Raw genomic sequence first — 144,179 nt, forward strand, 5'->3', positions numbered from 1 at the left:
ATAAAAAAATGCACGGAAGTATGTTTTTTAACACAATCTAGGTTTTTTTAAATGGAACCCCGTTAGTTTTGTTAGCACATCTGAACATTTAAATAAATACGCAGTCAGTGCCGTTTGTAGCATTGTAACATGTTAATTACATCCGGAGATATTGTAACCTAAAGTTGACGCTTGAGTACCACTCCTCCGCTGTTCGATCGTGTGTATCGGAGAGCACCGAATTACGTAGCGATCCAAAGGGAACGGTGATGGACCTTAGGTACAGAAGAGACTGGAACAGCACATTGCGTCCACATGCTAACACCTTTTTATTGGTCTTTTTCACTGACGCACATGTACATTACCATGAGGGGTGAGGTACACATTCGACGGGCTTTTAATAGGACGTGGAGGACGCATGAATTGGCCAGCCCTTTCTCCTCTGGACTTCTTTCTGTCGGGTACGTTAAAGGAGAATGTGTACCGTGATGTGCCTACATTCCCAGAGGATATGAAACAACGTATTGTGGCAGCCTGCGGCGAAATTACACCAGATGTACTGCGGCGTGTACGACATTCATTACGCCAGAGATTGCAATTGTGTGCAGCAAATGATGGCCACCACATTGAACATCTATTGGCCTGACATGTCGGGACACACTCTATTCCACTCCGTAATTGAAAACGGAAACCACGTGTGTACGTGTACCTCACCCCTCATGGTAATGTACATGTGCGTCAGTGAAAAATACCAATAAAAAGGTGTTGCATGTGGACGTAATGTGCTATTCCAGTCTCTTCTGTACCTATGGTCCATCACCGTTCCCTTTGGATCCCTACGTAATTCGGTGCTCTCCGATACACACGATCGAACAGCGGAGGAGTCGTACTCAAGCGTCAACTTTAGGTTACAATATCTCCGGATGTAATTAACATTTTACAATGCAACAAACGGCACTGATTGCGTATTTATTTATATGTTCAGATGTGCTAACAAAACTAACGGGGTTCCATTTAAAAAACGTATGTTTGTATTATTAAACATACTTCCGTGCATTTTTTTATGGTTTGTATTAACCAATTACACAATCCCCTATCCTCACGTTCGGTCTGCGGAATCGATTCATCAGTATTTGATGTGGTTTACGAAATATATCCAGCGGTAACGTTAGGTTACTCACCCTGTATACGGCTCTATTAAATGTGGCTCGATATAGTCATAGGCTCGAGCCGTAAGCGTCTGCTTTCTAGCTCAGCAGTAGATTTCTATGCAATATTATAGTTTACTTGTGATCTGCAGTCGAATTACCCAAGCATTGGAAAGTAATACGAATTATTAAGTAACACAGTTTGAAAGATTAATAATAATAGTAAACGAAAAAGTAGAATTCCAGTGAATAAATTATGCAGGTGGCAATGAAATATTTAAACAGCATATGCTGATTTATTCATTCAGACAAAACATCGAAACTGTGAAACTGGTGGTACTACAGACTTTCATTTAAATATCCAACCAAATTATTAATGGTTTACGAGTGCATTAAAATTTACATAAAAGTGTAAACTGAATGGTAGCAGAATCTCCATAGTCTAACGAAACATCAGTGGTCCGTAAAACAGAGTCTCTAAGTCCCACATCACTAAAACAATTCAAAATTATCAGCGAAAGTTGAAGTAATTGCGCCCAATTGCTGCTCAGAACTCAACATTTCACCTCATCCGACTCATCCACACATGCCTCCGTGTCCATCACAAAGTCAGCTTGTAACACTATAATCTATATTACATTTAATGGTCTTACCGAACGTCTTTGTCTGTTTTTTACTTATAACGGGCTTATTGAACATTTTTGTCTGTTTTTACCTAATTTGACTTCTGTATGCTCATGCTATTTGATGTAACACACATGTAAATATTTTATTCTTTATTTATGGTATTTTACGTAATTGTAATTAATCTACGAAAGTAATTTAGAAAGTAATGTGCTGTAAAAGAATGTAAAACTTCAAACCTTCATTGTAATACTGGTTCATGAATAGGTAAAGTAAGTTTGTTATCATGTATAACTTGGAGGGAAGTCCCTCAGAAACGGAAATAGGTAGGTGGGAATAGAAAAGATGGGGGCCGGCTGCCGAATTGCAAGACTCCTTTATGGCATGAGTCATGCGGTGACTAGCAGGCAAAGGGAGTGCTTCTTGCGAACTGAAAGAGGAGAAGAGAACTGCAAGAGTATATAATATAGCCTCGGATGCGGAAGTAATGCGGGTTATTATTGATGGCATACTTTGGTTAGCTCTGAGTTCAGTAAACTTTGCACTTAGCGGCCTTATTTTATCCTTAGTCGTTTACAGGCTCCTATTCCAAGTACTACGATAAATCCTGGTATCCTAATTCACTGAACTCAAAAGCAATTACCTTCATAAACCTCATGGAGTTGTAAAGTACACAATTATTTGATTAACATAAGTTTTGAAATACTCCACGTACTTTTCGTATAAGGACAATCGAAGATTCATCAACGTACAAGCACTAAGAGAGGATTTAAAGTTTTCAGTTCAAAGATTTTTCTAATTAAAATAATAGTGTTAACAGTTTCATGTGTTATGTAGTTCACATTGCTTCCGACATTGTATTGTGACCAAAGTGTTCAGCTGCGATCTGAATCCACCGCTAGATTATGATAGTTTCTGGGTACATATGCTAGTAGTTGAGCCAGCTTTCTATATCAAATTACAATGACACTAATCAGCAATAAGCAACTGGCTTCAAGTATTCATACTATACTACATCCAAGTGTCACATGTTCCACCTGACCTAAGAATTACAAGGATACGATTGTTCCTTTTTAGTGCAAATAAACCAGTACAAAAAGAAAGAAAACTTCACAACTTTATATATTTTTCAGTAGTAGTAATTTTCTATAATTAAACTGGAAAAAACCTCTTATCCAAATAAGTAGATCTCTAACAAGAGTAATCATTTACCTACAATTATCATTTTCTTACTGTAATGCAGAGATAGTAAGTGTTATTGAGAGCCAGTTCTTGCCTAAACGCATTAATTCTCCTCCCGTGTAGTTCAAGTCAAATTAGTGGTACTGTACTAGCTAAATTGTGCCACTGTCGTGTATCTTATCAGCAAAACAGTTTCAAGTAAAGTCAACCGCAATACTTAACTTTATTTATGAATCATACTGGTACAAGGTACAATTTTGCCTCATTAGGATGGTCATTGGTAGCTTCATTTGATTACTAATACACTTAAGAGCCAAAGAACCTGATACACCAGCCTAATATCAACTAAGGTCCCAGCGAGCGCGGAGAAGTGCGGCAACACGACGTGGCATAGGCTCAACGAATTTCTGAAGTAGTGCTAGAGGGAACTGACTCCATGAATCCTGCAGGGCCGTCGGTAAATCCTTAAGAGTACGAGGGAGTTCAGATCTCCTCTGAACAACACGTGGCAAGGCATCCCAGATATGCTCAATAACGTTCACGTCTGGGGAGTCTGGTGACCATCGGAAGTGTTTAAACTCAGAAGAGTGTTCCTGGGGCCACTCTGTAGCAATTCTGGACGTGTGACATGTCGCATTGTCCTTCAGGAATTCCTAAGTCCCTTGGAATGCACAATCGACATGAATAGGTGCAGGTGATCAGATGAGATACCTAACGTACGTGTCACCTGTCGTATCTAGACGTATCAAGGGTCCCATATCACTCCAATTGCACACGCCCCAGACTATTACAAAGCCTCCACCAGCTAGAACAGTCTACTGCTGACATGCAGGATCCACGGATTCATGCTGTTGTCTCCATACCCCTAAACATCCATCCACTATACAATTTGAAACGAGACTCGTCCGACAGGCAACATGTTTCCAGTCATCCACAGTCCAGTGTCGGCATTGACGGGCCCAGGAGAGGCGTAGAACTTTGACTCGTGCAGTCTTGAAGGGTACACGAGTGGGCCTTCGGCTCCGAAAGGCCATATGGATGATGTTCCATTAAATGGTTCATACGCTGACGCTTTTTGATGACCCAGCACAGTTTTTTGACAATGGAGAAATCATCATGATACTTTTTCTGCTATAGGACCCATGTCGCATTACGTGACTTTAGTGCAGTGGTCTCCATTGCCATTTGCATCCTCTTGCTGTTGATCATTGCTGATTTTGCCTCCTTTAGAAGCAGGTTCCCACCCGAAGGGCAGATTATGCCCTGAACATTTACCGTTTCTCCTTGTTGGCAGAATGAGGATGACTTCATTTACCGGAAGTCTTCGGTCGCCAGAGCCGACGATTTTTATTCAGAGTTTAAGCGGTGGTGGGCTTCGAACCCGTGACGGCGGACGCTTTGATTTGTAGTCAGAGTCGCTACCCTAGGCCACGGGTTCAGCGTAATTTATAATTATTTTAGCTTTGTCTATAGTTCCTCTACGCCCATCGTATTGGAATTGAGTGCTGTTCTTTCATTGTCTAACTACGATTATCTGCTCTTTCCAACGGTATAACTATTCTACGCTACTTGACGAATTTTAACCATGCTAACCATGACGACATTGTCATTGGTAATCCCTCTCTCTGTGTCCTGTCTCTGTAGATAATACCAGACTCGTATGTAGCTGCTGGGTCTAAAACATTTACATTCCTTGTGAGTTGGCGAACTAGCTGCTCAGAGCACTTTTCGGAGGAAGTATTCAGAAGTCCTTCACAAGTGTGCCAATACCACTTGCAACGAATACATAGGCGTCCTAACCACGTTAGGTTGTTGTTGCTTCCAACTAATATCTCATGCCTGAGTACTTCCGGAGTACCCTTCCGGATAATTTTTCAGTCAGACTCCGTATAACTTTTGAAGTTAGTAGGGCTCTACACTAAATTTGCATTTTCTTGCGTTCTCGCTTCAGCATCTTTTACCAGGTGACGTGTGCTGACTGTAATGTACAATGTTACACACACAAACGGCATACCAGTTTCTGTAATATACACGATCTGGAACGATCATCACGCAGAAATGCGTTGTGGATGGAAGTACTTCACTAATGTAGATACTCAGGTTGCTTGCATTTGACTTCATTGTAGTCTGTGGTTTGGCTAAAAAGAAAAAAAAGGTAAGAAGGGTCAAACAATACAGGAAAAGTAACCAAGTCATAAATTAAGTTCCATGCCAGTCCTTGGCTTTAAAGTTTGGGCCTTCGACGTTTCTTTCTTTCTTTGAAGCTTACTTCCTGCATTATCGCTTGAGCTATGAGTAAAATTTGTAAACATTACTGGTGAGAAAAATTGTCATTTTGCTTCAGATTACGACGACAGAACATTCATTTTCACCTTTTCTCTTGTAACGTTAGACTACGACTTTGCTTTTTTTTTGGACTGACGCAGAAATATTTCGTTGCTTTAGGGTTATATCATGGTCAAATTTACGTGAATTACAATACTACTAGTGCTAGAAAAGAGCTGTCTGATGACTATTGTAGTTCTTCTCATACTGAACCTAATGTTTAGAGCATAATTCAGAAGATTATTCAGAGAAGGTCACAATCGTTATAACTGACAATGTACAAGTAATATTGCAGAAGGATTCGTGGTATGCAACCCTTCTAAGAGATGTAGCCTCGAGTGCAGGGCGCAATATCTCTAGGGAATCTGGAGTTGGCTGCGGTATTTCAGATTCCAGGTGGAGACATCTGCTGTCAGAGTGTGAGCAGAGGAGAATTCACGTAGGTGTTACAAGGATCGTAGCATCTACATTCACTCAGACTACAAAGGAGCTCTGAAACACCTGTCAGCCAATGCAACGATATCAAAGATAGTTTCAGAATTCTATGAAACTCTTGTGACGCTAGTGAAAAGTTGAGGGTGAACATGCACCGCGTCCCTGGCCACGCAGGAGTAAGAGGTAACGAACAAAGTGATCGTTTTGTCAGGGCTTGGGCGATGACTTGAAACACACAAATAAGTCAAGACATCAACACACATTTAAAAACGTCTACATGTACATCTACATCCATATTCCGCAAGCCACCAGACGGTGTGTGGCGGAGGGTACCTTGAGTACCTCTATCGGTTCTCCCTTCTATTCCAATCTCGTATTATTCGTGGAAAGAAGGATTGTCGGTATGCCTCTGTGTAGGCTCTAATCTCTCTGACTTTACCCTCATGGTCTCTTCGGGTGATATACGTAAGAGGCAGCAATATACTGCTTGACTCCTCGGTGAAGGTATGTTCTCGAAACTTCAACAAAAGCCCGTACCGAGCTACTGAGCGTCTCTCCTGCAGAGTCTTCCACTGGAGTTTATCTATCATCTCCGTACAGGTTTCTTGATTACTAAATGATCCTGTAACGAAGCGAGATGCTCTCCGTTGGATCTTCTCTACCTCTTCTATCAACCCTATCTGGTACGGATCCGACACTGCTAAGCAGTATTCAAGCAGTGGGCGAACAGGCGTACTGTAACCTACTTCCTTTGTTTTCAGATTGCATTTCCTTAGGATTCTTCCAATGAATCTCAGTCTGGCATCTGCTTTACCGATGATCAACTTTATATGATCATTCCATTGTAAATCACTCCTTATGTATACTCCCAGATAATTTATGGAATTAACTGCTTCCAGTTGCTGACTTCCTTTATTGTAGCTAAATGATGAGCGATCATTCTTTCTATGTATTCGCAGCAGATTACACTTGTCTATATTGAGATTCAATTGCCATTCCCTGCACCATTCGTCAATTCGCTGTAGATCCTCCTGCATTTCAGTAAAATTTTCCATTGTTACAACCTCTCGATATACCACAGCATCATCCGCAAAGAGCCTCAGCGAACTTCCGATGTCATCCACAAGGTCATTTATGTATATTGTGAATAGCAACGGTCCTACGACACTCCCCTGCGACACACCTGAAATCACTCTTACTTCGGAAGACTACTCTCCACTGAGAATGACATGCTGCGTTCTGTTATCTAGGAACGCATCAATCCAATCACACAATTGGTCTCATAGTCCATATGCTCTTACTTTGTTCATTGCACGACTGTGGGGAACTGTATCGAACGACTTGCGGAAGTCAAGAAACACGGCATCTACCTGTGAACCCGTGTCTATGGCCCTCTGAGTCTCGTGAAGGAATAGCGCGAGCTGAGTTTCACACTACCGTCTTTTTCGAAACCCATGCTGATTCCTACAGAGTAGGTTTCTAGTCTCCAGAAAAGTCATTATACTCGAACATAACACGTGTTCCAAAATTATGCAACTGATCGGCGTTAGAGATATAGGTCTGTAGTTCTGCACATCTGTTCGACGTTCCTTCTTGAAAACGGGGATGACCTGTTTACGGTTAATTTAGGAGAGAACCTGGATTGGACCGCTACGATTCGCGTCCACGACAGGATTTAGTGAGAGAGATACGAGAGAGAGTGCGAAGAAAGGGAATGAAGGAAGGGAAGAATTTCTGCCTGTCAGGTTATAACTAATGGGCTTTGCCAGTTGCGGAGTCCACCACCGATTGTTGACGCAGTGGAATTCGCAGTTGATGCGATTCAAACGACCGCTGCAGCTGCCACTAAAATTGCTGGGACTGCTGATCGTTTGGCAGTCGTTGCTTCAAGGATCGCTGCTGCCCTAGCCGCCACCGCCGCCGTTTTTGATGGTACCTCCAGTTTCCGCCGCCGCTGAGTCGACACTGCCTTACTTGTTACCGTCACTGTCGACGCCGCCTTCGCATTGCCGCCATCATTTGCTACTTCCACCTCCGTCACTCCTTCCACCAGTTTCAATGCCTGGTGTGTATGAAGATGATTATGATGATGAGGTCCCAAACTCCAAGTAGCGTCGGGGACGGGAGACCCGCACCGCGCCATTGCCTTCCTCCGACCGTTATGGGGATGAATGATGATGATGAAGACGACACCTTTGGAACGCTACGCTTTTCTAGAGACTTACGGTACTCTGCTGAAAGAAGGGGGCAAGTTCCTTCGCTTACTCTGTGTAAAATCGAACTGGTATCCTATCAGATCCAGCGGCCTTTCCTCTTTTGAGCGATTTTAATTGTTTCTCTATCACTCTGTCGTCTATTTCGATATCTACCATTTTGTCAACTGTGCGACAATCTAGAAAAGGAAGCACAGTGCAGTCTTCCTCTGTGAAACAGCTTTGGAAGAAGACATTTAGTATTTCGGCCTTTAGTCGGTCATCCTCTGTTTCAGTACCATTTTGGTCACAGAGTTTTGATCCACCTACCGCTTTGAAATAAGACCAAAATTTCTTACGATTTTCTGCCAATTCAGTACATAGAACTTTACTTTCGAATTCATTGAAAGCCTCTCGCAAAGCCCTCCTCACCCTACATTTCACTTCGCGTAATTTTTGTTTGTTTGCAAGGCTTTGGCTATGTTTATGTTTGCTGTGAACACTTTCGAAACATAATGGCAAAGCATGATTTTCGATCGCATATCTGTTAGTATCAGTTAATAATTCAGACGGAGGTATTTTGATGAATGGGCCATCCATTACAATATCGAAACCTGTTTGCGTAAATGTTGTCATTTTCCTGTCAGAGCAAGCTAGTAATTACAGATATCATTAGTCTTCTAATCAATTCTCTCAAATGTTACACACCGCAAAACAGTAGAATATGTAAAAAAGAATGTTCATTAGGTAAAACATTTTTATTACCCCTTTAAGAGAACTCTGATTAGGCATAGACTTAATTTTGTGGTAACAGCAACAGGAGCAGTAGTCTGTGACAGCTTTGCAATGTGGCGATATGTTTCTTTAGCTTCAGTGGAATAAAAGGTATTCTCAGATGAAAAGCGTGGCGTGTCATAATTGTGAAGGGAGTATATAGGGGAGGGGAGAACGTTGTCCTGGATGACGAATTTAATTGGGCCACGAAGATGCCACTAAAATATGCAAAGTCCACATCAACCGGCAATACACGAAAGTTCGACATTCTTGTAAAGTGCTGTTTTTCAATGACTCTTCTCGTTTATGTTTTGAAATTTGAAAATTATTAAGACCTAAGGAACTTGCTTCTTTTATTGACTGTTTTACAACCCATTGTCATTAATTACACTATCGTTTGTGATATTTTAAAATGGTTCAAACGGCTTTGAGCACTATGGGACTCAACTGTTGTGGTCATAAGTCCCCTAGAACATAGAACTACTTAAACCTAACTAACCAAAGGACACCACACACATCCATGCCCGAGGCAGGATTCGAACCTGCGACCGTAGCAGTCGCGCGGTTCCGGACTGAGCGCCTAGAACCGCTAGACCACCGAGGCCGGCGAAAATTTAAAAGCCAAGAAGGAAAGGCATGAATTCAATTTATTTAATACCACAGGTTAGGTTCATGACAAGTAACAAATGATTACCTTTTCAAGTCTGTACATGTCCTTTGAGCCCTACTATTCAGTGTGTCGTGTGGCCACCATGCGCTGCAATTACAACTGCTGTACGCCGTGGAATTGAATCAATAATGTTCTGAATACATTCCTGAGGGATTTCCCTCCGCGCAATTTGTATCCGAGCCCACAAATCCGTGACACCAATTACTGGAAGACTGTGAAGTACCAGGTGCCGACCAACCATATCCCAGACATGTTCGATGAGCGACATGTCTGGCGAACGTGCAGGACAGGGAGGCAATGGTACCCGTCAATCTTCGAAGAAGGCCTGAACATTCCTCGCAATATATGGCCTGGCATTGTCCTGTTGAAATGTGGCCTGTTGAAATGCCTGGAGCGGATGGAGTACCTCAGGCTCCACAACCTCCGTTAGGTACCGGTTGCTGTTCAGAGTTCCCACGATACGTACGAGGTGAGATCGGTTGCTGTAACCAATGGCGCTTCAAACCATCACACCTGGTATTTGTACGCTATGCCACTCCACAATGTAGGTGCGCTCACCACGGTACCACCAGAAGCGTATGCGGCCATCACTGTTGGACACGATGAAGCGGAACTCATCCTAAAAGACAAGCACTCAGCACCACAGTGAGGGTGTTCAAGTGCCCATTGCAGTGGAGGAGCCTGTGGTTTCAGGACAATGGAAGCCGACGTAATGGCATGCGTGCAACCAGTCCAACCTGCAGCAGACGGCGACGAACGGTCGATAGAGACAACTTCACACCTGTTATATTGCTGCAGCGACAAGCCAACACTGTGGGTGACGCTGAACGATCCGTAATGGACACGCGGACAAAGTGACGGTCACCCCTTGCTGTGGTCCAGTTCCTGGCGCTACGTACGACCGTCCACTATCCACTGCTTCCACACACTTACCACTGTCGCCGCAGCATTCCCTGTGCGAACCGAAATTTCACGGCATAACAACCCCGTTTCCCGGAGACCGATCATTCTGCCCCCTTAGAAGTCGCTCACATGCCTATACGGCTCCCTTTGACGTCGACGAGGCATTCTGGTACTCATTGTACTGTTTCCACCTTGTCTGACAGCTCTTCACCGACTACACTAGGTGCAACACCGACTCTGTCGAACCGACATGAGTGGGCTCTGCTTGGCCTACGTGTACCCCTTCTGGCTGCAAACAGTAACACTTATCACTTGCAGACCCGTCGCACTTCTTCCACGTATGGCGTTATTCGGTTAATTCCTTTTCGGTGCTGCGCTTCTCAGAAATGGCAGTGTATTTATAGCCCATTGTCATAAGTTATATTGCTTATTAGTTGAGGTTCGCCACTACGCAAACATCCTTTTCAGTTAAACCATATTTAAAGAGTTGTTACACAATCCTGGGCTTGAATATGGAGCCTGTTAAACTTATGGCAGTCCTACTGACTGGCCAATGGGAACTTCAACGCGAGAGAAATAGTGTATATGCAGACCATGTGGTACGTGAGATGTAATCACACTATATTTAAACTTGCAATGCGGAGCACTTGAGGCCACAAGACACAAAATATTTGGGTAACTAAATCCTGAAATGATTGTGATCAAGAGATCTAACAAAGGCTACCGTTTAAGGAAACAGGACAGGATACACGTACTTGCGGTTTTGGACGTAAACCTCGCACCACTTAAAATTCTCGCTTCAGTTCAATAAATATTTTCATACACATAGTATATATCTCATGCAACATTTGCGTAAAATTTACATGGTTCTTGATCGTCGAATATAGAATCTAAAAGTAATTAGTTAATATATATATTAATTTTTGGGATAAAAATATAGTCCTCTTTAGGTACCATTATTTCAAAAAGTATTAATTCTATTTATATGAAAATATGGTTAGTGTATATTATATCTTTGAGATGCAGGGAAAGAATAATGTTTTCGGCACAAATTGTTCATCGTTATAATATTTTTTATTTGATAAACTATTTGAGGTTTTTATTGTTTTTCTCTCACAAAGCATCATACAATACTTAACGTATGAACTTAAAAAATATAAAAGTTGGGGTGGGGAGATGGGGGGGGGGGGGGGGAGGATATAGTGTGAATTGTCTAAAATAATTTTGCCAAATATCATAGTTGTGTGGTTTCTAAGAATATCGTCCCTAAACAACAACAAAATGTAGGTTTTAGCAGTATTCATTTAAAGAAATATTTTTATTGTTTTTGCTAACAAAAACAATCAGATCACTGCAGTTTAATAGTTATTTTGATTCTGACCTAGCCTCGCGCAGTGACCTCACCGTTTGTGGCGCCATGTCACGGGTTGCGCTGCCCCTCCCGCCGGAGGTTCGAGTCTTCCCTCGGGCATTGGTGTGAGCGTTGTTCTTAGCATAAGTTAGTTTAAGTAGAGTGTAAGTCAAGGGACTTATGACCTCAGCAGTTTTGTCCTTTAGGAATTCACACACCTTTGAACATTTGATTGGGAACCTGATGCCGTTCTTGGCTTCATTAGAGTCTTTCCTTAATTCCGACCACCTTGGAAAAAGCCTCTCCTGCTCGATCTGCATAGAAAACTCGCTGTTTATCAATCTAGCGAAGAACTCTGGTAGTGTTCGTTCCTGACTTTATTCTAAGTTCAAAGGAAACTTCTGTCCTGTTTATAGTACCACTATAGAAGCACAAAGTTGGATCATACACTCCAGCCTGCGTGGTTTTCTCAGTAGACGCTGCCGTATACAGTTGTTACAGCTTTCACTCACGCTCTGGATTCACACATGAAGACAGTTTTGCAGCAACTTCTCTTCACTCAGTTCGTTATAAGCAGGTTTCATTGTCTGAAAGCCAGCATACTGATGTGAGTGATTATGCTTGTACGCTTCGCCAGCAACAGTTGTTCACTGAAAACCACACCAAAATTCACTTCCTTTAATTCGTAGAGTATCTTGAGGTTTTGCATCCGCTAAAGATCTCTGCAACAAGGAAGCCCATATTAGAACTTCCATGGCTTCTGCACTTATTTATTTGTCTATAAGTAGCCCTGCCCCACTAAGTACGTCTTTGTCACTAAATTTTGCACTCTTGGTTGAGTAGTTGTGTCTTCAGATTTAGTAACTTTATTGCCATTCATGTTTGGGCTTGCTCTAGACTTTCAAATTTTACATTTTCGACTCCATCACCATAGGGCTTTGACATATTCCCCTTTGTGTCAGCTTTGCAATCACCATCACCGAGGTATTGTCAATAACGTATACCACGTACATGCTCCAATCGTCTGAAAATTTCCACAGCGTCCTGGAGCCCCATATCTCCACTAAACCCAACAAGTTTTCTGTCACATTTATGATTACTTCATTACTACAACCTTGACAGTTGTTTTCCAAGACCTCTACCGGCATCAAATTATGTGGCTTCAACAACGCCATGATGAGAGGGATGGCTACATTTCTGCAGGGTCCCATCGACACGTCTTCTTATGCAGAATTTCTTATACTACCTTCACTTACCTTAAAATTTTTTTTAAATTATAGTAAGGATGATGGGAAACCCAGAATTCTACACAAGAGTTCCGCACTACGCTGTCCATTGTCAACGCACCTCATGTCACAATTCTTAAATTTATATGACAGTATCTGTGTCTTGCAGGCTCTGAAGTTCTTATTTTAAATGGATCACCAACTTACTACACAATCCAAACTTGAGACTTCTATCATCTGTCATATTCCAAGAATTTGGAGCTGAACAGTTTTTACTGCTAGTATTATTATTTAGAAAAGTAGATTCATACTATTAATTACATTACTACTATTTGCCGATTGGGGTTCTAGAGTAGGCCTATTTACGTTTTCATTCAAATTGCGAAACTTCTTTCTCCACGTACTAGATGGAGAAACAAAATCACGTGCACCTAATATTTCTGATAACACACTACTATTTTTATTTCAATTACCTTGACTATATGCTGTATGTTTTTTTGTTCTCGTGTGCGAATTGCACTATGAAAGACAAAATACGGCTACATGGAAAACATAGGTCACAGCACGACTTCAAATACAACAAACTTCTATCTACAAGCTGGAAAAGAACTTACAGATGCCACACTGAAACAAATGAACATCGTGATGCGTAAAACAAGTTAGCCACACGTCTAACATGTAAGCAAAATTTTCACCATTTACTGGCGGAGATCTTCCACTTTAAATGATGACTCCTGTAAGATGGGCGATTGGAAAGGGACGCCTTCGTATTTTAATTATTGTTTTCGTGATAAAGATTTTAGTATACGATCACTAATATTACGGACATAGATTATATTCCTGATATTAGTGGTTGTAGATAAAATATTCATAACTCCACCTCCGTTCCTTAAGATGAGGAATTATAGAAATTATGTTGTTAATTATGAAACTAGGCACAATAAAGTGGACATCGTCTAGCACAGAAAATAATGGAGATTTTCTTTTACGCTGCAGTCTCAGAACGCTATTTTTCAACATATATTATCCGATGCCCTTAATTGTATATTTGACTTTTCTTGAATGATATGGAGAAATACAGCAGTATAAACTTTTTTTCGGTGAGGGGAACATGGGGCTACGACCACTGTTGTTTAGTCTCCCTTGGTTAATATATCAAATCAAATCAAGTCAGTGCAATATGTGAGTATCGAATTGCGAAGGATTTGTGAAAACAATAACGTGATTCACCAATAACATTTTTCTGCTCGTTGCATCTTATTCAAGTGTTAAAATACGTAAATTTCGTTGTTATGAAATGCAGCTGGATTGTTTTCCCCAAAAAATGTAGATATCATAAATAATTTTAGATGCTCTATATCACGGTAACACAGAATAACTTGACTGAGATCAACGTTAGGTGCATATAGAAGACTATTTAATGCTTTTTCAATTAGAAACCACAATATTCATGCGCATTTCACACGGCACTGTACAGTGCTTGTAGAGGAAACTTTATAGCAACATTAGCAATCTCCATCCCTTTCCTGTCCTGATACTGAGCGAGGGAAAATCACTTTATATTTCTGACTATAATTCGCAGTCTCCCTTATTACATCTATACATTAAACGTTGTTATTCCTTTGTATTATGCCATGAAGTAACTTCGGAGTTTTAGTATATTCTATATAGCAGTTGACAAGGAGTTAAAAAAGTATCTCCTAATAGCATACAGGTTGTTAAACTAACCAGGAAGGTTAAAATATACAACAAGACTGAAAATAATCCGCAATACATTTCCAACTCTACAATTATGCTGTCAAGAACTGTGAGACAATACATCAAGCTCACCACATTATAATTTCTTTGAACTATATTTCTGTTATCTTTTCCCTCCTGAAGTAAATTTAAAAGCATCTCCACAATTTTTGGAGTCCAAGGAAAATAACCAAAATGGGAAAGTACATATGTATGGCAAAATTCACGGTAAGAGAATCTGGATCCAAGGTTTGGAAATGTTATCAGTAACACTCTTGTACTGACTAAAATATGATTAGGTTCAGAAAACTTGTATATGGTCGTTTTGTTGTTATGACAGCTCTGTAATCAGAAGTACAGGCTTCTTTAAAGTAACTTTAATTTATATAAACTGAGGAAATGCATAGTATTGGATGTGACATTTAGATACTACCGAAAACATCAACCGTTGCCGCTACAAGGTACACTGATTGTCATCAGGAATCAATTAGTAATGCTGGGTGACTTTCTATGTTACGGCCACTCAATTAGTCTGATATTTACTCATGTTTATAGCTCTCCTTTCACGGGATCGAAGTGGTTTATGTTACAGCTTATTCTTCCGGAACCCCACTGCCACATCGAATGGTACTTTTGGACTCTGACCGTTTCTTCTACCTGTAATTGTATCATTGTGTACTCACTTTTGTTTTATTCCTTAGTCAAGGGCACGGAACTAACGTTATTTATTTTTGCTTTGTTCATTGAGGCTGAGATGCCACATTTACTCCAAGTATAAAACTTATTTTGCTCTGATAATCCCTGCTTCACTAATATGTGACTTGCAGGAATAGTATCAAATGGTCTTGCCGTACACCAAAGATTCTACATGCTCATTCGTTTCATTGCAACGCTGCTGTACATTCGTGTTGCTGAACTTATCGTGAGAGCCCGGAACTGGGGAACTGTTGCATCACCGTTATTCAGTACATTTTAGATTGTATCATCGATGGACGTTCAGTTCGTCAGTAGAGGCAACGAGCGGGCCATTCAAGTCGTTATCACAGCAATGACGGAGCCATTTGGGGAGCTTAGTGTGATGGCGAATGGTTTATTGGCTATTGAAGCTCCCGGTAATGGGTTTCCTGTATCGCCGCTGCACTTTTCCCACTGGCAGATACGGGATGTGTCGCTGCGTCACTTGGCGCAGATAGCGGGATTTATTCCCTTTGTGTCGCCCTCGGGTTCTCCGATCAGTGCTGTAGCAGTCACGCACCAAGCTCTCCTTGTGCTTCCCCTAACGTTGACATCCTAATTTCAGTATGGCCGTATGCATATTTCCTTACAATTTTCCGATTTTTACAATTAGCACAAAAACGAGAAGTTATGACTTCAAACTTCTGAGCGGCGTAATTTCAGTTGGAACCATGGTGATGCATTACTGGAAGGAACGAATAATCAGCTGATGGAATTTTAACCGTATTTCGCCCCTATGACACAATGAATCCGTGTGGCAAACCGGAATTCATGTCCATTTCTTTGTCTTTCTTGATATATTGTTTGTTTCCGTTACTAGCGAGTGGCCGAATTTCGTCCCTCTGACACAATTAATCCGTGTAGAACACCAGAATTCGAGTCCTGTTCTTTGTCTTTCTTGATATATTGTTTGTTTCCCTTCCTAGCTAGTGGCAGTCTTTCTCTCATTCTCTGCGAACAGAACCCTATCCTCCAACTCCTGTCCAAATGTGTTTAAGCGGTGTAAATATTTCTTGTCATAACTGCATTTCCTACATATATCAGACAATTTTAGGCATGTAGATCATCATTCGGAAGCTATGCTGTTATTCAAAGCTTCGCGCTCTCACGATTATCGTCCACCATTGTTAACACGTTTCCTAACCCATGGGTATGTGTCTCAGAAGATCTATTATATATTTTTCTGGTGGCGTGTTTACCTAGCCGGAAAGCTCACTGGTAAAAAATTCGGTTTCAGGAAAAACAGCAACGATTGAAAGGCTGCATACATAGGTGCTCACAATTGGCAAAGAAGTAAGGAAAGCTAAAATTAAATGCACAAAAACGCAGCAATACCGAAAAAGGCCCGAAGAACAAGAATTGGAATTAAGAAACTGTAAACTCTGCGTACATACTGCTGTAGAACTATATCCAAAAATTCACATTCATTCTCGTAAAACGAAATTAGTAGTTGTTAGCTTGGGCAGTCAGTTTTTATTCCAGTTATAATGTGGTAAGTAAGTGGTAGGAATTTCTGAACATATTAGACTGAAAAATAAACTCGGTGGCTTTGAAAAATGAGACGTTATTTTAACTGGTGCTCCGAAAAAATTGAGTGATAGATTTATGACTCCGTAACTGACCTGGAGCGAAGCCTCACAAAGTGTACTTCCATAACGAGTGGACATTTTTCCGGCTGTCTCAGGGAAACCACCCGAAGTCCCAGATTGCAAAACCACCATGCCATCCACCAACAGGACTCGAGAGAGCTGTGGCCGGAGGATTCCGTAATACAGCTCAGTCATGGACGTTGAAAGGCTAGTGACTTGCAACGGACGCAGTTTTACATAGTTAAGTGATTTACATATCTGAAACATGATTATAGATTTACTCCATTTACTGTCTCTCGACCAGTATGTTCACGCTATTCATATACGGAATGGGTTGCCGATAATATCCTTTACTAAAACTTTTATCACATAACAATGTTAAATGGCGTCAGGTACGTTACGTACTGTTACAGATTCTCAAGTACTGTCACGACACTGAGTTGTATGATGGTATGTGTTCATAACTCTTGTAAAGAGAAAATGGAAGGGAAAACTGAGACCTGCAGAAATGCCCGGGAAAAGTGTATCGAGACGGTAACAGACGGTACCAATCAAACAATGGCATATTAAACAGGTCCAATTCCACCGAAATTCAAATTATGAGGGAACTTCGTTGATATAAAAATAATAAATCATGAGTATCAGACTGAAACAAAGCCACATAGTTTGATTATCTGATCGGAAGTATCCGGGGACCATGTAATGCGGAACTGACCAGTACGTGTCAGGAGTGGTGGACGCCCCGGTATAAAAGAGGTGGGGAATTTGGCGTTGTCAGCAGAGAAGCAGCAAGTGCAGAATGGGTCGATCAAGAGAGGTCAGCGACTTGGAACGTGAACTGGTTATTCGACACCACTGGCAGTGGATGACTGGAAATGAGTGATTCGGAGCGATGAATGAGTCTATAGACTGTGGCAGTCCTATGGAAGGGTTTGGATCAGCGAATGCATGGAGAACCTGACATGCATCATATGCAGTTCCAGCCCTGAAGTACACGGAATTACGTGTTAGACTATAAGGGTATTTTTAGTGGTTAGGTTGTGGCCCCCTTATTGAGCTTAAGAAAACACTAAACGCAGAATAATGAATACATTTTACAGAATTTTGGGCTGTGTTTAACAGTCGAACAGTTCGGAGGCGCTGATGGTTTGTATAGGCATGACAATGCACACGGTCATGAAGCAGCATCTGACAGGCGATCGTTTGTGGGAAGTGACATTCGTGAAGTGTAGTCGCCTGCCCCGAGTCGGACCCGAATCCAATGGAACACATTTGTCGTGCGTTACATCATGGACGTCGCTCGACAGCCCACCGCTCTACTTCACTGTCTTCTGTGGTTTCGTCTTTTGAGGAAGAATGGCTGCATTCCTCCTTAGATATTCACACACCTCGTTGAAAGTGCCCGCAGCGCAGTTCATGCCGTAAGAAAGGTGAAGGCTGGGCGCCCCCAAATCAATGTCCGCTAATAGGTCTCTGGATACTTTTGATAAGATGTATGCTTAACCTTTAGTGGTAGTCACATCGTTTGTGAAGTACTGATAACTGAACAAAGATTTACATGAATCATGGCACCTAAGAACTGATCTGAATATAAAAATCCATCTGAAATGGAAGTTGTTCTCGGAGTTAGCTGACGTCTAACATTCCATAGGGGTTCCTGCCTGCACGGGGTAGTCAGAAACCATCTTGGGAGTTTGCGCTGGAAATGATTATTAAGAAAAAAACTTCGATACGTAGCGGCATTTCCGAGTTACGGGAGTGAGTCAAATGAAAACCTTAAATTTGTAATAACAAATCTAAATTTCGCGCTGATATGCTGTAAGTTGTTAAGCGTGCTACAAACAGCGTGCAGAATAGCCTGTAGGTGGCAGCATAGTGCAGATGCACACATACCGTCGCAGTGTCAGTATAAAGATGGGCGCCCCACTTGCGACTTGCGCCAGGGTAGAACAACGTTCTTATTCGGTTTTTGCGTAGTGAGGGTGTGCAACCTATCGAAATCCATCGACGAATGGAGGTTCAGTACGGTGATGTATGTTTGTCACAGCAGCAAGTCTACGAATGGAGTAGGAAGTTCGCAAATGGTGTGACTTCAGTGGAAGATGCTCGTCGTCCTGGTCAGGCACAACGAGTTGTAACTCCACAGAACATTGTAGCAGTTGAAGCCATAGTGAAGGAAAACCCCCGAGTGACACTGAATGACATTGAAGCATGTTTATGCAGGTTGCTGTCAGCAGGTGTCCTTTTGCAACATGTCTATTCAAGGCCCCACACTGCCCGTACAACAGTTGCAACAATCACAGACCTGCATTTTGAGTGTCTTCCTCATCCACCATACTCACCACAGTTTGCTCCAAGTGATTTCCATATGTTTGGACCACCCAAAGCCACAATGGGAGGAAAGAAGTTCAGTACTGATGCAGAGGTACGCCACTCGGTGTATGAGTGGTTGTGCGGACTACCAAAAGAATTTTTTTCTAAAGGAATTTATGCACTTTGTAAGTGCTGGAGGACTTGTATTGAGCGTGGGGTTGATTATGTTGAAAAGTGAAACAGCTTTGTACCACTTCTGCACAGTATAATACTTTTAAAAAATTTAAGGTTTTAATTTGACTCACCCTCGTATTTATCAATGGAGTTAGCTAATACGGTCGTTGTGTGCGCAATTTGAAGCACTTTCACGCACTAAAATGCGGTAATGCACAGACATGTGTAGCTCCCTGAGTTACTACTTGTTCTATGCAGATTACTATTTACAGATGTGCCTTTCTTGGAAGTAATAAATTTACTCTAAGTGATCGAAAAATGGTTCAAATTGCTCTAAGCACAATGGCACTTAAAATTTGAGATCATCAGTCCCCTAGACATAGAACTACTTAAACCAACCTAACCAACCTAAGCTTTTGTATCTCCATCCATTTAGCAAGACGTCTCTGGCACGACGGCCCTTTACTATCGTGACAAAAATAAAAACACCTACATCCGTCCTTATGATTTATTTTGTCTCTACCAGTTTCAACGCTTCATTGCGTAATCTTTAGGCTGTTTTGATGCGGTACAGGTTGATGTTCAGATGTGTTTGAATCTTACGGGACTTAACTGCTAAGGTCATCAGTCCCTGAGCTTACACACTACTTAACCTAAATTATCCTAAGGACAAACACACACCCTTGCCCGAGGGAGGACTCCAACCTCCGCCGGGATCAGCCGCACAGTCCATAACTGCAGCGCCCTAGACCTCTCGGCTAGCCCCGCGCGGCATTACAAGTTGATACGATCCCCATGAATAACCCATCAGTTGCCCGCATTACTGGATTCGCAGGAAATGTGTCAGCACTCCAACCATCAACTTGGCAGGTTGACAGTTGATGGTTGGAGTGCTGACACGTTATCTGTGAATCCAGTAATGCTCGCAACTGATGGGTTATACATGGGGATCGTAACAGCCTCTACCGCATCAAAACAGCCTGAAGTTGACGCAATGAAGCGTCGAAACTGGTAGACACAAAATAAAATCATATCATAAGGACAGCTGTAGGTGTTTCTTGTCACGATAACTAACCTAAGGACGTCACACACTTCCATGCCCGAGGCAGGATTCGAACCTGCGACCTTAGCAGCAGCGCGGTTCCGGACTGATGCACCTGGAACCGCCCGCCATCAGCGGCCGGCTGTGAGCAAAAGCTACGTTTGTTCGGAGTGAAACCAAGAACATGTCCGGCGACGCTGTCTGAGGCAGGCTGCTTGAATCTGCGCGCCCGATGATCTGATTAGCTAACTTCAAAGTCAAATAACTCGCAAAACGGGCAAGGTATCGAATGTTTTTTCTCAACAACTGTTTCTCAGTCCAACCTCCCCTTCAACACCGTCACAAGCTTTTCGGAATGTTTCTGACCGCCTTTTGTATCGGTGTGTGACCTGCAGTGAAGGGAACCAAATATGGTGGGAAATATAAAATGAAACAACAAGTTTACTGTTACCAGTCACCGCTTTATTTATTTCCACGACGCGTTTCAAAGGTTTAAACCTCCATCGTTGGGTGGATTTACTTTAGCTAGTACGACATTTGTGTGTGTGTTGTGTTACTATTTTTTGGAGGAACTTGTGGCACTGCCTCCAGTGGTCACAGGTTCCTTTCGCTCTCGTAACACATCACATGTATACTGTAACATTTGTAAACAAATATGGTGACTGGTAACAGTAAACTTGTTGTTTCATTTAATGTCAATATCAGTCACGGTACAGCCTAAACTAAAATGTTCGCATTTAATGGTGAGAATCACCATTTTGTGGCCGAGTGGACTCCCTCCTCCCCGCTTGCGTGTCATTAGGTCGGCGCTTGCAGGACACACGCTAGCGCCGGGTCAGGTCGGTGCAGACGACGCGGTCGTAGGGGCGGGCTGCGCCGCAGACGCAGGCTGCACCGGCAGCGCGCACCCTAATGAGAATGTAACGACGCTAATCGGAGGGGTCGGTGCGCTCGTTGGCGCCACGGCCGGCCCGGAGCAGCCGCACTGCTAATGTGGCCGGCCGCCGCGGCTCCGGCCCTAGGGTGAGCAGAGTGCAGACCTGACTGCATCCCCCACCGGCTGCCTGCCAGCATCGCGTGACTAGGCCCTGGGCTCTTCCATTACCAGCTGCTTTCTCATATGATGACGTGAGCTTCCATACACTTCTTATTGCAAAACACATAAACCGAATTTATAAAAGTGTCTAACTTCCTCTTTCACTCTTCACGGTTGATATTAACGAATTCTGGCTCAGGGGTTGATTCTAAGTGGAAAGATCATACAAAATTAATTGTTGGTAAGGCGGGTACCAGGTTGAGATTCATTGGGAGAGTCCTTAGAAAATGTAGTCCGTCAACAAAGGAGGTGGCTTACAAACTACTCGTTCGACCTGTACTTGAGTATTGCTCATCAGTGTGAGGTCCGTACCAGGTCGGGTTGACGGAGGAGATAGAGAAGATCCAAAGAAGAGCGGCGTGTTTCGTCACTGAGTTATTTGGTAAGCGTGATAGCGTTACGGAGATGTTTAGCAAACTTAAGTGGCAGACTCTGCCAGAGAGGCGCTCTGCATGGCGGTGTAGCTTGCTGTCCAGGTTTCGAGAGGGTGCGTTGCTGGATGAGGTATCGAATATATTGTTTCCCCCGACATATACCTCCCGAGGAGATCACGAATGTAAAATTACAGAGATTCGAGCGCGCACGGAGGCTTCCTGGCAGTAGTCCTTCCCGCGAACCATACGCGACTGGAACGTAAAGTGCCTTCCGCCACACACCGTTGGGTGGTTTGCGGGGTATAAATGTAGATGTACCTGTGATTCACAGTAACTCCCTTCCTGCTGTTTCGTATTCAACTCTTTTTCTTTTCCTATTTCCAGCCGTAGTTTTTATGAATCGCTTAAGGCAAATGGTTCAAATGGCTCTGAGCACTACGGGAGTTAACATCTGAGGTCATCAGTCACCTAGAGCGTAGAGCTACTTAAACCTAACTAACATAAGGACATCACGCACACCCATGCCCGAACAGGATTCTAAGCAGCAACCGTAGCATTCGCGCGGTTCCGGACTGAAGCGCCTAGAACCAATAGCCACCCGCGGCCGGCTTAAGGAAAATACTAGGATCGGTAGTATGAAAGGCACGTCACATTCCTTTCGCCAGCCGTAGAATGTGCTACAACTTTAATGATACATTCGTCAATGTAATAGCAAAGACTAATCTCCGTTACTTTCCTTATTATTTAGTATCTTCGAAGTGAAAATGAAGATTTATTTTCGTCTTGTGTCTTTACGGCTAAAACAAGTAACGAATCCTGATCCCAGCAGTTGAGTAAACTTGTCGATAAACGACGTACATAAATTCGATCGTCATTGTCAATATGCTGCATACAAACTCCAACTGGTCAGACTCACGATACACAGCAATAGGAGCTCTGTGATCAACTATGATAACAGGAAATGAAAAATAAACTGCCACTCAGCAATGGAGATACTATCGAAGACAGTGCTGCCACAGCAGAGTTACTAAACACATCCTTCCGAAACGCCTTCACAAAAAAGATGAAGTAAATATTCCAGAATTAGAATCGAGAACAGCTGCCATCATGAGTAACGTAGTAGTAAATATACTGGCAGTAGTGAATCAACTTAAATCACGTAATAAAAGCAACTCTTCTGGTCCAGACTGTATACCAATTACGTTCCTTTCGGAGTATGCTGATGCATTAGCTCCATACTTAACAATCATATACAACCGTTCGCTCGACGAAAGTACGTACTCAAAGACTGGAAAGTTGCACTGGTCACACCAATATTCAAGAAAGTTAGTAGGAGTAATCCACTAAATTACAGGCCCATATCGTTAACGTCGATATGTAACAGGATCTTAGAACATATACTTTTTCGAAATTTATGAATTACCTCGAAAAAAACTGTCTATTGACACACAGTCAACATGGGTTTAGAATACACCTTTCCTGTGAAACACAACTAGCTCTTTATTCACATGAAGTGTTGAGTGATACTGAAAAGACATTTCAGATCGATTCCGTATTTCTGAATTTCCTGAAGGCTTTTGACGCTGTACCACACAAGCGGCTCGTAGTGAAATTGCGTTCTTATGGAATATCGTCTCAGTTATGTGACTGGATTTGTGTTTTCTCTCAGAGAGGTCACAGGTAGTAGTAATTGAAGGAAGTCATCGAGTAAAACAGACGTGATTTCTGGCGTTCCCCAAGGTAGTGCTATAGGGCCTTTGCTGTTCCTTATCTATATAAACGATTTGGAAGATAATCTGAGCAGCCGTCTTCTGTTGTTTGCAGATGTTGCTGTCGTTTTTCGACTAATGAACTCATCAGAAGATCAAAACAAACTACAAAACGATTTAGAAAAGATATCTGAATGGTGTGAAAAGTGGCAATTGACGCTGAATATCGAAAAGTGTGACGTCATCTACATGAATGCTAAAAGGAACTCGTTAAACTTCGGTTACACGGTAAATCAGTCTAATCTAAATCCCGTAAATTCAACTAAATACCTAGGTATTACGATTACGAACAACTAAAATTGGATGGAACACACAGAAAATGTTGTGCGGAACGCTAACTAAAGACTGCGTTTTATTGGCAGGAGACTTAGAAAATGTAACAGACCTACCAAGGAGACTGCCTACAATACGCTTGTCCGTCCTCTTTTAGAATACTGCTACGCTGTGTGGGATCCTTACCAGATAGGACTGTTGGAGTACATTGAAAAAGTTCAAAGAAAGGCAGCACGTTTTGTATTATCTCGAAATATGGGAGAGAGTGTCACAGAAATGATAAGGATTTGGGCTGGACATCATTAAAGAAAGGCGTTTTTCGTTGCAACGGAATCTTCTCACGAAATTCCAATCACCAACTTTCTTCTTCTAATGCGAAAATATTTCCTTGACATCGACCTTTACAGTGAGGAACGATCACTACCATAAAATAAGGAAAATCAGAGCTCGTACCGAAAGATATAGGTGTTCATTCTTTCCACCCGGTATACGAGGTTGGAATAATAGAGAATTGTGAAAGTGGTTCGATGAAAGCTCTGTCACGCACTTGAATGTGATTTGCAGAGTATCCATGTAGATGTAGATTTGGAGCAATTGTCCTTTTCACTCCGCTCTTCTATCCGAATAAGACGATTATTACGCAGTCATAACGGGCTAGCAAGCAAACTCTCCTGCTGTCTCAGATAACAGTTTAACTCAGACCTATTGATGTTCAATAATGGACACGTGCGAATTATGTCACAACCACCTCGCGAGAGAAGGTGGTGGCATCTTTTTTATTTAACTAATTAGAGCAGTACGTTAAACATAGTTTCGTAGTTTGATGAATCCGTCGGATGAAGAGCTAAACCTTGCGATCTTCTTCATGTTGTTCTTAGACTAGTAAGCTTTAGGAAGAATTATATGCGAATAACACTTTCTTCAACCAACAAGAAATTAGCTGACTCGTATTTCTTTGTTTTTCAACAGCAAAATAAGAGTAAATCTGTTACCTTGTTAATCGCTGAGGTACGTAGAAAGTTGCAAGATATTCCTAAATGCAGACATTGCTTCATGAGTTTTCTAGAGACTTATCCGTGGATTATGAGTGCGTCATTTTAGAGACTCGACAGCGCTACTTCAATTTGCGGCGCTGTTTAGGGGTCTCGACTCAGTTTCAGTTATGACTGTGACTGCACAGACCCCTGCCAGTCACTTGAAAGATTGCAAGAAATAACGATTCTTGACATTCCTCCCAGGTGCCCGCAAGAAGTGTAGCTTTCTAACATTTTTCCTACGAGACTGTATTTCAAATATACTCCTATACGTACACGATGTTTAGTTAAACGCGAATGGGATGAACTCAACGTATGATTAGAATTCTGGATGACATGTTAAGAAAAAATCGAAGAGGGTAGTTTTATGTAAGATTACTATTTTAAGATAAGTCAATACTTTACCATAAAGATGTTCAATATAATATTACTAACTGGGGAGGGGTTGGCTTTCGAACATGAGAGATTCGACAAAGGTTACTATCTTCTCTATTTCTTGTTAACACTCTGAACACACGGAGATTATCGATTTTTACTTATCAGAAATAATTTTGTTAACTGAACATCTGCGTGCCTTTTCTTGAATATTCAACAGTTCGAACGACTTCATCTACACGCAAGATGACTTCCTATCTCAATTTCGCACGGAGTTCGCATTACAGGGCCTCTCATTCGAAGATGCTGGAACGACGGACCACAGGCACATGAATATTATGCATTCATAAAAGACAAAGCCACTTTCCCATCTCAGCCTTCCACTCATTAAGATCAGTCCTATATTACTTGTTGTACCTCAGAACTCAGTAACTCTTGACCAGCAGATTTGTTTGAGATGCGAAATGTTCTAAAGTTTTGATATTTGTCGAGCCCTTCACGTTTCGCGTGACATTTGGTGGAATCATTGAACCTGTTTCTATACAGTGACGTTACAGTCGCGGTTTCTAACTTTAATCATGAACATTAAAACCTGTTCTTCTTCTTAAATAGTCTTGTACTTCTCCCCAAGAGAAAGAGACCAAATATCGATTATTCCTGGACTTTGGAGCAAATTACGGTTAACTGTCCAATATAGAATTGCTAGTAATACTAGACTATAGAACACAAATTTATTTCGTTTAATGACAGCAAATTTCATCAATTTTTTTCTGTTGTTTACTAACAGATTTTTGTATCAAGGTATATAATTTTTTCTGCATTGTGTAGCTTTTGAAAAAGTAAACTAGAGTACTTCAAATCGTTAAAAGGTAAGGATAAATCATTGAGAGGGATGTCTCTTCTGTGATAACATCTTCATATTAAAGAAATTATCAGAAAAAAATATATGTTCGTATTGTGAACATCTGTTTATTACAGCTTCGTACAGTAACATTACTGGTAATTGAAAGTGTTGGAATGAACTTTCTCTGTGAATAGAAGCTTAATATCTCCCTCCTCAGTCATGGAGTACAAAACTAGTGTTTCCTGATAGTTTAAAGTACGTAGAACAACGCATCTTCAGGACACAATAGCAGAAGCAACAGCGGCAGAGCCGTGGGTCAAAAGTGTATCTCGCAGAAGAAGGGCAGCGGCAGCTCGCAGTCGCAGACCTTGAGGACGCCCCTGGTCTCCATGCAGACGCACCGCCGAGTATCCCGCGACCGCTGCGGGTGGCCTGGCAGCCAGTTCTTGAAGTCCAGCAGTTCCAAGGGCTCACCTGTAGGACACAGGACAGAACAAAATAACGACAGAACAAAATACTGACAGTAAAGCGAAGAAAGCTCAAACGTGTCCGCTATGAGACCGTCTTGATCGCGTTAAGGGAATGAGTGGACCAAAAAAAAAATCGATTTCGAGAAACATGTTACAAACTGCGAAAAAGAGGCTACCGCATTAGGGAGGCAAAACAGCGTTCGATTAGTCTATGTAAAGAGCGTTCAGAAACAAAGAAACCAGGCAAAGGTTGTGAAATGGAAACCGAGGAAGGGCTCGTACTGTGACTGCATACGGAACAAGAAGGAGGTGTGGTTCCTGTAAGAGCGGTGAGTCCCCAAACTCGCCCGTGGTCGGACACGGACGCACACCCTCGAGACGACAAAGTGAGCCCTCACAAACGTCGAACGTCCACTGTACTCAGTCGAGCTGTAAACAGTGGAATGGTGGCTTCAGAAGAAGAGCAAAGGGCTGCAGCGCGTCTCCTGACATCCAAAGGAGAGCAGGAAACAGACATCCCTCGAAGAATGGCACAAGTAAATGAAGAGCACCGCTTATCCGCTGTAACTGCCAAGGCGTGGCACAACCGATTCAAGGAAAGACGGATGTCTTTAGCCGACGACGCATGATCTGGATCGATACATAACATTACTGGTACCATTGTCCAGCCGGTGGATGCCTTTATTATCAAACACCGGTTAGTTACGGTGGCGACTGTTGCTCCAGAGTTCGGGTTGAGCATCGGAACAGCAACAAACAGACAGTGCTCTCTGTGCACGTGTGCCATTTTAGATTAATTTCCTTTCTCCACACTCCTTCCGCTATAAGATAACGCATAAATCCCCTTGAGCTTCTTTCGAAGTCTCCTCTGTTTCCAGCGCCACTGAGTACGGTGCATTGCACACGCCCGCTCTGTCGTAACATGGATGTGCGCCTATGTCCTTCTAACAGCAAATATGAGTTCTCGGCGCTCATGTAGGGACTCCAGCTTCTTTCTTAGACGATCAATTAAGCGATTTTAACTTTACAGCTCGTGGTCCGCCTTTTTTTTAAAGCACCTTACACGCCGGTATGGAAACAAACACTGTGGACGCTCTATCGCCAGTAACGAAGGGCAATGATGAGATAAAACTTTCTTCGAAGAAAGACACCAATATATTATAATTTCTGACTAGAGCTCCTTAACATTAACAGACGCAGTTCCTCAGGAAAAAACGCTGTGCCACATACGTACAACAAAACATACCTTCTGGAAAGAAAATGGCCTACTGTATGAAGTACGACGTTCGTCGATCACACGAAATTTTGAAAATTGCCCTAATGTCAGCTGGAAGTATATGACCTTTGTAAATGTTTGTATAATAGTGTGTCACGTTAACGATAGCTTAAAATGTACAAAATATTCACATTACTGGTTTCGGCAAACAGCTACCGTCTTGAGATGTTCCACTGTTATTTACAATCCGTCTTGATTTTCAAAAAAATGTTCATTCACATGACAGGGTTCGGTTCCTCTAGAACCATCTTCAGACCTGCAATTTCAGTTACAAGAGTAACCCGTCCATACACAGCAACCTCCACAAGCTGCGTCACCTCACGAAGCATGTCACGTGACGCAGCATGTGAAGGCTGCTGTGTGTGGACGGGTTACTCCTGTTACCGAAACAGCAAATCTGAACATGCCTCCAGAGGAACCGAAACCGGTCATGTGAATAAACATTTTTTGCAATCAAGTCGGATTATAAATAATACTGGAAAAACCAGTGATTGCAGTTATCCCATTAGACATTATGTCTGTTATTCAAGTTCTTGAAATGTGACACAAATGCACTACAGGCCTTCGAAGAGATACATAAAAAAACTGTTAGGCACTTAGAACAGCATACATCATATCGTCTCATGGTATACTTTTTGCTAACGTAATAAATAATTATACAAACGCGATGAGATCTTCGAAGACTGTAAGACGATAACGTGCCAGCCTGGTGGCGGATCTGTAATCTTGTGAGTATGCTCCACTCACTTAGTGATAGAATGCTTGATAGTTACTTGTATTATTGTAGTTATTGTCGTGTTGAGACCGTGCAACATCTCAAATACGCTAAAAACTTAAACATCAGCAATGCACAGCAGTACCTGTCCAGAGCTGCTGAGAAGTGTCAACAACGGGTTGGAGTGGAGCTCGGTAATTCCCAAAAATCCGCTGCTGGAAGTTGAAACCTCATGATTCAGTCCTAAATATCATCGGTGGCATTACCATAACTTACAGGTTCAAATATAGAACCTTCTTCAAAGTTTAGAGACAAATGATATTAGAGTAATGTCACATTGATCTGTTCTATTTTCACGAATTTTAAAACACCAAGCAATGCAGAATTACTGCATTCAGACGTTCCAAAGTTGGATGTGCTTGATACTAACTTATTGCTCGAGTCAAGCGATAAGAGTTTATTCATAATTCTAATCCAAGTATCATAGTGAAGGCTGGATGATGTAAAATTTTAATCGTTTTTTTTAATTACGTGATAAGGTAAGACTGATGAACAAGTTGTCAAATTCTCTAATGTGCTTTGTGTCATAAACGCAACCTATGACCACTGTAACGAACCATATAGCGGAAAGTGAATGTTACAAATGGATGTATACTGACCTCAGATCAATAATGATGAAAAACACAAATATCGCCTTAAAGAGCAACACATAATCCACGCTGAGTTCCATGTCTTGGTCCAGAAACCAAGGTAGCAAATATATTTGATTAACAGCGTATGGAGTCTTCAGTAACGGTACACGCACTACTAATTTAGTCGAAATGCCAGATATGTATCTCCTGCGGTCGTCAGTCCCCTAGACTGAGAACTACTTAAGCATAACTAAGGGCATCACACACATCCATGCCCGAGGCAGGATTCGAACCTGCGACCGTAGCAGAAGCGCGGCTCCGGACTTAAGCGCTTGGAACCGCTCGGCCACAGCGGCCGGCTGAAAAATATTACCATGACGTCGTCACTATGTTTTTATCCTGTTCTTAAAACAAGCTGAAATTTGGAAATTTTTGGTAAGGTCTTATGGGGCCAGACTGCTGAGTTCATCGGTCCCTAAGCTTACACACAATCTAACTTACAGTAACTTACGCTAACATACACACCCCTGCCCGAGGGAGGACTCGAACCTCCTACTGCGGGAGCCACGCGAATCGTGACAAGGGGCTGTGCAATCGAGTTCCTAACAGCAAAAAAGGGGCTTCCAATTGATAAACATGGAAGAATGGAAGCTGTACACGGTGATAATTGTATCGACAACATGATGAACTGGTTGGGGAAAATCGTAGGTTAACAGAGACACAGCAATCAGTTAATGCCGGCCGCGGTGGTCTCGAGGTTCTAGGTGCGCAGTCAGGAAACGTGCGACTGCTACGGTCGCAGGTTCGAATCCTGCCTCGGGCATGGATGTGTGTGATGTCCTTAGGTTAGTTAGGTTTAAGTAGTTCTAAGTTCTAGGGGACTGATGACCACAGCAGTTGAGTCCCATAGTGCTCAGAGCCATTTGAACCATTTTTGTCTATCAGTTAATGTGGGGAGAGCGTTTGCAGTTCGTCATTGCAGAACGTCGGTACAGACAACCGTGTGCACAGTGGGTGTATAGAATTCTCTTTCTAGAACGAGAGAGGGGATGCCGGACGTCTGTCAACAATTTTATTTGAGTTTTAAACGTGAGGATGACGTGTCCCTTAAGAACCCTGTAACAGATGATGAAAACTACGTTCACCATTTCGACCACGGAAACAAGAGAGTAATAGCGAAGTTCCGACACAAAGGATCACAGACACAAAAAAAAAGGTCAAGACCATCTTATCAGCAGGTAAAGTCATGGTCGCAGTCTCCTCAGATGTTCAAGATGTGGTGCACTTGGAATTCATGCGCACAGACACCATCATAATAATAGAAGATAGTGCGAGATCCACAGAAAACTGAAGCATGAATTCGAAGAGTTCGTCTAGACACGACGCTACCTCTCGTTCACGATGACAACGCCAGACCAGACCGGAGCGCAGCGACACCTACAGCAATCTGACGCCTTGGGTTTACTGTCATCGATCGTCCTACATACAGTCCCGACTTGACCCCATCCGGTCTTCATCTGGTTGCATAACTTACAGAAGACCAGCGAGAACTTCACCTTGATAGTGATGAAGTGGTGCAAGCACAGGCGAGATGGGGCAGTGGCTCCGTCAACAAGGATAAACATTCTACAGTGACGGTGTCAACAAACTGGTCCCCCGTTGGGAGATATATATTCCTCAGCAGGGTGGTTATGTTGAGAAATAAAAATGTAGGCATAAATAATGAAGATGGGGAGCGCTAATACTTTAGACAAAATTTGCTGTAAATTATCTATTGCTTGTTGATTAAGTAAATTCGCGACAAGCTCGTTTGGGCATAAGTGTGAGGAGTAGCGCCGTATAACGATCCTGCCTTGGACGCGGTTAAGTGGGAGATGTGTCTCAGAGCTGATGGAGACGCGAGACTGGACGCGCACATAGTTTATGTATCAGTCGATACAGGACAATACTGGATAGGAGGACTGTGATTTTAGTTTCGATTGTGCCCAATAGAGTGCACTAAAGTAATAGAATGTCTTTCATAAACTGTTCTAGTATGTTCATAAAGTGTTATTATGTCATTTTGTGTATGTAAAATGTTGTAAATGTTTTTTAGCAATATGAATGATGCTTGAGTGTGGTTTAATGGTTTAAGGTTAATATGAAGAAAATTGCTTAACGAGTTATGTAGTAGGATTTAGTGTGGAAACATTTCGAAGAAGTATGGATATGGACAAAGGGGATTTTTGTAGAACAGATTTGTAAAGTAAGTTTATGGTAAAGGAAAAAATAGTAAATAACTTTATACATATACAAAACTTCAGCATATTAGATAATTACGTCGGTAAAAAGTGCAGTCGGGAGGTTTATTGTTCTGCGATTGGTTATTGATGAAAAGCGCGGACGGATGAGGGATAAAGTTGTTTTGCTATTGGCTGATGAGTAAACTGACCAATGGTAAAGCATTATTCTTCGCTCCCCTTTCTCTGGTGGTAGAGAAGACGGAGTATTCTACGGAGGGGACGAAGCCTAGCCATGAAACAGATCGGACGTGTGTAGTTGTAGTTCCGATAGAAATGAGAAGTTGCCGGATCCAGCAGTGTTTCATACACCAAAAGTGTTGTAAACTGACGGCATAATAATTCCGATGGGTGCGTAGAAATTTCGGAAGTTTTAAGTGAATTTTGTGACGAGAAAAGACATGTATTCCGCGTGGCATATTGAGCAGCTCGGTGGCTAAAAACTGTGACTGCATTTGGTACCGAAAGTCTTAATATTTGGAGAGCATTCTCAATCAAAAACGATCAGTATTTGTAGCAATTACGTTTTCGGGAAGTGCAACACCATAAACTTGCTAACGCGAGTGAAAGGGATTGTGAGTGACAGTGTTGAGACTAGTACGGGCTTGGCACTGATACTTGTTCACCTACGTTTCAGAATATATTAATTGAGGACAAAATTTCCAACCTTTCATTTGTGTGAAAACTTTCTCCCGAAACGTAGATTAGTGACTTAAAGTGCAGCCTGGTTCACGGCGAAGTACAGTACGATTGATTCGGTTTTCCTACTGATGATCAGCGGAGACAATGTTCACAGGTAGGTGCAGGTCCGTCGTAAAGGGACGGAAAGAACTGCGCCGCCGCAAGTGCCAATATCAAATGTTCCTGTTGATATTACATTTATATATCATTTTATTCTGCCTCTATGTGATAATACTATGACATTTTATGTCAGACTTACGTATAGATGGAATGACGTGAAAGAATCATTTGGGAACATAATTTCCTGTAGGCACCATATTGGTAACGTATTTACTCTGTATAGAAGAATGATAGTGAAATTACGCATTCGTTCCAACGTTAACGCAGTACACCCACGAGATTTTATCTTATACTGCACTTCCGTCTAAATCGAGTGTCATCCATAAATTGTCTTAGACTGGAAGTTTTTTATTTACCTTGTTGTTATTATGGGTCACTTTCTGTAGAAATTTCGTTTTATTTTTTGATAGTTGTAAAATAATGGATCATTTTAGCGATGCTTTTGTTTACAGGTAAATTATATCTTAAGTATTCAGAGATATTTTTGCCGGAGATATTGTGCTTTATGTAGATATGCCATCTTAATGTTGTCTATCGTTTTTTATTTATTTTATAGTCTTCATCACTTTTCTTTTTCTATTATGTGAGTAAAGTGTTCCGGATAATATGTATGTGTGGAGTCCGTCTGTTTGTTTAGGATGTCTTTCCGATAACTATTGGAGTGTGCACTGATTTTCAGTTCTTCCGAAATGTTTGTGGTTTGGTCTTTTGATGTCCTATGCGGAATTTTCGAATTGTTTTCAGCTGTGTTCGTTCTAAGGTTTTTATTTTTTAAGTGTAGATAGAAACTTGATTAGTTGTTTTGGCGAACTCTCGTGTGTTCTTTAAACTTGATACTAAAACTTTGTCCTGTGTGTCCGATGTAAAACTGTTGCAGTCGTCGCAGAAAATTTTGTGTAAAACTGGGTTAGAAAAGAACTGGACGTCGATTTTCCTGGTCTCGGCTTTGTTTGTAAGCTAAAAAATACGAAAATACGACTAGCATTTCCACTACCAATATGTTACAAAAACGGTAGCAGGAAAAAGTGACGTCCCTGTCCTTTCTAATCTAGGTGTATATAAAATTTACTGGGATGACTGGAACAGTTTTTAGATCGGACAAAGAGCGCGAAGTTTTAGTCTCAGATTTAAAGAAAGGTCCAGTTGTTATCTACACTTAAAAAACAAATATCAGAGACCGAACACAATCAAAAACGCTTTGACAACTCTACATTGTATATCAACAGGTGAGACCAAGAACATTTTGGAAGAACCAGAAATTTATGCGCACACAAATACATATCCGAATAACATCCTAAAGGAACAGACGAACCTCAGACATAAAAATTATCTGGAAAACTTTACTGACACAATAGAAAGAGAAATGGGAGGAACATAACATCATAAACAAAAAACAATAGACGACGTTTATATAATGCATAATATTTGTGGCAAAAATTTTCTGACTACGTAAGATATATTTAATTGTAAACATGAAGCATCAATGGAACGATCTGTCACCTTACGACCATCCAGAAGCAACAGGAAAACTCTATAGCAACAAAATACATGATCTGTCGTAGCAACATAGGTCACAAAAAACTTTTGCTGAAAGATGATTAAGGTAAGTCACCCAATCTCGACGCATGTATAAAATGTCAGAGTACTATTACACAGACATTGAATAAAGTGATGTATAGACCTAATGTCAATAGGAACAGTTGATAATAGAACATATGCAAAAAATTGTCTGTCCTGAACTTAAGCAATCAAACAGAAATAAGCAATTTGCAGCTAAGTTTGTCAAAAGCATATACAAGATGCCATACCCTGCTCATACGGAAGCCGCGGATGAAGCAGAGAAGAAATTGTTTAATGAAGTATGTTTTACATATAAAGCTGTAAGAGTTTTCACATGTAAAACTGGAGCCATTATTTATCACCACTCCCTCGTAGTCCCCTACAAATACACACTGAAGAGCCAATGAAACTGGTACACCTGTCTAACGTAGTGCACGGTCCCCGCGAGCACGCAGAAGTGCCTCGAAACAACGTTGCAGGGACTCGACTAATGTCTGAGGTAGTGCTAGGGGGAACTGACATCATGAATAGTGCAGGGCTGTCCATAATTTGTGAGAGTGCGAGGAGGTGGAGATATATTCTGAACAGCACGTTGCAAGGCATCTTCTATATGCTCGATAATGTTCATGGTTGGGGAGTTTGGTGGCCAGCGGAAGTGTTGAAACTCGAAAGAGTGTTCCTGGAGCCCTCTGAGGTAGCAATTCTGGACTTGTGGAGTGTCGCATCGTCCTGCTGGAATTGCTTAAATACGTTGGAATGTACAATGGACATGGATGGATGCAAGTGATCAGAGAGGATGGTTATAAGGGGTTCCATATCACTCCAAATGCACACACCTCACACCATTATAGAGTATCTACCAGTCTGAATAGTGCCCTGCTGACATGCAGGGTCCATGGATCCATCACGATGTCTCCATACCAGTACACGACACAGTTTGAAACGATACTCGTCCGACCAGGCTACATATTTCGAGTCGTCAACGTCCAATGTCAGTGTTGATGTGCGCAAGCGACGCGTAAAGTTCTGTGTCGAGCAGTCATCAAGGGCACACGAGTGGACCTTTGGCTCCGAAAGCTTGATCTTTTGTTGAATTGTTTGCACGCTGACATTTCTTGATGGCCCTGCATTGAAATGGGCAGGAATTTGCAGGGTTGCCCTTCCGTCAGGTTGAACAATTCTCTTCAGTCGTCGTTAGGCCCGTTCTTGCAGGATCTCTTTTCGGCCGCAGCGACGTCGGAGATTTGATGTGTTACCTGATTTGTGATATTCACGGTGCAATATTGAAGTGGTCGTCCGGGAAAATTTTCACTTCATCGGTACCATGCAGATGCTGTGTTCCACCGCTCGTGGACCGACTATATCACTATGTTAAAAGTCAGTTAAATCTTGATAACCTGCCATTGTAGCAGCAGTAACCGATCTAACAACTGCACCAGATACTGTCTTATGTAGGCGTTGCCTACTGCAGGAGCGTATTTTGTCTGTCTGCATATCTCTGTATTTGAATACGCATGCCTATAACAGTTTCCTTGTCGCTTCTGTTTTAAAGATTACGCTCAAACCTCCCTGCCTAGGGACGCCAGATGAAAGCTGATGTCGTCAAGACCTGAATGAAAATTGCGCAACGGATAACTGGGGACGAAAGTTTGAGAGCACTATCTAGAGAGCATGCCCTATTCTGTACGATACTAGGCAAGGGGCTGGAGGGCTCTCACGCTGCTGTGTGGGTCCCTGCATTCTATATCTTTTATTTTAAATGAATTCCTTTAACTTGACTCGTTTGTGATTTCTAGGGTGTGCTAAAGATTGATGACAATTAATTATTTATTTATTTTAAACATTATCACTCGACTTTACAGCGATTGCAGCAATTGATCCAGATTACAGATATTACAATTTTAGAACTTATAGCTCTGTTTTATTATAACCTAATATGCAGGCACATTTCTACGGTCAAGAAGGACTTGAGTTGGCCAAATGTATACCACCAAAGTCTCCCAATATTTTACATGGGACATCCACTATGTGCGGAGGATAACCGGCAAATTGGAGACCAGATACATTAACACAGAGGTCAAATTTCTGAAATTAAACTAGAACATTGATTTCCTCACACAATCCGATGCTGGAAATGAAAGAATTAGTGCAAACATTCAAATACCTCTCCACCAAATGTGAACATCGAGACATACGCACTGAGGGCATGTCTGCTCACTTAACCGTCTTCTGTAACACTCCCAGAATATCGCGGGCACCCAGAGGTCTTCATGGGCCCCGGTGGAAGGGGTGGTCGAACCACTTGGCCGTGAGCAACCTCTCCGCCCCAAATCTTGTGACGCTGGAACGTCTTTGACTTTTACCTGCCTGTGCTGTCTTTCTGATCCCCTACCGAGGAGTAAGATCGGCACTACTATACTACAGAACTACTTCCCAACCAAGATTTGGCCACGCTTTATGGAAAGGTGTGAGGAAGATTAGGAAAGTTCATGTGCAGATTCACATTCATGTACAAGAAATGCATAATACACCACACATATAAATATGCATTTACCGATGAGGTAAAAATCGTAGAGGGACACCAAGAGATGAATACACTAAACAGATTCAGAAGTATGTAGGTTGCAGTAGATACTGGGAGATGAAGAAGCTTGCACAGGATTGAGTAGCATGGAGAGCTGCATCAAACCAGTCTCAGGACTGAAGACCACAATAACAACAACATGAAGACTGACACATTTCTTTCCACCCGTCCACATGTGTTCTGTTGAGCACGCGGCCGCGTCGTGCAATAAAAATTGGCGGCGGAGGCGCTTCCTTTTGTAATTCCCGGTGCGAACGAGCAGCGGAACCTGCTGCTTATGGAGCGGAATCTACTGTACCGTTTCAAGTTATTCAGTGCAGAGGATTGTTGTAGGTACACGGTCTCTTTGGACACGATGCATCATTTTACAATCCAAGAGGGTTTTAACGCTGGCACAGAACAAATGGAAACTCACCGGCGTCAGTGAGGAATCCGCTTCCGGCTTCGGCGTGTATGCCGACGAAGACGTCGCCGGTGACGTTGTGCTCGTGCAGGGCGGCCAGCAGCTCCTCCGCCAGGGAGTCTGTGCGCGGCACGGCGAGCAGGGCGGCCTCGCCGCGGCAGGCGGCGGCGGCGGCGTCGCGGCTGTCGGACTGCGGGTGCAGGCGCAGCGCGCTGCCGTCGCCGGCCAGCCAGTAGCCGCGGGGCAGCGCGGCGCCCGCCGGCTGCTCGCAGACGAAGGTGAGCGGCCGCGAGCACGGCCACACCGACAGCCCGACGCCGCGGCCGCCGCGCGGGCCGCTCAGCGTGCAGCAGTCCTCCAGCGGCACCACGCCCTCCTCCTCCCACTCGTGGAACGCCAGCTTCTTCACGTCGTCGCCTGCCGACACGCACTCGTCACCAAACAGCACCGCGACTGCGGCACTACACTCTTACCGCGACATGCTGAGTCCCTACAACTAAATTTATAAGACACGGTGTGCACTTCGAGCCTTATTTCATTTACAGTATCCCTGCAGCAGAAGACACGGCTAGCTATGACGACGTACTACCTAACAAAAACAATATCATCTTCAATGACGACCAAAAAGTTACAAGTGGCTACCTGTTTTCTCTTATACGAATGACATGTACACTACTGGCCATTAAAATTGCTACACCAAGAAACGGGTATTCATTGGACAAATATATTATACTAGAAGTAACGTGTGATTACATTTTCACGCAATTTGGGTTTCTAGATGCTGATAAATCAGTACCCAGAACAACCACCTCTGGCCGCAATAACGGACTTGATACGCCTGGGAATTGAGTCGAACAGAGCTTGGATGGCGTGTACAGGTACAACTGCCCATGCAGCTTCAACACGATACCACAGTTCATCAAGAGTAGTGACTGGCTTATTATGACGAGTCAGTTGCACGGCCACCATTGACCAGACGTTTTCAGTTGGTGAGAGATCTGTAGAATGTGCTGGCCAGGGCAGCAGTCGAACATTTTCTGTATCCAGAAGGGCCCATACAGGACCTGCATCATGCGGTCGTGCATTATGCTGCTGAAATGTGGGGTTTCGCACGGATCGAATGAAGGGTAGAGCCACGGGTCGTAAAACATGTGAAATGTAACGTCCACTGTTCAAAGCGCTGTCAATGCGAACAAGAGGTGGCCGAGACGTGTAACCAATGGCACCCCATACCATCACGCCGGGTGATATGCCAGCATGGCAATGACGAATACACGTTTCCAATGTGATTTCACCGCGATGTCACCAAACATGGATGCGACCATCATATTGCTGTAAACAGAACCTTGATTCATCCGAAAAAATGACGTTTTGCCATTCGTGCACCCAGGTTCGTCGTTGAGTACCCCATCGTAGGCGCTCCTGTCTGTGATGCAACGTCAGAGGTAACCGTAGCTGTAGTCTCCGAGCTGATAGTGCATGCTGCTGCTAGCGTCGTCGAACTGTTCGTGCAGATGGTTGTTGTCGCGATCTGTTGACTCAGGGATCGAGACGTGGCTGCACGATCTGTTACAGCCATGCGTATAAGATGCCAGTCATCCTGGCTGCTAGTGATACGAGACCGTTGGCATCCCGCACGGCGTTCCGTATCACTCTCCTGAACCCACCGATTTCATATTCTGCTAACAGTCATTGGTTCTTGACCAACGCGAGCAGCAATGCCACGATAAGATAAACCGTAATCGCGATAGGCTACAATCCAACCTTTATCAAGGTCGGAAACGTGATCGTATGCATTTCTCCTCCTTACACAAGGCATCACAACAACGTTTCACCAGGCAAAGCCGATCAACTGCTGTTTCTGTATGAGAAATCGGTTGGAAACTTTCTTCATGTCACCACGTTGTAGGTGTCGCCATCGGCGCCAACCTTGTGTGAATGCTCTGAAAAGCTAATCATTTGCATATCACCGCATCTACTTCCTGTCGGCTAAATTTGGCGGCTGTAGGACGTCGCCTTGTGGTGTAACAGTTTTAATGGCTAGTAGTGTAACATACATTTTTCGCTCGTTGAAATAAACAGCAAACAGTTGCATCAAACAAATTTTATTCCTTTACCTGTTTTAGGCAGCTAGTACCCTTTTTCAGAAGTTTATAAATATCGACTTATTTGGAGCTTCAATATGTGAGACGTGTGCACAATGTTGTTCATTATTATGCTGGACACACGGTACTTTTTATGCTCAAAAATAAGCTGTTCTTATCTCTGAAGAAGGGAGGTAGCGCCGTAAACACGTAAATAAATAAAATTTTCTTTTTGCTGCTAGTTGCTGATTATTTCAACAAATAGAAATACTGTTGCTGATGATGGATCAAATCCTATATCTTCCCCGCGCATCTTTGATCGCTTCCATGAGTACTGTGTACGCCAGGGCAAGAGGTTTCCTCCATCCATGAGGTAGTTGGCTGGTCTTTCCCTAATCCTTCTGAATGGTTGGTCAGAGCGGTAATATTTTAAGGGCGGGTAATTTCTCCGCGACTGCAGCACCGTACACAAGGAATATAAGCAGGAACAAGAAATGGCCAATCCCAATGCCTTCTTTCTGCCCCTGAAGGCTGTAAGGGATAAATATTAAATAAGTTCGTATAGAGTTTCGGGAGCTCCCAGATTCGAGAGGTCTGCCGATAGCCCTAGTGGGACCTCTCGAGCGACAATGGTGTTCTCATAGCGTATTTCAGAAGTCGGGAGAAGGAGGGTCCTGACCAGCCTCTTCCTACACTATGAGAGATTTCATAAGTGCGTTTCCGTGCGCGGATGAGGATTTCGGGCAATTTTTCCGGTGTTCTTGGTGGGTGTGAATTTTAATTGAACATGCAGGTAGTCGGAACGCAAACTCTTATATCAGATCTCGTTTCCAGTAGCCAGCTGGAGGTAGTGTTTCTGAAAACGAGGTTGACTTGACGAGGTTTGGTAGAAGCCAATAAATTACATCTGCTTCCGTGATAATTTGAGAGAGCTCTTTTGTGTGTCTCTTTCCCTATTCACCTAGAACGGTATTCGTGTGCCGCTGTACGTACTGTCAGCGGTAGTTACCAGTAGGCGTTAGGGGTAGGTTTACAAAATTATTAGCTCTGAAGATATTCTACGAATAAAACTGACAAGATCACTTAATAAATATCTCTATTTATAACGTTCTTTCAGCTACTGCCACCATCAAATCAAAAAATAGAACTTGTAAAGCAATTTTCGGTGTCAGTATTAGTAAATCGTATGCGTAATTGGAATATCCCGATGGCAGATGGTGGGAAATTCAAAAGTTAAAGATGGCGGTGATGGGTAATACAAAAAATTACAGGAAATTTAAAAAGAATCCAAGATAGTGGGACAGCCTAGTTGTGCTGCTGAGAAAATTAGAAAAACACCAACTACAGTGAAGTGTTAAAATGAGGCCTCAAAATGGCCAGATTTGCACTAAAAAGTTACGTAATCTCAACTTGAAAGGCAAAGATATGCATTAGTTCGGCGAAGCTCAGAGATATTCGTATACGTAATGTATAATCCTAATACTAAAGTGATAAGTAAAAAAGTTTGCTTTCCAGAATGAGATTTACACTCTGCAGCGGAGTGTGCGCTGATATGAAACTTCCTGGCAGATTAAAACTGTGTGCCCGACCGAGACTCGAACTCGGGACCTTTGCCTTTCGCGGGCAAGTGCTCTACCAACTGAGCTACCGAAGCACGACTCACGTCCGGTACTCACAGCTTTACTTCTGCCAGTATCCGTCTCCTACCTTCCAAACTTTACAGAAGCTCTTCTGCGAACCTTGCAGAACTAGCACTCCTGAAAGAAAGGATACTGTGGAGACATGGCTTAGCCACAGCCTGGGGGATGTTTCCAGAATGAGATTTACACTCTGCAGCGGAGTGTGCGCTGATATGAAACTTCCTGGCAGATTAAAACTGTGTGCCCGACCGAGACTCGAACTCGGGACCTTTGCCTTTCGCGGGCAAGTGCTCTACCAACTGAGCTACCGAAGCACGACTCACGTCCGGTACTCACAGCTTTACTTCTGCCAGTATCCGTCTCCTACCTTCCAAACTTTACAGAAGCTCTTCTGCGAACCTTGCACTCGCACTTGCCCGCGAAAGGCAAAGGTCCCGAGTTCGAGTCTCGGTCGGGCACACAGTTTTAATCTGCCAGGAAGTTTCATATCAGCGCACACTCCGCTGCAGAGTGTAAATCTCATTCTGGAAACATCCCCCAGGCTGTGGCTAAGCCATGTCTCCACAGTATCCTTTCTTTCAGGAGTGCTAGTTCTGCAAGGTTCGCAGAAGAGCTTCTGTAAAGTTTGGAAGGTAGGAGACGGATACTGGCAGAAGTAAAGCTGTGAGTACCGGACGTGAGTCGTGCTTCGGTAGCTCAGTTGGTAGAGCACTTGCCCGCGAAAGGCAAAGGTCCCGAGTTCGAGTCTCGGTCGGGCACACAGTTTTAATCTGCCAGGAAGTTTCATATCAGCGCACACTCCGCTGCAGAGTGTAAATCTCATTCTGGAAACATCCCCCAGGCTGTGGCTAAGCCATGTCTCCACAGTATCCTTTCTTTCAGGAGTGCTAGTTCTGCAAGGTTCGCAGAAGAGCTTCTGTAAAGTTTGGAAGGTAGGAGACGGATACTGGCAGAAGTAAAGCTGTGAGTACCGGACGTGAGTCGTGCTTCGGTAGCTCACTTGGTAGAGCACTTGCCCGCGAATGGCAAAGGTCCCGAGTTCGAGTCTTGGTCGGGCACACAGTTTTAATCTGCCAGGAAGTTTCATATCAGCGCACACTCCGCTGCAGAGTGTAAATCTCATTCTGGAAACATCCCCCAGGCTGTGGCTAAGCCATGTCTCCACAGTATCCTTTCTTTCAGGAGTGCTAGTTCTGCAAGGTTCGCAGAAGAGCTTCTGTAAAGTTTGGAAGGTAGGAGACGGATACTGGCAGAAGTAAAGCTGTGAGTACCGGACGTGAGTCGTGCTTCGGTAGCTCAGTTGGTAGAGCACTTGCCCGCGAAAGGCAAAGGTCCCGAGTTCGAGTCTCGGTCGGGCACACAGTTTTAATCTGCCAGGAAGTTTCATATCAGCGCACACTCCGCTGCAGAGTGTAAATCTCATTCTGGAAACATCCCCCAGGCTGTGGCTAAGCCATGTCTCCACAGTATCCTTTCTTTCAGGAGTGCTAGTTCTGCAAGGTTCGCAGAAGAGCTTCTGTAAAGTTTGGAAGGTAGGAGACGGATACTGGCAGAAGTAAAGCTGTGAGTACCGGACGTGAGTCGTGCTTCGGTAGCTCAGTTGGTAGAGCACTTGCCCGCGAAAGGCAAAGGTCCCGAGTTCGAGTCTCGGTCGGGCACACAGTTTTAATCTGCCAGGAAGTTTCATATCAGCGCACACTCCGCTGCAGAGTGTAAATCTCATTCTGGAAACATCCCCCAGGCTGTGGCTAAGCCATGTCTCCACAGTATCCTTTCTTTCAGGAGTGCTAGTTCTGCAAGGTTCGCAGAAGAGCTTCTGTAAAGTTTGGAAGGTAGGAGACGGATACTGGCAGAAGTAAAGCTGTGAGTACCGGACGTGAGTCGTGCTTCGGTAGCTCAGTTGGTAGAGCACTTGCCCGCGAAAGGCAAAGGTCCCGAGTTCGAGTCTCGGTCGGGCACACAGTTTTAATCTGCCAGGAAGTTTCATATCAGCGCACACTCCGCTGCAGAGTGTAAATCTCATTCTGGAAACATCCCCCAGGCTGTGGCTAAGCCATGTCTCCACAGTATCCTTTCTTTCAGGAGTGCTAGTTCTGCAAGGTTCGCAGAAGAGCTTCTGTAAAGTTTGGAAGGTAGGAGACGGATACTGGCAGAAGTAAAGCTGTGAGTACCGGACGTGAGTCGTGCTTCGGTAGCTCAGTTGGTAGAGCACTTGCCCGCGAAAGGCAAAGGTCCCGAGTTCGAGTCTCGGTCGGGCACACAGTTTTAATCTGCCAGGAAGTTTCATATCAGTGCACACTCCGCTGCAGAGTGTAAATCTCATTCTGGAAACATCCCCCAGGCTGTGGCTAAGCCATGTCTCCACAGTATCCTTTCTTTCAGGAGTGCTAGTTCTGCAAGGTTCGCAGAAGAGCTTCTGTAAAGTTTGGAAGGTAGGAGACGGATACTGGCAGAAGTAAAGCTGTGAGTACCGGACGTGAGTCGTGCTTCGGTAGCTCACTTGGTAGAGCACTTGCCCGCGAATGGCAAAGGTCCCGAGTTCGAGTCTTGGTCGGGCACACAGTTTTAATCTGCCAGGAAGTTTCATATCAGCGCACACTCCGCTGCAGAGTGTAAATCTCATTCTGGAAACATCCCCCAGGCTGTGGCTAAGCCATGTCTCCACAGTATCCTTTCTTTCAGGAGTGCTAGTTCTGCAAGGTTCGCAGAAGAGCTTCTGTAAAGTTTGGAAGGTAGGAGACGGATACTGGCAGAAGTAAAGCTGTGAGTACCGGACGTGAGTCGTGCTTCGGTAGCTCAGTTGGTAGAGCACTTGCCCGCGAAAGGCAAAGGTCCCGAGTTCGAGTCTCGGTCGGGCACACAGTTTTAATCTGCCAGGAAGTTTCATATCAGCGCACACTCCGCTGCAGAGTGTAAATCTCATTCTGGAAACATCCCCCAGGCTGTGGCTAAGCCATGTCTCCACAGTATCCTTTCTTTCAGGAGTGCTAGTTCTGCAAGGTTCGCAGAAGAGCTTCTGTAAAGTTTGGAAGGTAGGAGACGGATACTGGCAGAAGTAAAGCTGTGAGTACCGGACGTGAGTCGTGCTTCGGTAGCTCAGTTGGTAGAGCACTTGCCCGCGAAAGGCAAAGGTCCCGAGTTCGAGTCTCGGTCGGGCACACAGTTTTAATCTGCCAGGAAGTTTCATATCAGCGCACACTCCGCTGCAGAGTGTAAATCTCATTCTGGAAACATCCCCCAGGCTGTGGCTAAGCCATGTCTCCACAGTATCCTTTCTTTCAGGAGTGCTAGTTCTGCAAGGTTCGCAGAAGAGCTTCTGTAAAGTTTGGAAGGTAGGAGACGGATACTGGCAGAAGTAAAGCTGTGAGTACCGGACGTGAGTCGTGCTTCGGTAGCTCAGTTGGTAGAGCACTTGCCCGCGAAAGGCAAAGGTCCCGAGTTCGAGTCTCGGTCGGGCACACAGTTTTAATCTGCCAGGAAGTTTCATATCAGCGCACACTCCGCTGCAGAGTGTAAATCTCATTCTGGAAACATCCCCCAGGCTGTGGCTAAGCCATGTCTCCACAGTATCCTTTCTTTCAGGAGTGCTAGTTCTGCAAGGTTCGCAGAAGAGCTTCTGTAAAGTTTGGAAGGTAGGAGACGGATACTGGCAGAAGTAAAGCTGTGAGTACCGGACGTGAGTCGTGCTTCGGTAGCTCAGTTGGTAGAGCACTTGCCCGCGAAAGGCAAAGGTCCCGAGTTCGAGTCTCGGTCGGGCACACAGTTTTAATCTGCCAGGAAGTTTCATATCAGTGCACACTCCGCTGCAGAGTGTAAATCTCATTCTGGAAACATCCCCCAGGCTGTGGCTAAGCCATGTCTCCACAGTATCCTTTCTTTCAGGAGTGCTAGTTCTGCAAGGTTCGCAGAAGAGCTTCTGTAAAGTTTGGAAGGTAGGAGACGGATACTGGCAGAAGTAAAGCTGTGAGTACCGGACGTGAGTCGTGCTTCGGTAGCTCAGTTGGTAGAGCACTTGCCCGCGAAAGGCAAAGGTCCCGAGTTCGAGTCTCGGTCGGGCACACAGTTTTAATCTGCCAGGAAGTTTCAAAGTTTGCTTTATTTCCGCAATATTTATGTAAAACTGGGTACACACACTTACCTACAGTGCAACATTAAAACGATGCCTTGAAACTGCTCCGAGTTGCATTACTGCACTTAAAAGTCAAAGATAAATAAACAGCATGATATTGAAATACTATGCAGTAATAGCACCATGTTGAAAGAACTACATTGTTTACGTAAAACGGTACATATGCAAGGTGACACTACACAAGTAACTCAGTGCTTATGTCAAGTATTATGAGGTTATTTTCCACACACAGACACACACGCACACACACACACACACACACACACACACACACACACACGTTCCTTATTGCAATATGCAAGTGTAATTACAGAACTCTATGAAAATTGGAGGTTTGCAGAAAAATACAATACTGAGCTATTTTGGGTTTATTAAATTTATGTAATTTATTTATTTCCCGAATCTACGTGCAGAATGGCTGCCTTCTGTTTCTCTGTGATTGGCTGGAGACAGTAACGAGTCTTACATGACCGACTAACACAATAGGTATAGATCTGCCACAATGCATTTTTTCCTAATTTACCACCAGTTTATAAATTTCTCACCGCCAATATATTTGATTATTCAATTTCCGCCATTTTTGTAAATTTCTCATCATTTGACACCTTGGATGTTGAAAAATTTTCCATCATCCGCCATCTTTATGAGCTCTTAGCACGGCTGGCAGACCTCCATCTGGCTGTGGGCAGCCCAAGATTTCGGAATTTTTTCTTTTAAAGTTTGGGAAAACACTCTTTTTGGTATCAAATACTAATTGCGATTCTTCCACAAAGCAAATCCTTTTACAAATTCATTGCAGTATAACTAAGCGCAAATCACGATTAGTCACATGAGATTTCACAACTGAGTGAGTTAGTACAATAATTGAAGAAATCGTCAGTGTCAGATCCAGAATATTACTTAAATCCCAGCTTGTGCCCTCAGTATCCACTATTCCCACCTGTATCGCGATCAGTACGACTGCCAAGGATTTTCTGTTTAGAGTGTCTTATTCATGCTTTCAGGTCTAATGATCTCGTTTTTCACTCGCTATATGGAGTCCAGGAACAGTTTAGTGCGGGCGTTCCAAACCAAACAGATCCGAAAGAGTACATCCAAACATATGAAAGAAACTGCATTAAGCCATACTTCTTGATGATTTTTTTGTTTCGCCACAACTAGTTTCTGTCCTGAGCCAATGGTCAGACTATAGCGAGGATATGTTGTACAAATTGCTCACTATTTATTGTTACGAGGAAAGTAAACTAGTTACGGAAAATATAGCATTTTTCAGAAAGTGTGGCTTATTGTAGTTTTTCTTCCTTCAGTGATATTTATGGAAACAAGCATGGTCTTCTCATCCATTGTGGATGCCGTTAATCTCTCCCGCAAATAAATGGATAGGCGAAACACTGTCGACTCACGTACGTGGTGTATTAGGAATACATCGTTCCAAGTCCCCAATTAAGAAATATGCCTGTCTCAAATGCTTCGTAGTTGTGGAGGGAAGTGTTCAAAATAATGAAATATCACATCAAAATAGTATTTGACTGACAGTATAGAAATGCTAGTTAACTACACAAACGTATTATTGGAAAAAAACACGTTTTTACAGGATAAAATCATGTTCTCAACAAAGAATTCGGGTCCAATGTGAATGGTCTTTGGTAATCCACCTACTCGGAATTTACTATGCATATGTGGTCAGCGTGTTGCAGAAAATGAAACACACTACTGCCCATTAAAATTGCTACAGAAAGAAAAAATGCGGATGAAAAAGGGGTATTCATTGGACAAATATATTATACTAGAACTGACATGTGATGACATTTTGACGCAATTTGGTTGCATAGATCCTGATAAATCAGTACCCAGAACAACCACCTCTGGCCCTAATAACGGCCCTGATAGTCCTAGGCATTGAGTGAAACAGAGCTTGGATGGCGTGTACAGGTACAGCTGCCCTTGCAGCTTCAACACGATACCACAGTTCATCAAGAGTAGTGACTGGCGTTTTGTGACGAGCCAGTTGCTCGGCCACCATTGACCAGACGTTTTCATTTGGTGAGAGATTCAGAGAATGTGCTGGCCAGGGCAGCAGTCATGCATTTCCTGCATCCAGAAAGGCCCGTACAGGATCTGCAACATGCGGTCGTGCATTATCCTGCTGTTTTTTTTTTTTTTTTTTTTTTTTTTTTTTTTTTTTTTTTTGCAGGGATCGTAACACATCTGAAATGTAGCGTCCAAGAGCCGTCAGTGCTAACAAGAGGTGACCCAGACGTGTAAGCAATGGCATCCCATACTATCACGCAGGGTCATACTCCAGTATGGCTATGACGAATACACGTTTCCAACGTGCGTTCAGCGCAATGTGGCCAAACACGGATGCGACCATCATGATGCTGTAAGCAAAGCCAGGATTCATCGGAAAAACAACGTTTTGCCATTCGTGCACCCAGGTTCGTCGTTGTGTACTCCATTGCAGATGTTCCTGTCTGTGATGCAGCGTCAAGGGTAACTGCAGACATGGTCTCTGAGCTGATAATCCATGCTGCTGCAAACGTCGTCGAACTGCTCGTGCAGATGGTTGTTGTCTTGCAAACGTCCCCATTAGTTGACTAAGGGATCGAGATGTGGCTGCACGATCCGTTACAGCGAAGCGAATAAGATGCCTGTCATCTCTACTGCTAGTGATTAGAGGCCGTTGGCATCGAGAACGGGGTCCCGTATTACCCTACTGAACCCATCGATTCCATATTCTGCTAACAGTCATTGGATCTCGACCAACGCGAGCAGCAATGTCGCGATACGATAAACTGAAATCGTGATAGGCTACAATCCGACCTTTATCAAAGACGAAAACGCATTTCTCCTCCTTACATGAGGCATCACAACAACGTTTCACCAGGCAACGCCGGTCAACTGCTGTTTGTGTATGAGAAACCTGTTGGAAACTTTCTTCACGTCAGCACGTTGCAGGTGTCGCCACCGGCGCCAACTTTGTGTGAATGCTCTGAAAAGCTAATCATTTGCATATCAAAGCATGTTGTTCCTGTCGGTTAAATTTCGTGTCTGTAGCAGTTCATTTTCGTGGTGTAGCAATTGTAATGGCCAGTAGTGTACTTCTAGCAAATGTGTCGAAGCATTCGATAATATAAAAAATGTAACAGTAAAGTGGTACTATAAATTTTAGTTGGGACTCTGAAACAGATCGTGTGTAACTTATATATAATGCAGCTGTAAGACGGGAGCGCGTATATCAGCATCCTCTACACCTCCCGCCGCCTTGAACCCCCTCACCCCTTGGTTGCTCCTCTCCTCTCCCATCCCCGCCCCCTACCACTTCTTCACTGTTGTATCCCCCCTACCCTCCATATCTACACCTTACATCTCCTTTCATCAACTCCCCCTCCCAAATGATGCCCTCTCTCCCTCCATTTATCCCTCCTATCAACTCTGATACTCACTCCGCCTCCTTTCCTCTGTTCTTTTCCTGGGCTCCCTCTCCCCCCTTCCATCCTCTTTTTTCCCCCATCTCTCTGCCCCCTTCTCTCCCCCGAGTCCTTTTCCATTTCCCTCCCCTGCCTCTTCTTATTCCCTCTCGCGTCTGCCCTGCCCCTCTCCCCCCTTGAGAGTCCTCTCCCTCCTTGGTTTCCCCCTTTCGTTTCTCCTCTCCTCCCTCCTTGTTTTTCCCCCTCCTCCAGGTTCACCCCCCCCCCCCCCCCCCCAATCTGCCATTGGCTCGGGAGTGTCATATTTGTGCCACCATTTTCGTGCAGTGTTTTACAGTGTGTGTTTTTCCAGTGAGTATTCCGTGGTGTGTCTTTAGGGATGTGTTTCGAGCAGCAATCGTACTGTCGCTGGGTGTGATTTTTTATCTCTTACGAACAGAAACCAAACTGTCGCCATGTTTTTTAATTGTGTTTCTACTATGTTACTTGTCTGATTACTGTGTATTTTATGGACATTGTCAACCCCTTTTGCTTTCTGTTTTAACTTTCCGCATTTTTACTCCGTTTTACACTTTTAGTCATCATTTTATCGCCTGTTTTTCCTTGTTTCTTTCTTCTTCCTTTGCTTAAAAAAAAGGTCTGTAGGCTGTAGAGCAGCGTACTAAGCTGTTGCCAGCCCTCCCCCTTCGGGGAGAATTGAAAATCAATAAAGAAAAAAAAAACGACGGGAGCGCGCGCGCTTGGTTAGGAGGTGCGACTTACCCAGCAGGGTGGTGAACTTGGACATGAACGGCGCGTGCCGGCGGATGCCGACCCAGGCGTGGTGCAGGCGGTGCGCGGCCAGCAGGTCTGCGATGGCCCGGGCCTCGGTCGGCGTCTCCGGCACGGCGAGGTGGGCGCCGTCGCGCAGGCAGCGGTTCTCCGCGTCGATGAAGCCGCGCTGCGTGCGGTAGACGCGGTACAGGCCTACGCCCGCCACCAGCTGGTAGCCCGGCAGCAGGCGGCGGGCCGCCACTGTGCACACACGTCACGCTGCATGCAGCACAGGTGGGAACACAGGGGTCCAAGTGGACGAGGACACCGCTCACACTGCAGCCACTTGAGCGGCAGTTCGTGCTGGATCTTTGATTTATTAATTACCAAACGTACCTGTTGCGCTTTGCAACGACACGGATTAATTTAAAATTTTGACACAACGTAGCATTATAATACGCCCGTGGTTTTAAATAGAGGGTGATTATAATTACAGGTAAACTTTCAAACCGCTGTAGAAAGAACACCACTGGCATCAGTCAAAACAGACTGACGACAGCGATATCCTTCCGTAAATATCTTTTTTTTTTTTAAATGAGAGGACTACAGTAAATTCAAGCCATGCGACAATATTCGATGTGTGACATATGCTCCGTAAATGTGAGCTAAGGGACGGTCTATTACCGCAGTGCATTGAGTGCATAAATAATTATATCAGAGTCAGTCGCGTTCTTCGTATTGGTTATTATTAAATAGTTTTTAATGTTGGGAATCTATAGTGCAATAGCTTTCATTTTACGAATCAGTGCACAGTTCAGATATTGGTAAATAGTAATTTCGTTGTGGATTCATTTTAAAAGCACAGTTCCATGCTAGAAATGTTAGATTCAGTTTTTATACCGGAATTGGTCGGTGTTCTACATAAACCAATTTGAACTATACAGGGTGCAGGTGTGTAAATGTAGTTAGTTTTATCTGTGGTACCATAATATGGACAACAAACGGTATATTCGTTGTTTGTTCTCTGCATCGAAGAGTCTTCCCACAAATACGTCACAAACATTATGACCTGCTGATTTCTGCATGGCTGTAACTGCACCGGTATGTGGTCTTTGTCTGTAGGTGCACGTTCCACGACCATGCATCCACACTTCAACACTTCAAATGGTGTCCAGGGGAAAATAAGGATTATCGGCTTGCTCTTGGTACACATACTTGAAGGTATTAACAAACCAAAAATATACGGCTTGTAATAGTTATAATTATTGGTCTACAATTGACGGAAATCATCAGCAAAATATCTGTACTTACATAAGATATACCCCGTATTATTCGAACTTTAAGTAACGCTGTTTGTTGTTACCTGCATCACCATAGACAAACTTTCTTAATAGTTGCTTTGGCGTTGTGTGACATTTATTAATGGAAACATTTTGCCCATGGAGAATGAATGAAAAATGTAAGGCATGGAAAGGCTTTGCATTGTTTGTGTTACGATCTAGTGAAGTCCTCCGAATTTCTCCATTCTGATTTTACATAAAAACATATTTTACTATTATCCGGCATTTACAGCAAACTCATTTCACCGTTACCGAAATATAATCATTCAACAAATATGTGTGTCTGTAGCGACTTTTAACTAAAAGTTGACGAACCTTGTTCACATGTTGTCTTCTTCTGCACGTCGGGAAACAGCGGATGTTGTAAGTTAGAGCGATGTTCGGGCTCCTGAAACATGGAAGTGTTTTCTTAGAATGGACTTATCACCGTCAAACAAAACGTGCATGTTTATCCTGTTATTAACGTAATTTTTTCTGGGATTTTTCTAATTCGCAATTGGCTATTGGCACTAGTAATTTGTTGTTGAAAATACTTTTCTAAGAACATGAAGTAACTCATAGTAATGTTTGTGTTAATTGCGTTGCTCAGGAGGAAGGGACTAAATTGTTCTAATGTAGGGTAATTGCAGAACTGTATTTTTTTAGTTCACCTTCTAGGATTTCAATCGAAGGATGTTTACATCCTATATGTAACACAAAAAAGGCATTATAATGAATATATAACCGCAGACTCAAGCAGTAGCGTTACAGTTTTAAGAGTTCATATTTAATTTTAAACGTGATGATTTTAAAAGCACTATTACGTTTACTAGACAACATTCTTAAATATTATGAATGAATTACAGATTAAAGAGAAAAAGATAATTATATTACGGTACTTTAACCTCACCTTTTTATTACTGCTGTGGTAACAGTACCATCTTTGGACGTTCTAGCTTGCATTACTGGTGGATGTCACATATTGATAGTATGTTAGAGAAGTAAACTAGTTTGCCGTAAAATGTTCGGATGTCGATTGAGTCTCTTTTGAACGTATTTTAAGTTTAAGACCATTGTGGATTACTGAGCTTCTATCAAACCATAAAGTTATTAGCAGTGCCTTACTTTCGAAAGTTTGGAGTATGTTAATGTGTGTAGGTGCAGCATATCACCTACGGTGACTGCTCTATGGCACTTAAAAAAACCAAATTCTTAGGCTCCTCTCTTGTTTCTTCCATTCCATGCAAAAATGAACGTGTAAAATATGAGGTAGACTGGGTGCGGGAAAATTGTGCCGGGGCCTTCAAAATTGAAAATTCCAGGAAAAGACTGACGACAACTAAAATATTTCTTCTTCACGATAAATTCATTAAGTACCTGACGGATCACAAAGGTCAGATGAAGTGATGGGTCAGTGATGCAACTAACCTAAGACCGCCAGACGGTAAGCACAGCGAACAAAGGCGGTACTTTTGACGACGGTACCCGGAACGTGCTACTTACGTGTCACTTCCGAGAGACGGTAGCAGTCTTATTAAGTACAATGCCTTCATCCTCACTTCATTTGTAGGATATATTTTATTTACTCGCATATTATTCACATGATTAACTTAAACAAAACTTCCATCTGTCAAAACCGAGCGAGGTGGCGCAGTGGTTAGCACACTGGACTCGCATTCGGGAGGACGACGGTTCAATCCCGTCTCCGGCCATCCTGATTTAGGTTTTCCGTGATTTCCCTAAATCGTTTCAGGCAAATGCCAGGATGGTTCCTTTGAAAGGGCACGGCCGATTTCCTTCCCAATCCTTCCCTAAACCGAGCTTGCGCTTCGTCTCTAATGACCTCGTTGTCGACGGGACGTTAAACACTAACAACCACCACCACCATCTGTCAAGGGTGAATGGTTTCTGTTTACAGTTAAGTAAAATGTGAATTAACTGTGCATAATAAATTGCGTGAAGTGGGAAAAATCCAAAATTCCCACTCCGGAACTGAGTAACTACATATCAAAATGAGAAGCTTTGTTTCAACGACAGAGATAACTGCTAAGGTATGCTGGAATATCATTGAAGGTTCATAAGCGTAAAGAAAGAGATTTCTTCTCAGAACTTCGAGCAGAGGGCTCCTACCAATGTTTGAAGTTTCATCACTATTGAAGAAGATTTGGCCAGTCTGTGGACGAGCAGTGTCAGCCATGAAGAGGCAAGAGCGAAGCAAATATGAAATCCAGTTATGGAGTAGGGTTCTGTACTTACAATATCAGTCTTCACATAAACGTATTTGAAAACGCATGGAAATAAAAACGGGGTTTTCAGTACTACGTCAAAGTTCAGTTTCAGACGAGCCATCATCAAATCAAGTACCCTTTAAAGAAGCGTATCTTTTGACTGAAAGCTTCTTCCTAAAAGACGTCATGTATTTATAACGGGCGATCAACAAGTTTATATTCGAAGGCCGTACAGTCCAGAATCGGTATGCAAATCATGCAAAATCAACGAGAACTTTTAGACAGTCGTTCCATCGACGCGCGAGGTTGAACATACCTGTTCTGAAACATACCGTGTCCACAGGCGTGAGAAAGTAGGTAACTGCCTGCTGTTTCCCCACGCAACTATCACGCCTTTGGTCCCTTAAAAAACGACGTCGAAGGCCGACCATTCGAGGCCCTTTTTTAAGGGACCAAAGGCGTGATAGTTGCGTGGGGAGAGACTGGAACTACAGGGTATTGTTTCCCACTTGAAATGACTTAACTTCTGCGTACGGCATTAGCGAAATGGGACGTGCGTCATCATGAAGCCCCATAAACATTCTTCATTCACTGATGGACGTCTACCGCTCTTTATCCTGCGGCTGCCAAGGAAAGAATATCAGCCCGTTGGTCCTATTTGAGCGTATCTGGTAATAAAAGTCGCAATAGCTAATTTTTTCTCGCATTTGCCTCACTAACGTCGAAAAGGAAATACTGTCACACTAACCTCTTCAGTACATGTGAATGCTTATATACCCGCATCGGAGTCGCGCTACATTGCATGTACGTTGCAGCAACGGCTTCAACATTTTTGATCGTCCCTTATAACTAGCACGCGTCAGATACACTAAATCTTTCTCAGAGGCGGATTTTGGGACAAAATAAGCTGTAGAAACACAGATCCAACTACACAAACACTGTAAAAGCTTCATTACGCTAGTTCTGGAGTTAATAAATTCTGAACTGGAATTCAGAAATGAAAAATGACGAACACTTGGACTACGTAAGTGTGTACAGAATCCTCAACTTTGTTTTTTTAAATAAATTCGAATCCCCTGTCGAAGCGCAATCTTGCGAAGCACTATTCCATGTTCCATAGGCTGTCCATAATGCAACGTGTATGTCGAAGACTATTTACTGCTTGAAACAGTTTATGCTTGCGATTTTCTTGGATTATCGTACCAAGAAGAGAATGCAATTTGTCATGTTTGTATCTTCCGTACATTGTGTATGTCAAAGTATGATTTAATACCTCTTCAGGATTGAATCGTGAAACGGAACCACCAGAAAAATATATTAAAAGCCTCACGTAGTAATATCGATAAAATCCCAGACATTATCGGTAATGTGATTCATCATTTCCTTCCAAACTAAATCGAGAGTATTTTTCACAGGAACTGAATCGTGTGTCGAGTTCCTCAAGACTTATTCTTCGGAGAGAAATGAAAAAGTAAATTTTGTCACGTTACACCCTATGAATCTAGAGAGGTACAGCTTATGGATGGCTGCAATAAGTTATTTACAGAAAACGATAAGAGGAAGTACCAGGAATTTCAACTTGTGTGACATGTTTGGTATACTTTTTCAGTGCACGAACGAATATTTTTTCAAAACATATGAATTTTTAGAAGAAAATATGGCTCTTGTTCATGGCACTTGCCTCACAAATATCATTCATAGTAATTTTATAAAATTCATGATTAAAGTTAATATACTGGTATTAATAATTATGTTCAAAGCTACTGATTAAATATTGTTTTTCATTAAACATAAGACTTTTTTCATTTTTTCTCTTAATGTACAGGACGCAAGTTACACACAACTCATTTTTACGAACTGAAACCAAAATGATTTGTCCCAATAAGGAAACAATATCCCATAGATAGTTCCCCATATGGGATGTGCATACAAAATTACTGCTGCAGCAGTGCTTAACAACAACATAGAATCAGTTACAGTGTAGCGAGATGGGTATACGTGAAGCTATCCGCTTCCCCTCTTCTGGGAAAGTCAGTGCTACAACAAATGCATTCACTGAAAAAATATCAAACGAAGTGGAAAGAAATTCGTGAAATCGGTATGTGAGTGTGGAGCAGAATAATCAGTATCGGAGAAATCCTCCGTGTCGTCCCGTGAAGGAGACCTTCGGGGCACGCTCCCAGACGTGATGTGAGTTTGGAACCCGTGTGCAGCACAAGGTCTTGCACATAACATCGCCTACCGAGCTGAAATACGCAAGGTTACAAAAACTGAAGTGCTGAATGAATGTAATTCAGTTTCATAGCTTCCCGATGTTTTTCTTGCGATTCCCTATCTTCATATTTTTTGGCCACAATTATGTAGTAATGTTTGAATGCTATCTCCAACATTTGACTGTAGAACTGCGTATTTTATATTAAGCCATTATTAAGTATAACAGTGTTGTGTAGAATTATGCTCTGTCAAGTGATTTTGTTGATTTGGTACTTATCTACGCGCTGGGATACCCAGTTCAGTAGAGCTTGACTTCACTTAATAAAGTCTGATTGTGTTCAACGTTTGTGTGTTTAATAATGGCTTAAGGCCGAAGTCGTAATAGTAATAGTAATACAAAATAAAGAAGTTGTCCAGTCAAATGGTGGAAATATCGTTCAGATTAAAAAATAAGTTAATATAAACGGTTTTCAGCCAGTCAGGTACGTTAACGTAAGAACTAAGGGCATGGATAATTTGTTACATTTGATTATAGCTTATGCAATACATTTCAGACATGTTTGTTATCATTTACGTGACTCAGTAATAGCAGCAGACAACGGAACCACTGTACGTGAAGACTGCGCCAGGTAACGCCCATATTCAAGAGAGGTGCCTGTCAGAAAAAATCTTTCCTTTTGTGAAAGCAACACTTCAGCTGTTACTAAACCATTTTCTCTGTGGTATTCTTCCTTGTGAGAGCGGAAGTCGGGGGGACACATGCTGTAGACCTTGTGTGCAATTTCGAAAGTAGGAGTAAGTAATTGCTGTAAGGATGGGTTTTGAATTTTGACAGGATAGCTCACGCATTGAGACCGTTGCCCCTGAGGTGCAAGATTCCGTAAAGTTGTCCGATCCGGCGCAGTGTTTCAATCCATTAGGAAGTTCCAAGACTGTTATATTGTCCGCAGAACCTGATAAATTCTCAGTTTCGTCCACTGAAATGACGAGCTACAGTATCTCGGTAGTGGCTGTGCAGTTGGCCTACGACGGTTCGACACAGTCAGTTGGTTGCGTGAGTTTTCATTCTCAAGAATCTGGAAACGCAACAGTCTGTTATCTTCCTGTGAAGCCTTTTCAGATTTATTGGGTTTTTCGGACGTGCCCTACAGCGTTGGCCGCATGTGTTATGAGCGCAATTCATTCAGTGTAGTTGAACAGCATAGCGAGGTAATCAAGTGCTCTGGTTTAGAGCCCAGTTACCTGCAACCATGGATTCTCTCCTCGTGCGTGTCTCATACTGCACAACGCATTTAAATGAAGTTAAAATTAATGTTGACACTCAGTTAATTGTCCGCCCACACAGACGAAACAACAACACTGCGTCATGCAGTTACAGTGTCGCAACTTCTGGGTCCCTGAGAGTGGCAGCGATCCGAAACAGAGAAGTGTCGACAGGGAGCTTTCTAAACGGTGTCGACTTTTAATGATCAGTACTTGCGAGTCGGCGACCAACACCTTACTACAGTCAGACATTCAGCCTGAGATGTCACCCTCCCCCTCCCCAAATGTCAGTATTTGGTCTTGAGCAAAAATGTCTGACGACCACGTACCTCGAGGCTCTGGTTGAGGCAAGTGGACGCTTCACACAACGTGATGTTCAGTAATCTTAATCATAAGTATAGTGAATGTGTCGACATGCTTCAGTTTTAATGAGTTTTAGAATACAAGCGTGCCTTGTAATCTACTTCACTATATCTGCCTGCTATTGTAAATATACACACACTGCAACATACATTTGCTATTCATGTATATACTATCATCCTTAAACTAACGATAAGTTGAACACTTAGTACCATTTATACATTAGAAGTGCATATACAGGTCTTCTACATTGACCAAAAGCTCTTACTGTGCTCAATGGAAAAGTGAATGGATTGGCATTTTACTCTTGTTCTCTTTGTAGATACACTTGTTAATCTCCTAGAAGTAACCTGCAATCGTAAGAGAATACTGTCAACTCTCCGCGCTCATTTTTATTGGATGAAAAGTAAAAGGTGCCAAGATGTACACTTCGCATGTGAGTCAGCTGAACACAAAAACTGACTGCAAGACATATAATTAATTTCTACGGTCTGTACGCAGTGCACAACGGCCCGAAAGAGTTACTAGGTAACCCTGGATGACAATCTGCCGCTGATCCTTTACCTGAGTCCACCAGAAAGTGAGCTGTACATGTATCAAACAGGCGGTGTTTCTCCTTCCCAAACTTCGAAGCGTACAAGATAAATGCTAGTAGCTATTAAATATAAACAAATTAGTGAAGAAATATAATTAAACCTTCACGGGAGGTGAAATTCAGAAAAATTATATTGACAAAACGAATTGATTCACAGTACTTTCGTGACAAATCGCTTTCATTTAGTCCCAGCACTACCACAAATTTCAGTTATTCCTGACAACCATAGCGTTTATTTAATCTAGAACTATCACAAGTCATCTTTTTGAAAAATATGTAAACAAGAGGACTTACAAATGTGAACAAAACAAAACATTTCTTTATGTAAGTCACGAATACTGATATATTTATGAGTGTAAGAGTTCTTTAAAGTTACCACCTGTAAAAGAAATAGGAAGTAGGCAATATGATCGTCTAATTAATTAAACGTAAATATGCTTTAAACGAGACATAAAGCTAAAATGTTTGTACTGCTCCATTGCAGCGTGATTTGTGTATATTGCACTGCAGAAGCTAATGCTGTAGTACTCAATACGGCGTCTGCATGACATATCCGCAGCTGTAAACAGCTCACCAGACCATTAGGTGAGAATTGGTGAGGGTAAACCAAGGTGAATTCATATGACGATGGAAGAATGAATACAACAACAAAGAGTAGTTTACACCACTAAAGTGAAATTATGGAGAACCTGTGTGCTGTACAAGTCAAGACAAGAAATTTACTGATAGAAGGCACCCTTGGCTCGTGATGGCGAAAGTCTGTTCAAAATTCTACATTCACAGATAGACGCTCCTACTTTCTTTCTCGTCATAGTTATTTTCGAATTAGTCTTGTTTCTCCGTTCGTAATCACTAAAAGGAAAATTAATGTAGAAGGTATTTAAATTGTGTTACCTGTAGCTGTACTATTCAGGTAACTATCTCATAAGAGACGACACCAGTTCGTCTTCTGTAAACAATGTTGTTCCACTGGTTACACTACTGGCCATTAAAATTGCTACCCAAAGAAGAAATGTAGATGATAAACGGGTTTCATTGGACAAATATATTATACTGGAACTGATATGTGATTACATTTGCACGCAATTTGGTTGGATAGGTCCTGAGAAATCAGTACCCAGACCAAACGCTTCTGACCTTAATAACAGCCTTGATACGCCTGGCCATTGAATCAAACAGAGCTTGGATGGCGTGTACAGGTAAAGCTGCCCATGCAGCTTCAACACGATACCACAGTTCATCAAGAGTAGTGACTGGCGTATTGTGACAAACCAGTTGCTCGGCCACCATTGACCAGACGTTTTCAGTTGAAGAGAGATCTGGAGAATGTGCTGGCCTGGACAGCAGTCAAACATTTTCTGTATCTAGAAAGGCCCATACCGTACCTGCAACATGCGGTCGTGCATTATCCTGCTGAAATATAGGGTTTCGCAGGGATCGAATGAAGGGTGGAGCCACGGGTCGTAACACATCTGAAATGTAACGTCCACTGTGCAAAGTGCCGTCATTGCGAACAAGAGGTGGCCGAGACGTGTAACCAATAGCACCACATATCATTAATCCGGGTGATGCGCCAGTATAGCGATGACGAATACGCGCTTCCAATTTACGTTCACCGCGCTGTTGCCAAACACGGATGCGACCATCATGATGCTGCGAACAGAACCTGGATTCATCCAAAAAAATGACATTTTGCCATTCGTGCACCCAGGTTTGTCGTTGAGTACTCCATCGCAGATGTTCCTGTCTGTGATGCAGCGTCAAGGGTAACCGCAGTTATGATCTCCGAGCTGATAGTCCCTGCTGCTGCAAGCGTCGTCGAACTGTTCGTGTAGATGGTTGTTGTCTTGCAAACGTCCCCATCTGTTAACTCAGGGATTTAGACGTGACTGCACGATCCGTTACAGCCATGTGGATAAGATACCTGTCATCTCGACTGCTAGTGATACGAGGACGTTGGGATCCAGCACGGCGTTCCGTATTACCCTCCTGAACCCACGGATTCCATATTTCAACGCGAGCAGCAATGTCACGATACGATAAACGGCACTCGCGATGGACTAAAATCCGACCTTTATCAAAGTCGGAAACGTGATGGTACACATTTCTTCTTCCTGTCGGTTAAATTTCGCGTCTGTAGCACGTAGCTCGTGATGGAGCAATTTTAATGGGCACTAGTGTACTTGGTACGCGTACTACCTGACGCTAAGGAAACTTCTAAATGGTGTTCCAGAGCGGTAGAGAACAATAGAGTTTTATGCCCGTAACTAGTTGAAACTTTCCGAACAGTAGAGCGGGAGGGAAACCCGCACCGTTGTTCGTTATAGTATTTTGCTTTTGCGAGTTACGACAGACAGTTTACAGTATTGTGGACCGTAATTATCGAAGTTTTAGATTTAAATAAGTTGTATCCATGCAGTACGCGTCAGGAGACTGGTCCCAGAAGCGGTACTGTCCGTCTTAATCATGTGCCAGTTGTGTCTGTAATAAATAATCAGTTCTTCTTCGTGAACCGAAATTTTAATTCCCCTAGACAATATCTCTGCCCTTACAAAAATGTTATCACAAAAGAAAAAAAATAGATAGTTACCTACAAGTAGCAAAGTAGAGCATTGCTTCTTTTGTTTACTAGCATTATGAAGTAACTGGTTATTGTAGTTGTGACAGTAGGTAGCTGATTTCAATAACGCAAGTTACTTATGTGTTTCAGTCGAATCAGTTATCCGTTATCTAATATATGCAAAATTAAATAATTACACATAAAATTAGTTCATTATCTTGTCGCTTGTAGTGAACTGAAGAAAAGTGTATAACGCGAACTGTCTAAAAGCAAATGGGGGATTCATCTCATTACTCATCGTAAGACGCTTACTCTCTCACAAAAATAAACGTATGTACATAGCGAGAGATGCAGAGGGAGAAAGACACACACAGAGAGAGAGAGAGAGAGAGAGAGAGAGACAGACAGAGAGAGCGAAAGCACAGTGGAATCTTGAAAGATTACTTATATTTGACTTAATCACTTTAAGTTCCTAATCCAGACAAGATATTCAGCAATATCCCATCTGATCTCTACCTGCTGGGCGAAACAAAATATTTGGAACATAGTGCCAACTTGGGTCTGAAGGACATAGCAGTGTACTCGGTGAGATATTAGACTGAGCTATTACTTTTCACGACTTCTGAAAATACCACATTTCAGTTTTTACAACCTGTGTCAATTACCTTCTCTTTTGTGACACAATAAAGGTATAACAAAATTTATAGCCGCGTCTGGATTCTATTCTCACGTGCTGTTTCCTTATGTCACGAGAACTGAAGGCAGTAAAGTAAAGAATTTTCACGACTATCCACCTAGTAATCCAGTCATAAACTTTATTCGTTTCGAAATGGCGCTGTCTTAACGAGACAATATAATTTAGCGACCTCGCACCCACATAGTAGGAACATGGATTGTAACCTGTTATACATCTTTCATGTAGCGTGACTCGCGTTTAAACAGCTATGCAAAATTCCGTGATAAAGTGAATACGAAAATATGTCCAGACAAAGTCGTATTCTTTGGTATTCGTAACAGAAACGTCCTTTGTGTGGCCTGTGGGCTAAAAAATAATTTACCAAACTGATCCAAGTTAAAGACAAGTTCCATACTTTCTTGAAACTTAATGCCAATCATACAGTAGATAATTCCTTACGAGAGTTTCTTATTATTCATATAAATAAAACATATGTAGCTTCTTAGTTAGGGATGTAAAGTCCGGATTTTGGTCTTAGAAAATTGAAGTTTTGCTCAATTAAAACTTGCAGCTCAACGTTGCAGCTCACGAATTAATTTTTCCTTTGTTTTGTAGGCACCCACGCACTCGTACATAGCCTTGCAATGAGGAAGATTTCTCATGTTCAGAGAGAAACTGCTAGCTACTTCTTTTTACCTGCCTTATTAAATTTATTTAGTTCCATGTGATACAGTTACTGGGTCTTGGAATATCCCATTAAACCGAGCAAGGTGGCGTAGTGAATAGCACACTGGGAGGACGACGGTTCAATCCCGCGTCCGGCCATCCTGATTTTGGTTTTCAGTGATTTCCCTAAATCGATCCAGGCAAATGCCGGGATGGTTCCTTTGTAAGGGCACGGCCGACTTCCTTCCCCGTCCCTCCCTAATCCGATGAGACCGATGACCTCGCTGCCTGGTCTCCTCCCCCAAACAATCCAATCTAATCCTATCCCATTAAATTAATTTAGTAGTAATAAGAATAGTAATAGTAATCTGGCTAGATTAAATATTATCTTCAAATGATTGGTAATGGTAGGAAATGATGAAGCTAACTGTCAGGGAGAAAGAAGTCGTAACTCTATCGACGGTGATTCATTCACTGGAGAGGAAGGTAATTTTCCCCATACTATTCCAGAGGAGTATGATGTATTCTTACTCTGTATCGTTCTCATAATCGACAATTGCAGTGCTACATAACCTACCTCTGAAGGCAAATGAGTCATGAGTAAAGTATGGTGAGAAGCAGAAAGCAACTGACACTATGGAATTAAAGACACAAAAGTTTGTCCACCAGAGAAGAGGCTTTTCTGTTATTATAATGTACATTACTTCTTCAAGAAAAGATCAAACTTAAAGAAACTGCGTGTTCAGATCCCTAGACGGGAACATTAAAGGAAATAACTATGAAGATTAGCCAAATATTAAAAAAAATGGTTCTGAGCACTATAGGACTTAACTGCAGAGGTCATCAGTACCCAAGAACGTAGAACTACATAAACCTAACTAACCGAAGGACATCAAACACATCCATGCCCGAGGCAGAATTCGAATCTGCGACCGTAGCGGTCATGCTGTTCCAGACTGTAGCGCCTAGAACCGCTCGGCCACTCAGGCCGGCTAGCCATATATCACTAACGTTCTATGATCACAGTGTGGAGTGTCATAAATTTGATTGTTGTGTTGAAACAGGAAAAAACGAGGTGAGCAGGCTGCGGTTAAATTAGTTAAGGGAAATGCAAACAAGAGAGAGAGAGAGATAGGGAGAGAAAGAGAGCTAGAGATTACTGGTAAGCTGGTAACGCCAGCACCAGCTTCAGTGAATGGTATTACAGATGTTGGGTTTGCCATGAGGAGAATGTTACGCAACGAGGTTAGTGACCAAATTATCCAGATGAGCATCGAGCTAAGACCAGAAGAGAGAAACTCGAAAACAAGCAAGAATCGTATAGGGACGATAACAGGTCATACAGGAAGATTAAACATAGCCTCGAAGAAGTATAAACTAAAGATATTAATCCACGAGGCAAGGACAAGAGAGCTCTGTTCACTGTACGAATTAGGACATGTAAATGGTCAGAGTATATCAGTACATTCCGAACTGTAACGAAAGACATGAATGAGGCTGATGCGAAAGAAATACAGGATGTGACACTGTAAGTGAAACACTATCATGAACACAGTTTGCTAGAGTGCTGAATGATATGTGTTCAAACAAACCAGCAGGAGTCGATGATACACCCTGGGGGCAGCGGAACTTGTGGGAGACACAGGAATTATAAAGTGACTCAACTAGAGTAAAAAACCAGTGAAACGAATGTTTCAGTATCTCGCTGCTTTAGAGGACACAACTGAGTTAATATGAGAAGTACAAGGTTCACCTCACTGGACTTGCACGTTCGTAAGAAAGCATAGCACTGACAAATGGCGTCGTAATGACCTACGTGTGGTATTCAAAAGGGAAAAGATTATTCTGTTAGTTTTTAAGCTGACAAGCGTTATTCTGGCGATTGTGGCTATAGTGTGCAGTGTCAGTATGGATTGGTCCTGTTATTGAGTCGTGTATGTAGTACTATTCATAATCAGCGACTTGAGGCTGTATGCTCGTTTTGTTCAGTGCGTTTTGTGACTGCTACTACACATACGTGAACACCAAACTGACAAATTAATGCTGTACACATCCTAGCTGTGTACAATTTTCGATCTAGTCTTTAACATACCGTCTGCATGTGAAGAAGAATCCAGAAAAAGAATGTAGTTGGTCCGCAATTACATATTAAAGCATATCAAAATAGGCGAATCGTTCGGTGTAGTCACATGTTTCTATAATTCAGTAATACTAGCGTAATCATAAGTAATGTCAGTACTCATGCTACCACTTTTGACAGTCTACCCCATTCTGGTGTACTGTCATGGTGTTAGTAAAAAAAAGTGTGTGAAATCTTACGGGACATAACTGCTAAGGTCATCAGTCCCTGAGCTTACACACAACCTAAATTATCCTAAGGATAAACACACACACCCATGCCCGAGGGAGGACTCGAACCTCCGCCGGGACGAGCCGCACAGTCGGTAACTGCAGCGCCTAACACCGCTCGGCTAATCCCGCGTGGCATGGTGTTAGTAAAATATTATACAAAACGGTCTGGACTACATGAAAACATGGTGATTGATTTAGGCCTGATGTTGATCATCTTCGGCCCATACTCCAGTTCAGTTACATAAGCGAGTGGTGTCAACAGCTCCTACTCCATGCCATCGTCTCCACACGTCGTCACTGAAGTATGGTCCTGAAGATGATCCACATTGGGTCTAAACCAGTCGCCATTTCTGAAAATAAGGTTTTTATCCTGTCAAGACTGTTCTACATGATATATTAGTACTGTTCATTGTGACTGTTCGTATACTCAGCTGTTCTGGTATTAATTTATTATTACTTTATTTTATCATAACTGTTCGCAGATGTCAGAGTCATCCCATATGGATCAGCTTACAGCAAATATTACAGCCAGTTGCACCTCAATTGACTCTCACGATTTACACACAAAAAAATAAGGAAAAAAAGAGAAACTGTTGCAACTTAACACAAAATCGAACATCTGACCCCTTATATAGAAAGCCTACTGACCTACCATTCAACTAACAAGGGGAGGCCGCCAATTCTGAAATTCAGATTCGATTCATACTGCGCATAATAAAAGCTCATGGCCAGAGGTGTAATGTGGCAAAGCACCAAGTTGCACTTCTCAGCCGTTGTCGAGAAAATCGACAGTTAAAAGAAACCGTTGCGGTGAAATACTCTCTACGATAAATAGATTCCTACAGCGTCGTGGCGCAGCGGTAAGCATTCGGGTTCGTAATCCGAAGATCGGAGGATCGAATCTCGCGCCATGCAGCTTTTTTTTATTATTTGTTTTTTTGTAATTCAGATGTATACACACACACACACACACCTATATATATATATATATAATTCCCATCAATCAGTTGCAACAATTATGCATATAATAAGTTGTTTGTCGTGGAAAAACTGGCGACTTCGAACATAATTATGTTTTCCGCAAACAAAGTTGTATTTCACAAATGTTATTAATTGTCTTCATAATGTTTACCATGTATAGTTAACGGAAGACGTAGAAACGATATTTCGCAACGAATCCGTATAGTTTAAGTCAAACGTTCGAATTAGAATAGAGACCCCATGGACACAAATTTGCTGTGGCAGGTATGAAATACAAACTCCGTTACTCGCTCGTTACACTAGAAGAGCAGATGTTGAATGGGCCGAAACGAACCGCCGCATAAGAGCGTAGTTGCCTGCTAACTTCGAAAGAAGGTAGATGCGGTCCATAGCGCAACTTATAACATCGTCGAAAATCAGTGCGTACGTGAGAGCTTTGGTACACCCTGTTAAACAAACGGAAAAATGTAGGTGGTACAGCTGGAGAGCGATCCGGGCCCTTCGCATGAAAGTGATGTGATCGAAGAAGATTATATACACAGTGAAGTGGCGAAACAACAATTGAAAGGTGAGTTGGTGTATTTTGAAAGCCTCCTTCGTAACAGTAATCGCATCGCAGCAGAACCGCCATCATCAATCAACGAAGAAGCCATGGTAATTGGGGAAGAAATGTTCCAGAATAAGCTGCAAATGCTCGCCGAAAAAACCCTCGTTCATGATGAGGAACTGATACACGTTAATGAAATCGACGATAATAATGCCTACGAAGACGCTGAAACGAGTCCCATTGCCAACGAATCATCAGAGGAATACGAGCCCGACGAGAAGAGAAAAAAAAAGAAAGGAAAAAAAGGGTACGACTATATTTCTGTGGATTACAAAATTAGAGCTGTCAATCTGGCCAAAGAACATCAAGGCTGGAGTCTCAAAACTCTACAAAAAAAAAAGGGGTGCTCTCGTTTGACAAATATGGGCTACTTATCCAGATGGGAAGAGCAAATCAAACGTGGCGGTAGCAAATTTGATAAATATTGTACCATCGATTCATGGGTGCATGATCGCTTCGTAGAAGCTCGACAAAACTTCCAGCAAGTTACTACCAGAATCCTGCAGCAGTGGGCCTTGGGCGCTGCAAGTCAGTTCCCAGATTACAACTTCAAAGCTTCAAGAACATGGGTCACCGAATTTAGAAAGAAGCATGGGATTCGGCAACGGAAAATCACAAAATTAGTTTCCTGGAAATATATACATATTACATATTATATACATATATACATATATACATATTACATATTATATATACATATTACAAAAAACAAAGAATAAAAAAAAGTTGCATGCCACGAGATTCGATCTGGCGACCTTCGGATGACGAACCCGAGTGCTGTACATATATACATATTACATATTATATATACATATTACAAAAAACAAAGAATAAAAAAAGTTGCATGCCACGAGATTCGATCTGGGGACCTTCGGATGACGAATCCGAGTGCTTACCGCTGCGCCACGTACGCTGTAGAAAATTACTAATCGTAGAGATTATTTCACGGCAACGGTTTCTTTTAACTGTCGATTTTCTCGACAACGGCTGAGAAGTGCATATTGGTGCTTTGCCACATTTGGCCATGAGCTTCTCTTATGCGCAGTATGAATCGAATCTGAATTTCACAATTGGCGACCTCCCCTTGTAATTGAGAGTAAAATTTCTCCAGTTAAGTGTGTATCCTTTGGATCTATAATAAATAACAGCATATTATATTTGCATGGAAGGCTTTGTGTCTCCTTGGAATAGGTCTACATTACAGGCAGGACAGTTTTGCATAATACCTCAAGTAATAATTCAACTCCTATGTCTTATCAGTGTAATCCGAAGAAATTGCGTGTTGAATGTAATTTATGTGCTGCACTCTAATTTTACTCTGGCTGTGGTTTTTCAGCCCCTGTATTTGTTTTCTCAGGCACTATAAACATACTAGCTGTTTGATTTGTGCCCGCCTTAGCTCTGATTCCTGGCGGAGCTGCAGATATTCTCCGCTCGTGGCCTGGGTGTTGTGTTGTCCTTATCACCATTTCATCCTCATCACTGGCACGCAAGTCGGCCAATGTGGCGTCCACTGAAATAAGATCTGCACTCGGCAGCCAACTTCCCCAGACGGTTCTACCGGCCAGCAGTGCCACACGATCAATTCATTTTGTGTGACTTATCTGTGACAGGCACTGTGTGCTGTGCTGTTATCCACCTGTGAGAGGCGCTGAGTGATTTTCTGTACCATGATTCTGCGTACCTGTCAGAGACACTGTTCTAGCTGTGGTGTATTTGTGAGAGGCATTATGTACTGTGCTGTTTCGTGATTTACCTTTGACGTGGTACTGTGAGTTTTGCTTTGGTGTGATACATAGTACCTGTGAGGGCCACTGTATGGCGTGGTGTACCTGTGAGAGGCATCGTGGGCTATGGTGTGATGTAGGTATTTACGAGAGGAACTTCGTGCTATTATGTGATGTACCAGTCCTCACTATGCACCGTATCTGTGAGAGGCACTGTGTACTGTGCTGTTTCGTGATTCACCTGTGAGAGGCTGTGTGTGTTTTTCTGTGGTGTGGTGGTGTGCACCCGTGAGAGGGAGTGTGTGCTGTGGCATACCTGTGAGAGGCACTGTATGCTGACGTGCTGGTTGTTGGTGCCGCGCAGCGCGCAGTCGCAGTGTAGCAGCACCTCCCCCGCCGCACCCCAGACAGCCACAATCAACAGCAGCAGCGACCACGTCCACATCTCCAGGTATCCGCCTCTGCAACTTTTTATAACATTTACACTCTTTAGCAGCCAGGAAAGTGACTCAAATGAACGATTACAGTTTCACTTTAATATAGTTAAATTCCTGTCTAATGAGGCTGCTATACTATTTGCTTTATGTCATGGTACCATAGAGAAACGTAACATTTTTCTGAGCTACTGCCTGTTACACTCTTTAAATTCGGGTACGCCATCACTGTCACTAGAATTTTCGAGGTAATTTTATTTAGCTAATCAACATTTTGACGCATTGGTTACGGTACGTCAGACACATAGTACAGAACAGAGACCTTCAACGTTCTGGGGAACAAATAATAGCTTTTAATCGTGTATTTTGTCTTTACTGGATTGTACTTATATGTAGCAAGAACGTCTGATAAAACGCTCATTATTTTCAAATATAAAAGCACTAAGTCGTTTAACTAATGAACTTCAGAGCGGGTATAGAAACAAGAATAACAACAGAACAACAATGATCACAACAGTAATACTAAAGAGCGTCCAAATAATTAGTTACTTTAATTTATGAATCTAAATAATTCGAAGCTAAGGTGAAAGGTGTTAGGTATTCGTACAAAGAACCATTACAGTACTCCTCAAGAAGTATCTGGGAAAACTACGAAAATTCCTTTTTACATTTACTTTTTGATTAATCTTAATGAGCAAAATGACTATAGAAGCAGAAACGAACTCAAAATACTAATACATCAACACCGTAGTCCAATCTTCTATTTTCCACATTGCCGTAAAATAACTAAATATTATGGCAGGAAACACAACAAATTTGCCGCTTAAGAGCCTTTAGAATGCGTTTGAAGAAGTCGAGTTAGACACTTAACTTTATGGGAAACACATCGAAATTGAATGTCGCTAAGTGCAACAGATTTCATTGATCATTCTATCAACTATTGCTTCGCCTAGTGTACGCTGGATAGAAGTTAAAGTTACTTTTAAACAAGTATTTATTGTCCCCCCCGCCCCCAAAGTAGCAGTTGTGTTACTACGTTACCTATAAGAACAGCCAGCGTTCCGGTAAGAGCCTATATCAGGTTGGGAAACCAAAGCCATCTGCGTCCCCGATGGCTCGTTAAAACAGAAGTGAATACATGCGACCATTGGGTGTAAAAGTATTCGAAGTAAACCATTTCAATTGGTGCATCAATTGCTTCAATGACGACAATATTCAAATTGTGTAGGGGCCGACATCTGACTTTCGAAATTAATCATGAATATGTGACCTCCTTACCATCTTCCCATATGATTTTCAGTCTCGGAATTTGTCTTCTGCTCCATCAGCCGTCTCACCATTAGACTAGAGTTACTAAAGACAACAAAAATATGTATTAATGAATCCCTTCCAATCCGTTTTATAGTAGTTTTGTTAGTTACGAACCAGTATTTGAAGAATACTGAAGCAAAAGATTCGCATTTTTTTGTATCAAGTCCAAGGCTGGACACTACATAATAGAACACGCACAATTAATTCTATTCGATATTAACAACTATTTTAAATTGACTGCATATGACAGCATGCCTAAAAGTGAAATCAATTATACAGACGTTAAATGATGCCAATCAAAGTGAGATTTTCGGTTATCCTACTAAAAGCTTTGGGAGATGTGGTCAGGAGCGGGGGTTGGTGGATTGGGGGGGGGGGGGGGGGGGGGTCTCTTGATGGGGATTAAGGGAGCATTCAGGTTAGACTTCCACTCCTTGCAGTTTTTAGAATCCATTAAGTAACAATACTGATGGATCAGTTTACGTGGAGGAGCTATAAATTAATTACACTTCCACCTGCATTGAAGAAGCGTGGTGTTAGCAATGTTTACTACACTCTTCACGAAACGCGTTACTTGGGACAGAAATACTGAGAAACTCTTAAATGACTACTCTGACGGGAGACATAAGGGCTGTGCAGTCTCGTGATCCGTATGCAGGGCGCTGGTCGTGTTTCTAAAGCACACAGATGCGAGCTAAGAGTCCTGTAAGGCTTGTTCAGTTGGGATTAGGCACTGTTCACGTACCGTTGGCAGTTATGAGGTCATGACAGTCTAGTTTACCATAGGTAGGCACTAGCACCTACAAGTGTCCAGACCGAGAGAAAGAGTATGGGAGAAATGGAGTTGCTTCAGTTCCCTAAGACTCTGACAGTGTCTTCATGCTACGAGGAGAGACTACCTACTTATGCACTAACACCTTGCTGTACGAACTGTGCAAAAATAATAACATGGACCTCGGGAACCTAAGTACATGGCACATATTTTATTCGAGGACAATATATTAAAGAGTCTAGGTTCTGAATATAGATAAGAGTAAATGGAAGAGGAATTAAGGACATCAAATAGAATATAATGGATTTATGTGTAAAGAGGAGGGAAACCACTGAAGAAAGTAAATTGGGAGCTGTAGAGCAAATACGAAAGTCACGTATATGTTTTATTTAAGGGAAGTATTTGCCACACAAGAAAAGATGTTGTAGGTACTTAGAGGCCAAAGGAAAAATTCCCAAGTGGAACGCGTTAAAGAGAAATCATGCGTTTCTAGGGAACGATCACAGATATTTGATACATATTGGTGATTTCAACAAAACTGTTGTGGTATGTTTCCTAGGGCATGGTAGCGAATATAATAAAAGAAACAGCTGAATACTGTTTGTGATTGGATTCAATACCTGCTAGCAGATAGAACACAAATTCTCGACCTTAATAGGACTAAGTGGGAAGTTGTTTCAGTAATTTCAGTGGCACCCAAGGAGAGCGTTATGGGATATTTTCTGTTTACAATGTACTAGGCACGTCCTTGATGTAAGTTTCATACGTATTTGTTTCCACAGATGCGCCAAAATTGCAGTTTGTCCTTTATTCAAAGAGAAGGAACTGTTAACATTTTGATTTCTCTGTGTCCTGTTCATTCTGTATAGCGCTTGTTTAGAATGGCGAAGTTGACTAAAAATGCCACTGCTTGTAAGATTTGACCTATAATTCGTTTTCTGAATGTGAAGAACACTATTTTAGTCTTCATTAATCGACAATTTTGCAAGATATGTGGAGAAAATTCAGTAAATGATTCTGTGTTAAAGAGATGTGTCCGACAATTTAATGAGGCCCGTGATCAAATGCGCAGTTGTGAACAATGTAGGTGTTTCAGGTTCTTAAATGAGAATCGGTTCATGAAGTCAAACAACTCGCAGAGATAAACCTTAAATTTATAATATCCCATCTTTCTAAGAAATTTGTGAGATTTTCATGTTCACATGTTCTGAATTGTCAACAAGTATGCGCCTATTGGGTGGCAGAAAGTCTTATAGAGCAACGCAAAAACAGCGTCCTGGCAGTGCACTGGACTTTTTGACATATTGCAACAAAGATGCAAGATACTGATCTAGGGGTGAAAATTTATTCGATAATGAAGCGCCTCGATCAAAACGACAATCAGTGGAGTCACCATTAAGCTTCAATGACAAGCACCTCTTGGCACTTCAAAAAGCCATGTGCCCAAAATTTTAGAACATACATCTCATTCTTCTGGTGCATTTTCTACCGTGGTGTGAAACAGTGAACGCAAACGTTTGAGATGCTTACGGAACTGCGTCGCACAATACAGAATAACCATTGCCGATAAAACCCACATATGGTACAGCGTTGATTCAGGTCAATACTTGACCACCCACTGTGAACACGACATGATTACTTTTACGTGACTCTGGCTGGAGCCAACATGAGCACATTCTATACAGCCCTGACCTCACCTATAGCGACATCTATTCTTTTTACACCTGAAAACATTCCTTCAAAATAAATCGATGACGGACTCGAAGAACATGTTACCACATGATTTACTACAAAGGCAGTGAAATTTTATGAGTAAAGCGTACAGAAACATTTTTATTGTTTTATTTTTATGTACTTACACTTCTGTTTCCATCGGTCCAAATTGAGGAGCAAATCTCCAAGGTTTTGGAACGTGCCAGCACATGAAATTACAGCATGAAAGTAATAAGAGATAAAAATAAAATGTTGATGAACCCAAAAGAAATAAAGCCAAAAGTTTAAGTAAACGCAATCAACAATATAACAGAAGAATCAGCTTAATTTTTCAAGGAACTCAACAGAACAGGAGTGACCGATGACGAAACTCTTGAGTTTCGATTTGAAAGCGCGTGGATTATTGCTAAGATTTTGAATTCTTGTGGTAGCTAATCGAAAATGGATGCAGCAGTATACTGCACACCTTTCTGCACAAGTGCGACCAAAATGCTGCTTGGATTTCTGCCGAGTATTAACTGAGTGAAAAACTGCTTATTCTTCCGAATAAGCTGATATTGGTGCCCTAACTACCCGTTTCTGATACAAAAATGTAATTTTAGAATGGGAAGAGTTACCTCAAAATACAATACAATAACACATAAGCAAATGAAAATAAGCAAAGTAGACAAATTTTCGTGTCGAACGGTCACTTACTCCAGATACCGTTCGAATAGCAAAAACGGCAGCATTATGTCTTTGATCTAGATACTGAACGTGGGCTTTCCATGGCAGTTTACTATCTGGACACCTACATATTTAAACTGTTCAGTTTCACTAATCATATACCCTTTCTGTGAAATTAAAACGTCGCGTTTTGTTGAATTGTGTGTTAGAAACTGGAAAACTTGGTCTTACTGTGATTTAGCGTTAGTTTATTTTCTACAAGCCATGAACTTATATCATGAACTGCACTGTCTGAAACCGAGCCAACGTTGCACACAACATTCTTTACTATCAAGCTAGTGTAATCATCAAACGGAAATATTTCACAATTACCCGTAATACTAGAGGGCGTATCATATACATAAATAAGGAACAGGAGAGACAACAACACTGATCTCTGGGGCACCCCTCATTTGATCATATCGCACCCAGAGCCCACATCACAGCCGGTCTCAACACTGTGAATAACGGCTTTTTGCTGTCTGTTGCTAAAGTAAGAGATGAACCACTTGTGAGCTACTCTCTGTATTCCGTAGCGGTCCAGCTTCTGGAACAGTAATTTGTGATCAGCACAATCAAACGTCGTAGTTAATTCGAAAACTATGCCTAGCTTCCGAAACTTCTTGTTTAACCCATCCAGTACCTCGCGGAGAAAAGAGAATATAGCATTTCCAGTTGTTAAACGACTTCTAAATCCAAATTGTATATTTGATAGCAAGTTATGTATTTTAAAATGATCACTTCTCCTTGCATACATAGCCTTTTCAGTAACTTTATCAAACATTGATGGCATAGAAATAGGTCTAAAATTGTCTACATTTTCTCCCTTTTATAAAGCGGGTTTACTGCTATTTTAACCGTTCAGGAAACTTACCATTCCTAATGGGAAAATTACAAATATGGCTAAGCACAGTCCTAAAATGAGCAGCACAACACTGTAATATTCTGTTAGGCACTCCATCATATCCATGAGAGTCCTTAGTCTTCAGTGAATTAATTACTGGCCCAATCTCCCCATTGTCAGCATCATAGTGGAGCATTTCAGACTTCGATCTCGATTTGCCAAGAGAGTTGTATGGTTATCTGAAGAAACTAAATTTTTATTTAATTCACCAGCAATCCTGACATAATGATTGTTAAACACTGTTCATATTTCTGACTATATCTGGTTTATGAGTTACAGAAATATATTTTGTGCTGCTGTCCAGACACTTCATTCACAACGGACCACATGGCTTTAATTCTGTCCTGTGAATTAGCTAATCTGTTTGTGAACCACGTACTCTTTGCCTTCCTAATAACATTTTTAAGCAGCTTACAATACTTTTTTGTAATGGGGTACTGTGGCGTGATTATGACTACTTCTAACACTGTTATATGATTCCTGCTTTGTTCTACATGATATCCTAACTCCACTAGTAACCATACAGGCTGCCTTTTAATGCTAGTACCACGTTTAGAACGGTCTAATGGAAATCAACTCCCAAAGAGCATGAAATATGTGTTAAGGAAAGCATTATATTTGTCATCTATGTTATCAGCACTATAAACATCCCTCCACTCTTATTCCTTAACCAGGTTTAAGAAACTCTCTATTGCCATTGGATTAGTTTTCCTACATAGTTTGTTATTATATGTGACGCTATTACAAAAGTTTATAAAAAGCTAGGATTCACTTATTAAGACAGTATAAGCCTTTATACTTTATGTTACCAATTCAGATTTTCTGGACAAACTATGTACATAAATGATCTGGGATATCACATTTACAGCTCCGTGAATCTGTTGCGGACAGTACTGTTTTCCGCAGGGAAGATTCAACGGCAGAAGACTGCAGTGAAAACAAAAGGACCTGTATGGGTTCGATGACTGGTGCGTGAATTGGAGGTTGACCCTGCACGTAAATAAATGTGACGTATTGTGCGAAAATAGGTGAAAAGATCCAGTCCTGTTTCATTAAATTATTGACACAAAATGACTGGAAACAGTAACAAGCGAAAGTGACAGAAACAAATTTTCACCATTCATATTCCCCACATAACTTAAACAAAGAAAACGTCGGGGTTTGTATTCAAGCAAAGAAACAAGTATGTTTTGTAAATGTATATGGCAAATTGAACCACTTAAAAGTCGCGAAAAATTTAGAACATAGTAAGAGTATGAATTATCTGGATATGAATCATCCGATGACTCCTTTCGTATAAGACTGAATTGGAGTTTCCATTTTATTGTGAATCGTTGACTGGTCATGGTAATATTGCAGTCTGTATCTTGTGTCATACAGGACAATTAACACCATTAGTTTTGCAGAGCGCCGTTGTTTTAAAATTCTCTACAGTAAGGTATCTGGAGCTGTATTTACACTGCACAGTGCGAGGCACAGGTTCATTACTATGTTTCGCACGTGGACTGAATATGTAGATACACATGTGATTTGATTGTTTAATGTCTCTCACTAAATGAAATAAGAGTTGAATCGGAGAAACCTGAATGACATTTCTATAGAAACACATCATGGGTATCTGGAATTTGACTCAACGTGTATGCTAACTTCTGTGTTTGGTTATCCACCTTATAGGTAGCTGAAGCGATATACACGATATGCTACTTTCCTATATAGTTAGTGGCATGAACTGCATCTCTTTCTTTTGATAATTTTGTATACTACTTGGAGTAAGTCAGTTTCGAAATTTCATGGCTCACTAAAACGTGGGACTTTTACACTACTTCTATCCAGAAAATACATAATGATCTGAAGTTCCAGTATAATTATTGTTGTTTCTGACAGACTGTAAACTCGTTTACTTTTCAGCGCAATTGTTATGTTACTTTCTGCAAGAGGATTCAGTTTAGCTAATCGTTCCACCATGCTTGTAGTAAGAGGTACTGTGAATAAGGAAGAAGTTTCTGATATAAGAAGCCTATTTTCTACAGAGTTGCTGATTAATCGTTACATAAAAACTTGAAAAAGTGTTCGAGAGAGGTATGTCATTTGATATGATTGCGGACTAATTGATTTCAGTTGATTATACCTTCATTAAAAGAACTTTATCCGGCAAAAATAGCATACATCACCTGAACAGAGCATATAACTTGCGTGAAAAACGTTGAGAGGCAAACTTAAGCAACAGTCTACACCATATTAGAAGCTTAAATCCCCGTCACTAGAACGTAACCGATGTTCTCTGTCACAAACGGTATGGATAACGGCAACAACGTGATCTGTGTATACAATAATTAAGAACATTATAGCGCCCCACGTCGCTATAACTGTTACAGCACATGCTATTTCATTTCTAAAATAAATTGCTATAGCTTTTGTATCGTTCCCAGGAAACCGCGTCTTGCTATAGCCAATATTTTCAGAATAAATGATTTTTCATTTCTGTTAGTTTTCATCCGATATTGTCACAAACCTGTGTTCAGTTTCTGCTACGTTTTCTATCTGCAAGGGGTGCTATGTGCTGATTCGCCACCTGAAATGTGTTCCTTATTGTAATAAACTTCCAGCAGTTGTTGTAATTAGTTCTACAGTCTCATAACTAAAAACCAGCAGAGCTTTAATTTCTTGTGATTTTAGCTCTTCCACTCGTATTTTGCACAACCTTAAACTAAAAAAAGTCGAGAGATCGAAAAGTGACAACAGTATAACCCATGTATTATTATACGTTCTGTCTTGCCGGTTTATCTATCTTCTATACATTCCTGCCAATAACAATACGGACAGATCACTGTATCTTCACCAAGTCTAAACTTACTAACGAATTACAACTTCTTTTTTGTCTTCAATACCTAACTGTAGAACACCACATATTCTTTAGCTGTCTTTCTACAGGTACTAGTAGTAATCGTTTCATCCAATTGCAAGCGAACGTATTTCGATGTTTAATTTCTCTGTGAAACAAAAACCACTAATTTGTTAATAACCACCAACTGCACAACTGCAGTTGTCATCATTTCTTATTGACGTAAGGTTATTTTAAACGAAAATGAATTATATATTTAATCACGTGAACAGCTTGAAGTGTTGAAGAAATATTAGGTTGAAATTTTTAATAAATTATTTGCGACTGTTACTACGCTCGTCAATGTCACTATACCCGGCGTCGTGTAACACTCATAACGATATAAATCTTGCCTCTGGAGAACTGTCTGCGGTGTATAACGAAGAGATGGTCCCAGCCCTATAAAAATTCAATGGCTGATAGTCCAAATTCAATTCGGTTGTCTATTACAGTAGTGAAGAAAAATAATTCAGCTCATGTAATAATGACCGTTACATACAAGTATAAAAGATGCAGGCACTTACGTGTAGGAGGTGAGAGCGGACGATAAGGACAGCGAGCGTAAATATCTTTGACCGCTGCTCTGCTTTCCGATGCGTATGTCGCCTTGCCCAGAACTCACTGCGCAACTGCCGCTAGGTGCTAACTGTTCAACCCCTCACGCAGGGACGCTACGGGCCATTTGCAGAGTGTGACTCAGATCGAATTCCAGTTCCTGACTCTGCCTTTCAAACCGTACCCATTTACGGTTGTCCCTGCGCCCCTGTAACTACTGACAAAGCTGGTTCTTCAACAACCGTACGTTTGTCTAGCATCTCGGCAGACACCTACCCGATGTGGTTGAACCTACATTTCGGCTATCTGCATCACTGAGGCACGCAAGCCATCAATCCATCCCACTAAAACGGTCCTGCTGTGCTGGTACTGCGAACGGCTGAAAGCAAGGAGAGACTACAGCCGTAATTTTTACCTATGGCGTGCTGCTCATCATTGTGGTTAAATGATAATCGCATCCTCTTTGCCAAAACCTTCCGGAGATAAAGCAATCTCCTATTCGAATCTCCGGACGGGGCTACTCAGGAGGAGGTCGTAATCAACAGAAAGAAAAAAAACTGACAGTCTCCGGATCGGACTGTGGTATGTTAAATCCCTTAATCGTCATGGTTCATGGCGATAGGGGGGGGGGGAGGGGGGGGGGGGGGAGGGACGGAAAATATATTTCTAAAATAATTTATTGCAGTATCTGCCAAATCCAAAAGCAAAAATGCTACACGAATCGCAGCAAAACGCTTTATAGATAAAAAGCCACACCGTCTATGATAATAACGTGACTTTAATATTACGAGCTAAACTCTGAGATGAGGCGCAGCTGGCCACGCGATGCTAACCGACCACAGTGCTATCCTCTACCATACGGATACGTTAAGACGTGGCATGGACAGGCATGGTCTCAGTATACCACTATATCAGCCATTATTGGTTTGTAGCTCCTTGTTCAAGTAGCTCCTCAGGTGGCATCACGCTACTGAGCGAACACTATGCCAGTTATCTTTTTTTCTGTGGTCATCAGTCTACTGACTTGTTTGATGTGGCTCGCCACCAATTCCTTTCCTGTGCTAACCTCTTCATTTCAGAGTAGCACTTGCAACCTACGTCCTCAATTACTTGCTTGACGTATTCCAATCTGTCTTCCTCTACAGTTTTTGCCCTCTACACCTCCCTCTAGTACCATGGAAGTCATTCCCTCATGTCTTAGCAGATGTTCTATCATCCTGTCCCTTCTCCTTATCAGTGTTTTCCACATATTCCTTTCCTCTCCGATTCTGCGTAGAACCTCCTCATTCCTTACCTTATCAGTCCACCTAATTTTCGACATTCGTCTATAGCACCACATCTCAAATGCTTCGATTCTCTTCTGTTCCGGTTTTCCCACAGTCCATGTTTCACTACCATACAATGCTGTACTCCAGACGTACATCCTCAGAAATTTCTTCCTCAGATTAAGGCCGGTATTTGATATTAGTACACTTCTCTTGGCCAGAAATGCCTTTTTTCCATAGCGAGTCTGCTTTTGATGTCCTCTTTACTCCGTCCGTCATTGGTTATTTTACTGCCTATGTAGCAGAATTCCTTAACTTCATTGACTTCGTGACCATCAATCCTGATGTTACGCGTCTCATTTCTACTACTTCTCATTACCTTCGTCTTGCTCCGACTTACTGTCAAACCAGACTGTGTACTCATTAGACTGTTCATTCCGTTCAGCAGATCATTTAATTCTTCTTCACTTTCACTCAGGATAGCAATGTCATCAGCGAATCGTATCATTGATATCCTTTCACCTTGTATTTTAATTCCACTCATGAACCTTACTTTTACATCCATCGTTGCTTCCTCGATGTACAGATTGAAGAGTAGGGGCGAAAGGCTACAGCCTTGTCTTACTCCCTTCTTAATACGAGCACTTCGTTCTTGATCGTCCATTCTTATTATTCCCTGGTGGTTGTTGTACATATTGTATATGACCCGTCTCTCCCTATATCTTACCCTTACGTTTTTCAGAATCTTGAACAGCTTGCACCATTTTATACTGTCGAACTGTTTTTCCAGGTCGACAAATCCTATGAACGTGTCTAGATTTTTTTTTTAGCCTTGCTTCCATTATTAACCGTAACGTCAGAATTGCCTCTCTCGTGCCTTTACTTTTCCTAAAGCCAAACTGATCGTCACCTAGCACATTCTCAATTTTCTTTTCCATTCTTCTGTATATTATTCTTGTAAGCAGCTTCGATGCATGAGCTGTTAAGCTGATTGTGCGATAATTCTCGCACATGTCAGCTCTTTCCTTCTTCGGAATTGTGTGGATGATGTTTTTCCGAAAGGCAGATGGTATGTCGCCAGACTCATATATTCTACACACCAACGTGAATAGTCGTTTTGTTGCCACTTCCCATAATGATTTGAGAAATTCTGATGGAATGTTATCTATCCCTTCTGCCTAATTTGACCGTAAGTCCTCCAAAGTTCTTTTAAATTCCGATTCTAATACTGGATCCCCTATCTCTTCTAAATCGACTCCTGTTTCTTCTTCCATCACATCAGACAAATCTTCACCCTCATAGAGGCTTTCAATGTATTCTTTCCACCTATCTGCTCTCTCCTCTGCATTTAACAGTGGAATTCCCGTTGCACTCTTAATGTTACCACCGTTACTTTTAATGTTACCAAAAGTTGTTTTTACTTCCCTGTATACTGAGTCTGTCCTTCCGACAATCATATCTTTTTGGATGTCTTCACATTTTTCCTGCAGCCTTTTCGTATTAGCTTCCCTGCACTTCCTATTTATATCATTCCTCAGCGACTTGTATTTCTGTATTCCTGATTTTCCCGGAACATGTTTGTACTTCCTCCTTTCATCAATCAACTGAAGTATTTCTTCTGTTACCCATGGTTTCTTCGCAGCTACCTTCTTTGTACCTATGTTTTCCTTCCCAACTTCTGTGATGGCGCTTTTAGAGACGTCCATTCCTCTTCAACTGTGGTGCCTACTGCACTATTCCTTATTGCTGTATCTATAGCGTTAGAGAACTTCAAACGTATCACGTCATTCCTTAGAACTTCCGTATCCCACTTCTTAGCGTATTGATTCTTCCTGACTAATGTCTTGAACTTCAGCCTACTCTTCATCACTACTATATTGTGATCTGAGTCTATATATGCTCCTGGGTACGCCTTACAATCCACTATCTGATTTCGGAATCTCTGTCGCACCATGATGTAATCTAACTGAAATCCTTCCGTATCTCCCGGACTTTCCCAAGTATACCTCCTCCTCTTGCGATTCTTGAACAGGGTATTCGCTATTGCTAGCTGAATCTTGTTACAGAACTCAATTAGTCTTTCTCCTCTTTCATTCCTTGTCCCAAGCCCATATTCTCCTGTAACCTTTTCTTCTACTCCTTCCCCTACAACTGCATTCCAGTCACCCATGACTATTAGATTTTCGTCCCCCTTTACATACTGCATTCCCTTTCAATAATCTCATACACTTTCTCTATCTGTTCATCTTCAGCTTGCGACGTTGGCATGTATACATGAACTATTGTTGTCGGTGTTGGTCTGCTGTCAATTCTGATTAGAACAATCCGGTCACTGAACTGTTCACAGTAACACACCCTCTGCTCTTACCTTCCTATTCATAACGAATCCTACACCTGTTATACCATTTTCTGCTGCTGTTGATATTACCCGATACTCATCTGACCAGAAATCCTTGTCTTCCTTCCACTTCACTTCAATGACCCCTACTATATCTAGATTGAGCCTTTGCATTTCCCTTTCCAGATTTTCTAGTTTCACTACCACGTTCAAGCTTCTGACATTCCACGCTCCGACTCGTAGAACATTATCCTTTCGTTGATTATTCAATCTTTTTCTCATGGTAACCTCCCCCTTTGCAGTCCCCTCCCGAAGATCCGAATGGGGGACTATTCCGGAATCTTTTGCCAATGGAGAGATCATCATGACACTTCTTCAACTACAGGCCACATGTCCTGTGGATACACGTTACGTGTCTTTAATGCAGTAGTTTCCATTGCCTTCTGCATCCTCATGTCGTTGATCATTGCTGATTCTTCCCCCTTTAGGGGCAATTTCCCACCCCTAGGACAAGAGAGTGCCCTGAACCTCTATCCGCTCCTCCGCCCTCTTTGACAAGGCCGTTGGCAGAATGAGGCTGACTTCTTATGTCGGAAGTCTTCGGCCGCCAATGCTGATTATTTATCAAAATTTAGGCAGTGGCGGGCATCGAACCCGGGACCGAAGTCGTTTCGATTACGAATCAAAGACGCAACCCCTTTTTTTTATAATCTCATTTTTGTTCGTGTTTGATCGTTGCTTCTGCTCGTGGAGGACGTCGCAAGACGCCCGTTTCAGTTCGTCGTTGATCAATTAACTCAGTTTTTTTTTATTACAGAGGGCAGCTAACCATCTGACCTAACACGCTGAGTTAACCGTGCCGGCTTGCCCTAGACCACGTGTCTTAGCCAGTTATCTTACTGAGGGAAAATATCTGGAACTACGGTGATCTGAAACTTCGGCCTCTACTTGGGACGCGCACTTACAGCTAATCCACGGTAGCGGACTGAAGAACCTTTATACATGTACGTAATTGAATTAGGACTGCACAGCTACCAGGCATCAGTTTGTTTTTTAACTATCTGAAGAACCCGGCGCAGCCTGTTATTTACTTATAGCTGTGCTCGCCTCGAATTTTTGATTTATAAAGCCTCATTGTATACAACGTTTGATCTAGTACTTTTGGCAGCATGAACGAAGAGCTTTTTTGCTTCACTAACATGGGAGAGATCCATATTGATCTAGCCGTGAAAAAAACAACTCCCAACAAGCAACGTCTGCTTTTTTGCTTTCTTTACAGTCATGACATAACTCCCTTTCACCGGTAATAGTACACAATTAAAGCGAAATGGTAAACTGTTAGGAATAAAAGTGATTCGGGGTATGACTCTAAAACTCGCTCGCCGGAACCTCTTCCTGTCGAAATTTTCCCTTATATGGCGTTACGTGAAGAGAAATAACTTAAAGCCTCGTTCCATTATACAGTTTTGGTGGGCTTAGATTTGACAACAGAATAATGGGGACACCGTTTCTCAAATTAATTTTTTGTGCACTAAATGAGTTTAAAAATTCGCCTGGATAGTTGCTCCATAAGTGTGTCAGATAAAACAATTTCGACGAAGTAAAGTCTATATATTGTCCCAAGCTACGCCCAATTTACCAGTGAAAGCCTCTTGAAAATTCTTCTGGTAGTTTACGAGATTAGCGTTATCAAACAGACAGGAAGACACGAAGGTTTTGCAGATTTATCATTACATTGTGCTGCATCAAATATGTCTGACCAGGCCACGCGTAGGAGGTTATTGGTACTCGCTTCCCATCTGTGCTACAAGAGTGGGATAAAACGTTTCTTGTTTATCCCGAACCCAGTGGCCATTTGTATAGCCACACGAACATTCGTGTTACTGCAGCTTTGTTACAGATACAAAGCAAGGTTTGTACGACGAACCGGAGCTGATGCCCAGGCAAATTGTGCGAATCGATAAATCCCTCTGCAAAAGATTTAATAGGCTTCATATTAGTGCCGAGCTAATAGCACTGTGTGTGCGTGTGTGTGTGTGTGTGTGTGTGTGTGTGTGTGTGTGTGTGTGTATGTGTACCGTTCAGTTCTTACCTGCAAAACAGTTTTTTTTAATGGGAGGTTTCTGAAGAGCGCATTTTCCATTCTTTAAATTTGTACGAATTGTCTCAAACTTTGCACAGAGGTAGATAAATGCGCAAAGTCATAGTGACTTGTTTGTCATCGTATAATCCTTACCCGTTGTTGAGGTACGACGGTTTAAAGTCAAGCTAAATGTAGCACGAAAGATTCGTTCTTACCTGAACTGAATGCGCGGTAACGGTGAATTAAACAAATAATTAATGCATCATTATTACGATAAAATTGAAAACTAGATTTAAAAACTCTTTTTTAATTCAGTTTTTACTTGCCAAAAGCAAATTTTTAACTTGTTTTATACACGCCCGATTTGTACTTCAAACTTCTATGATTCGGTTCAAAGCTAGCACGAACGTAGAAAAATGGATAAAATCAAAACGATTTTTTAATACTATAATGTATCCATTGCCTATATACGATGGTTTAAAGACGAGTGTGCAAGTAAAATTCGTTCTTACCTTAACTGAATGTGTGGAATTGAATTAGATAAATAAAAAATTCTTTCTTGCGATAAAACGTTCTTTCAAAAATCTAGTTTCATTCGGAGGTTAAGCGCAAAAACATGTTTTTGCTTGTTTTTCACGCACGTCACTTCTGTACCTTCAACTTTGTGATAATCGGTTAAAATTTTGTAATGTAGAAAAAACAGGTAATTAATGGTTTTCCTGTTTTTTTGCAAAAGGTTTATCTTCTTCTACGATATAAGCAACATGTATGAAAGACAGTAAAAAACCCATACCAATCTGTGGTCACCCAAATAATAATAAGTTTAATAATAACCATAATTTTTAAAAAAACTAAAGGGGTTGCCAGGCTGTGGCGGCCTAATGTCAAAATAATGATAGATTTAAAGTAAGGAATTGTAATGGAAAACGTTTCTGTCGTAGCACAAGAAAGGCAAATATGTTCTGGGCCAAGTTAGGGATATAAAAAGTGGGAACTAACTTTTCAACTTATCTGGCAACTTCAAGGACATTTCAGTCAACACATTTAACCATAATTTTCCATCGCAGTGAGCTCTCTTAAATGAAAGGTGTTGATTCACCTGAATCTCGCAATTTATAGGATAAATTTGTTGATCCTGTACTAACTTCACGACGGGAACGGGTATACAATGTAAAAGGCATATTACTATATACATAACTAGGCCTATATTGGTACTTAGCATCTATTCCACAATGCCAGGTCTTGTAAGCGATGACATCTCGGTCAGCGAATGATTCCAATCCAGGTAGAGAGGCATTCTTACATCGCCATAGCTAAGAAAGCTCTTTCTGTGCGCCAAAGTTTCGTGCGTGGGTTTTATTCCTGAGTGGGGAGCTAACAAAATTTTTTGATATCTGGGCGGGAGCGGTGTGGGAGGTTCTTTTCTCCTGGGTGGGAGAGGGGGAAATTTTTGCCCCAAATCCTCCTCCTGTTGCATGTGTGATGAGCGGTGTAAGAACAAATGGTCACATACTTATGCTTTTAGAGACTGGGATGCATCTTCTACAATAGGAAGTATGAGAGACCGGTGAGGGGGGGGGGGGGTTGATTTCATATTCCATAAGAGGGAGTATCTCAAGTCAGGATGTAGCCATCCTAAACTTTAATGACACGTTGTGTTATATTGCACGACAAGACAAATGGCATGTTGGATGACATGAGAAACTGTGCCATGTTATGCGACATGACAGAATGTATTACGTTACCTTGCTTGACACGATGACATTGCTACGAACACTAACAAGTAAAAAAGCGCTAATATGACAAGAAGGTGCTTTGAAGCTACTAGACAAATCGGAAAGTTAGCTTCTGTTACATCATTACTCTTCCGAGGACATATTCACCTTTTTTATGCTACGATAGGAGCATTTCTCATTCTGTTATTGGTGTAAGCGAGCTAACACTAACTATGCCATGAAAGCGGCCTACTGATACAAGTATATACATTACGACTGAGAAGATGCAACCATAAAAGACATACCATGATTCCGATGGATATTTAATTAAGCCTACTGCAGCAGCCGACATTAATGTTATAAACATTTCTTCGTTGCAAGTGCAGACCTCAGTAAGGTCAAGATTTCATTGCAATGATTACAGCTTGGCAGATATTGGTGTTCTCATTTCCAGTTACTGTCACGGTGCATAATCGGTATTATTCTGGGGAGTATTGCTCGTATCTTCGCAGCTCTTGCCGGGAAACGTTCTATCTGGTACTAACAATACCATGCCACCAGCAAAATCTTAATTCCAGTCAGGAAATTATCAGAAATACGAAAGGAACTGCTCAATCTTCATTTGTCGTGACTCTACAAGCAAACAGCAAAAATCGTTCAGTGATATTTCGCGGTAAGTTTTCCTATTTGTAGCACTAGCGAACATCTCTGTGATTTATTGGAAACGACATAGATACTAAGGAAACCATTGATGACTGTTACCATTATTATTAGGATCTCAGCTGTCCTGTTACTTGTTACTGTATGGCTTTGATACACTATGTGATCGAAAGTATCCGCACGTCCGCAAAAACATAAGTTTTTCATATTGCGTGCATTGTGCTGCCACCTACTGCCAGGTACTCCATATCAGCGATCTCAGTAGTCATTAGACATCGTTGAGAACAGAATGGGGCGCTCCGCGGACCTGAAGGATTTCGAACGTGGTCAGGTGATTGGTATCACTGGTGTCATACGTCTGTGTCATACGCAAGATTTCCACACTCATAAACATCCCTAGGCCCACTGTTTCCGATTTGATAGTGAAGTGCAAACGTAAAGGGACACGTACAGATCAAAAGCGTACAGGCCGACCTCGTCTGTTGACTGACTAAGACTGCCGATAGTTGAAGAAGGTCGTAATGTGTAATAGGCAGACATCTATGCAGACCATCACACAGGAATACCAAACTGCATCAGGATCCACTGCAAAGTACTATGACAGTTAAGCGGGAGGTGAGAAAACTTTGATTTCATGGTCGACCGGCTGTTCATAAGCCTCACATCATGCCGGTAAATGCCAAACGACGCCTAACTTGGTGCAATGGGCGTAAACATTGGACGACTGAACACTGGAAAAAAGTTTTGTGGAGTGGCGAAAAATGGTACACAACGTGGCGATCCGATGGCATGGTGTGGGTATGGCGAATGCCCGGTGAAAATCATCTGCAGCGTGTGTTATGCCAACAGTTAATTTCGGACCGGCGGACGTTGTGACCGAGCGGTTCTTGGCGCTACAGTCTGGAACAGCGCCGGCCGGGGTGGCCGTGCGGTTCTAGGGGCTGCTGTCGGGAGCCGAGCGACCGCTACGGTTGCAGGTTCGAATCCTGCTTCAGGCATGGATGTGTGCGGTAGTGTTAGGTGTAGTCGTGTTTTTAATGAAGGGAGCTTGAATACCCTTGTTGTTTTGTGTGGCACTATCAGAGAACTGGCCTACATTGATGTTTCAAGCACCTTCTTGCTTCCCACTGTTTAAGAGATATTCAGGGATAGCAACTGTATCTTTCAACATGATCGAGTACCTTTTCGTAATGCACCGCCTATGACGGAGTGGTTACACGACAATAACATCCCCGTAATGGACTTGCCTGCACAGAGTACTGACCTGAATCCCATAGAATACCTTTGCTATCAGCACCTGATTGAACGTATGCCTGCGAAGGTGGAAGCTGTCATCAAGGCTAAGTGTGGGCCAACACCGTATTGAATTCCAGCGTTATCGATGGAGGGCACCATGACCTTGTAAGTCATTTTCACCCATGTGTCCGGATACATTTTATCACATAATGTATACTACGATACGACGGGCGTTAAATTAGTAATGCAGCATTTTTTTTTCTAAAAGCAGGTTGGTTTTATGCAGGATTCCAACATACCATATAATTACCCACTCTTCTGACTAAAAATATTTATTTTTCGACATAATCTCCGTTCAACGCGACGGCCTTACGACACCTTACTGAAGTGCCTGAGTGCCAGCAGGGTACCACTCTACTGGTCTACGGCTGCCCCACCATCTTGCTCCTTCAATAACGTTCCCATCCTCCTCCTATTGCTTCTGTAGAGTGCAGCTGAACCAGGACTGCAATCCTAATGATACTGATGATGCTAAAAAGCAATCTACCTCGCTTATTGCATATGTGTTAGAGCAGGTTTGACGTCCATTACATTCTAGTTTACGATTACTGGAGGGATATTAATGTCGGTAAGTCTGTTTTAGTCCACGTCGGAAAGCAGTCTCTACTACCAGTTCGTAAATCAGAAAAGACCGATATGGAGGCTTCTGAAGTCAGTTAACATATGGCTGTCGTCTTTCTCCAGCTGGAATAGACATCTTCTACCGCATCGAGAGTGACTTCTAGAGCTTAGATCATTAATGTGGTTTCTCACCTTTTACTGCTGATAACGTACATAAGACTCAAGGAAAACCTCTTTTTTGTATTCAAATTAGGGCATATAGTTTCATAGTGTCCTGTGCTGAAAACAAAATGTAGTGAATCAGTACAGAAAATGAATGACATACATAGAATAGAGCTATATGTTATTTCACACTTCTTGAACATATATGAATATCTAGCTATAAGCCTCTTAGAACAGCAAAAACTGAATTTCGATATTTGGAGCTCTAGCGGCACATTACCACCAATTATTTCGAACTCCATATTATGTGGTAATTACTATTATTATTAATAATATACGAGACCATGGAGAAAATTTGTGCGTTCGATTTTTTTTTGGTGAAACTCTTAAAGCTTTTTAACAAAACAAACATAATTAAAATTTTGCATCTGTATTTAAATGTCTAAAATATTATTTCTCAAAGTTGTCATCCTGGCGAGGAACACAATTCTCCCAAAGAGAGACGAGTTTATTCGTACCACCGCTGTAGAACCTGTGAGTGTTGACGTAGTCCAATCTCACATCTGGTTGCACACCTTCATCGGTACCAAAGTTGCACGTACCGTAGCGCCCTTTTGCGGTCTGACATTGTCTTGCTGTAGGAGAAATTACAGAATCCTGTTTCTCACACACCGGTACAAAAAATGGCTCTGAGCACTATGGGACTTAACGTCTGAGGCCGTCAATCCCCTAGAACTTAGAACTACTTAAACTTAACCAACCTAAGGACATCACACACATACATGCCCGAGGCAGGATTCGAACCTGCGACACACCAGTACAGTTACGTTACGCACCGCCGTGATATATGCTACACGTCTAAGCCTTCTACGGGCAGAGGGCTGCCGTTATGCAAAATATGAAGAATAAAGATCTAAAATGTTATTAATGTTTGATTCGAAAAGCTTTAAAGATTTCACAATAAAAATTTGGAAGCATTATTTTTCAGCACGCCCCCATATCAGTGCGAAAGTAACTTCGTCTCTCACGTTTTAGGCTGAACCAATATCGATGAAATTTGAAATTGTGAAGAAAGAGAATCATAGCGCTCGACCTCGCTGCACCACGGCCCCCACTGACACGCCACGCTGAGCGCTGGGACGTCGGAGGGGATGAAACTTCGAAACAGCCGCCTTTAAATGGCTGTGCAGTCGCACTGCATACGATTTGGTTGTATATTTCACGATTCTCAATGATATAGATCACAAAAAAACAAATTTTCAGTATTATTATTTATCTTAGAAGCTCTGAAAACATATTTTTTACGTAGCATACGGGCATACACAAACAGTTTCACAGATTTTTGTACTCCAGTTGCCAAATAATCGTGAATTATTTAGTGTCATAAGCGGAAAAATGTACTAATCGAAATGTTGTAGATCCTTCGCAACCTTATTATGGAGACGTGGGAAAACTACCTGAGTAAAGCAGTTTAGCTATCCTTGACAGTTTTAATGTACAAGGATTTGTCATTAAATCGGGAATTACCTCACAGGTCAGTTAGTTACATGTTGACACATACGAGGACGCTTGCAACTGAAACGACAAACTGTTTCAAAAACAGATGTAAGACTGATAGTTTCGTTAAAACGTTCAGGAAACTATCCTTGTGATGTATTCAAAGCTGCAATCAGCTGTATAGTGAAAATTTCATTCTAGAATCAGTTCTTCAGTTTTCGCATTTCCTTTAAAGGCAGCCAACTGGATTGAGCTTATTAGAATGCACCCTTCTGTAACTTGATTTTCTCTTTAAATATACTCTCTGTCAAACCAAAAAGAAGTTATTTTTCACCTTGCATTGTTTTACCATTAGCCGTGTGCAGTCACGTCGACTTATAATACATCTGCAATCCATTCCAGATGTGGTTAATTTAGTTTATGCACTCCTTCCCTTCACAAATTAAGCAATAGGAAGTTATAAGTAGAAAAATTATTACAGGCGTGCTCCTTGACTTAACCAACGTACTTTGAAGTTAATATACAAGACCAGAAAAAATTGCTACACAAAAAATAGTAATTAAATTTTGTACTATATTTTTTAAAGGCGAAATAAGATGTTGCAAATGCTAAATACCGCCAGAATACTTCATGCAAGCATACAAAAGTGCATGCATTCTCTTGTGCAGGTGCCGGATGTCAGTTTGTCGGATGGACTGCTACACCTATTTCACTTGGTCTGTCAATACAGGGACGGTTAATGCTGTTTGAGGATGACGGTAGTTTTGTCGTCCGATGTTATCACGTAGGTGCTCGATTGGAGACAGATCTGCTGATCGAGTAGGTCGAGGCAAAGTGTCGGAAGCCTATGGTGCAATTTGGGCTACAACAGCTGTATGCGGGGAGCGTTATCCTGTTGGAAAACATACTAAAAATGCTGTTCGTGAATGGTTGCACAACAGGTCGAATCACCAGACCGACGTAAAGATTTGCAGTCAGGGTGTGTGCGATAATCACGAGAGGTTGGTTGCAGACAACTGCCCTCCTCGTAAACAACACGTGGTCATCGCTGGTGGTAACGCAAAACCAACTTTCATCATAAAACTCAACAGATGTCCCAATGAATTCTCGCTTGACATCACTGAATTCGCAAATCCACGCTACAGAGCGTCTGGCTCGGAGCAGTCCTTCAGGTAACCGATTTGTAAGAGTTCGTTGCGTCAATGTGGCGCCAACTGTTGCTGAGATTGCTGCTGCAGATGCAATTCGATGCGCCAGACCCATACGCAGATCACGATGGTCTTCGCTCTCGGTATTGGCATGTGACCGTCCGAAGTTCGACCATACATTCTCTTGACCGCCACTGCCAGAAATCATTTATAGTGGCTACATCCCTGCCAAATATTTCTGTTATATCGAACAAAGAAGATCCAGTTTTCGTGGCCCTATTACAGGACCCCGTTCAAACGGAGGTGCCCATAATGGCGTCTTTGCAGCCAGGAAGGCATTCTTGACTGACATCAACTCACCACGTCCAATCTCAAAGGTAACTGACGCCCTCGACCGTCAAAGGAAACCTGATGTTCATCCTCATACTGGTGCTACTGGCACCACTCTCATTCAACTGGCGGGAAATTTGAACCGACTTAATCTTACAAGACATTAGTCAGGAAGAATCAATACGCTAAGAAGTGGGATACGGAAGTTCTAAGGAATGACGAGATACGTTTGAAGTTATCTAACGCTATAGATACAACAATAAGGAATAGCGCAGTAGGCAGCACAGTTGAAGAGGAATGGACATCTCTAAAAAGGGCCATCACAGAAGTTGGGAAGGAAAACATAGATACAAAGAAGGTAGCTGCGAAGAAACCATGGGTAACAGAAGAAATACTTCCGTTGATTGATGAAATGAGGAAGTACAGACATGTTCCGGGAAAATCAGGAATACAGAAATACAAGTCGCTGAGGAATGAAATAAATAGAAAGTGCAGGGAAGCTAAGACGAAATGGCTGCAGGAAAAATGTGAAGACATCGAAAAAGATATGATTGTCGGAAGGACAGACTCAGCATACAGGAAAGCCAAAACAACCTTTGGTGACATTAAAAGCAACGGTGGTAACATTAAGAGTACAACGGGAATTCCACTGTTAAATGCAGAGGAGAGAGCAGATAGGTGTAAAGTATACTTTGAAAGCCTCTATGTGGGTGAAGATTTGTCTGATGTAATAGAATAAGAAAGAGGAGTCGATTTAGAAGAGATTGGGGAACCAGTATTAGAATTTAAAAGAACTTTGTAGGACTTACGGTCAAAGAAGACGGAAGGGATAGATAACATTCCATCACAATTTCTAAAATCATTAGGGGAAGTGGCAACAAAACGACTATTCACGTTGGTGTGTAGAATATATGAGTCTGGCGACATACCATCTGACTTTCCGAAAAGCATCATCCACACAATTCCGAAGACGGCAAGAGCTGACAAGTGCGAGAATTATCGCACAATCAGCTTAACAGCTCATGCATCGAAGCTGCTTACAAGAATAATATACAGAAGAATGGAAAAGAAAACTGATACTGCGCTAGGTGACGATCAGTTTGGCTTTAGGAAAAATAAAGGCACGAGAGAGGCAATTCTGACGTTACGGTTAATAATGGAAGCAAGGCTAAAGAAAAATCCAGACACGTTCATAGGATTTGTCGACCTGGAAAAACCGTTCGACAGTATAAAATGGTGCAAGCTGTTCAAGATTCTGAAAAAAGGAGGGGTAAGCTATAGGGAGAGACGGGTCATATACAATATGTACAACAACCAAGAGGGAATAAAAAGAGTGGACGATCAAGAATGAAGTGTCCGTATTAAGAAGGGTGTAGGACAAGGCTGTAGCCTTTCGCCCCTACTCTTCAATCTGTACATCGAGGAATCAATGATGGAAATAAAAGAAAGGTTCAGGAATGGAATTAAAATACAAGGTGAAAGGATATCAATGATACGAATTGCTGATGACATTGCTATCCTGAGTGAAAGTGAAGAAGAATGAAATGATCTGCTGAACGGAATGAACAGTCTAATGAATACACAGTATGGTTTGAGAGTAAATCGGAGAGAGACGAGGGTAATGAGAAGTAGTAGAAATGAGAACAGCGAGAAACTTAACATCAGGATTGATGGTCACGAAGTCAATGAAGTTAAGGAATTCTGCTACATAGGCAGTAAAATAACCAATGACGGACGGAGCAAGGAGGACATCAAAAGCAGACTCGCTATGGCAAAAAAGGCATTTCTGGCCAAGAAAAGTCTACTAATATCAAATACCGGCCTTAATTTGAGGATGAAATTTCTGAGGATGTACGTCTGGAGTACAGCATTGTGTGGTAGTGAAACATGGACTGTGGGAAAACCGGAAGAGAAGAGAATCGAAGCATTTGAGATGTGGTGCTATAGACGGATGTTGAAAATTAGGTGGACTGATAAGGTAAGGAATGAGGAGGGTCTACGCAGAATCGGAGAGGAAAGGTATATGTGGAAAACACTGATAAGGAGACGGGACAGGATGATAGGACATCTGCTAAGACATGAGGGAATGACTTCCATGGTACTAGAGGGAGGTGTAGAGGGCAAAAACTGTAGAGGAAGACAGAGATTGCAATACGTCAAGCAAGTAATTGAGGACGTAGGTTGCAAGTGCTAGTGTGAGATGAAGAGGTTAGCACAGAAAAGGAATTCGGGGCGGGCCGCATCAAGCCAGTCAGTAGACTGATGACCAAAAAAAAAAAAAAAAAAATTAATTAATTAATTAATTAATTTAAAAAATCTTACAGATGTAGAAATACACCTTCCAACTTTCGTTTATGTTGCACGTACCTTCTTGGTGTCGCAATTTCTTTTCCGTGAGTTTATAATGACTTGTTGCAAATCTAGCACTAAGTGCCTCTTCATGTAATTTCATGAAATAAAAACATGATTGGAGAACCTGGCTGTTATTGCGAATAAATTATTGATGCTGTTGAGCAAAAATTACTTATAATTACGTTATTCTAAAAGTAACGTTACTGGCTTCAAACTTCTCATATTTCATGGTCAGATGGTTTTTCCATGCATTCATCAAAAGTGAGTTCCGCCCCCGGTAGCTGAATGGTCAGCGCGACAGAATGTCAAACCTAAAGGCCGGGTTCGATTCCCGGCTGGGTCGGATATTTTCTCCGCTCGGGGACTGGGTGTTGCGTCGTCCTAATCATCATCATCGTCTCATCCCCATCGACGAGCAAGTCGCTGAAGTGTCGTCAAATCGAAAGACTTGCAACAGGCAAACGGTGGCCAGCCGTAGTCACACGGTCAAAACTAATGATACATTGATTTGCTTTCAGTTTCCGTAGAATAAACGATAATTCATAATGACAAACTTGTAACAAAATTAAAAAGTATATCTGTTCATTAGTAAATTAGTACATTTTACGTAAGTTGCACTCTAACACAAATCTGTAGCGCAACCAGTTTGTTACACTTTTGAAATGAGAATTACCGTTCGTCCTAGGGCAACCCAAAGGAAAGCAAGAGATCATTTCTTTTGATGGAAGCAAGGAAAAACTATCTGATGACGAACTGCTGTTCCATTGTCAACCAAATTTTTAAACTTTTTCTGGTGGTATGCTAATATCGTTTCATAGCAAATTTTCTGTATACGTCACCTTTTTTTATTTTATTTTTTATTTTTGAGACTTTAGTTTTCTGACTGGTTTGATGTGGACCGCCACGAATTCCTCTCTTTTGCCAATCTCTTCACCTGAGAGGAACCTACTTCCTCAATTATTTGCTGCATGTTATTTGCTGAATGTATTCCAGTATCTGCCATCCTCTGCAGTTTTTGCCCTCTACAGCTCCCTTTACTAGCAAGGAAGTCATTCCCGGAAGTCTTGACAGACGTCCTATCATACTATCGGTGTTGTCGGTGTTTGCAACATATTCGTTTCCTCTCCGATTCTTCGGTGAACTTCCCCTTTCCTTATCAGTCCACCAAATTTTCGAGATTCGTCTGTAGCACCACATCTCAAATGCCTCGATTCTCTTGTGTTCCGATTTTCCGGCTACCATATAATACTGTGCTCCAGAACTATATTCTCATCAATTTCTTCCCCAATTTATGGCCTATGTTTGGTTCTAGTAAACTTCCTTTGGCCATGAATGCCATTTTTTCCAGTGCTAGTCAACTTTTGATATCCTCCTTGCTCTATCCGTAATTGGTTATTTTGTTGCCTAGTTGGTAGAATTCTCAACTTCATGTACTTCGTGACGATCAGTCTTGATGTCAAGTTCCTCACTGTTGTTTCTCATTACTTTCATCTGTCTTCGATTCACCCTCAGTCCATATTCTGTATTCATTAGACTATTAATCCCATTCAGCAGATCAAGTAACTATTCTTCACTCAGGATAGCAAAGTCATTACCCTATTGTGTGATTAACATCCTTTAACCTTGAATTTTAATTCCACTCATGCACCTTTCTTTTATTCCAGCATTGCTTCTTCGACCGACACGGCCAACGGTCTGGCCGCAATGGTGGCACTGGTTCCCGTCAGATCACCGAAGTTAAGCGCTGTCGGGCTGGGATAGCACTCGGATGGGTGACAATCCGTCGAGCGCTGTTGGCAAGCGAGGCCCTTCTGAGGCAAACTGAGGAGCTACTAGATTGAGAAGTAGCGGCTCCGGTCTCCTAACGCGACAAAAACCTCCGGGAGAGCCATGTGCTGACTTCATGCTCCTCCATTTCCGCTTACAGTGATACCTATGGGCTAGGATGACACGGCGGCCGATCGGTACCGTTGAGTCTTCTTGGTCTGATTGGGCGGAGTTTTCTTGGATGTGCAGATTGAACAGTAACGGAGAAAGACTACATACCTGTCTTACACCCTTTGTAATCCGAGATCTTCGTTCTTGGTAGTCCACTCTTATTACCCCCTCTTGGCTCTTGTACACATAGGTATTGTATACTAACCATCTCTCCCTATAACGTACCCCTATTTTTCTGAGAATTTTCAACATCTTGTGCCCTTTTACACTGTCAAACGCTTTTTCTAGGGCGACAGACCCTATGTCTCGATTTTTCTTTAGTCAGAATTGCCTCTCTGGTGCGTTTACCGTTCCTAAAGCCAATCAGATCATTATGTAACACATCCCAAATTTTCTTTTCCTTTCGTTTGAATATTATTTTTGTCAGTAGCGTGGAGGTAAGCGCTTTCAAGCTCATTTTGTGATAAATCTCCCCTTGCCAGCTCTTTCAATCTTCGGAATTGTGTGGATGATATTTATCTGAAAGTCAGATGGTATGTCGCCAGACTCATGTATTCCACACACAACGTGAATAGGCGTTTTGTTGGTACTTCCCTAAATGATATTAGAAATTCTGATGGAATGTTATCTACCCCTTCGCCTCATTTGATCTTAAGTCCTCCAAAGCTCTTTTAAATTCTGATTCTAATACCGGAGCCTCTCTCTCTTCTAAATCGACTTTTGTTTCTTCACCAGATTATTCTTCCACCTTCAATGTACTCTTTCCACCAGTCCGCTCTCTCCCCTGCATGTGACAGTGAAATTTCCGTAGCACACTTAGTGTTACCATTCTTGCTTTTAATGTCACCGAAGGCTGTTTCGACTATCTGCTGAGTCAGTCTTTCCGACAATCATCTCTTTTTCGATTTCTTCACATTTTTCATGCAGCCGCTTCGTCTTAGCTCCTCTGCACTTCCTACTTATTTCATTCCTCAGCGACTTGTATTTCTCCTAAATTTCCCTGAACTTTTTTGTACTTGCTATGATCACCTGAAATGGCGGTCCCTAGACCTTAATTTAAAGGCTTTCCCTTTTATGGAAATTGAGAAATGTAATTTTGCGATTTATGGCTTACGTTCACCTCCTGAGCGTTCTGTTTGTTTATTCTTGATAGTTTTGTGATGCTTCTCTCGTGCCTAATTGTAATAATGACAATCATGATCATGGATAACAACTCACAGTGAAAGAAGGAATAGAGAAGAGAGATAATTTTGAGCGCTTCTGTTTTAAATTGTGTCTGTTCATAAATTTTTTATTTTGAAATAACTTCCGCACGTTCTCCTCGTAATGCGTGTATTAACATTAGGCTTGCAAACATCTTGTACATCTTTGGAAAAGAATGTGATATAGCCACTATTGCGATTTCTGTTGCTACTTTTCTGCCAGTTTAGTAGTGCTCAAAGATGAGCACAGGCTGTATTTGTTCATCGTCTGATTTCTAGAGGTGAACTGTCTCGAACTTGTTGCGTAGGATCCCCTTAAACGGAAGCCGCGTAGTTATTCAGCAGAATATCTTCATTAAGAAGTTTTGTGTTACGTGTCTATTAATTAACATGTTTTCTAGTTAAAAAATTCATAGTACATTTTTTAAACAGTCATACATTGTAAATAATGCGTGAAAAATTTGTATTTTCGTATAACTAAATGGTATCTCTGCTGCACTTCGTTCTGATATTGGAACAGCATGCTAACCATCACGTCGGTTGTGTAAAAATGGTTCAAATGGCTCTGAGCACTATGCGACTCAACATCTGTGGTCATCAGTCGCCTAGAACTTAGAACTAATTAAACCTAACTAACCTAAGGACATCACACACATCCATGCCCGAGGCAGGATTCGAACCTGCGACCGTAGCAGTCGCGCGGTTCCGGACTGAGCGCCTAGAACCGCGAGACCACCGCGAGGTTGCGTAAAGTGACACAGGGTTATTATACTTACGTTTCGTCTAAGGACTGGCGAATACTGTCGCGATACCTGATAACAAGTATTAGATTTTCATTTTTCCCTTGGAACTGTTGATTATCGCGACAGTTGACTACAAATAAAATAATTATTCATAAGGAATTAGTGTCATTCTACACAACAGACTTTGGAGGGTGGAACACATACTGAAAATTACAGCGTTTGTGAGTTATGTTTACTCGCTTCCTGCAACAATATCTCTAATTAATGAGAATTTAATAACATCATGTTGTTCGAAATGGGTGGCTAAAGTCCGCCATGACGCTTAACAAAGATGCTGTGAGTTTTATTCCCAAGGATGGAAAGAACCCCCTACGAATGTTATTGTGTATAGACGATGTGGCTTTGTAGAGTCCTTTCTGTCACACTATGCCCCAGTACTTCTTAGTGCCTCTTGTAATGAGACAATGGTGCACTTTGTCATTTTTAAACATGGACTTCATACGTACTGGAGACATTCATACTCATCTTTCTCACATCACTGTCGCCAACATCATAAAAATTAAACCGTGTCATCAGTCGTGTTATATGGCCAATGTAATTCTGACACCTTGTAGAAGACAATCCGCAAACGTACATGGGTCGGTCGTCGCCACTGTGTCTTTGAACGTAACAACTTATCAGACAATGAGAAAAAAATTTAGTGCAATAAATATTTGATGTATGTAATATAACATGTGGCAGGTTCACTGAGTCCTATATTATGTTTTGGTTTACTTCAACTGTTTAGTGCATGTAGAGCTTTGGTTAAGTTAGAAGGGCTGCGCGTTGCCTGGGTGATACAATGGACACTTGATGTGTATGGGTTTAAAGGTAGTAAACATCTCGGTTTTCTATTCTTCCCTGCACTGGTAATTCAAGTAAAACAACGTGAAACGTTATAAGGAGAACTGACAGCTCTATGCTTTGTGATCTTGTTGTCGTGGATGAAACTTTGCGTGACAATATTGTAAGTTAGATGGATAAAATGAACTAAATCTCAGCAGCTAAATACTAAAAGAGGAGTCATGATAGTACTTCTAAAGCAGGATTAGAAAAAGACGACTCTATGGAGTAGGGAGTGAATTAGCTTAAATTGCTGAAAAAATATAATAGTTACAGAAAAAAAATTTAAAACTGCATAACAATGCAGAAATAAAAAGGACATGGAGGCCACTCGGGACACATGCCACTATGAGAGGTGTCCCCACCACCACCACTCTCCCCTCCCTTCCTACCGCATCCACCTTAGACACTTGTTCCAGTGACAGAGTTTGTGAGGCCATTTGGCTGTGCCACTTTATATGGTGTAGATGGTGATCGTTACCAGCATAGTATGTGAGAATTTCCCTAAGGTAGGTGACCCTACAGAATCTTTCGATGCGATATAGAAGGTTTTAGTGTGCAAAATGCGTTTAATTTCTACTTCTTCTTTTTTCGAATGGGCCAGCTAAGGACCACGATATTCAACTTTTCAGCCTGGAGAGGGACTTGATGTTTGCCCAGTAATCCCGCATTCTCTGGCTATGTTTCTCCTTTGTCCAAAGGGCGCCAGTCTTATTACGGGGTTACCTGTCATGAAACTTCTTTTCTTTTAGTATCCGTATGAGAAGTTCTCGGTTTCTAATGTCACTTTCAGTTACGTTCAGTTCCTGGATGTCTTTCTTGACTTCTTTCAGCCATGGTCTTTCTGCTCTTCCAGTAGTTGAGAAGTTGGTTGATCAGTCTTGTTTGCCCCATCCTTGTGATATGTCCATAGAAAGCAAGACGTCTCGTCCTGGTTATATCTGTGATTTTCTCCGTATGATTGTATAGCTCATAGTTTGATTGTCTTCTGTACTCACCATCTGTTTTGACCGGTCTCAGAATTTTTCTCAGGATCTTCCTCTCCTGTATCTCTAGTTTATCTGTCAAGCATTTCCTGTTCAGATTGAAGCATTCTGAGGCATATAGGGCTTCAGTTAGGAATTGTGAGATAGGCATTTCTTATTATAGATGTTCTTGGTTAATTGATATGCTAACTGTAACTTATTAATCCGAGTTGTTAGTGCTGCTCTTTCTGATAGATTAGGTTCGAACCGTTCTCCTAGATACTTGAATATGTCAACTTTTTCAATTTGACCTTGTTGCAGCAGTAGTTCACTGGGAGAATCAGTGATGTTGGTGAGGTATTTCGTATTATGTAGTGCCAATTGGAGTCCTACCTTCGCAGCCTGGAGTTTGAGCATATTGAGCTGCTTTACTGCTACTTACATTGAGCTTGCTATAAGTGCCAGATCAATTTCGAAAGTTAAACAGTCTACTACTAGTCCCTTACGTTTGTGTCCCAGGTAAATACCGCTCGGTATATTTTGTACTTCCATTTCTTTTCGCCACTCTCTGATCCCCTTGTCTAGTGCACAGATGAAGAGAAGAGGTGAAATTCCATCACCCTGTCTTTATCTGCAAGCTTTCTGAAAGTGTTCCCCTGAACTTCACTCGTCATCTAGTGGTACTCAGGGTCTTCTGGATAAGGCTGTGGATTTTCTGGTCCAGGCCCATTTCCTGCAAAATTCTCATAAGAGCATGTCTGTCGATTGAATCGTATGCTTTCTTAAAGTCAACGAAAGTAACTATGTACTGCTTATTCGCTTGTTTAATTTGACTTAATATTGACTTCAAGTTAAGGACCTGTTCAGCACAGAAACGTCCTTTTCTAAAACCACCCTGATAATCTCGATGATTTGTGTCCAATAGAGGATCAGATCTGTTCAATAATGCCTTAAATAATATCTTATAGGTCACTGGTATCAATGAGATCCTTCTATAATTGTTGATGTCGGTAAAATCACTCTTCTTGTGTAAGGGGTGGATTGGAGCAGATGTCCAGTCATCGGGTAACTTCTCAGTATCCCACATGTTCCGTAGGATCTCGGTCTACTGGTAGCTTTGTCTCCAGCCTGCTTCAACAGATCTGCAACTATAGCGTCTTCTCCTGCTGCTTTGTTATTCTTTAGGGACTGAATGATGTTTTTCACTTCTTTTTCTGTTGGAGGGAGAGGGTTTGGTTGGCTGGGACTGTCTTGGCGGATAAAGGAGGTTTTACGGGATTCACAGTTGAGGAGATTCTCAAAATATTTGGCCAATACGCGGCAGTTGTCTTTGTCATTACAGGCTATGTTTCCATCTGGTCCTCTCAAGTATAAGCTGGGTGGGGCATAGCTTCTAAGGTTTCGCTTGAAAGTTTGGTAAAGGTTTCTACTGTCATTCTTCTTGAAATCTTCTTTTAATTTAGCCAATTGATTCTGAGTGTACTGACGTTTAACGTGCTTGATGGTTTTGGCAGTTATCCGGTGCAGTTCTACGAACTTCTCCTTATTTGTTTCGGACTTCTGCGAGCTCAATCTTAGCCAAGCTGCTTGTGTCTTTGCGATCGCTTGATCGCGGGTACTTTAATTTATTGTTATTGTTTCCTTACATGTACTTGCAAATAAAATAACTTAGATTTCTGTTAAGGGCATTTATCTCCTACGTATTAGGGAACAATTATTATACACATGTCAAGTATGCTTGAAAAGGCTCGAATACTATAAGCCACAAAATTAATCGACTCATCATAGACACGCTGGGCTCCAACCGGGTATGAGACCAATGCATGTTGAGTTTCTAGATGGTTTTCAGACATTAATATTCACTAATAACGTCAGTGTTAGAGATCATTTGCACCAAACGTATCTGAATAATACATTGTCATTGTGTGTTTTCTATAATTATAATGCTGAGTGTTACTGAAGAAAACGTTCACTACAGCTAGCCACTGCTTTCAACAGAACATAATGATTTGAGAACGAGCTATTTATCTTAAAGGAAGCCGTTCGGAGTTAACTGCCGCAGGTGTCTTCAAAGGTAACACACAATACATCCCAGCACTGTGGCTTCAAATCGTTATCCCAAATAATAGACCATTAAATCCGGATAGCGTTTGCGAATCAGCCAAGCTTGCCGTCCATCCGGACTGGCGTTTTGTTGGAAATACACTTCCTCTGAGATCATTATCAAAGAAAAGTACTACACAGGATACATACTCAAAGGAGGAAACTCTTCAAATAATGTAAGGAGAAAGAATCATTTCATAACTGTCTATTTATTTGCTGATTTATGTTCCATTGATCCTGAAATTACTATTTTATTCACTACATTTAAAAATACACACTGATTTAAGCAAACTGTTGGGTAATGGTTATCTCGAAAGCCCCATCACTGAGTCGAAACGTGTGTATAAGAGCATCCAGATGAGCGACGTACTCAACAGCTCTCAAGCGAAGCGCCTTTCGCACACGTAGCTGACCTTGGACTCGCAGGGCTCCGGGTACATCATGAAGCTACGATCAGCAACGTAGCAGACGTCGAAATCCGGCGAGGGTGGCTGCACCATCAAAGTGCTGTCGACATCCACTGGAGAGCCTGCAGACAGAGGAACTAACACAGTCACATTTGACACCAGCTGATATCAATTTAATTTCTACATCCACACTCTTGGCTACTACATGATGTTTCAGAAGCTTTCCGAAAAACTTTGAGGGAAGGTAGGTCATATATAGATATTCTGTTAAGGGAGACATTTCATCTAACAGATCGTTTATTAGCTACTTACATGAGATGTCCATAATCCTCTAATCATGATTAACAACAATGCATACAAACTGTATTGCATGCCATGAGACTAAGACGAAAGTACAATAATAATAACGGTTAGGATCATCTGATTTCGATGCCGGATGACACACATTTCATTCCTGGTTCCTCCTCGAATTTTTCTGTGGGAGGGAATTCTGGAACGAGGTTCACTCAGCCTCGTGTGATCAAATATGAAAGTACTTGAATAATGAAGCAGCGGTATCATCAGGATTCATCAGGATTCATAACGACGTGAGGGATTGGCTATATGCTGATCACATTCCCCACCATAATAGATCGCTCCTCATAGTGCCTTTAATACTGCAGTCGGCTGGTCGAAAGAGGCCTATGGCCTAATCCGTGAGTGATTTTTACTTCGCGAAGGTCATGTTCGAATAAATTTATAACTTATTTAATGGTGAACTGCAGTTTGTTCTGCGATTTCTCTTTCTGTACTACACATTGCTTCTTTCTATTTAAAAGCGCAGGTCACCAAAATCTTGGTGCAAAGTTGCGACACTGGCCGCAAATGGAGAAATGCACTGACGGAAGAAACTTTTACAAAATACTGATTCTGATGGCCCGAGTCCTTGGAACGAGCACCTCTTTCTGGTTCTGCTGTACTTTTCATCAAAGGGAAGTGGTTGAAGGACAATGGAACCAAAAGTAGGTGACAATGTATTGGACATCCACACCTCTTCACAGAACATGACAGTCGACGGTTTGCCCATTCCGTGTAGAAGAATGCACGCGACCTGACGTTCTCTAGAGCATATTGGAGATCGATATGGAGGTCTGGAGATCATCGGATTCCACGGGTCGACGGCTGCCCCTGACGTCACAGCCGCCAACCGACGCCAGTACTCTGCTGCTGACGAGGTACTAACTACTCCGCCCTCCTGGCTGAGACGCGGCGCTTCGAATGATAATGCTGTATTTCTGCCTAATAGATGTATTATTGTCAGTGATGTTTTCTTGGCGCTGTTGAACGTAATTAGGATCTCACCATCGCATCCCTCCCAACTCTCTCCTGACGACCTTAGGAGTCTGGTACCAGACCTCTACAAATGTATGATTGGCCCCCTTATGGACTGCTTTCATGTGCTGATTGGTTTGGGAAGATGTCATAGGACCGTAGTATACTCTCCACAGGCACCGTGACCAACTGCTGAAAGTGACCCTTGGCATCTTGGATACTGGCATTGGGGCAGAGATTATGATATATGTAAAACATATGCTATTGGAGACATATTTTGGGAGTATATCAACATTTCGCTCACAGTTCACAGAGACACGTGACATTTGTAGTCCTGTTTAAAAATGGCCCCACGTTTCTGTCGGCTAACATGTACCACATGATGTCGTAGAACGTTAGTTACATATCGTATTGCCGACAGAGTTTCCTCAAACACTACCTGTCGCGACTTTAAGACATACGGGACGGCTTTCCTCACCACGATGATACGATTAATCCCACTATGCCCCTCCAAAACAGCGGAAGAATAATGTTCCCCGAGGTCGCTTATATACTCTCTGACAGTGGTCATTCGGGCAAATGTTGAACGGCAATTAATCGCTGAACACGATGTGATGTAATTCATCAGCATTCAGTATTTTCGGTCACAGCTTACTCTAAACACAGATTTCTGTGTTTGCGTGTGGGGCACCAGTTCCCCAGCCTGGCTGCTGGTAGTCACCAGCTGATGGTGCAGGATAACACAGTTTTTCTCAGTTGGCTGGCGCATATGTGAAGAAGTCACAATGTGGTTGGTTCACAATACGTCGAACCTCCTATGTAGTGGTCAGATGTGGTCGCCTACAACCTTAACGACCAATACGCCTGACCCCATATTCTCGTCCAGATCACTATCACTTCTGAATACGCCGCAAGTCTGGATACAGCATAATTCAAGCAGTCAGTCGAGGTTCATACTTACACATGCTGATAACGCCGCCTAGCACGAGAATGCATCATCGTGATCAGTGATTTGACGATAATCACACCTCTTTTATATCCTAGCAGGACTGGTAACAACAGCAAACACGAACAACACTAAAACACTCTGGCAATCGTTCTACCTCCAATGGATAATTTTAACTCCGGTCATCGATGAAGTGCACGTGTAGTATATGAAAGTCTTTTTTCATACGCTGAGATGACAAAAGTCTTGGAACAGTGATGTGCACATATGCAGATGGCCTAGTATCACATACACAAAGTAGAAAACTGCAATGCATTGTCAGAGCTGTCATTTGTACTTAGGTGATTCATTTGAAAGGTCACTGACGTCATTATGTCCACACGACAGGAATCAGCAGACTCTGAACACGGACGACTGGGGTATTCCGTTTCGGAAATCGTTAGGGAATTCAATATTGCGAGATCTACAGTGCCGAAAGTTTGCCGAGAATGCCAAGTCTCAAGCATTACCGTTCACCGTGGAGAACGCAGTGGCCGTATTTACAGTTAACATCCAAGGGATGCAGTAACGTCCCACAATGATATTTGTTATGATGCCGCACCTAAAGTTTTACGCTTCACGCTCGTTGTTGGTCGTTGTTGTTGTTGTACCAGACGAAGCCAGTCGACCAGTAGTGCATGTTACGTAAATTTACATAACCGAGGTTCGTAAACGTTGCTTTGTCGGTACAGAGGACACATTGGGAAAACGTAGTGTTGTCTGACAAGCAATATGGAAAAAGAAATGATCTGCCGATAGACTACATATTTCCTGCTAGTTTTGCAGTGCAGACAATAAACAGTCGAAAGGTTTGATACAACGACGAAACCTAGCATGAGCGTGTTTACAGCGCAATAACCCATTACGGCTGATTTGTCTTTGACTCTTTTGCGAAGAGTTTCAGCCTAACATTAACAAGATTATATTACTCCACTCGTCTTTTCAATCGCTTTCGGATACCATTAAATAAAATACATAATTTTGATTAAAAATTGTTCTTTCTCGAATATCTTGTTCGATACGAGAGTTCACACACTTGATGACCTAACAAAATACATTGTACATGCCTCGTACATTACCATCGTTTGCCGAAAGCCACATTTCGATATTTAGAAGCGTTCACGAAGTGAAAGGGGTATTCCGTCTTATGTGATAAAAAAAAAATACTTGTCATCAAATTGTACATTCTTGTGCTGCCTGTATGCTAAGCAATGAGATGGTACCGATACTTTCTATAGTTTCTATAGTTTAAACTAGAAAATTTCAAGACGTGAATGGTACAATTAAATTCAAGGAATATGTGAATCTATACGTGTAGGTCGTATTTTAAAGCACTCTTCGAAGAGACGAAACTTTTCGATGCTCCCAACGTGAGTTTAAGGCCATTTTCTAATTCGAAATTGTCGAAAATTTTAAATTTTTATTGCATTTTGGAAGGCTATATATGCTTAGAATGCTGAGGCGACAACGTTTTTTAACATAGGCCTTACAAAAGTTTCTGCAGCCCATTGTTGGTAGCCGTGTGGCGGCCGCCGTGGGGCGCTCTCACCTAGAGACGCCCGGCTCATGAAGGAATTTGTAGAGCCGTGATGCACGTTCACAAAATTATTTATACTGTATTATGTATCTAAAAATATTCACCGAAAAATCTGACGAACAACTTGTGCAGGCTGCCGAACGCAACAAATCCAGTTAAGCAGATCGGCTTTTCTCGCCAAGCAGAACGAAGGAATTTCGCTCTAGGAACAGTTCTACATACGGTCCTGGTATTGCGGTCTAAACTTAAGTAATTAAAACACTTTTTTGTCAAAATTTGGTGAAAATATAATTGTAGTCCACCATATTGGTTTAGACCTTTTGAGATTTGAAAATGTACTTCACATTTGTGTTCAGCGACTTAAAAATGTATATAATAAAACATAGTTTTTATTCAAACAGAACTAATAATATACATAAAAGTTTTCCATAAACAGGTTTTTCTCGAGAAAGGATGTGTGTGCGTGCAGCATGAAATAAAAGCTGTTCAGCCTATTAACTTCTGTCTTTGACCCTTGAAAAAAACATTTTTCTTGGGAGCTTATACTTATAATTTATGAAATTTGTTAATATTAACTATTTTTTGTACAGCCCTAAAGAGCGAACAAAAACCACACAAAAATGAAGTTAACACCATACCGTTAAATTAAGGGTTATTTCACTGACTGATGTTATCCATTTTTTTACTTCAGATAACTGCTGAGGGACTACACTACACGCAGTATGCGTACTTCAAACTCGCAGGTCCTTGATGAAACCATAATTACGGGCAACATGTTGTTCTATTTTATTGAAAATGTAAAATCACATTACAATCAATCATAATTCCCGAATGGATCCTTTGTACGTCTCTTCATTGTCTCAAAAAATTTACAACTTTCCCTTTTTTGCTCATTTGAATGAGAACTTGGCCTTAATGTAATACTCGAAGAGTCAGGCAGTCTCCTAAATCGACATTAGGATTTTCAAGTTGTCAGGAAATGAATTTGTATTTCCATATTTGTACCTCATATGTGTCTAATAAATTCATCTCGTTTCTAAATTAACCCATTTTATTTAACACTTAACAGGTAACTATAGACGTAACCACCAACAAGTATTTACAGAGTGAAGTTTGATGGTTATTTAAAACGCTCTGCTGTTGTCTCAGCCAATCGTCAGCATCTAATTTTCAATGCTGTAGATGAATGAATACATAATTTCCTCCCAACGAATACTATTTGGCATCCTCACCGTATACTCCATGATTAATCTGTAACTCACATCAGTGTTGGTCGAAACACCTATCCACTGTTCTCTTCCATTCCACTCTCCAAAACGATGCGGGAAAAACGAACTCTTAAATTTTTGAGTACGAGCTCTGATTTCTATTGTTTCATTACAATGATGATTTCTTCCTATGCAGGTGGATGTCAACAAAGTAAGCTGCAGTGTTGTGACTCGTACTGTGAATCGTGGAGCGACATATAAACATTCATAAGGAGCATTTTCCACTTTGTTAAAGCCGAATCATTTCACCAGGCTATACTCCCGTAAGTTTTGTGAACATTTTATGCGCCGAGGTAAACTGAGTGTTCACATTTTCCACTTTCCTTACACAGTTTTCTCGGCTATACCAAAAAATTTCCAATTTACAATAATACTATCCTTGATTAAGAACGTCTTAAAAATCACTACACTTTATTACGGCAAGCAAATGGTTATACTTGCGCTCAGTGCTTAGCTCGTTCACACTCGACGCATTGATCCCTGTTCATACAAGGTATTTCACATGTGTTTCTCTGTAACTGACAAAATAGTAAATGAACGGAATTTTTACCTGGATAGGTAAACATTAGAAAGGTCTCACGTTCTACGCAGTTATGAACGTTGTTTACGTTGTTACTTTCAAGAGCGTTACGGCGACGACACGTAGAACTTTTTGTTTTCTACCACATATCTGATGCATTTAAACCAGATGTGAAAAATGAAGTTAAATTTCTGTCACTTTTATCTTGTGAGCTAGAAACGTTCAAAGTTTTGAGGGCAAACATGCTAAACAAATCTGGATGTTTTCATATGGATTTTAATTTTAGTGAGGTGTTGAAACGAGTGCGCCTGTTGCTAAATGCGCACTTCAGTGATACTTCTAAACGACCTGTGGACGAGGCGTGAAGTTGCTGTTGTCACGCAGCAATAAGCTTCGTCTCTGCGGTATTTGTGACATAAACACGATTTTTGGAATACGCCACAAAAAAGAATCGACAGATGTGAAATCGGATGAACGTGCGTGCCACTCCTGAGGAGCATGGTGTCCTGATAATCCTACAGGATATCCGTTGTTCTGTTCCCAACATCATTAAACAAATGGCATGGGTGACCATTATCCACATACAGCCTCTAACGTCTGAACGTAACTTCCAGAGAGAGAACCTAAACGGTAGATGGTAAAAGGTCGATTCACCACACCTCTCAGAATGTCTGATCGACGGTTTCATCTGCAAGAATTCCACACCTCATATTAAGGGGCAACCTCTTTTAACGATTTACATTCCATATCCATCCTTGATATTTTGTGGACCAGTAATGTGTATTATTACTGTCCACTTCACCATATTTTGTGAACGTGGATTCATCAGAGAACATAAAAAGTTCAGAGTGAAATTATTCGTAGCCTACTCACAGAAAATAAATGCCAGATTGGAATTGTTCCCACTCAGCTCCTGCGTCAGTGCCAAGGTAGTACCGGGGACCCTTATGACGGTGTACTATTCACCACTCGAATTAAGGATGACTTCAGAAACTTTTCTTGAGCTTACATTAAGATCATGGTCAATTTCGACTAAAATTAACTCTTTGATAACCACGCTTCTTGCTGATCTACGTCTATTACCGTTACGGCATCTGAAAGTAATTGTTTCCCGAAATAGTTTTTCCGCACTTGAGAACGTAATGGCTCCTGGAACTTTTGCACAAGGATGACTACGGTATACGCCGTGACTACTTCACTGGCATCGAGTAGACATTCACCGACCATCGGCAAAATGTGGCCGTATTCGCTAGGTGAATACGCTTTGTTGAGTGTCTATATCCGTGTCACAGCGAATCTAATTTGTTTGTGCACTCCGAGAAGATTTCTATGCGACAGTACGAGGGTTCTTTCCCCAATCTAACCGAACCTGTCTAGGAACAGAGCATCCACCTACCACGGACCAGAGGAAAACACCCCTACCTAAACTCCCTAAAGTAAACTCGTATGGCTCGATTGGCTGGAAGTCCATCAAGAGGGATTTTCAGTCACCTATTACAACGTTCTTTCAACTGGACGCCAGTTCAACGTCTTTATCATATTCCAGTAACCCTACTGGGGGAAGGACACCTATAGTTTCATGTGAAACCGGAACTACGTATATTTCCTGACATACGTTCACAGCTTTAAAGGATAAAAATTAACGTTAAGGCAGAACGAAAAATTTCAATGTCATACCGGGGGTCCATGCCGCGATCTTATGGTCTCCAGACTCGCACGTGAAACGAACAACCCCAAATGGAACACCCTGTATATTGATTCCTCGATCATTTGCCTCCTCACACACTTATCCAGAGCATAGCACACATCGAGGCTAATATATATTTTCAATGCACTGCAAGATGCGCTCGAACATTTACGTTAAAATGTGTTTTTCTTTGGTTGAGCAGGTAGTGAAAGGTGGCCAACAGTGATATATGTGTGGTACGCGGGAACTGACAACAGGCTGCTCCAGTTAAGTAGGGAGGCATATTTAATAGTTCTAGTAGAGAATTAGTGACTATTACTTCTGCTCGCGAGAAACGTTTGTCGATGAGAATAGCAATTGCAGGCTGTCAAACAGAAACCTTCTAACACCTTGTCTGATCTCGGTGAATATGGAGTGGAGATAGTGTGACTGTGTCTGTTAGGAAACCCACTGTCCTTTGCCTCACCTTATTGCATAATAATGTGAGTTACCTCAGTCCACTACATATTTAATACTCGTATGATATACTGCAAGTTAGGTAGCAGGAATAGAATTACGATGCTCCTATTAATTTTTACGTACTATGACCAACTGGCATTTTAAGGAGGATGTGTTCTACATCGAAAATTAATCTTTTGTGAGTGTTTTACCGCCCCTCAGAGTACGTCGGTTATATCTGGAAACACCCTGCGTCATTCATCATACCTGTGAAGTTCTAAGAGATGCATTTGTAAACCCAACCAACTGTTTATCATGTAGTTAATCACTGAAATAAGGTCAGAGACAAATTTTGTATTCCCGACATATTGTCTTTTGGATTACCAATCGACAAAAACGGGAAAAAAGATTTTGTTTAGTCTGATCTTTTATTTTAATCAAATAGCTATTCGTTTTGCTACCAAATTCCATAACCACGCCATGCCCTGGCGAGTAGCAGTCAAAATCGGCTACCCTACCTCTCAAGTAGTCACAGTAGCCAAGTCGCTTACCCATGTAAGCCTGGCGTTATGTTATCAAATGGTACTCTTTTGGGTACACAATTTTGACGAATAAGCACCAGGGGCTGGCCATAGAACCGTGTTTGCTAGACTAAATAGCGGTGCGAGAATATATAAGCTCACAGGCTTCCGTGGCCTTTGTCACTGATGGTAAAACCTAAGGCAAGTCATTTCTTTTCCAACTACTTCAACGCTCGACGTTTCGATCCCTCTGCTGGGATATTCTTCAGGATTTTCCTGGTGTTTCTGGATGGCTGCTGTCCAAAGACAGTTTCTCAGGATGATTTTGCAGATGAGTTGCTGGGTAAAAGCTCCAGGCTGCTTTCGATGTGCCGTCATGAATCGGCAAGTGCTGACAGCAAACACAGAGAATGAATGTGATATATTATTGTTGTTGTGCAGCCTCAATTTTTTTCTGATAGTCTCTTAAGTTCCTCTCTTGACGTGTCTGGCTACTTATTTTCGTAATAGTATGTAATCACAAAGACAGAAGCCTGTAGCCGTAATCTCTATTGAAATTGTACTCATTCTTCGATAGTTCAACTGCCTCAGACTTTCCTTCTGTAAATATTACTTTCTCTGCGTGGCACTCGTATGTTCTCCAAATGCATAAACTGGCCATACCCCTCTCGGTGCTCTGTTACTGCTTATTTGACATTTTGTGCCGTTCGTGCTCTTTAATGCGTTGCTTTCCGTCCCTCAAGTTTCGTTTTTATGTAGGAGGGCTGTTCGGATAGTAAGATTCGATCAATCACGAAATGGGAACCACTCTGAAAACGCGATGAAGCTTTGCATATATGAGCTGTACGGTGTGCCTAGTACGCCCGTCGATCGCGTCACGCCGCTCTTTTCAGTTCGGAGCCCACAGTTAACACGTAAAGATGCCTAGAAAATAGTGTCTCCTGCCAAGTGTGACTGCCTTTGCGCAATTTCGCCTGATTTTACGCAACCTACACAGGGTAACTGCAATGCAGTTCCTTTTGCATGACAATTCTCGGCCGCACACTTCAGGGGCAATGACGACGCTCTTGCGGCGTTTTCGATTGAAAGTGTTTAATAACCTAGCATACAGCCTGATCTTGGCTTCCTCTGAGTTTCGTCTCCATTCACATGGACTGCTGGTTATGAAGACAACATTTTGGCACATACAACACCCTACATGTCGGCTTAGAGAATTGGTAGAAAGCACCTATGTTCTGTGACGGTATATTTGGAAAGTTGGTACAATGCTACGATAAATATCTCTGCCGGAGCAGCGACTGTATGTATTAGCTGGAAGGTGTATCTAACTGTTCAAATAAAACATTTTTCATTTTGCCTGTGGTTTCCATTTCGCGACGCATCGAACCTTACTTTTTAAATAGCCTTGGCACATTGTCACAGCCAGACGTCAGTTTATATGCCCAAGCAGTGTGAAGGCAGTCAGGCACGTCCTGTGCAAGTCAGAAGTATTTTTCAAGCACTTACAAAATTTGACGTTGTTATGGCACGGAAATACGTAAAAAATAATGTTCTAGCTGCTCTATGTTAGTCTTGATAGTGATATAGTCGAAAGTCGTTATTAATGACATGAGTAGATTTATCATTGATTTTATTGGCATTTATATTGACACAGGGCTACAGTAACGTTATTTTTAACTTATCAATTTGCCGTAGTATAGTATCAAATTTGGTAAATAAGTAAATAAGATAAATGAACATACAAAATCAAGTAAAACGAAACAATTAAGTAATGGACTGAATGTGTTCAGCTAACTTTCATTCGGCAGGGTCCAGCCGTCCAAGGATACCAGTCGAAACGTGAAGCAAATAGCACAGTTCGTAAAGTTGTGTACTGAAAACGTTTGTACAGAAAACTGACGCGGCCTGAGAATATTTTACATTACACGTACGGTAGGGCGAAAAAAAGTGTTGAAACAACGTATTACCATTCCTAATACGACATAGGCAACCTGTTGGCATCAAAGCAACTTCCAGTTTTCTCTGAATGGGCAAATAAAGGCCCTTTATGGTTTTCAAAGGAATATTACACCATTCCTTCTGCAAAATAGTCGGAATTGCAGGCGAGACCACAATGTGACAATTCATCCTCGTGCTCACAAAACCAGAACTGGACTATGCGAGCTGTGTGCACTGGAAACTCGTCGTCTTGGAACGCAGCATCACCACTGGGGACTAAACAGTGTCCCATGGGACAGATCTCATCTGCTTAAGTTGTCGCATAATCCTCGATATTAAGGCTACCTTGCAGAGTAATCGCGTGGAACATAGCATACCACAATACGGCTGCTCAAATCATCACTGAATTCCCACCATGTGTCACTCTTTTACACGTAATCTCAGCCAGAATATGGAAACAGTGTGCAAAGAAGACTTATTAGATCAAATGGCTTTCACAATTGCTCCGACCGAGCGAGGTGGCGCAGTGGCTAGCACACTGGACTCGCATTCGGGAGGACGAGGGTTCAATGCCGCGTCCGGCCATCCAGATTTAGGTTTTTCGTGATTTCCCTAAATCGCTCCAGGCAAATGCCGGGATGGTTCCTTTGAAAGGGCACGGCCGACTTCCTTCCCCTTCCTTCCCTAACCCGATGAGACTGATGACCCCGCTGTCTGGTCTCCTCCCCCAAAACCAACTAACCAACCAACAACAATTGCTCCAGATTCGAGATTTTATGGCCTCGGCACGACGTTTTCCTGTTACGGACATTTTGCTATTTCATCGCTGATAGGTGGTTTTGGAATTCCAGCTCTGCTTGCAACTTTTGGGTTGTTTTGTTGCTGACAACGGTAGCGAGTAGGACATTCAGTTGTGCAGTGACCTGCAGCTATCGTCCTCTTGTTTTTCGTCGTAATCTTCTCCAATAAGAGCTTGTCACAGTCAGTCAGTAAACACTTGCGACCACCTAGTGAATTAATGGATGATACTTTTGTCGCTTTCTCTGCATGCGTTATAAATCTTCGACAGGATGCCTTTTGAGGTGTCAAACATTTCTACTGCCACTGTTACGGAACTACTTTGTACACTAACATGAATAATTTGGCCACGTTCGAATTCACTTAGCTGTGATACACAGAACGTTGTTCTGAACCCGACTGACACTTGCAGCATAATGAGAACATTGCACAAGTGGTGCAGCTCGAGGTCAAATTAAAAACAGTATCGTGCACGCTTGGCTAGCATCTGCATCTAGGGATGTTCAAGAATGCACTTATCGCAGTGTTTCCTTATTTTTGTCCAACCCCTGTATATTACTTGAAGTATAACCTTTCTGAATACCGATGTAAAAGGCAATAGCCTGACAGACGGACTGATCCGTCATCGCCCAGGCCAACACATCAGAACAGAAACTTGAAATTTGGAGAAGGGATGGATATTATATGGCCGAGCGGTTCTAGGCGCTTCAGTTCGGAACCGCGCTGCTGCTACGGTCGCAGGTTCGAATCCGGCCTCGGGCATGGATGTGTGTGATGTACTTAGGTTAGTTAGGTTTAAGTAGTTCTAAGTCTGGGAGACTGATGACCTGAGATGTTAATTCCCATAGTGCTTAGAGCTATTTGAACCATTTGAATCTTACCCTGTGAGCGTCGTTTAAGATGGAGTTCTTCGTAATTCTAACCCTAAGAGGGTGAAATAGAGGATGAAGCATTGTTTTGGAAAAAGTCGCAATTAATTTTGAAGCTAGAGCCACGAAAATTTGTATTTGGTTTCTCGTTCAGCGTTTTTGGAATTCCCTCACTAAGTAGTTAGATAATGGGTGAAAGTTCTTTTTAAAACAAATACGTACTAAAGAACTACTAATGGATTTTTAGCGATACATCTCTGGAAATTGATATTTAACTTCTCGTTTAGAAATTAGAGAAAAGGAAATGAGTTTCAGTGTTTCTGGGAAGTCTGCCTTTAACGGAGTGCAATAGGAGAAGAAAATTTTTAAGAAAACATTTCTTTACATTAAAAAATTTAAAGCTAGTGTCTCACTTTTTGGTTTGATGCAAGGAAATTTTTGTTAGGGGATGAAAATTGCCATGGAAATAGTCAGAAGTACATTCCGAAAAGACGATGTTTACATGACCTTAATTAGCTTGAAAAGCTGAGACATTGTAGGAATTTGTGAACAACATAAAAGATTGACTAAATAAAAACAAAATTTCTGCAGGCCATTACTGACTACGCGCGTGTAGGAACGGGCGGCAAGCTAGTCGTTACAGTGAGAGAAGTGCGGAGCATAGAACTGAAAGTGAAGGAAGGTCACCGTATTGGTCGATGAGAGATCCCTTGTGGTTTCGAATCCCGATGTAGGCCCTCGACCGGTGGTCGAGAGAGCCGGTGAGAGCGGCGAGGTCCTCCATGGTGTTGACGACCGCCAGGTGGGAGCGCCGGCGGCTGCAGAGGCGCGCTGCTTCCTGCCACGACGCCGTCTCGTTGCCGCTGCCCCCTAAGGCGGAGTCGTGTCGGGCCGGTATTCTGAACATGGGGAACTCGTCTCGCGGCGCCGGGTCTCCCGGACCTACGGAAACAAATTACAACTCAACTTGGGAAACAACAAGGCAAGCACGACGATGACACATTCGTGCTCCTGTGCCTGCCGCTACGTTGCAACCGAATTTGATTATATATGCCAATGATATTCTGATCTACCTTCACTCACGGGCGTCTTAGGAGCGTCGGAATCCAAACCGCAGACTTATCATTCATCGCAAAATGAGCAGGAATTTCTCACAATCCACGGGCTAAACCCATTTTGAAATGACATTGGCGAGCTTCAACGAAAACACTGGTTATAACGATAGCTACGGAAGCTAACTTGGTCTGGTGTCATTGCTGCTGTTCACTGCAAAATATTCCTTTGTCTACTGCTCTTCACTGGTTTTGGTACTGACCTACAATGAAGACAGAAGCGAACCATTGCAAGAAAGTGCCAAAATAGAACCTTCACGACAAAACTGAGACGTTTTAATTACGCTTCCCAATGTTGAAAAAAGTTGAGATGCATAAATTATGCACAAAATCTAATAATAACAGCAGAGTAGAAATTTTTATAATAAAAGAGACGGTTGTACATGGCACGGCGGGGTATATAAATTCCGTGTAAATAAATGACGTTGAAAAAGGTACTTCTTATTACGATAGGCTGTAGTTGTTATAAACCGATCTAATATAAACTTCATCTGGGCAACGACCTTATCAAACAGGGAGGGGAAGCGAACAGAGGTTCACAGCACTCTCTCGCCTTTGGGATGGGAAACTGTCCCTAAAGGCGGAAGAATCAAGAAAGGTCAACGGCCTGAGGATGCAGAAGGCAATAGAAGCCAATGCATTATAGACACATAACGTGTGTCCACATGTGGCCTGTAATTGAAAAGTGTCATGATGATCTCTTAATTTGCAAAAGACCCCGGAATAGCCCCCCATTCGGATCTCCGGAAGGGGAAAGTAATCATGAGAAAGATATTGTATAGTCAACGAAAGGATAACGTCCTGCGAGTCGGGGTTTGGAATGTTAGAATATTCAACGTGGTACGGGAGCTAGAAAATGCAAAGGCTCAACCTAGATATACTAAAGATCAGTGCAGGGAAATGGAAAGACGACAAGGATTTCTGGTCAGCTGATTATAGAATAATATAAACAGAGGCAGAAATTGGTATAATGGGAGTAGAATTCTTCATGAATAGTAAGGTACTGATGACCAGTTGAATCATAGGGTTGTTCTTATCAGAATCGACAGCAAACCAACACTGACAACGACAGTTCAGGTAAACATGTCGACGTCGCAAGCTGAAGAAGAAGAGATAGAGAAAAACGTATACGAGGATACTGAAAAGGTAACACATGAAGTAAAGGCCGATGATAGTCTTGCAGTCATGGTGGACTGGAATACAGATGTAGGGCAAGGAGCAGAAGAAAAGTTTACGGGAGAATATGGGCTTGAGAAAAAGGATGAGATAGGAGAAAAATAAATGAGTTCTTTAATAAATTTGAGCTTTTACCTGCGAATACTCTGTTCATGAATCACAAGAGAAGGAGGTAATACTTGGAAAAGACCGGGTGATACGGGAAGATTTCAGTTAGATGAGATCGTGGTCGGACAAAGATCCCAAAATCAGATATTGGGTTGTAAACCGTACCCAGGAGCGGATATAGTAGCAGACCAATTTTAGTAGTGATGAAGAGTAGGCTGAACATGAAGAAGTTAGTCAGCAAGAATCAATACGGCAAACAAGTAGAATGCGGAAGCACTAGCAAATGATGAGATACGCCTGAAGTTCTCTAAGGCTATAGAAATAACATTAAGGAATAGCTCAGCAGGCAGTACAGTTGAAGAGATCTGGAAATCCCTAAAAAGGCAATCATAGAAGTTCCAAATAAGAAAGTAGGTACAAAGATGGTAAATTCGAGGCAGCCATGGGAAACACAAGAAATACTTCAGGCGATCGATGAAAGAAGGCAGCACAAATATGTTCAAGGAAATTCAGGAACGTAGAAGTACTAGTTACTGAGGGATGAAATAAATAGGAAGTGCAGAGCAGCTAAGGCGATATGGCTGCATGAAAAATGTGTAGAAATAGAAAAAGTAATGATTGTCGGAAGGACAGTCTCAACATACAGGAAAGTCAAAACAACCTTCGGTGAAATTAAAAACAAGGGTGACAACATTAAGAGCGCAACGGGAATTCCATAGTTACATGCAGCGGAGCGAGTGGATAGGTAGAAAGAATACACTGAAGGCCTCTATGAGTGGGAAGGTTTATCTGATGTGATAGAAGAACAGATAGGAGACTATTTAGAAGAGATAGGGGATCCTGTATTAGAATGAGAATTTAACAGAGCTTTAGAGGTCTTAAGATCAAATAAGACAGAAGGGATGGATAACATTGCATCAGAATTTCTAAAACCAATGGCAGAAGTGGCAACAAATTGACTATTCACGGTGGCGTGTAGAATTTATGAGTCTGGCTACATACCACCTGACTTTCGGAAAAGTCTCATCCACACACTTCCGAAGATTGCAATAGCTGACAAGTGCAAGAATTATTGCACAATCACCTTATCATCTCACGTATCCACGTTGCTGACAAGAATGGTATTCAGAAGAATGGAACAGAACATTGAATATGTGTTAGATGATGATCATTTTGAGTTTAGTAAAGTTAAAGGCACCAGAGAGGCAATTATGACGTTGCGGTTGATAATAGAAGCAAGACCAAAGAAAAATCAAGACAGGTTCACATTCGTTGTCGTCCTGGAAAAAGCGTTCGACAATGTAAAATGTTGAAAGATGTTTGAAATTCTAAGAAAAATAGGCGCAAGTTGTAGGAAGAGACGGGTAATATACAATATTTACAAGAGCTAAGACGGAATAATAAGAGTGGACCACCAAGATCGAAGAGCTCGGATTAAAACGGATGTAAGAAAGGGATGTAGTCTTTCGCCCTTACTGTTCAATCGGAACATCGAAGAAGCAATGATGGAAATAAAAGAAAGGTTTAAGAATGGAGTGAAAATTTAAGGCTAAAGGATATAATTGATGATTCGCTGATGACATTGCTATTCTGAGTGACAGTGAATCTAATGAGTACAGAATATGGATTGAGAATAAAGCGAAGAACAACGAAAGTAATGGGATATAACAGAAACGAGAACAGTGGGAAACTTACCAGCATTGATAGTCACGAAGTAGATAAAGTTAAGTGATTCTCCTACGTAGGCATCAAAATAACCAGTGACGGACGGAGGGAAGAGGACATCAAAAGCAGAATAGCACTGCCAAAATGGGCATTCCTGACCAAAATATTTCCACTAATGTCAAACATTGGCTTAATTTGATAAAGATATTTCAGAGAATGTACGTCTGGAGCACGGCACTGTTTGGTAGTGAAACATGGACTGTGAAAACCGGAACAGAAGAGGATCGATGCATTTGCGATGTGGTGCTACAGACGAATGTTGAAAATTATGTGGACTGATAAGGTAAGGCATGAGGAGGACATCTATTAAGAAATCAGGGAATCACTTCCATGCTACAAGAGGAACCTGTAGAAGGCAAAAAACTGTAGAGGAAGGCAGAGCCTAGAATACATCCAGCAAATAATTGAGGACGTAGGTTGCAAGTGTTACTCTGAGGTTGGCACAGGAGAGGAATTCGGTTGGGCCACATCAAACCAATCAGACGACTGATGACTACAAAAAAATGTGTGCCAACCTTCTGAGACAATAGAAATTAGCGGTAAAGCTTTCTTTTCTGTAATGCTTAGTCTGATTTTCGCCTACAAACTATGCAGTTCGTCTTCTATCTTCCTAAATTTATTAATAACGTAATAACGTAGTACATATTTCCGTGAGTTAAGTTTGAGCTAAGAAAGTTAGTTATCCTGTAGATTCCTCTTTACATCAGTTACCAAAAATTCCACGTACATAAGATATTTGCCAAAATATTATTTACCCTCTTTTTTACGAAAATTATTTATTCAATAAATAGAAAATTATTGTCATTTTTCAAAATCATACATAACTTTTCGTAAATACATTGAAATGCTTAGCAAAGCTAAATACACACTGCGTTATACAATTGGCATAACTAAAAATTTCAAATGTTATATTTCATAATTGTTTGAAACAGTTTCTGTAACCAACTTTGCCATTACGTTTTGTAAACTTCAAGTGATGTAGCTTTCTTTAAATCATTTGCTCTTTAGCAACAGGAAAGCAATACAAATATTAATTTGAACCGTAATATTCAGTAGAAGATCATTTTATAATATACAGAAATAAAATTCTCATTAATTTAGTCGGTTTACAGTTGTGGTGGAGTCGACAACTAGCATATAAATTATGTGCCATGCGCGTGTTCTTTGAACAATTCAGAAGCTGACATCATGTATGTGTGAACGAACAACGTTCCTTGTCTTGATATCGTGCTCTGTAATTTGTGATTGTCATGAGGGAGCTGTTCTTACAGATAAGCTCTCTTTAGTAGTGAAAGAGTTTTCGCTGTGAAATTATGGTGTTCTAACATGAAACAGAAATGTGATATAAATAATCGTACACCGTCATTGTGAAAAAAGCTTCTTTTCTTTGCTATGACAAATAATTTCTCAGGATCTCTGTTTCATTCAGAGACAAGGAAAATATGAGATTCAAATACTGAGCTATTACATACATGTGTACAAAATATTACGGAAGCTACAATTCTTTTGTCAACTTTACCTAATAGCATCCTTTCCTATAGCATTAAACATGTGTCATTGTCAGTGCTACAAGATTAACAGCTGCAACAGTGACAATTTCGTAAAAGAAGAAGGAGTAGGTGACATATAGTATGGACCAAAACAAGAAAATATTTTCAACATACACAGATCTTAAAAAGTGTACCTTATCAGCTATGAGCACTTGTTCATCCTTGCTACATAATGAAAACACATTTATCTGTTTAGAGGTGCTCAATATGGTGTCAATGTTTTCGTCTGACATATTAGGGAATCGCGCACTCTCTGCAAACACTAGATTGATCACGGATGCGTTAGCAAGCTCCGATGACCCGTTCCTGTATTGTTGGTACCTTGCTCGCACCAAAGACTTCAAATGTCCCCACAGCCAAAAAACCAAGGGATTAAGGTCGGAGGGACGAAATGAGCAATGTACGGGATCTCCTCGACCCATCCACTGTCAATTAAATATCTAAGTGAGGTGTCCACGACCATTTAGAAAAAAAAAATGCGCTGGTGGTCCATCAGGCATGAACGGCATTTCCAGGCATCATTGTAAATGTGCCTCCTCTGGCAGGGACTACTCGCTTAATAGCAACTGGCGATTCCTTGCACCAGTAAACCTGGTTGGTAGCATGTAAGGTCCTATTTATTGCTCTTAGGGTATGCATTTTAGAGTACAAGTTTAATCACCATTAAAAAAAAATTACCTTGTTTCGGTCGAAACTACCCCCTCTAGAAGTATGGATTATTTATTTTAACACTATGCATATTTCAGAAATTTGCACTCGCGGTTTAGGACTACCGTCTTTATGCGATAATCGAAACATTCTCGCTGCCGGGTTAGAATTCAAATGTGTTTAAATTTTGAATAAAAATCACCAGTAATGGCCACTGTTGACTTCCGGTATAAATTGTCATCCTCGTTCTGCCAGTGGCCTTGTCGAAGAGGGCGAAAGAGCGGACACTCAGGGCACTCATATGTCCTTGAGGTGGTGGGGAAAAGTTCCTAAAAGGTGGAAGAACCAGAAATGGTCAACGACATGGGAGTGCAGAAGGCAATGGAAAATAGTGCGTTAAAGAGACGATGTCTATGTACAGTACATGTTTCCTGTAATTGAGCAACGTGTAATGACAGTCTCTCCACTGGCAAGAGATTCCGGAGTAGTCCCTCATTCGGATCTCCAGAAGGGGATTACCAGGGTTAGGTGACCATGAGAGAAAGACTGAATGAGCAACGAAAGGTTAACTTTTTCTGAATTAGGACGTGGAATGTCAGAAGTCTGAACGTGGTAGGGAAGCTAGAAAATCTGAAAAGGGAAACACTAGGGTTCAATCAATATGCAGTGGACATCAATGAAGTGAAATGGAAAGAAGCAAAGATTTCTGGTCGAATGAGTGCAATATCAACGACAGAAAAAAATGGTGTACAGCTAGTAGGTTTCGTTATGAATAGGAAGGGAGGACAGAGTGAGTTACTCTGTACAGTTAAGTGATAGAGTTCTTCTCATTAGAATGACAGCAACGCAATGCCGACAGTAATCGTTAAGGCATACATGCCAGCGTCGCAAGCAGAGGATGAAGAGATAGAGAAAGCATGTGGGGATATTGAAGGGATAATTCGGTACGTGAAGGGAAATAAAAATATAATAGGGATGGGGGACTGACATACGGTTTTAAGAATAGGAGTAGAAGAAAGGGTTATGGGAGAATATGGACTTGGTTAGTAATAGTGAATACTCTGTTCAGTGGTTACAAGAGGAGGCCAGAGGATACAGGTTGAGGCAGAAATTCAGAAATCATATATTGGATTGTAAGGATAGATATAAACTAAGATCACAGTTTAGTAGTGATGAACAGACTTGTTAGGAGGAACTAGTGTGCAAGGAAGTAGGATACGCAAATACTGAAGAATGAATATATAATGAATAGTTCAGTAGGCAGCTGAGCTGGAGAAGAACGGCCATCTCCAAAAATAGCAGTCGCAGAAGTTGGAAAGGAAACTAGAGGTGCAAGGAAGGTAACGGCGAAGAACCAATGGGTGACAGAAGAAATTCTTCAGAGATCGATGAAAGAATGAACTACAAAATATTGAGGAATACACAAATACAAGTAACTTGTGAACGAAATAAACATGAAATGCAGGAAGCTAAGGCAAAATGGCTGCACGAAAATGCGAAGCAATCAAAAAGAAATGATTGTCGGAAGGACTGACTCAGCATGTAGCAAAATTCAAAACAGCCTGCGGTGAAATTAAAAACAAGGTTGGTAACATTAAGAGTGCAATGAGAATCACACTGTTAAATGCAGGAGAGAGGTAAGATAGACGGCAAAATTACACTGAAGGCCATTCCGACAAGGAAAACTTGTCTGATGACGCAACAGAAGAAACAGGAGTCATCAGGGAAGTGTCACCTAAACGACTATTCACGTTAATGTGTGGAATGTATGAGACTGGTGACACCATCAGACTTTCGGAAAAACATCATCCACAAGTGCTACAAGTGCTAGAAGAATCGCTTAATCATTTAAAAGCTCATGCATTCAAGTTGTACACAGAAGAATGGAAAAGACAATTGATTTTAGATGACGATCAGTTTGGCTTTCAGAAAGTGAAAATCGCACAAAGAGGCAGTTATGACATTGCGTTTGATAATGGAAGCAACACTGAAGAAAAATCAAGAAACGCCCCTTGGATTTGTTGATAAGGAAAAATCGATCGACAGTGCAAGATGGTGTAAGATGTTCGAAATTCTGAGAAAAATATGGATGAGCTATAGGAAAAGACAGGTACTATACAGTATATACACAGACCAAGATAGAACAATAAAATCAGAAGGCCGAGAACGAAGCGCTCGGATTAAAAAGAATGGAAGGCAGAGGTGAGATCTTTAGCCGCTACTGTTCAGTCTATACATCGGAGAAGAAGTGACGGAAATAGAAGAATGTTTCAGAAATGGGATTAAAATTGAGGCAGAAAGAATATCAATGATAAGATTCGCGGACGACGTTGCTATCCGTAGTGAAGGTGAAGAAGAGTAACAGGATGTGATGTATGGAATGTCTAGTGAGTACAGAATGTGGAATGGTAGCAAATGGAAGAAATACAAAAGCAATGAGAGGTAGCAGAAATGAGAACTGTAAGAACCTTAACATCAGGATTCAGAATCGCTAAGTAGACAAAGTTAAGGAATTCTGTTACGCTACTTAGGAAAATAACCCATGATGGAAGGAGAAACGGTGTCATAGGAAGCAGACTAGAACTGGCAAAAAGAGCATTTCTGGCAAATAGAAGTTTACTAGTATCTAAGTCTTAATGTGAGGAAGGAATTTCTGAGACGTACTGCATTGTATGGTAGTGAGAGATGGACTGTGGGAAAATCGGATCACAAGGGAATCGGAGTCCTTGAGATGCGGTGCATAGAATAAATCTGAAAATTAGGTAGACTGATAAGATAAGGAAAGAGAAGGTTCCCCAAAGAATAGGCGAGAAAATACAGAATATATGGAAAATACTGACGAGATTAAGCGACAGGAAGGTAGGATATCTGTTAAGATATCAGGGAATAACTTCCATTGTGCTAAAGGGAGCTGTGGTGGGTAAAAACTGTAAAGATAGACAGAAATAGGAATACATCCATTAAATAAAGTAACTGAGGAGGTAGGCTGCAAATGTTACTCTGAGATGAAGAGTTTGGCAGTTCGTGGCTGGCCGTATCAAACCAGTCAGATGTCTGATGACTCATATATTTCTGAGTGGCGAAGGAAAATTCATTTTTCTAGATTCACAAGTCAGATACTGACAGCAAAATATTCCGTACCTGTCGCTCAAGAGCATACATTCATTGGACCACGGACTGTAGCATTCTCACAAATATCCTTGGGTGGTGTAAAAATGTTTAGAAGGCTTCTTTGACACAGATAGAGCATTAGGGATTTCTGCCACATTAAGCAAGTGAACTACGTGGCCCCGCAGTGTATTGTATGCTCTGTTCAAAAGTACTTTAATACTGACAGCTACGATGGAAGTAGTGGTGTGATACCCACGATGAAGACATGTAGACAAAGCAACCACCGACATTTACCAAACCGTGCCCGTTACCAGTACAGCACTTACCACTTTCTCTGAGCTCAAGACAGCTTCTTATTTTTTACGATCGTTCCCTACGCCCCGGAAATTAGTTAGTTTTTTCTTACTGTTTCGGAAGTTGTTATATTTCGAGACACAAAGGAATTAATAACATTTAGCTACTAGTGGGCATTGAATTACATAATTGGGGATAGTTGGAAATTTATGTTGGACCCGGATTCGAACCCAACCGGGTTTCCTGCTTACTATACAGATGCCCTGACGACTAAGCCATTCCGACGTAGTGATCGTCGTGACTGCACAGACTACCCTACCACGCCTCCCGTCGTATGTAGACTCTCAACTTACCCACACACTACTGACGTAATGCTCTTGCTCATTACCCTCATAGCTCGTAGCGTTTCGCCGATTACCGTAACAGTTCGAGTGTGGTGTGCATCTGCACCGAAGGGGTCAGTGGCCAGGCTCGGCTGATGTAAATTAACGCCCACTACCAGCTAAATGTCATTAACTCCTTTGTGTCTTGATTCATAATGGCTGCAGAATCCAAATGGTGTCTGTTATTTCGGAGATGTCCGGAAGAACAGGTGCCACGTATATTGATATACACTCCTGTAAATGGAAAAAAGAACACATTGACACCGGTGTGTCAGACCCACCATACTTGCTCCCGACACTGCGAGAGGGCTGTACAAGCAATGATCACACGCACGGCACAGCGGACACACCAGGAACCGCGGTGTTGGCCGTCGAATGGCGCTAGCTGCGCAGCATTTGTGCACCGCCGCCGTCAGTGTCAGCCAGTTTGCCGTGGCATACGGAGCTCCATCGCAGTCTTTAACACTGGTAGCATGCCGCGACAGCGTGGACGTGAACCGTATGTGCAGTTGACGGACTTTGAGCGAGGGCGTATAATGGGCATGTGGGAGGCCGGGTGGACGTACCGCCGAATTGCTCAACACGTGGGGCGTGAGGTCTCCACAGTACATCGATGTTGTCGCCAGTGGTCGGCGGAAGGTGCACGTGCCCATCGACCTGGGACCGGACCGCAGCGACGCACGGATGCACGCCAAGACCGTAGGATCCTACGCAGTGCCGTAGGGGACCGCACCGCCACTTCCCAGCAAATTAGGGACACTGTTGCTCCTGGGGTATCGGCGAGGACCATTCGCAACCGTCTCCATGAAGCTGGGCTACTGTCCCGCACACCGTTAGGCCGTCTTCCGCTCACGCGCCAACATCGTGCAGCCCGCCTCCAGTGGTGTCGCGACAGGCGTGAATGGAGGGACGAATGGAGGAGACGTGTCGTCTTCAGCGATGAGAGTCGCTTCTGCCTTGGTGCCAATAATGGTCGTATGCGTGTTTCGCGCCGTGCAGGTGAGCGTCACAATCAGGACTGCATACGACCGAGGCACACAGGGCCAATACCCGGCATCATGGTGTGGGGAGCGATCTCCTATACTGGCCGTACACCTCTGGTGATCGTCGGTGGGACACTGAATAGTGCACGGTACATCCAAACCGTCATCGAACCCATCGTTCTACCATTCCTAGACCGGCAAGGGAACTTTCTGTTCCAACAGGACAATGCACGTCCGCATGTAACCCGTGCCACCCAACGTGCTCTGGAAGGTGTAAGTCAACTACCCTGGCCAGCAAGATCTCCGGATCTGTCCCCCATTGAGCATGTTTGGGACTGGATGGAGCGTCGTCTCACGCGGTCTGCACGTCCAGCACGAACGCTGGTCCAACTGAGGCGCCAGGTGGAAATGGCATGGCAAGCCGTTCCACAGGACTACATCCAGCATCTCTACGATCGTCTCCACGGGAGAATAGCAGCCTGCATTGCTGCGAAAGGTGGATATACACTGTACTAGTGCCGACATTGTGCATGCTCTGTTGCCTGTGTCTATGTGCCTGTGGTTCTGCAAATGTGATCATGTGATGTATCTGACCCCAGGAATGTGTCAATAAAGTTTCCCCTTCCTGGGACAATGAATTCACGGTGTTCTTATTTCAATTCCTAGGAGTGTATTTGTTGTTGCTGATTTTTGTTGCGTGATGTTGAACAATGTCAAAAGGATGTTCCTCAAAGGTTATAGTGAGTATCCTCGGAGTCGTTCTTTTGGCCAGTGGATTACCAGAAAGGTCAGGCGGCAGAGCTATGTGTGTACCACACCCCGTTGCAAGGAGGACAGATCCAACTACACTAAGGGAGAGAAACCTAGAGACAGTGACTCACCCCGCAGAAATCCACAGGAAACAGAGTACTTTTGGGTATGTTATAAATGTAATCAAACAAAGGATGAGAGCCAAAAACAGTTGCAGGATAAAAATTTATTAAAGTTCTTGAGCAAGGTTTTTACATATTTTTGATGTTTGTTGTTTGTGATTTTCGATGTGTACTTGTGGTTAATTGACTAGTATGTTTTTATTCACAACGACAGATGGTTTCGTTTGTTTATAGCATTTTGGCTGTTTTCGCCATTACGTACTTCACTGCCTTCGTAACGCGAAATTCTCGCGCATTACACTAGTGCCCTCTCTCGTTAGATGTTCCATAGCGCAAGCCTCATCTGTCTGACACTAGGACACACGTAAATTGGTACTATATTTTCTATTTTACATAAATGTTTTTAAGTGGTCTGATATATTTTATTTAATAAGACAGAAAACTTGAATTAACACAACTTTTAATAATTTTTGATGCTCTTATGTATGTATTCATGGATTTTAATATGCGCGAGTGTCTGGCACATACAAGTGCACTCTCTCGGCGAAACCATCTGCCCTAGTACTTTCACACTCATGTCTCGATAGTTCTAGGCTAAGTAATAGTGCTAAACTGCTCGCTTTGACCCTGTGCCCGTAGTCATGTTGTACAAATGGAGAAGATGTCTTAATTATTGACGAAGCCTTTGGCTCAATTGTTTCTTTAAACTCGTTTGCATGAGATAATTTTAGTAAGTAACTAAAGATTTTGTGCCTGTATTACTCTGATAATTTCACTGTTACTTAAGCTTTTGTGTTTCTCACTTCCGATGCTAAGGCTTTTCTAATGAAAGAGTCTTCCTGTTCAGGATTTTTTACTTCTGATGAAGGTATATTTGTATGTACCGGAACCTTGGTCAAGAGTTTTAATAAATTTTTATCCTGCAACTTTTTTTGGCTGTCATCCTTTATCGTGAAGAATTTTAACAGTTGCTGTTGCAGCCATGTTTAAAATCTTGTAATCCAACAGTTTCTCATTGATTTTGAAGCATAGATAATACAAATAATTACGAATTTGCAAACATCAACCTCTAACAATCTATGCAGAGAACTTCTACATCTACATCCATACTCCGCAAGCCACCTGACGGTGTATGACAATTGTTACTTTTTGATTGCTTGTTATTTAGTTTCCTTACTCAAAAGAAACTTTACAATATTTCCGTGGTACAGCAGAATTTCGTATTTTTCTGGCTGAGAAATAAACCCCCTTTTCTCAGTTTGTCAGCTCACAATTTCAGAAGTGTGATACAGCCATTTCCAGTTTTAAGGTAGCGCACCTTTGAAGTGGATTGTGATATCGAACAGTTCGCCTTTCCTGCAGGTCCTGACGGCGACGTCCACGGCAGCTTCGAACGCCTCGTTTACTTGCCAGCCCACGCCGTACGAGTGATCCATGTCCATCTGAAACACACAAAGGCCAGCTAGAGCCGCTGAGGAGAAAGTTCGTACCGGTAGTACGAGGCGTTATGGCTTTTGAATTACTACACCAAATAAAACTCCAGTACATGTGGTGTACCGAAGAGCGTCTGGGAGAACACGTATCTTTCGAGAGAAAAATGATAACTGAGGTTATGAGCGGCACAACTTAATTTATGTACTTAGATCAATGAGTTTGAAGTAAAAGAGAGCCTAAGATTTTGCCATATTGACAGAAGACAATGACAGGTGCTGTTTCACCTCCACCCCCATCCTTAACTCTCCTGCCCCCACCCCCTCCCGAGCGACAGATCGTGGACAAAGCCATGTTATGTGTCAAACGCAATTAACCTCTTCATGCGTTCCTCATGCGTCCAGATCAATTAACGCATGTCCACTGCGTTGCATCAACAGGTTTTGAAAGTATTGACACCATCACTCGGACACGTGGTTATTGCATCGGCCTCCTAACGCTAGGACCGTTCTACTCCCACAAAGGCAGCACACTAATTTCTTCCAATACGTCTACTGTAATGTGTTAATAATACTGGCGCGCGGTCAAATCCCAACACATTTCACCGACCGTTGACATGCAAAAGTCACACAGTTTGATTATAACGAAGTTGCAGGATGCTTTTCCAGTGCAACAGAATTCGTTGGCAGCTTGCATAGCCCAACTACAAGTGATATACATAAACGTAGAATTTCTCCACGTTCGATCCCTTGTCCAATAAGAGATAGCCTACGTCAAAATAAGGATTATTTAATCCGAGAAAAGATATCTCGGTTAACAGACTATCTCAAACCATGCTGTATTAAACATTGTGGAAGCAGTCTTACCGACAAATAGGGATACGATTCATTTTGATGTAATCAATGGATGCGGATAGATTTAGAAGCGCTGTTTTCTCTGCAGACTGTTGTAAATATTTATATCGTATCTACAAATGCATAAATAATTTATAAACGTAATAAAAATGATCTCGGATATCAGGTCCTGAAGACCAGGCTGTTGCGGCAAGCAACGTGTCCTCCTCTGCTGGGCAGCATGATGCGGATAAAAAGGAATGAGTTTAACTGAGACATTTATTCTTATGTATTCAGACCCCTGCTAGTTTGAGAAGTGACACCAACTGTCTGTCGTGTCCTGCCACGTGGATGCAATACGGAAGATGATAGGTTCAGGATACAGCTGTCCCGGCCGTCGTCGACTTTCAGATCTTGGAGCCGCTACTTCTCATTCAAGCAGCTTCTCAGTTGGCATTACCAAACTGATGCAGTCCTCCCACAGAGGAAAAGTGCTGCCAGTACGTGGAACTGAGATCGGGTTCTCCTCATAGGAGTCACATGTGCTGACCCGTCGTCGGCTACGGAGCCAGACAAAGTCTAATTGTAAGTACTTTTAAATGTTTTATGCAAAGTGTCCCTGTCATAACTGTCACTTTAGCAAATGGAGACATGACGTCCGTAATTTAGTCTACGATAACGTTATTCCACTTTGTTTGTAAAGGTTCTTCTTGATCACAAAAAATGGCTCTGACCACTATGGGACTTGACATCGGAGATCATCAGTCCCGTAGAACTTAGAACTACCTAAACCTAACCAACCTAAGGACATCACACACATCCATGCTCGAGGCAGGATTCGAACCTGCGACCGTAGTGGTCGCGCGGTTCCAGACTGAAGCGCCTAGAACCGCTCGGCCACCCCGGCCGGCTCTTGATCACATAAACTGTACAATTCACTGTTACTGGTTTCAGCCATCCCCATCATCAGACAGTTACAAACAGGAACACGGTGGTGTAACCAACTAGGTACAGTTGACGCAGGCTTATACATAAGAAGAATAAAAATATTAACACGATTAATAGCTACGTTTGCCGGCCATATACACGATAAAAATATTGTGATGTAGGTATAAACGTCAAAATCTATAGATCTGGGTACGCAATAGATGCTGGTGATGGTATGGATATGCCCCGTAGTTATAAAAATAACTGAGGACATTAGAGGGCTCTATTAATACACAGTAACGTAAATTCAGTAGCTAAAATCCAGTATGCGTAGTCATCAGTTAAAATATCTTCATATGGCAAAGTGTGCATCTGGCAATAAAACATCAACGGCTATGAAATATGTGGACATTATATCCATACTTAAAATCCACATAAATTATATGAAGACTAATAATAGAAGTCTCTCAACCTGGATAAGTAAATAACACGTTATTGTGTAAAAATCAGAATATAAAGTTTGCAATCGACATGACATTCATAAATCAGAACCTTTCTGCGTGACAAAACATATAAACATAACCGTGAGTGTAAGACAGTTAACAAGACAGTGACTGTTAATTAAAATCTCGATAGTCGATGACACAATCTTAGCGGAAACACAGTGGCACCGCCTCCTGGCTTCTCGTTAAGAAGTTTTTGTTTTCCTACGGCGTAGCTGACGAAAAAGGTCTAGTCTTTTCGCACCTGGTGGCAGTAATCCCAGTTGCCGTTTTCTATATACCTAAATTTCCAGTTCTCCAGTACATTCAATAATTGTCCTTCTGATGCCTTATGCAACAGGGCCATATTATACTCTATATTTCCTGCCATATACTTTTCTTTATCCAAATGTGTACCGAATACGCTATTAGTTGGGTTGTATATAAGCTCTCTGAAACAAGTCTTCAAATTTATTCCCGTGCCACCAACATAAATCTTTTCCCAGTCTTGGCTGTTATCTTATTGATATCAGATTCTAAATATTTGTTGCTTTTGTTGCCAACTTTGTCGCGTAGCATAGAACAAACTGTACCTTTCAGCTGAATTTCAATTTTTCTCTCATTTTTTTGGATGCTTGTGCTACCCTCTCGGCAACTGCACCATTGTATGACCTAGCAACAGAAGACTTATTACCCTCCGGATCTACTGTCTCTTTCCAGTCATGTATTTCTGACAGCGATGTAATGAACCTTTATGAGAAGTCGAAAATACTTGACAAGAGACAGCAGGTCCAGAGGAAAAGAAGTCTCACACCATATGCATATAGCCTAAATAAAAGCGTATTCGATACATATTTGGATGAAGTAAAACAATGGTAAGTTATTTGGAGGGTATTATGGGAGAACTGAGTAAGGCATCAAAACGAGAAATAGAAATTTTGAAAAAAAAAAAACGGCTGCTGGTATTACTGCTCAATGAACAGAATGAGTTTAACTTGACTGATTATTTTGATATATTCAGAAACCTACTAGTCTTTGAAGCGTCAAGCGCCGCAGCAAACTGGTGTGTGGTCGTGTGCGCCAGCCACCACCTGTCTTGTTCACAAGTTGCTTCACGGCAAACAAAAACTTCTTACCGAGACGGCACGAGGTGGTGCCACACAGATTCCGCTCCGAATGTGTATTCGGCTATCGAGATTTTAATCAGTAGTCAATGTCTTCTTAACGGTCTTACATTTTCGTTTGCGTTTAATTGTTTTGTGATGCAGAAAGGTTTGAATTTAAAGATGTAATGTCACTTTTTAACTTTTTGTTCCGACTTTTACGCACTTATATGCATTTTTAGCCTAGTGACTTTCTGTTACTAGTCTTTACACATTTTATGTGGATTTTAAGCATGAGTTTTGTTTCCACATATTTTATGTCTGAATAAAATCTTCTCAGTTTCCAAGTAGCGTCTATTCGAATAACATTCTCGAGCTTCCAAAAATTTTATTAGCATTGACGCGGCTTGAGAATCGAGAAGATTTTAGTCGGACATGCCGGCCCCAAAGACTACGAGGATACACATTTTATGGATTTTGATGTTTCATTGTCATACGGTCATTTTGTTATATCAAGAAATTTTAATAAGTTCCCACACATACAACATTTCAGCTAAAGAATTTCCGTTACTGGTTACTTGCGTACGCTAACATTAGTAACCTCTACTGGCTTCATATATTTGTTTAAGTACTGTACGTATCCAGGCCATCACCAGCACTTAGTGTATACCTAAATCTATAGATTTTGACATTGCTACCTGCTTCTGAATATTGTTATGCTATATATGGGTGGTAAGTATGGTTGCTTATCATGTTAATAGTTTCATTTTTCTTACGAATCACTAGACTCGTTGTAGATTTTGGTTCAGCTAATTGAACCTAGTTGTTACACCACTGGTCTATTTGTAACAGTTCTGAATATGGCAACGGCCGAAACCAGTAATTATGAATTGTACAGTTTATGCGATCAAAACTGACATTTATAAACAAAAGAATATTGAATATTCATGGATATAACAAGAACGATCATTCGAAGCCAAAAAGTCCAGTAAATATGGGCTGTAAAATGCATTCCTTAACAGTGATCTACATCTCCATCCACATGGATACTCTGTATATCACATTTAAGTGCCTGGCACAGGGTTCACCGAAGCACCTTCACAATAATTCTCTATCATTCTAATCTCAAACAGACGCGGAAAAAACGAAAACCATATCTTTCCGTGCGAGCTCCGATTTCCCTTATTTTATTGTGATGATCGTTTCTCCCCATGTACGTCGGCGTCAAAGAAGTATTTTCGCATATGGAGGGGAAAGTTGGCGATAGAAATTTCGTGAGAAGATTCGGCTGCAATGATAAATGCTTTTGTCTTAATGCTGTCCATCCCCAGTGCTGTATCGTGTTAGTGACACTGTTTCCCTTATTTCGCGATAATACAAATGTGCTGTTCTTCGTTGACGTTTCTCAATTTACTCTGTTAATCCTATCTGGTAAGGATCCCTGACCACGCGACAGCACTGCAAAAGGGGACGGACTAGCTTAGTGTTGGCAGTCTCTTTAGTATATGATAATGTGAAACAAATGTCTTCCACTGCAGTCTGTTTGCTTTTCATATTTTGAAATGTGGTGGAATGGTTCAAAATAAAACAAAAATGTGCAATAAACATGGACTCCACAATGTATACCTTAAGAGCAATCTGCATTACTTCATATTAGCTGCTGTGCAACAGATCTCTGGTACTGAAGCGCTTTTTTTTTTTTTTGTCATCAGTCTACTGACTGGTTTCATGCGGACCACCACGAATTCCTTTCCTGTGCTAACCTCCTCATCTCAGAGTAGCACTTGCAACCTACGTCCTCAATTATTTGCTTGACATATTCCAATCTCTGTTTTCCTCTACAGTTTTTGACCTCTACAGTTCCCTCTAGAACCATGGAACTCATTCCCTCATGTCTTAGCAGATGTCCCATCATCCTGTCCCTTCTCCTTATCAGTGTTTTCCACATATTCTTTTCCTCTCCGATTCTGCGTAGAACCTCCTCATTCCTCACCTTATCAGTCCATCTAATTTTCAACATTCATCTATAGCACCACATCTGAAATCCTTTGATCTGTTCCGGTTTTCCCACAGTCCATGTTTCACTACCATACAATGTTGTACTCCAGACGTACATCCTCAGAAATTTCTTCCTCAAATTAAGGCCGGTATTTGATATTAGTAGACTTCTCTTGGCCAGAAATGCCTTTTTTGCCATAGCGAGTCTGCTTTTGATGTCTTCCTTGCTCCGTCCGTCATTGGTTATTTTACTGCCTAGGTAGCAGACTTCCTTAACTTCATTGACTTCGTGACCATCAATCCTCATGTTAAATTTCTCGCTGTTCTTATTTCTACTACTTCTCATTACCTTCGTCTTTCTCCGATTTACTCTCAAACCATACTGTGTACTCATTAGACTGTTAAGCGCTTAAGGTATGCATTGTAGAGTCCCCGTTTACTGAACAATGTTTTCTTGTTTTGGTCTGTACTACCTCCTTCCAAAATCTGGAAAGCAAAGAGGTTTCAGTAAAAGGGATTTGTGTCACAGTATCTTAGCTGAAGTGCTCAAAGCTATTTAGTTATGTGCTTTGAAGCCCAAGTTTACCAGACGTTTTTGTTTTGAATAACCGTTCCTGTCACATTGATTATTGCTTGTGGAACACTCTATAATCCTAAAATTTGTTCCATTCTGCCACGATACTTGTTGTCTGGAAATATTAACGCCCACTTTACTCTACGTCCTGGAGCTTACATTCAACACTGATCAGTTCTGCCTCGGATATTTGTTTTCGATTGTGTTACTTGTGCGTGAACAGTGGTATGTAGTGTGGACAGGTTTACTAACGATGAGTCAGCCTTTACACGCCTCGTTTGGTGGTACAATGAATGCAACGGAAGAGCACCCCAACGGCGCTACCGATATTCTGAACTGACGCGACACCGGTGGCAATGACATTACCAAAAAAAAAAAAAAATAAAAAAAAGTGGCTCTGAGCAATATGGAACTTAACAGCTGTGGTCATCAGTCCCCTAGAACTTAGCAGTCGCAAATGACATTACAGCTCTTTTGTATCTGTACTCTGTGTTAGACATTTTAATGATTCCATATTGCAAGCTGTTCATTGGTATGAAAATATTTTCTCGAGAACAAAAGTAATTTGGGTAACAAACAGAATAAATAGTAAATACAAAATTACTCTGTACAGCAACTAGAGACCGCAGGTTCAAAAAATGGCTGTGAGCACTATGGGACTTAACTGCTGTGGTCATTAGTCCCCTAGAACTTAGAACTACTTAAACCTAACTAACCTAAGGACATCACACACATCCATGCCCGAGGCAGGATTCGAACCTGCGACCGTAGCAGTCGCACGGTTCCGGACTGCGCGCCTAGCACCGCGAGACCACCGCGGCCGGCAGACCGCAGGTCCCTTATACCGAAACACTCAGGGAATACCCGTAAACGACCCCGGAATTTCTGTCGGTGGAGTTTCTTTTCACCTAGCATACATGTATTAAAAGCCGTGTCTGAAATGTTGTCGGTGGAGTTTAGCTCACCTTGTATATGTGTATTAAAAGTTGGTTACTGCCGAAGCGAAAATAAAGTTGTATGAAATACGCTAAGCAATAACGGCAAAAAACTGGACTGGATGATGATCTCAATACCTTCCGGACTCCCACTGTTCACCAAATAGTCGTCCGCCCACGGTAGCTGAGTGGTATTCTCGCTTCGCGCGTCGGTCGACTAGGTCGTGCTCTTAGTTCCGCCTCTACCGTAGCGCAGCGTGTTTTTCCTCCTGTCAGTTTAGTGCCGTGTTGGTCTCCGTGCGCGTCGCATCGCTGGTTGTCGGCTGGTGTTTGGTGTTCGTGCGGCCCTTCCTGTCGCGGCGTCGTCTCTCGCCGTGATGTCCACCATGGTTCCCACGAAAGTTCCGCGTACAGGTACAGTCAGTTTTACCTTTGACAAATCCACGCGTCACGTCCAGCCCGGTTCTTTGGAGATACATGACTGGTTAGTCGATACAGTTAAGGTCACTACTGATCAGGTGCATACCGCATATTTCGACAGCGAATTATATGTGTTTTTTGTTAAGTTTCTTGACCCGCTCCAGGTTGATAGGCTACTTTCTCGTCATGGTTCTCAGGTACCCTTTACGCACCGTGATGGTTCCACTAGTATGGTTCTCTTGGCAAATGCAGAAGTGGTATATACGAATGTTCGGGTATTTAACCTTCCGCCCGAGGTTGACGACTCTTTTCTGAAGTCCGTTTTGCTTCCTTATGGGGACGTACGCCATATTCGAAAGGAACGCTGGTCTGCTCAGCACCGCTTACAGGTATATAGTGGTATTCGGTCGGTGGAAATGGTGGTCAAAAAACCTATTCCTTCTCACCTACAAGTATGTGGTTATAGGGTCCATATCACGTACAGTGGCCAGGAAGGAACATGTTATTATTGTAATGAAACTGGTCATTTCCGTATTAATTGTCCGCGGCGTGTGGTGGTATTAAAACCTACATACGAACAGCGTAAAAAATTGACTTTAGCTGATCTTCTCCCGCAAGGATCTCGGACTGAATCGCTCACTGTTACTGAGGGACGCAGTGCTCCGTTACCCGACAACGGCCGTGATTTTCCCCCGTTGTCCTTGAGTAGGGATGTTGCTGCCCATAATTCCGATGTTCCCGCGCTGATTTCTCACAACAAGCGTCGGCGAACACAGGATGATGCGGCTGATGAATCTTCCTTATTGGCTCGCCCTTCCGATGGGCCTCCGGTAAAGGACTCTCTTTCTCAGTCGGAAATCGTGGATGAGGAAGCCACAGGTGCTATCACGCCTTTGCAGAAGCTCCCTGACACCTTATCAGACGTTGTTCCTGCTACCGCGGCAGCCTCTTCGGAGACGCCCGTGACGGAACCTGCTTCTGGTTGCCACGTGTCTTCTCCGGTGCTCTCTGACACTTCTCCTATTGACTCTGTTTCGCATCCCCCTTCTGGAATTTCTGTCGCCCCCTCTGGGTCACAGCCTCCTCCCATCAAACAACTGATTGATTCTCCAGAGCCAGTGGATCCCGTTGTTATTCACCAACTGTCCCACCGTGAACCCATGTCTGCGGACGAGTGGGATGTAGAGGCCTCTCTCTCGCAATCTGACACGGAATGTCTACATGATGCTCCTACGCAGCCGAACGCTGCAGCGTCGGCACCGCGGAGCCGCAGTCGAATCCGTAAACAGCCACGGAGAGCCGCGTCACGGCCGAAGAAAAAGCAGTGGGAAGATGAGGGTTCTGTTTCGTAGTTTTTCTCTCTGTGGTTCAGCGCTTGTTTCTGGTATGATTACTTGTATGCTGCTCCGTCAGCTGACGGCTCTCTACCGATCTTTGTTTTTCTTTGTAGGTTGAAGTTCCATGCAAGCATATACATTTCTTACTCTGAATATTAACAGAATATGTTCTGAGCTTCGGCTCGCCGCTTTGCGACAGTTTATCTATCAGTCTGGGGCAGATGTTGTTTTTTTACAGGAAGTCCTATTCGACCAGTTTTCCATTCCTGGGTTCTCTACGTTTTTTAATGTCGCTTCCGAACTTTCTACGGGCACTGCCTTCTTTTATAGAGAAGGCATTCCGTTGATGAATTTCGAAGTACTTGACAGTGGAAGGGGGATCGGGTGCACGTTTTATGATCTCAGTTTACTCCTTCTTTATGCCCCTTCTGGTTCGGGTTGTACTACCGCACGCTCGAGTTTCTATAAAGAAGAAGTCATTTACCTGCTTCGTAAATCCCCGACAAAGATAATTTTAGGTGGGGACTTCAATTGTGTTCTACGGCCGGTAGATCAGTCTCCTAATTTTAATTTCAGTAAAGAACTCGACGACCTTGTGCGCTCCTTGCACCTGCGTGACGTGTGGGTTTCTCGCTATCCTACACTTGTGCGACATACCTACTTTACTCCCACGTCTAGCAGTCGCCTCGATCGCTTTTACCTTTCCGATTCCTTGTGTGGGCAACTTCTGGCTGTTGATGTGATACCAGCCTGTTTTACTGATCATTGCGCTGTAGCCGTTACGTTTAATTACGAGCGACAACCGGTAAAATTGTTTCGTCCTCCTTGGATGCTCAATATCGCGTATTTGCAAGATACCTCCCTTGGTATCGTCCTGGAGGACATTTGGACACGTTGTTCTCGTACTATGGACCGGTACCCGTCTATAGTGGCATGGTGGACACTGTATGCAAAACCTCACATCCGTAGGGCTCTCATGCGTTTTGGGGCTGCGAAGGTGGCAGAAGATCGACGAACGCAAGAATTTTACTATTCTGTCTTACGTCAACTGTACGATAGTGCTACGCATGCTCCCCTCCGGGTTACTGATATACAGCGCATCAAAGCCAAATTGCTGCAGCTCAAACGCATTCAAATGGAGGGCCTGCGGACGAGGTCTCAACCACGTTCCCTTCTACAAGAGGAACTGACGTCACTCTACCATCTAGTCCGTTTACGGTCGCGCCGGAAACGTGGGTGCCTTGCCTCCCTCACAACCGCTGACGGCCGCGTGTTCACCTCTCACCGTGACATTTCTGACTTCGTTTACACCTATTTTACTGATCTGTACGATACTCATGTCCCGGCGGAAACCTCTCTTGACGACTTTACCTCCTTGATGCCTCGCGTCGTCACTCCTCAATTAAACGACGCCTTTCTGCGTCCCTTTCAGAAGGATGACATATATGATGTTGTTGCAGGATCGCAGTCCCGCAAGTCGCCTGGATTAGATGGTATTCCTAAGGAGTTCTATGTTCAATTTTGGCCGCTCATTGGTGACACCTTAACGTCAATGGTAAATGAAGTGATGCGGGGAGTCTCACTTCCTGCTCCTTTTCAGGAAGGCAGAATGGTCCTCCTCCCGAAATCCACAGGTCGACCTGCAATTGATTCCCTCCGTCCTATTACTCTCCTTAACTTTGATTATAAACTTGTCGCTCGAGCAATTAATATCCGTCTCTCTAAGCTGCTCGATACCATTATTGCCGCCCACCAAAGCTGTGTGCCTGGACGCACGATACTGACTTCCGTTCTCGAATGTCGCGATGTAATCTCGGTGGCGGCTGCCGCTAATATCCCAGGGGCTTTGCTTTTTCTTGATTTCCAAAAAGCGTTCGATCGCGTCAGCCATGATTTTTTATCGAGAGTGCTCACCGCTGTCGGCTTTAATAATGATGCTCGACAAGTCTTAACTAATCTTTTTACCGGTATCAGTGTCTCGGTGATTGTGAACGGTCACCCTACCCCCCGGATATCGATCAGACGGGGGTTACCCCAGGGAAGCCCCTTATCCATGTCACTTTTTGTTCTATCCTTAGAGCCCTTACTTCGCCATCTCACCATGCACTTACGTGGCTGGAATATATTGGGGGAAATTTTTGCAGTCCGTGCATACGCCGATGACGTCATGGTTTTAGTACGACATGCCGAGGATATACCACGGCTTAAGGATACCTTGGATTCATTTTGTGGTCTTGCTGGTGCTCGCATTAATGATCGCAAATGCACGTTCCTGCCGTTGAGAGGCTTTGATCATGTCGTCATTCCTTGGGCGACGGTTGTCGATCGCCATAAGACCTTGGGGATCATAGTGGATCGTAATCCGATCAAAATGGCGGCACTAAATTGGCGTGAGGTTACGAGTCGTGTTCACGGGGCGATCCTTGAACATGACCGCCGTTCCCTTAGCCTCCTTCACAAGGCACGGGTTTTAGAGACCTATGTCTTCAGTAAAATATACTACGTTGCGCAGGTCTTCCCGCTTCCCGCGATGATGGCCCGCAGGCTGAAACAGCTGTCTAGTCGATTTCTGTGGCGCCGCCATGTCTTCCGTGTCCGATATGAAGTTGTGGCCAGGCCTCGGAAGCTTGGAGGATTGGGTCTTTCAGATATCAAAGTGAAGACGTCCATCTTATTTGCCCGCCGCAATGTTTTAACCTGTACGCGGGCTCCGCATTCAGTCACCTCTCGTTTACTTTCCCGCCTCCGGCCGGCCAGTCTGACCCCTCCTGTTGATGTTGGACGGATTAATCCTAAATTGCGGCACATTCGTGAATACTTTGTACTTGTCGGTATTCTGGGTGCTGATATACTTTCTATGACGCATATAACTACCAACATGCTACAAATCCGTTGGGGTACAGCATGTTTCCCTTCTTCTGTTGAACTTGCTTCCCCGTCAACGTCATGGAAAACGGTCTGGTCTCATCTTAGTCTTCCCATTTTGCCGATGGAGATTGCTTCAACGTGGTATAAGGTCATTTACCGTCTGATACCTACTGGTGATCGTCTTTTTCGTATTGGCCTTCGTCCGACTGATCAGTGTGAGGAATGTCATCAAACTGACACCTTACTTCACAGGCTAGTTGCTTGCGGACGGGATCATTGGCTCTGGGTCCGCCGTCAATTAGCTTTTCTTACTAGAGGGCCTGAAACCGCATTCCCAGACGACATCTTCTTACATCCGGACATCTCTTATTTTCCTCAGACGAAAACGAACACGATTGTTTGGCTCTTGGGTTACTATGTCCATTACGTCATTGAAGGCGGTAGTGACCCAGATCCCCGCGTTTTTCACCATTATTTGTCAACTGCGCATTGGAAATGGCAGCGGTTACCACAATACCGAGCGCTTTTTGCGAATATGCTTTTTCTTGTGTTTAACCGTCAAGGGGTTGGTTAAGTTCCCCTGTGATTCCTGTTTCTTCCCTGAGCTCGAGTCCCCTCCCTTGTTGTATTTTTTCGTAATTTTTTTTCTCTCTCTCTTTTGCATGTATATATATACACCCAAAATTCATACGGGTGGGGTAACGGGTTGGTCTTCCCCTTCAGAAGAAATGTTTTATTTGTGTTTCACCTAATTAGTTGATTTTCTTTTTGCAGCTAATATTAAATGATGATTTGACTATGGTTGTCTGAATTCTCGTGAAATATACCAAGTCAATCTGATAATAAAAAGAAAAAAAAAAGTGGTCAGCGCGACAGAATGTGCATCCTACGGGCCCGAGTTCGATTCCCGGCTGGGTCGGAGATTTTCTCCGCTCAGGGGCTGGGTGTTTTGTTGTCCTAATCATCATTTCATCCCCATCGTCGCATAAGTCGCCGAAGTGGCGTCAAATCGAATGACTTGCACCCAGCCAACGATCTACCCGACGGAAGGTCCTAGCCACACGACATTTACTTATTTATTTGCCGAATAGACACTCGTTTGTTGTCACTAGTATCAGCACACACTGTGGTGACCAAAGTTGTCGCTGTACGGTGTTGCAAGATTGCAGTGGCTAACGCTCTTTATGTCAACTGGGTACCCTTAAACGGCCGAAAGAGTCAGCAAGACAGAAAGTAATCTCATCGATTAACTAATATTAGTTCCTTCACTCAGGTCTGTCGCTGCCAGGCGGCACGGTGATAACGTATAGGAGGAAACTTGGCGAGCAGCACACTTGCCGTTGCTCATTCCCTAGCAAACAAATTTCTGGCAGGCTGTGTTCACACCTGACTGTCATTTGTTTTTGGTCGCCATTCGATCAGTACCGTCTGCTCATCAGATGCGACCAGCTAGAAGTGAATCATTATCGTCGAAGTGAATCTGTTTGTCGATGCCGTCCGGAAAAATAAATTGCTGTTTGGGAAATTCAAATTTAGTGGCTACGTCCTCATTTTCTTTCTGTTCTTTTAACAAAACGACAGTTTGAATCATTTCCTATACAAACACCTGTCAGCGACCCACACAAATTAATTCTTGGCTTCAGATGGCTCTGAGCACTATGGGAGTTAACATCTGAGGTCATGTTCCCCATAAACCTAACTAACCTAAGGACATCACACACATCCATGCCCAAGGCAGGATTCGAACCTGCGACAGTAGCAGCAGCGCGGTTCCGGACAGAAGCGCCTAGAACCGCTCGGCCACATCGGCCGATATTAATTCTTCTTCATTACGTCATTAAGGGTGTTCACTCTACTTTCCCACCAATGTTCCTTAAGGTAGAGTAGTGAATTCGGAAAAAAAATCCGAATTAAAATGTTAGGGAGGTTAGAGACGGATTTATGTACCAAAACCATCGGCTACTCAGAATTTATATTGTTCCCCACTTTCCTCCAAGCGCTAATGAAACTGCCGTTACGTATATAAGACGGCTATAACGACTATTATTTTAACTTGTTAAGTGTATTCGGATACAACGGTTTACAAATTCTGTAGAAGATACAATGCCTGATGATGTATTTTCTCACTAGAAGATTATGCACCAGTTATTCGCACGTCTCTTGCGAACAATTTATGATGGCGCATTACTGGCGTATTCAGCTTGTTTGATGACCGTGTTTTTGATGTTGTTCAATGCAAAATGTACTGCATTAAATGTTCATCAGAATGTTTTGATTCGTAGGTGCCTCAAGCATAACTCCAAGGAGCACCTAATAAAATGCCAAGGCGAAACTAGTTCAGTTTCCTTATATCAAGTGGATTTTAACGAATGTGAGCCAGTTGTAGATGTTCCACCAAAGTAATCAAGGAAAACACAATTTGAAGCATTAATGTTAATACAGAACTGTTGGCTTCGAACTCTGTTTATCGAACTGCAAGCAAGAATTTCATAGGAGGAATCTAAAACTCGTATTCTGCCTGTCACATATTGCGCATTGCATGTTGCAATGTATGGAGCGTGTTCGCTGCAAAATGATACTGTGATATTGATATGTAACCCTTAAACAATAAGCTGACTTCCACAGTGCCATGTGAGAATGAAAACAATATAATTTTGAACGTGTCTAACCTTCAAATGGTCAGGATGAAACCTCACAAACAAAGAGCTGAAGAAAGATATGTATTTATACATCTTCACAATAAACATAAAAATCACTGAATTACATACCTTCACAATCCAGTATCCGGACGAATTGCGCTTAGCAGAGAATGCGAGGTACATAGGATAATGAGCTGCATGTGTAGTAACAGCAAGCACCCAGAATACGAAGACACCGCAACATATCCCCGTGGAGAACATTCTAATCATCAGCTGTTGGTCACAGATATCGTTCCTTAATTCCTATAACATGCAAAAACAGCATTCAGTGTCTATACCATTGCTCTCTAAATCGTTTGCAGATTCTTGAGAAATTAGTGTAGGCTGTGTGCACCGTTAACGTTGGGGGGAAAAAAACCATTAGCATCGCTCTGTTATTGATGGTAACCAACATGATTTTGTTCGTGCCTTATGTAGCACTTGAACTAGAATACAGTACATCTTGTATTTTCGTAGATAATGAATTTCTTTGATTTGTAAGGAAATCTAAGCTCCTTTTAATACTATAGTTATGAACCTTCTCGAACTTCATTGTGATTCTTTAAACTTGCAACACAATAGTGGATAGAAAATAACCATGTTTTACAAATACGGCCAGAGCCGTAACAAAGGCCTGGCGAGATGGGCCCCCGTCAATGGAGCAGACATAGAGATAGCGCAAAAACTGTCCAGAAAAGAAAAGAAAATGCAGGTAAGGAGAATGATTTGAGTATTAATCGTGAGAAGTACGTGGGTCCTCGTATACGATTCTTCTTGTCTCCAGATGTTGTAGCAAACTCCATGTTCTCGATAGTTTTGTACACTGTCTGTTTGGAACGGCGACGGTATCTTCTGTACGGCATCTTGGCAGCGTTCAATGCAGTTGCCTGTGCAGCAGCAGCAGCGCGAATGAGCCGCTGCGCTGCGCTCGCTCGCTTATATAGAAGTCCGGTAACGCGTGACCTTGAGTCGGACTTAGAAAATTTCAGCCTGTATTTCCTACCCTCTACCTACGAGAAGAAGCCTTTCTCCTTGACTGTACGCGCACGCTGTTTCTACAGTGTACTTTCGACTAATTGTAAGGAAACGACAATAACCCGCTGACACGAAAGCAGACTGCTCGATATCGTCAATTACGTGTCAGCTCAGTCCACTCCTCGCCTTGCAGTGTTTCCGTGTCAGGTGCAGGTTAGCTTGTCGTCATAATTTTCTGCTTCCGTGTTACCTTTGTTGTGTGAATTCGTTCCGCTCTATATTCAGTTATGAGTTATATTGTACGTTCTGTGCGTAGGATGATAGCTCCTGGTCCACATGTTCTTGGTCTATATCTATATCGAATAGACATTAGGCATTAACTACGTAACGGATACTCCATCAGTATTTGAGTGCACCACGATCACTACAAACAGTATTAACAACAAAAGAAGAGTCAGCATAGGTCGTTGAAGTGGAGATGTTTATTTCTGCAGCAAATCCATTTTAATCACTGCGTAACCATCAGTATTAATGCCCTGTGGCAGTTGCATGTGTACCTTCGGTTTGACAAGTACTCTTCATGGATATGTGTAGATGTTGCACTTTCACTGCTTGTATTTGTGAGTCCACAGGTATTTAATATTAGCACTGATAATGGTCAGCAGAGACTGACATTGATTTGCAAGAGAAATAAAGATTTCTACTTCAACGATCGATACCGACCAACCTTTTGTTATTAATCATGTAACATCTAACGGCTTAAAGCTTTTCAACCAACATGCTCGTGACGAGTGAGCTAGGTGGAACGTTAATTTTTCGAAGCACATTAATTGACGGCAGAAAGCTTGGTAGTCACAGAAAGAGCAGTGTAATGTGTTAGCAAAATGGCTCTGAGCACTATGGGACTTAACATCTATGGTCATCAGTCCCCTAGAACTTAGAACTACTTAAACCTAACTAATCTAAGGACATCACACAACACCCAGTCATCACGAGGCAGAGAAAATCCCTGACCCCCCCGGGAATCGAACCTGGGCGTGGGAAGCGAGAACGCTAATGTGTTAGCAGCATAGTAGCTTCTTCATAGGCTGTAGGTGTGAATATTATGTTCAATCCGCTATGAATAAAATGTAAAAAGATTTATTCATACGGAATATTTTAATAAAGAATTGGTCTGTAGGACTATACTAAAATACTACAATAGACAATGACCACTACGGGCTATAATACAATACAAAATTGAGTCTGAGATCTCGGAAAGGTTCCTTTATCCCATTTAAATTACTATGAGCTTAAGTCCACATAATTTGACGATGGACGCAAATTTCTTATCGAATGAACATATATTCCCACCTGTACAGCTACATTTTTGATGATCATGCATTTATTGCATACGGAGGACAATAGCCCTATAATTTATCTGGACAAAATTGGGATTTCGCAGAACCATACGAACAAATGCATTTGGCACATTTGCAAGGGAATTGTTCTCCTGAAAATATCTACAGGAACTAAGGTATAGAGAGTATCAGTGAGTTGGGTAACGGATGTGGTCATGAACAGTATGCAAGATGTGCAAATATAATCCCCTCTACCGCTCGGAAATACTTTTTTTATTTTTTTTTATTTACGCGTCTATTTCCGTAGGAGCAGATCTCGAAGGTCATGGAACGTGTCAGCGCATGAAATTACGACATAAAAGTACTAACACTTAAAATAAAATTTTTATGAACCCAAAACATAAGTTTAAGTAAACGCAATCACCAATATAACATAACAATCAGATTAATTTTTCAAGGAACTCCTCAACAGAATAGGAGCGACCCATGAGGAAACTTCACTTTCGATCTGAAAGTGCTTGGATTACTGCTAAGAGTTTTGAATTCTTGTGGTAGCTTATCGAAAATCGATGCAGCAGCTCACTGCACAGCTTTCTGCACAAGACATAATGAAGTGCAATCCAAATGCAGATTGGACTTCCGCCGAGTATTAACTGAGTGAAAGCTGCTAATTCTTGGGAATAAGCTGACATTGTTAACAAAAACGACATTAAAAGATATATATACTGAGAGGCCAGTGGAATAAAACCCAGACTAGTGAACAGGGGTCGACAATAAGTTCACAAAATTACACCACTTATGGCCCAAACTGCCCATTTATGAGCCAAAAACATTCTTTCAGAATGGAAAGAATTACACTAAAATATAAAAACATACGACATAAGCGAATGAAAGTAAGCAAAGAAGACTAATTTTCGTGTCGAACGATCACTTACTTGAGATACCGTTCGAACAGTAAAAATGGCAGCATTAAGTCCTTGTACAAGATACTGAACGTGGGCTTTCCACGCCAGTTTACTATATATCTGAACACCTAGAAATCTGAACTGTTCAGTTTTACTAATAATATGACCATTTTGTGAAATTAGAACGTCGGGTTTTGTTGAAATGTGTGTCTTACTGTGATTTAGTGGTACTTTATTTTCTACAAGACATGAAATTATGTCATGAACTGCACTGTTTGAAACAGTACCAATGTTTCCTTTACTAACAAGCTTTCCTAACAAGCTAGTGGCATCAGAAAACAGAAATATTTTAGAATGACTCGTAATATTAGACACGTTCAGAGTACCAGGTAGAAGGACTGGTGGAGCGCTTAGACACGTTTAGAGCACACAGGGACAGGTACAAAAGTGCGCGAGTTAACACGTTCAGAGCCGTTAAAGGGCTAAGTTAGTGTAAGTTTAAGGACCGATGCCCTCAGCAGTTTAAATTTCGTAATCAGTCTTTTCTATGGCAATATCTTAATTGATTTCACCAAATTTTTACGAGGTGCATTCAAGTTCTAAGGCCTCCGATTTTTTTCTCCGGGCTGGAAAGAGATAGAAACGTGCGCATTGTTTTAAAATGAGGCCGCGTTCATTGTCAATACGTCCCAGAGATGGCGGCACCGTACGGCAGATGGAATTTTACCGCCAGCGGCGAGAATGAGAACTGTTTTAAATACTTAAAATGGCGACGTTTTCCTTACTTGAACAACGTGCAATCATTGTCTTCTGAATTTGCGTGGTGTGAAACCAATTGAAATTCATCGACAGTTGAAAGAGACGTGTGGTGATGGAGTTACGGATGTGTCGATAGTGCGTTCATGGGTGCGACAGTTTAATGAAGGCAGAACATCGTGTGGCAACAAACCGAAACAACCTCAGGCTATCACATGCCGGTCTGACGACATGATCGAGAAAGTGGAGAGAATTGTTTTGGGGCATCGCCGAATGACTGTTGAACAGATCGCCTCCAGAGTTGGCATTTCAGTGGGTTCTCTGAACACAATCCTGCATGATGACCTGAAAATGCGAAAAGTGTCATCCAGGTGGGTTGCTCGAATGCTGACCGACGATCACATGGCTGCCCATGTGGCATGTTGCCAAGCAATGTTGACGCGCAACAAGAACATGAATGGGACTTTCTTTTCGTCGGTTGTGACAATGGATGAGACGTGGATGCCATTTTTCAATCCAGAAACAAAGCGCCAGTCAGCTCAATGGAAGCACACAGATTCACCGCCACCAAAAAAATTTCGGGTAACCGCCAGTGCTAAAAAAATTAAGGTGTCCATGTTCTGGGACAGCGATGGCGTAATCCTTACCCATAGCGTTCCAAAGGGCACTACGGTAACAGGTGCATCCTACGAAAATGTTTTGAAGAACAAATTCCTTCCTGCACTGCAACAAAAAGCGTCCGGGAAGGGCTGCACCTGTGCTGTTTCACCAAGACAACGCACACGCACATCGAGCTAACGTTACGCAACAGTTTCTTCGTGATAACAACTTTGAAGTGATTCCTCATGCTCCCTACTCACCTGACCTGGCTCCTAGTGACTTTTGACTTTTTCCAACAATGAAAGACGCTGTCCGTGGCCGCACATTCACCAGCCGTGCTGCTATTGCCTCAGCGATTTTCCAGTGGTAAAAATAGACTCCTAAAGAAGCCTTCGCCGCTGCCATGGAATCGTGGCGTCAGCGTTATGAAAAATGTGTACGTCTGCAGGCCAATTACTTAGAGAAGTAACGCCAGTTTCATCGATTTCGGGTGAGTAGTTAATTAGAAAAAAAAATCGGAGGCCTTAGAACTTGAATACACCTCGTAGAACTGAGAAAGTCTCTCGATTTGCTCGTATTTAGATTTTTGAAATTCTGGGTGCCAGGTAGTTGCATTTAAGTTTTAAAATACATTTATGTATTTGTTATGAGCAATATTGTAAAATCGGTACATTTCATTTCAGTATTCGTTTTTGTTTCATTTATCTATTTAACCTGATGTGATTATGTCCATCAGGCCATCTCTGCCATCGGACCACGGTTTCACATCTGCAGTACCTTTTATAAGTCACA

The 144,179-nt window shown here is 42.1% G+C and overlaps 2 protein-coding genes across 3 annotated transcripts in view; both read right to left on the reverse strand.

Moving 5' to 3' along the window:
* Window positions 1–26,273: 26,273 nt before the first annotated feature.
* On the reverse strand, window positions 26,274–75,860 carry LOC126334703 (uncharacterized). 2 transcript variants are annotated; one of them, XM_049997209.1, is made up of 6 exons: window positions 75,714–75,860; window positions 66,786–66,930; window positions 50,577–50,649; window positions 48,931–49,182; window positions 36,897–37,301; window positions 26,274–26,638 (listed from the first exon to the last, which is right to left on the reverse strand). In XM_049997209.1, the coding sequence occupies exons 2-6, from the start codon at window positions 66,912–66,914 to the stop codon at window positions 26,481–26,483; spliced, it is 1,017 nt and encodes a 338-aa protein (XP_049853166.1). In that variant the 5' UTR covers window positions 66,915–66,930; window positions 75,714–75,860; the 3' UTR covers window positions 26,274–26,480. The 2 variants fall into 2 exon arrangements, with proteins under 2 accessions (XP_049853166.1, XP_049853165.1); XM_049997208.1 differs by having other exon boundaries at window positions 66,786–66,936.
* Window positions 75,861–99,174: 23,314 nt separating this feature from the next.
* The window catches only part of LOC126334704 (uncharacterized), a 50,853-nt gene continuing 5,848 nt past the window's right edge, over window positions 99,175–144,179 (reverse strand). The window contains exons 2-5 of the mRNA XM_049997210.1: window positions 138,902–139,075; window positions 124,544–124,667; window positions 111,951–112,205; window positions 99,175–99,513 (exon numbers count right to left, since the gene is read on the reverse strand). Of these exons, the coding sequence (XP_049853167.1) occupies window positions 99,365–99,513; window positions 111,951–112,205; window positions 124,544–124,667; window positions 138,902–139,042 (669 nt within the window). The 5' untranslated portion in view covers window positions 139,043–139,075 and the 3' untranslated portion in view covers window positions 99,175–99,364. The remainder of the gene's footprint in view (window positions 99,514–111,950; window positions 112,206–124,543; window positions 124,668–138,901; window positions 139,076–144,179) is intronic.

This window comes from Schistocerca gregaria, chromosome 2, assembly GCF_023897955.1.
Source record: "Schistocerca gregaria isolate iqSchGreg1 chromosome 2, iqSchGreg1.2, whole genome shotgun sequence".
Classification (NCBI taxonomy): domain Eukaryota; kingdom Metazoa; phylum Arthropoda; class Insecta; order Orthoptera; family Acrididae; genus Schistocerca; species Schistocerca gregaria.

Bases quoted from the DNA above. Each gene is read 5' to 3' on its own strand.
- LOC126334703 (XM_049997209.1), bottom strand. From the start codon at position 66,914: ATGTGGACGTGGTCGCTGCTGCTGTTGATTGTGGCTGTCTGGGGTGCG. The intron at 50,650-66,785 runs GTATGCCACAGC...TCCATGTTTCAG, and splicing joins GCATACAGTGCCTCTCACAG to GAGCCCGAACATCGCTCTAA. The intron at 49,183-50,576 runs GTTCGTCAACTT...GTGTGTGCACAG, and splicing joins GAAGACAACATGTGAACAAG to TGGCGGCCCGCCGCCTGCTG.